General features: G+C 39.1%; 7 protein-coding genes across 11 annotated transcripts; all 7 read right to left on the bottom strand.

Annotated features, from left to right (window-relative positions):
* Positions 1–2,284: 2,284 nt before the first annotated feature.
* LOC307250012 (V-set and immunoglobulin domain-containing protein 1-like) lies at positions 2,285–14,512 on the bottom strand. Of its 3 annotated transcripts, none has more exons than XR_013844857.1 (8): positions 14,228–14,512; positions 8,852–9,202; positions 7,975–8,319; positions 7,224–7,259; positions 6,064–6,348; positions 5,104–5,211; positions 4,385–4,479; positions 2,285–3,859 (listed from the first exon to the last, which is right to left on the bottom strand). XR_013844857.1 is itself a non-coding variant. In XM_080026935.1 (7 exons), exons 1-7 carry the CDS (start codon positions 14,322–14,324, stop codon positions 4,472–4,474), a joined length of 1,230 nt encoding a protein of 409 aa, XP_079883061.1. In that variant the 5' UTR covers positions 14,325–14,512; the 3' UTR covers positions 2,285–4,471. The 3 variants fall into 3 exon arrangements, 1 of the variants encoding a protein (XP_079883061.1); XR_013844858.1 differs by having other exon boundaries at positions 2,286–3,337; XM_080026935.1 differs by having other exon boundaries at positions 2,285–4,479.
* Positions 14,513–16,676: 2,164 nt separating this feature from the next.
* On the bottom strand, positions 16,677–24,070 carry LOC307248988 (butyrophilin-like protein 1). 2 transcript variants are annotated; one of them, XM_080025566.1, is made up of 5 exons: positions 23,928–24,070; positions 21,833–22,162; positions 21,253–21,531; positions 20,491–20,619; positions 16,677–18,461 (listed from the first exon to the last, which is right to left on the bottom strand). In XM_080025566.1, exons 1-5 carry the CDS (start codon positions 24,007–24,009, stop codon positions 18,337–18,339), a joined length of 945 nt encoding a protein of 314 aa, XP_079881692.1. In that variant the 5' UTR covers positions 24,010–24,070; the 3' UTR covers positions 16,677–18,336. The 2 variants fall into 2 exon arrangements, with proteins under 2 accessions (XP_079881692.1, XP_079881693.1); XM_080025567.1 differs by having other exon boundaries at positions 21,833–22,150.
* Positions 24,071–29,016: 4,946 nt separating this feature from the next.
* LOC307248987 (CD276 antigen-like) lies at positions 29,017–39,335 on the bottom strand. Of its 2 annotated transcripts, XM_080025564.1 has the most exons (6): positions 39,025–39,335; positions 37,681–38,037; positions 37,234–37,266; positions 32,164–32,442; positions 29,610–29,771; positions 29,017–29,126 (listed from the first exon to the last, which is right to left on the bottom strand). In XM_080025564.1, exons 1-6 carry the CDS (start codon positions 39,104–39,106, stop codon positions 29,023–29,025), a joined length of 1,017 nt encoding a protein of 338 aa, XP_079881690.1. In that variant the 5' UTR covers positions 39,107–39,335; the 3' UTR covers positions 29,017–29,022. The 2 variants fall into 2 exon arrangements, with proteins under 2 accessions (XP_079881690.1, XP_079881691.1); XM_080025565.1 differs by lacking the exon at positions 37,234–37,266.
* Positions 39,336–43,649: 4,314 nt separating this feature from the next.
* Positions 43,650–54,336, bottom strand: LOC307248863 (uncharacterized protein). Its single transcript, XM_080025395.1, has 6 exons — positions 53,912–54,336; positions 52,270–52,626; positions 48,915–49,193; positions 46,744–47,022; positions 45,789–46,562; positions 43,650–45,327 (listed from the first exon to the last, which is right to left on the bottom strand). Exons 1-6 carry the CDS (start codon positions 53,991–53,993, stop codon positions 45,224–45,226), a joined length of 1,875 nt encoding a protein of 624 aa, XP_079881521.1. The 5' UTR covers positions 53,994–54,336; the 3' UTR covers positions 43,650–45,223.
* Positions 54,337–72,460: 18,124 nt separating this feature from the next.
* LOC307249212 (uncharacterized protein) lies at positions 72,461–94,142 on the bottom strand. Its single transcript, XM_080025853.1, has 12 exons — positions 94,000–94,142; positions 92,130–92,486; positions 88,881–89,162; positions 86,236–86,367; positions 85,375–85,419; positions 84,606–84,666; positions 83,454–83,530; positions 81,570–81,920; positions 78,914–79,195; positions 76,756–77,034; positions 75,204–75,317; positions 72,461–75,040 (listed from the first exon to the last, which is right to left on the bottom strand). The coding sequence occupies exons 1-12, from the start codon at positions 94,091–94,093 to the stop codon at positions 74,982–74,984; spliced, it is 2,133 nt and encodes a 710-aa protein (XP_079881979.1). The 5' UTR covers positions 94,094–94,142; the 3' UTR covers positions 72,461–74,981.
* A 1,562-nt stretch (positions 94,143–95,704) lies between these two features.
* Positions 95,705–105,812, bottom strand: LOC307249211 (uncharacterized protein; the record flags this gene model as incomplete). Its single annotated transcript, XM_080025852.1, has 9 exons — positions 95,705–95,760; positions 95,899–96,015; positions 97,450–97,728; positions 99,284–99,565; positions 102,338–102,694; positions 104,194–104,270; positions 105,292–105,308; positions 105,447–105,522; positions 105,748–105,812. The coding sequence occupies 9 exons, from the start codon at positions 105,810–105,812 to the stop codon at positions 95,705–95,707; spliced, it is 1,326 nt and encodes a 441-aa protein (XP_079881978.1).
* On the bottom strand, positions 104,966–125,879 carry LOC307249210 (hemicentin-1-like). The gene is made up of 8 exons (XM_080025851.1): positions 125,737–125,879; positions 123,465–123,821; positions 120,273–120,554; positions 118,559–118,837; positions 112,611–112,967; positions 109,338–109,616; positions 106,619–106,756; positions 104,966–106,463 (listed from the first exon to the last, which is right to left on the bottom strand). The coding sequence occupies exons 1-8, from the start codon at positions 125,828–125,830 to the stop codon at positions 106,405–106,407; spliced, it is 1,845 nt and encodes a 614-aa protein (XP_079881977.1). The 5' UTR covers positions 125,831–125,879; the 3' UTR covers positions 104,966–106,404.
* Positions 125,880–144,179: the final 18,300 nt, after the last annotated feature.

Genomic DNA, 144,179 nt, shown 5'->3' with positions numbered 1-144,179 from the left:
AATTATCTTCACATAGTTTTTATATTTGCTGTGAATTGAGGGACAATTATAAGGAGTGGTGCTGCAGTTTGGGATCATTTAAATAAAAATAATAAAACAAGATAAATAAATTATACTAGTGACTCCACAACAGCTCAGTTACTGTAAAAGTTTCTGATTAAACTTTTGCTTTTATTTTATTTGTCGAAAAACAAACGATGAAAACTATTTATATTTTCCAGCAAAAATAAAACTATGTAGATACATGTAATACAGTATAAAGAAGTATATATATCATTTATATTTAATCCTTTTAGCTTTGGTTGGAGGTGAGTTCTAAGTAGAAATATATATGCAAGATAAACGGCGTTCTTAGCCGCGAGTAGCTGCTTGAGACGTGACGTGCACTTGTTTTAAAAAAAGGGGACGCACACAAACACTCCGGGAAAATGTCGCATCCCACTATTTCAGGAGTCAAGAAAAAACGTTATTTAAACTTGTGATGTTTGGAAAAGGCGTTGTGAAGCTGGGAAGGGTTTTTGGGCATTCGAGGGAAGGGACCTGTACGTGTGTGTGTGTGTGTGAGGAAACAAATATACAACATTTATAGAGAGCATTAACTATAATAAATACACACTTTTTGCCATTTTTTTAAATGAAATTAATGAACTATACATTTTTTAACGAGGACACTGTTTTGTATGCATGTTTAGTCAGTGACAGTTGCAGCTTAAACAGACTGTGAAGGTAGATAAGTGGAGATACATGCATTGATGTCTTTATAGAAACATTGAAGTCACAGAAGATGTTGAATCTACAGGGTTTAACTTTGCTGATGTTGGTGAAACAGTACTGTGGAGGATTACACTTTTGTATTTTGTTTGTTTGTTTTTGTTTTAAAAATGTAAAATGTACATATTTCTCCTCCTGTAACTCCATCTAATCTCTCCCTGATATTTGTGTTTGATTGGAACACAACTGAACTGAGCAGCTTTTAGTTAATCTGGTTTAAGCTTTTTAACAACGAGTTAAAGTCAGTTAATTTTTTTTTAAGATATTTTTTGGGGCATTTTTATGCTTTATTGATAGAAGAGGCAGAGTTGAAATGGGGCAGAGAGGAGAGTGACATGCAGAGAACGACCGCGGGCGGGAATCGAACCCGGGTCTACTGCTGGGCCAAGGCCCGGGGGGGGGGGGGGTGGTGGGGGCCCTACCATCTGTGCTAAGGGCGCCCCTTAATTTTCTTTTCTCATTATGAGCATGGAGGCACATGCTGAAGTGTGTAGCCTTCTAAAGGAAGAGGAAAATCAAAGATAAAAGATGTAAAAAGAGGTAAAATAGTCCCTCACACGTTGTCCTGTTTCAATCAACACTAAGTCCAGTTTTGGGTTATTTGCCGCTTTCTCAAACCACTGAAATGTTTGTTCCTTTGTTGAGAAAAACGTTCTTGGGGGAAATGTTTTGTGTGTGACAAGCAAAGTGTCCCGTCATTGTCATTTTAATAGAAAAAAAATTATTCGAACACTAAGACTTGATGTACAAGTAACAAAATGTCTACCGAGTGTTTAAGACGCATTCCTCCAGTTTTCTTAAAAAAAAAATTGCAGGACAAACTTGACATTTGCTAGCATTGAAGTCATGAATTCAAGAGACAAAAGTAAACATTTATATGAAAAGCAGTTATATAATATTATGTAGTGAGAATTTGTTCTGCTAACCACACAGAGAAGGAATTTGTTGACGCAGTGAGCATGTTGTAACCCTTAAAATCACTGAACACACGTTTGTATTATTTCAGATTTTTTTAGTAAATGGAGAGAAAAAGAGAGAGAGAGAGAGAGAGAGAAGGATTGCGAAGGGAATGGTAGATATGTCGGGTTGGTCTCCCTGTACATAAACAAGGACAAAGTGTATTTATACATGAAGGGCACACCTTGTAAACATGTAGATTGTGGTTGTCTTGCCTTGTACTTTCTGATGTAAAACTGTTTTTAAAACTTAAACAAAGCAAACGATTCATTAATTTCCTTTTGTCTTATAATGATTCAGATTATTTCAGGGCAGCTGAGAGAACGTTTAGTTTTATTCCGTGTATTTTTTGCATCGATGATAAATCCGGATTGTGAGTGTCTCTGATGGTTTTCCTTTGTACAATGATGCTATTGAGTTTTCTTTTGTTGTTGTATATAAAATTCTTTCTTGTGTTAGCATGAGTATAAACTGTGTATGACGTGTATGACCGTAGATGTAAATACTCACGTTTTTTTTTCCTACTCACTTAACAAACTGCTGTGTTGTGGATTCATGATTAATGACGAACATTAAACTATAATGTTTTATTGACTCAGCAACGATTCAGTCTGATTTCATTTCATGTGTTTAAAGGTGCTCCGAGGAAGTTTCAGTTTGTGTTCATTCTAGCGCCCTCCTTTGGACAAAAGCAGTAGTGTTTCTACTAGGCCAGCTGTTGTTCCTGGGTGAGCGTATACCCATGACAAAGGCATTAAGAAAAACTATATAAAAATATAATTCTTTGCACTGATGGTCTCGTTTGCTGTTACATGTAATTTATGATCATTAGAGGAAAAATGAGACTGTTTCAGAAATATTTTAAAGTTCCTCGTAGCACCTTTAACGTAATCTTTTTATTTTTCTCATTAATACAGGCAAATGATATGGATTGTGTCTGACATAAAAGTTTGATTGAATTGAGAAGGTACAAATATCACATACAACACTTTGATGACAGGACAGAGGTAACATAAACATCAAATGAACCCCAGTTGCGTGAGCGTTCACGACCCTAGTAGGTCTAAATGTCCTATTTCCCGTTTAACAACAACTGCTTACACCGCTAAGACAGCAAGGATACGAGGAAAGACCGGGAAAGACACCAGTTGAAACGACATGAACGCACTTACGTAACTGTCGTTCGGAGGGAGGAGCTACAGCAGGTAGAGCGTGTCAGGGAGGGACCAGAGAGAACACAAGCGGAGCGGTTGAGGTATTTGGATACGAATCTCTATCCCAACTGCTATTTTCTCCCGAATCATATACCCCAGCTTTAAGCCTGGATGCAACTTCATGCAGAGTCCCAGTTGTATTGTCATAGTGCAGCGTACCAGTACAGAGACATCGACATTTAGTTAGCGTCTAACCAGACGTGCAAAAAGCAGTAAAGTGCAGAGAATGTAATGTAATAGTATAGACAGTGCAGTGAGAATACAGGCTTTACAGCACAACCAAACAAGGTTAATAAAAGCACGGGTCAACCTCATATTGCATACTTAATCATAAAGAAGTAACTATGGTTACCTGAATGTCAAAATATACAAGTATAAGTACAGTTGCAACGGCCCTGAAATGTTGGTATAAAAGAACAAAATAGAATAAAAGCACATTATCAGTGAGGAAACAAACACATTCAGCCTCTGTAAAACTTTTTGTTGAATTGTATCACAGATACGAGGCTGCACATTATTATGTTGTTGGACTACTTTGCATTGTAACACTAACCTGCAGTGTGTAGAATTTTGGGTTTTATTTCTTAGCATATGTTGTAGAAAGTAATTATAATATCCATAAGTACATTTAATTTAGTGCATAACAGCTGAAAAAAATGTTTTGAATAATTTTTTTCCCCCTTAGAAAGGGTCTCATATATGTCCATATTTCTGCATATTTTGGACCAAGGCCTAGTGCCGCCATCTTGAAAGTGTCATAGTTGGAATGTCATCAGGTGCATTGTTTAAAATGTAGAATTGTTCTTGTCCTTGAAGGCCACTGTAGCTTCTGTTATTATTCGAAAGGGTTGGGGTTACCCAGGGAGCGTTGGATTCTAGAACTTTGTAGAACTTTCTTGATGATGTCATATTACACACTGCACCTTTAAGGCAAAACAACTCTGTATGTTGAACCAATCCCTGAACAAGCTCCACAAATACCTCACATAAGGCAGTAGATGGCACATGTACATAGTGCATTATACAGGTGATACTCATATTATTAGAATATCATGGAAAATGAATTGGAATTGAGGCAAGAATTCATTCAAAAGGGGCCCAAACCAAGTACTGAGTACATATGGATGATTATACTTTATAGAGGGCCGACATTTCTGTATTTAAAATCCCTTTTTCATTGATTACATTTAATATTAAAATTTTATGAGATTTTGAATTTGGGGTTTTCATAAGCTGTAAGCCATAATAATTAAAATTATAACAAATAAAGGCTTGAGATATCTCACTTTGCTTGTAATGAGTCTATATAATGTATTAGTCTCACCTTTTAAGTTGTATTACTGAAATAAATGAATGTTTGCACAATATTCTAATTTTTCTGTATATGTAAATGCACACTTTTACAAAGGCTTGTATAGGTTAGGCCACATCAGTGTTCCCACCAGAGCAGATTGATCTCACACTGGACAGATTGTTTCATCTACGTCAGATCCGTTCTCATCTGAAGATCCGTCATCGCAACAGTTTCTCTAGACACCTGCAGCAAAGAAAATAATAAATCACACAAAGTCAACTTTTCTATAACACACACATTATTCTTTTGGCGATGGTGTGTCATCACTGTCATGTAAAAGCCAACAGACTGGATCATACAGTATGTGACACAAACAGACAGTCACAGTGTTCATTTCTGCACATTATGAGTATAACTGCTCCCAAACTTATTTAAATAGAAGAACTACGCTTCACTTATGTAGTTGATATGGTTTTATTCCTCCTTATTAATAGGCTTCATCAACGTCAACATGACCATGAAAAACTATAAATAAATACAAAGAGAAACACTGTAAATACACAGAAATACAATATAGCCTACATATTATAAACATATTAAACAAAATAAACAAACATACCGTGTGCGCCTTCTTTCTCACGTTCAGGAGAGTTAGCTCTCTTGTCGGTCATTTACAATACACTCAGCATAACTGACGGCCTTTTTAATCATCACGTGAACACCAGTTACCAAAATAAGATAAAATAAATTTCCATCAGTAGATTGGCGCCACACCCATTTATTTATTCATTAAATTTCAGAAGAATAAAATATATTTCTGAGACAGCTACAATGAGTCTGGTGATGTGATGCATTTAATAAACGTACCTTTATTACGGCTTATGCACTTTGTTGCCACGAGAACAAGCAGAGCTGCAGCCAAAGCTCCCAACAGAAACCCGACCGACCAGCCGATGGCCACCCGTCTGGAGGAGTCTGAAACACACGACAAAGAGCTGATGAAACTCAGAGTGTAACTGAATACCATGGACAGCTCACGGGTCTGAGACTACACAAAACAAAACAAAACAAAACAATAATTCAAATTGACTATTCAAATTGTATTTTAGAAGACTCTGGGTGGTAGGATGGCCTAGAGGAAAGGTGGCCGACCAGTAACCATGAGGTCTCTGGTTCCTCCTCCCAGTAACCATGAGGTCTTTGGTTCCTCCTCCCAGTAACCATGAGGTCTCTGGTTCCTCCTCCCAGTAACCATGAGGTCTCTGGTTCCTCCCAGTAACCATGAGGTCTCTGGTTCCTCCTCCCAGTAACCATGAGGTCTCTGGTTCCTCCCAGTAACCATGAGGTCTCTGGTTCCTCCTCCCAGGAACCATGAGGTCTCTGGTTCCTCCTCCCAGTAACCATGAGGTCTCTGGTTCCTCCTCCCAGGAACCATGCGGTCTCTGGTTCCTCCTCCCAGTAACCATGAGGTCTCTGGTTCCTCCTCCCAGTAACCATGAGGTCTCTGTTTCCTCCTCCCAGTAACCATGAGGTCTCTGGTTCGATCCCCGGAGGGTGTTAGTTGTAAAACCTAGTCTACGGTGCCCACCATTTCAACCAGTGTGTCCTTGAACAAGACACTTAACCCCAAAACTGCTGCAGGGGCGCTGTACTACGGCTGACCCTGCGCTCTGACCCCCTCTGGAGTGTGGTAACTTGAGAGGGGATATGCCCAAAGACAAATTTCAATGTAACCAACAATTGACTAATATAGTAACGTAACTTAACTACAATGAACAGCTACAGTATAATCATCTCACAGTGAACAGAGCATGAAAGAAATCTCACCATAGAAAGGCACAAAGGTCTCAGTAGAAATCTGATGGTAGATTCCCTCCTGTGTGGCTACACACTGGTAGCGGTCGTTCTTGGTCACAGTAACGTTGAGGGTAATATAGAAATCGTGGTAGTGTCCTTTCTCTGTGACCTCTGGTTCTCCGGCGGGAATGATGTTTCCTTCATTGTCCTGCCACTGGACTTTAGGTTTAGGAAAAGCACCAAGAACCTCACACTGCAGGAGAACACCATCTTCTGAGGCCTCGAGTGTAGTGATGTACGGCTTTGGAGCTGCACCTGCAAAACAAAAAAAGATTTTTGTTGTTGTGTCCTGCTCACAAAGTGCCCAGCCGAATCGTGGGTTTTATAAGACTTCCATATTTAGTTGTAACATTTCAAATTATTTGTTGAAATGCAATTTGTTACAAAATAAGGCAAAACAGTTTACAGTTCAGTCTTAAATGAAAATGTACAAACTAAATAATCTGCAAAAAATGAGCTCCAAAAAAGCTTCCCTTCTTAAAGCTTAACTCAAGATTTTCATTCTCATCCAAACAAAATAAATGTGCATGAATGGAAGACATAAAGTTTTTAAGTAAAAAAGTACATCCCTTAAATCAGCATAGTATTAATAAAAAGCTGATTCAGTAAAGCACAATATGAGTCTTAGTTATAAACCCTGGTAGTGGTCGATGGGATGTTCAAGAGAAATCAGTGGACAGTCTTAATTGATGATGTAATGTACAAAGATGTTTTTCCCACTTTACCTGCTACACTGTGTGAGAACAATGTGCAACATGAAGACACTGAGTCCTAGAGAATTAAAGCACATCACAGATGGAGATATTAAAGCCCTACTTCACCGGTGGGAATATGAAGGTGTATTTAACTCTTCTACTATGTAGTATAAATGTGCAAAAAAAAAAAATCTGTTCATCCTAGCCTGAGAAAAAGGCAGACAGAGTGTTTTATGGTCTCACTGTCTAACCCTACATTTTACTGGTGTGACATCACACCAGTAAAAATGTACGGTTAGGATTAACATGACAGCTGGGCCAAGGAAAGACTGAGGGAAGAAAAACCTCATTCATTATATTATAATAGTGATTTTATAATGATAGAACCCCGGTTCCGTATGGGTGAAGTATTCCTTTAATGACATCATCACTGACCTGGGGTTCCTGATCGATCTCTGAGGGTCTTCTCCGCTGAAAGATGGAAGGAAACAATCTTATTTATTTATTTTTATGACTTGCAATTTTTATTATAGACAATCATACAATATATAACTAAACATTAAGAAACGAGCCTGCAGCAACAAACACACAGCCAACCCATGGAGTTCTCTAGTACTCTAAATATGGAGAAAATCCGTAAAGAGATTTCAGGGAAAGCAGAGAAGTTTAAACAGATATGTCAGCCTTTCCTGGACTTTATAGCAGCGCTGAAGTGACTTTCATGACACCTTTTTGACTTTTAATTTTTTGCTTAACATTTACCTTTTGTTTAAACAATGTCTTAAGAAACCTGTTAAGTAGAGTACGCCATGTTAGTTGTTTATATTATTTTGTCTTTTGTTTGTGTGTTCACTTTTACCCTTGTGTGTTTTTTTGTATTGTTTTTAAATCCCCCAAAAAAAAGTATTAAAAAAAAAACATAGGGGAGAACGGGGGAATGTGAGACATCGGGTAAAATGAGACACATGACACATTTTTTTGAAACAATCATAATTTCACTGCCGTTCGTCCTGAATACATTCTGATAACGTGGATTGCTAGGAAACATCCTGAATTAATGGGAAATGTGTACATTTGACTGATAAATAATTTTAGCTTGCTAAGAGGAGAGCAAATGTAAAAAGTGTCTCACATTACCCCGTTCTCCCCTATTAGGGGCCAGCCATTCATTATAATGAGAACTCACCAGTAACAACCAGCTTGATTTTGAACTTCTGCGGTGGCTGAAGACATGGGAAATCACAGGTGTAGTCTCCACTGTCGGCCAGAGTCGCCCTTGTGATGTCTATGGAGGCCTCGCCGTATTTCAGTAACCCTGAGTGTGAAACTCTTCCTTTGAACTGTGGGTCCTGACCTGAGAGTCCTTTACTGGATTGGACGCCTCTATCATACGTGAACACATCCTTCTTCCCTTCACCCCTCTGACCATCTTTCCTCCAGACAAACGTCTTTGCCTCAATGTTCTCCTTGGTGAGGAGGGAACAGGGTAACTCAATGTGACCGCCTTCTTCCACAGACACCGTGACAGCATCTAAAGAGGAAACATGTTGCAATCATTATCCTAAAAGGTGCAGTGTGTAATATGACATCATCATGAAAGTTCTAGAAAGTTCTAGAATGCAACGCTCCCTGGGTAACCCCAACCCTTTAGAATAATAACAGAAGCTACAGTGGCCTTCAAGGACAAGAACAATTCTAAATTATAAACAATGCAACTGATGACATTCCAAAAACATGGATGCCTCCATAAGACCTGCCTGCTCAATGTACAAAATGTAATATTAATATTTGTAATTCTCCACTCAGGAGGATAATTCAGATTATTGGCAGAGGTGATTTTACACCAATGAGGACATATTTATGAATGAGGACATTGATTTTAGCAAATAAATTACTTAAAATGTTACACAGTGTCCCTTTAAGCAATATCACATGAGAGGGAGCATGTTGTCGCTCTATATCAGCGTCATTGCTCATTGCAGCTCGACAGATCTTCATTCTTTCAGATCATGAAATACATTTTCCTGTAAAGAGAAATGTTTGTCATTATGATGAGCACTCACCAACAACAACAAGCTTGATGTAGAATGATTGTCTTGGATTAAGATTTGAAAAATCACAGGTGTATTCTCCACTGTCGGCCGATGTCGTCTCTCTGATGAGTATGGAGGCATCGCCGTGCTTCAGTTCCTCTTGAAAATGTGAAACTCTTCCTTTAAACTCAAATTCCTGTCCTGGGAAGCCGTTATTGCTATGAGTGCCATCATCAGTATACGTGAACACTGTCTTCTTCCCTTCACCCCTCTGACCATCTTTCCTCCAGTCAAAGGTCTTGGCCTCAATGTTCTCCTTGGTGCTGAGGGAACAGGGTAAAAGAACATCACTGCCTTCTGCCACTGTGACGACAGCTGTGCCTGAAAGACAAAAGCATTTAAATCATTATTCATGTTAAGAATCAGGAAAATGAAAAGCACTTTCTCCAGTTTACATGCAGATCAGATTATTTATGGATATGTTTCATACTGGAATCATTTTTTCGGCAGTGGCGAAGTCGGTAGGGAGATCGCCTCTGGAGTGCAGGGTCGGAGGTTCGATCCCCCGTCTCCCCGCCACATGTCGAAGTGTCCCTGAGCAAGACACTGAACCCCAAATTGCTCCCGATGGTTCAGAGAGCGCCTTGCATGGCAGCTTCTACCATCGGTGTATGAGTGTGTGTATGAATGGGTGAATGTGGTAAGATATGTAAAGCGCTTTGGGGCTGAGAAAATCGGCTAGAAAGCGCTATATAAGTCAAGTCCATTTACCATTTAAACCTATAGCCTACAGCCTCTTAAGAAGTGGTTCTGACTCTCCCTCAGTCTAACTTGTTTTAGACCGGGGGCTCAGTGTGAGGATGACAGCAGAGAAACACACTATTTTTGGTTTGTACGTTTGGATTTTACTAATTGTGTTTAGGTTTGGAAACCCAGATTTACAGCATCCTTAGCCCATCTGTTTTGCCTTTTAATTTTTTTTAAGACTATTTATTGGCATTTTCAAGCTTTATTAGACAGTACGGAGTTGAAATAGGGAGACAGAGAGAGAGAGAGAGAGAGGGGGAGGGGATGACCTGCAGTAAAGGTCCACGGGTCGGATTTGAACTTGCGACGAAGGCCGGAGCCAATATGGTACATGCTCTATCCACTACGCCACCGGAGCGCCCCGTGTTTTGCCTTTTACAGTGGAGCAACAACTATGGACACAAGAGAATGTACGACACTCTCCCCTTTGCACAGAGAGGCGCCTACTACACAATGGTTTCACATGTACAGGGACATAACTTAAAGCTGGGGTATATGATTTGGGGAGAAAATGGCAGTTGGGATAGAGATTCGAATCCAAATACCTCAACCGCTCCACTTATGTTCTCTTTGGTCCCTCCCCTATGGTCCCTCCCTGACATGCTCTACACCGGGGGTCACTAACAGGCGGACCGCGGTCCGGGTCCGGACCCAGACGCCGTCCTATACGGACCCGGACCTGTAGTCAATCAATTATTTAAGTATTTAAAATTTTGACGGGGCGCTTCTATTTTGACCGGCGCAGCTTTTCTAGACTTTACGGTACTGGTTTAGCGAATCAGGAAATGCTTTCGAGTTAAGCCATCCCGCCTCCTGCTACTCAGGCAGCCAATCGAATCTGTGCATTCCCGGCTCAGGCTGGCTCACAGACAAAGAGACAGTGAGCTATCATGCGAGAGATGACAGAGAGAAGTGCAAGAATTACGAGAATTTCAGCGAAATAAGTCAGATTAGAGTGAGAAAGACAGCGGGAGGAGAGTGAGAGACAGCTTTCTCTCTCTCTCGCTCGCCCGCTCGCTCACCGGCTCCGTGTGTCGCGAGCGAGTTAACGAGCGATCAACAGCTGAGTTTTTTCCTATTATTTACTATCTATGGTTTTTTCCCCTTTTGTAAGACTGGTGAAAACCGGTCAAGGTGCAATCATGTGGACTCTCTATTACCCTGATGTAGACCTATGTGTGAATGACACAGACATAAGATTGACATAATCACCAATCGCCAGCAGCACTGCATCTACTGCCCACAACAGCAACAGGAAAAACATTATTTAAAAAAAAAATTTGTATGCAGTTTCAATTATCTACATTTTAAGTTTTACATATTCTTAGTAATGGCAGAATTTATAAATACAGGTTAATTTTTTAGCAAGATATTTGGCAGTAGCCCCCACTAACATTAGCGAAAGCTAGTGGTCATCCGTCCCTCAGTCCAGTTATCTGGCTGCTAGCAAGTTATGTTGTTTTGTTAATTTTTCGATTCATCTTAACTATATTAAATGTTGACCTTTTCTTTTATTATTTGCACCAGAATGCTCCGATTACATTCTAAAAACACAAAAAAAAATTACTGGGGGGGAAACCCCCAGACCCTCCTACAGGGGTTTAGTTTCTGACATGTCACTTTTTCAGAGCTTTTCAAAATTGCAAAATAAAAATCCAGTATTAGACAAAGTGGGAGATTACTATGTTAAACAAACATAGTAGGTATAGTGAAGTTTAGAAATGATACATTGAAAATATTTCTCAAAATTATTTAATTTTTCAAAAATGAATTATATATTTTATCTTTATTTTAAGATTATTATTATATTTATTTTCACAATTTTATTTTTAAATGCAGCCCTTCTCTATGAAGAGATTAGTTTCAGTTGAGTCACTTAAATAATACATATATCTTCAGTATTATATATCTATAATTATTTAAAAGTGAGAATAAATATTGTTGAAATGTTTTTGAATTGTTCTTTCTATATTGATCTGACAGTCAGTTGTTAATTACATGCAGACGTTGATACAACTACTAGGCTACTTCACTATATATCACACTGAATCATAACACAAGTTAGACATTATGATGTTCCGGACCTTTGCTTGAGGACATTTTCTCTAACTGGACCTATTTGAATTTTAGTTGAATACCCCTGCTCTACACCAACAACGTCGGTGCCAAAGTGAATGGACAGTCCCAACAGCCAATAAGAACAGAGAAACTGATTTTTTTTTTTTAAAGAATCGGAGCCTCGCTCTGATTGGTCAAAGTGTACCGCTCATGTTAACTTTGACCAATCAGAAATAATATACCCCAGCTTTAAATGTTGTGAAGCATGCAGGGAAATATAATTGAAATCATGAAATGTTTGCACACTAAACCTAAAACTGTTAACATTGAAGTACAGTACGCTCTGTATATTGTCATGGGAGCACCATATGATTTCACTGAGGGCAAGATAAATTAAGAGATTATCTGGTCACAAGTAAAAGAAAATTGGTTGGATACCCATCCTTTTGTGTGATTTACTTATTTTCTTTTTTCCAAAGAAAAACCTTAAACTTTCCGATGCCTTGGGTGTCTTGGGTATTACAAAATGTTTAATTTGTTTCCTTAAAAGGCATTGTTGTTTCACCGAAGCCTCTGACGAGCCCTGAGTTTGTCATTTCTTACCAAGTTCTGAGGAAGAGTGGATGAAAGGGCGGAAAAGCCGTCTAGAAAACATGAGACCACAATGACAAGGCTATTTGGTAAATGGGCTCGTTGTGTGCTGTGGTTAGAGCTTTAGGCATATGCTTTTAGTGATAGTGTAGAGACATTGAGAGACAGAGATGAAATGGGGCAGAGAGGGGATCTGGTTCGGATCAACACTACCACTAACCACCACTAGGCTACACCACGAATGCCCCCCAGTGACCACACCCCTTAGACACTACCCCTGCGTTCCAAATCACATACTTTTTCTTTTTACTACACTACATACTAAAGTACAGAAGAGTTTTAGGGCCACAGGAGAGAAAAAAAATCAGATAAGCAAGATTTTTTTTTCATTATGACGAGAAATGTCAAGAATAAAGACGAATATTCCAAAATGCTATTGGAGTTAGTGGCAATTATGTATTTTCAGCATGCTACAATTGACGTGCATGTATTGGGACATCCTAAATCAGGGGTCCCCAAACTACGGCCCGCGCTTTTTATTGGCCCGCGGCCGATTTTAAACATATAATGTAATATGGCGCTTTTAATTTTTAAATAATTTAAATGCACTCATTATATTACAGAGAAATATGTCCCATAAAAGAAAATGAGCAACAAGCCCATCCCAGAGGACCCTGCATAATATTTTATTTTAAATTAATATTATTATGGAAAATCTATGCGTCCTTTTCCAATAGCTTCTAATTCATCTGACACAGTGTCTCCATTTTTTTTCATACAAAATTCTTCAGATTTAGCCTCTTAATTTCCCTCTCAAAGTGCACCAGATTCATGCATTTCACTTTAAAAACTTTAAAAAATCTGGGTGTATCATTGGCATATAAACAAGAGGGGAAATGTGTCTGTTTAATGTGCAAGGAAAGTGTTGCCGTGAAGAAGGATTACAATTTACGAAGACACTATGAAACTAAACATCAGAGCAGCTACATGTCCTGATAAATGTGTTATTTTTGCAAAGTGGCCTGGCCCTTCGTAGATTTTTCTGTATGTGGCCCTCAGTGAAAAAAGTTTGGAGACCTAAATCTTTTTCTGGCATACTAAATAGTAGGGAAGTATGGGTATTGGAACGCAGGGTACATGTTAACGGGACTTCATTTCCCCTTTTACAGTTTTTTCCGATTGCTAACCCACAGTGGGCACAACTTCTCTTTTCCCTCTTTGGTCCATTTCCAAAAAAAAAAATAGTATTTTTGAGCTTTCCCTTTATACTGTATGTTCCCTAACAAGTCTAAAACAAGACACCTTCTTAGTGTTTCAGTTGAAATTGCAATCCACAGTGTTTGAAATGCACTAGGCTGATGTCCATTCTGTTTTGAATGTGTGGTTTACTGTTGTGACAGCAGTGTGTTAGCATTTGAACAAAGTGCTGGAAATCCACAGTGTTGTGCAGGCTGTGGTTAAGCCATGAGATAGGTGTGTAGAGTTTTGAAAACTGTGTGCAATGAAAAACGAGCTAGAGTTTTGGACATGTCGCTCCAGTTGAGCCCACTGTGGTTCAGCTGTCCATAAAAACTGTAATCAAGATATCCTCGTGATTTCCAACCACTTTTTCTTAAAATGTTTTCGTATGTAAATTAGGTAATATCTCATCGGATCGTTTCATTGAACAATCATGAGGAAAGGATATCTTTAAAGGTAAAAAAGTCCCATTCACATGTAGTGACTAAAGGGCGTGCGCACTGGATAGATAATTGTGAATTTCACACACAGCCCATGTCAGCCAAGACATCTAGACTGCTGGGAATAAAGAGGCGCAGCTTGTCCGTACATACGGTAACATAATACTTTCCTGCCTAATAATAACAACTATAGACTGTATATAGCCTACAAGATAATAACCAATGATGACAATCGATATGAATAATTACAAATATTAAAAGTAAGTCTTACCGTTTTCAAGTCCATGTATTGTTCCAAACACAGACAGCAGACAGACGCACAGGGACAGACGCTTCAGTGCTGTCAACTTCACTCCGCCTCCAAACATGTTGTCTGGGAGTAATAATGGAGGAGAAGTGAAGGTGCTGCTATAGCTAACCAGACAGAAAAGCTAAAGTTAAACTAACGTTGTTGTTAGCCGGAGTTAAACGTCCCAAATGCACTCACAGACGCTCGTATAGGACAATGCATTCATGTGCGTTGAGGCTGCAGCATTTATCAACAATAACTGACACTCCCACTCGGCTCCCTACGGCGGAATGTCCCTGGTGTTAATATCAGTCACTTGGGTCCAGTCCAGTTCCGCGGAATCGCGCTGGAATAATGCTGCCTTCATGTGCTGCCAGACACATTGGGAAAACCAACCCCCTCTATTTTTCTTCTTTTTTTGTTGACTCACCCTGGGTTCCAAATTACATACTCTTTCTTTTTACTACAATACATACTAAAGTACAGAAGAGTTTTAGGGCCATAGGAGAGAAAAAAAATCAGCTGAGGAAGATTTATTTTCTTTATGTCGAGACGAATACTCGACGAATACTCCTAACCCTAACCCAAACGGAGTTAGTGGAGCATTTATATATTTTCAGCATACTACAATTGTCGTGCATGTATTGGGACTTCCTATCTTTTTCTGGCATACTGAATAGTAGGGAAGTATGGGGATTGGAACGCAGGGATACAGTGCTTCTTTTAAGTAGGCCTATGTGAACCCCTTGAGCCATTGAGCATTTTTATTGAGTTTAAAATGACCTGGTTTGATCTCTGTTTTATCTGGTCCCGCCCAATTTCTTCCCTAAAGATCTCTCATTACATTGGTCCATTTCATCACTGAATTTGGCCCATCTGATTGTGTTTACCTGCTCGATTTAAGCAATGTAGCTTAGGGTTCACAAACGTTTTTTCACATACAAAAGTTGGCAAATCATTTGTTTTATTTGTTTTAACAATTGATTTCCAGAAAATAAACATGAGGAATTGATAAACAAACATCTGTTATTTCATATAAGAAATGCTGGCTTTGGTACAAAAGAATTAATAATGGTTAAACTAAATACAATTCCAAAATGCTCAAGGGATTCACACACTTTCAAGCAGCACTGTATGAGTCATCATCATGTTCGGGCAAAATATGTTTTGTGTTCATGGTAAGAAGAACTCTTGACACAATAACACCATTTAACAGTATATCATCTGTAATCTGAGGTACTGTTTTTTGTTTCTTTTCATTTATACATACGTTTGTGTGTGTGTGTGTGTGTGTGTGTGTGTGTGTGTGTGTGTGTGTGTGTGTGTGCATGCGCTTGTGTGCTGATCTGCTGGTATGCTATTGTGTAAGCATATGAGCAGTAATATTAATATGCAAATGTTTTTGGGTGTGTTTCTACATAAGCCTGTACAGGTTTCTGCCACACCCACACATGTATTTTAAAATGGTTTTCTACATGTAAAGAGATTTGTATGTGAAATAAACTAAACTAAAAAACTAAAATCTGTAGTTATAATAAATAAATACATTGCAGTAATTTAAAGGTGCAGTCAGTGATTCTGGAGAATGCTTGTAGTCCAAATCACTTATTGTAAAACTATTAAGTTAAGTCTCTATTTAGTCAATTAACACATGCAAGGTAAGTCACACCCCTCCCCTACATATCTTAACACACACAATTGTATTGAGGGGGTCAGAGCGCAGGGTCAGCCATAGTACAGCGCCCCTGGAGCAGTTTGGGGTTAAGTGTCTTGCTCAAGGACACAATGGTAGAGATTATGGGCACCGTAGATGTTATAGCAGCCACCACTAGTTTTACTACTGACACCCTCCTTTCCGGTGCCGGGGATCCAACCAGTGACCTCATGGTAACTGAGAGGAGGAACCAGAGACCTCATGGTTACTGGTCGGCCCCCTTTCCTCTAGGCCAGGGGTGTCCAAACTTTTTTCACTGAGGGCCGCATACAGAAAAATCTACAAAGGTGCGGGCCACTTTGCAAAAATAACACATTTATCAGGACATGTAGCTGCTCTGATGTTTAGTTTCATAGTGTCTTCGTAAATTGTAATCCTTCTTCACGGCAACACTTTCCTTGCTAATCAAACAGACACTCTTCCCCTCAGAGTCGGCCCAACCCTTCATGGGGTTGGGCCGACTCTGAGGGGAAATGTGAAAAAAAAAAAAATTAAAAAGGGCCATATTACATTATACTTTTAAAATCGGCCGCGGGCCAATACATTTGGACACCCCTGCTCTAGGACATCCTACCACCCACTGAAAATCTCCTCATGATCCGCTACCTGTCTGTAAAATATGTTTTTCTGGAGCTGGTCAACTCTGCCATAAAGAAGTTTCAGGAGACTTGGAACACGTCTTAGGGAGAAATATTTATTGAAACTTGATTGAGCAAAACAAGTTGAGACACAGTGTAATGTAACCAGTTAGACATTCACTCCCTGATCAGTGGTTTAACATCATGCTATACACACAAAGCATTTATGGCTTATAAGCATTACGGTACAGCCAAATAAGGTTAATGAAAAAATTATTGGATACAAAATCATAAACAAGTGAATGGTAAATTGACTCCAATTATAAAGCACTTTTACCTGTTTCTTTACAGACGCTCTACATTGTTACACACACACACACACACACACACACACACACACACACACACACACACACACACACACACACACACACACACACACACACACACACACACACACACACACACACACCAAAAGGCATCAAAATTATTTAGATAAAAAAAATAGAAATATATCTGGCTGCAATTCTTCAAAGGATCACACGAGATTCAAGAGATAAAATGGAAAATGGACTCCACTTATACAGCTCTTTTCCCTGGTTTTTCACAGACTCAAAGCACTTTACATTGTTTTGTACACATTCACCCAATCACACACACACACATTCATACACCGATAGCAGCAGCAGCTACCACGCAGGGTGCAAGCTAACTATCAGGAGCAATTCGGGGTTCAATGTCTTGCCCAGGGACACTTCGACATGTGGCGGGGAGACGGGGGATCGAACCTCCGATCCTGCACACCAGAGGCGAACTCCCTACCCACTTTGCCACTGCCGCCCCAAAAAGGATATTCAATGAATACATTTAATATTTAAATGCAATTAAATAATACACAATAAGGCACATTATACAGCTCTGGGGGAAAACAATCTGAAATTGGCATATTTACATTAATCAATGAAAATTACCGAAAGGCAATATTTTTAGAATTTGGGAGAAATGTTGTCAGTAATCTAGAAAAAATTAAACTTAAATGTTAATTTCACACAAACACATATCTTTAAATAGTTAAACCAGACAAAAGTCATCATTTGTGGTGGTCTGGTCTCTATTTTACCCCAGAGCTGTGTTATAATGAGTCGTCTTTATTTTACAAGAACAGCTTTGAATCTAGAAGACTCTTCTTTGTCTTCATGGCAAAGATAAAGGGGAATAATAAGTGATTTCCTGAGACAAGTTGACTCAAATAACAAAAAAAAATTGTAAGGCAGTAAATTTTACATTCATTAAAGGTTGAAAGATTTATCAATTAGGCCAAGAAACAAACAATTTTCAACATTACTAATAAGCAAACCAATTAAAATATCTGATCACATGAATCCTTACCTCCAATCACCACCATCCATGGCCCGCTTTCGAATAAACTGAATGATCATAAACAACATTTTCTTAAATATGTAACTAAAAATACAATTATAGTGCGGGTGCAACAGCCCTGAAATTTTGGTATGAAAGGCATCAAAATAGAAGACATTCACATTGTCAGCGAGTGAACAAACACATTCAGCCTTTGTGAATCTAGTTTGTGTTGATTTGTGTCAGAGCTGTTGACTCGTCGGGCATTGGGAGGCTGAACATTAGAATGTTTTGGTATTTTAAGGCCAAACTACACTGTGGGTTGACTCAATAACTGAACAAGCTCTACAAATATATCTTGCATAAGGCAGTAGACGGCACATTTGCAATGAACAGCATATGTGTACATGCGCACCTTTACAACAGTGGTGTAGGGTGTGTTAGACCACCACAGCAGCAGTTCCCTTTGTGCCATTTTGTTTCCTGGATGAGAGTGTTCCTTTCTCATCTGAAGTTCCTTTCTCATCTGAAGTTCCCTCATCAGGACTTTTCCTCCAGCTACGACCTGCAGCAAAGAAAATAACAAATAACACAAAGTCAACTTCTCTATTATACATGAGTTATTCTTGTGGTCCAAACAAATAGACGTGCCCCCTCCCAGAACTGTTGTTAAGTGTAATCATCTCATCTTTCACATTTCACATCAGTTGAGCTTCCACCTGTACTGACCATCAACTGAATTATGATAACCATCTTCATGAAACCTGCTCACTGTCTCCAGCTCTCACACTGTTCATCTCCACAGAACATTTACATTATGACACATGGCCTCCATGTTCTAACACACACTGGTGTGTAAACCATGAGTAAAGAATAGTCACATTACATATTCAGTCAGTCTGATGGGACTAAATGATGAGATTTGGTGATACATTCATAACTGTGTTTTAAAGGGTAACTGAACCCCCTGTTTGAGCTACTGCACGATTTTGAAAAATGCTTTCAGACCATGGATTCTGAATTCCGTTTGAGAACCTTTGTTTTTAAACATTCCGACATCAGCCGGCCGACTTTCGGGAGGGAGGGGGTCGCACGGTGTCTGTAAAGGAGGCGGGCTGGCTGCTAGCTGTCACTCAGGAAGATCTGAATGACATGACTTCATTGAAATATCGAGTGACACAAAGTCTAACGGCACTGTCGCTACACAGTGAGCTCATATGGGGGCGGGACCTGATAAGCCTTTGGCTTCTTCCGTCTCCCTTCGGACAACACAAAGTATGATGTATGAATATTTGCAAGAGAAAATTGTGTATTGTGTGGAATTGTCCGAAAGAATAATAAATAAATAAATAAATAAATAAATAAATAAATAAATAAATATGCCACACAGATGGGTCGTCTGAGGTGGAGGACTTTCTTATTCTAAATTGTTGGCGGGTGTTTCTATCGTAGTGTTAGGAGACCGAGTAGCGCAAGTGAACGAGCGGCAGTCTGTGTGTGTGTGTGTGTGTGTGTGTGTGTGTGTGTGTGTGTGTGTGTGTGTGTGTGTGTGTGTGTGTGAGCGGTAGCATGTGTCAATCAAGTGAAGTAATGAACAAGTCCGGGTCCGTGTGTGTGTGTGTGTGTTATACAGTGTGAGATAATGCAGACACACTGCCAGAGAAACACAGCAGCGCTGATATAGAGCGACAACATGCTCCCTCTCATGTGATATTGCTTTTATACAGCAGTTTTACAACTTAAATTCACAAGTTAACTTTAAAATGTGATCTTTAATCAATTAAGAATGTATTTGCTTCCGCCAACACAAATAGTCTGACAACAGCAGTCAGAGCGGAGCGCGTTGCTAAGCAACGTGTCAACAACTTGACGGGAGCTCGTCCTGCAGTGTTTACTCTGGTCACATTAACCACGGCGGCCCGATGTTCTGTTAAAATCACCAAAGTAAAGGAACGGCGGATCTTAATCTAGTTGGTGATAAGGTCCGCTGCCCATTCCAAACCCCCACGCTTCATTTCCCAGAGTTTATGAGTGTATTTCGGCCCTGGGGAAGTAACGTTATACAATGAGGTGGGAAAGCTAGGCTAGGCTAAAGCTATGCAGCGTCCGGATCGCGTCCGCTCGTATTATTCAGCAGCCTGAGTTTATCTCCACACTATTGCTGTCTTCAGTAACGTGAGTGTGAGTGACTACCGCACACTGTCTCTGTCTGTGTGTGGCAGCGATGCCCTCTCAAAGGGGAGAGACTCGCCACAGTCAACCTGAGTCACACACACACACACACAGACACACAGTTTACACAAGTGAAGCTCCGGCTCGTCAATGAGCGGACTGATTTTGTCAGTTTGGTGAACATTCAGAGTGATGTTGTTCGCTCATATCAGCACTCCTTCAGAACGCATAGAAGGTCTCTCGTCCAATCAAATCACTCGCTCAGAACCACTGCTGTATAATAACTAATTGGATCAATCATTAGAACCAGAGGCCTCATGTTAGAACCAACTGACTGGTTCATATGTGACACAGACAGACAGACACAGTGTTCTGTTCATGTCTGTACATTATAATTACGGTGATACATTTAATAAACGTACCTTTATTGATGTGTATTGTGATGCGCTTCGTCAGTAGGAGAACAAGCAGAACTGCAACCAGAGCCAAAAAGAACACTGCCAACAACCATCCGAAGTACACTTTGCTGGAGCAGTCCTCACACACTTTGTCTGAAACACATGACAAAGAGCTGATGTAACTCAGATTGTAACTGGATACCATGGACAGCACACTGACCATAGACTACACAAAACAAAACAACAGTTAGTGTTGGACGGCATAGCGGCTCATACCGAATTCCGGTGTAAAGTTTGCATATGATATTTCTCACATATACCAGAGAACAGCTGAAACAGGTTTAAACCATGGTGAAGGGTCTCACTTGTGATGTGTTCTCTGTTGAGAGGGGGACCCTTTTCACTGTTGCACCGCGGGTACAGCCAGCAGTAGCATTAGCTTTTTATAACACAGTTGTTGGGTTTCTAACCCTCTGCACACCCTAAAGGGGAAAACATACATCCCCTTGTAGGACCCGTGCAGTAACGTCTTTTACACAGTACCAGCAATACACTAACGTTCACTGAATCTGTTAATAATGAAAAACGCTCGTTCCTATGCCCAATCATTCAAGAATAAATGAATACCCTAATATACCGTGAAACCATATAATTTGGGAAAATATTGTAATATTAGTTATTTGTCATACCGCCCAGCACTGACTACGATTAAAATATATATTAAAAAAAACTACAATTAACAACTAAGAGTATCCAACAATGAGCAGAGCACAGGAGAAATCTCACCGTCGATATAGACAAAGGTCTCAGTAGAAATCATGTGGTGGATTTCCTCCTGTGTAGATACACAGCGGTAACGATCTCTCTTAGTCACAGTAGCTTGTAGAATTACATCATATCTGCCTCCTCTCTCAGTGACCTGTGGTTCTTTAACAGGAATGACTTTTCCTTCACTGTCCTGCCACTGGACTTTAGGTTTAGGAGAAGCTCCTCTAACAACACACTGCAGCAGAGCTCCATCTTCTGTTTGACTCAGTGTCTTAACATACGGCTCTGGAGCTGCACCTGCAAACATAAACAAAAAGATTTTTAGTTTATGATACCATATATTCTGCACAAATAAACAGAAAGCCCAACATGAGCTTGGAGACCCCGTATATAATATATAACTAAGTGATCACAAACTGACTAAGTTTATTAACTTTTAGTTATGTAGTGACATCATCACTGGCCTAGGGTTTCTCCTGATCGGTCTATAAGGGTCTCTGGTTAAATAAAGGTAACTAAATACTGATCTGTGCAGCTTCATGAAATAAATGTTTCCTTGTATGGATGAAGCTGTGAAACATTCATATTAAGCACTCACCGAAAACAACAAGTTTGATGTTGAACGTCTGAATTGGCTCGAAACGTGGAAAAACACAGGTGTAGTCTCCACTGTCGGCGAGTGTCGTCTCTCTGATGAGAATGGAGGCGTTGCCTTTTGTCAGTTCCTCTTGGAAATGTGAAACTCTTCCTTTAAACTGTGGATCCTGTCCGCCACGGCCGTTATTATAATGAACGCCTCCATCATAGAGGAAAACCTCCTTCTTTCCTTCAACTTTCTTCCAGTCAAAGAGCTTGAACTCAATGTTCTGCTTGGTGCTGAGGGAACAGGGTAAAAGAACATCACTGCCTTCTTCCACTCTGACAGCATCTAAAGAGGAAACATGTTTCAATCATTATTCAGGTTTACAATCAGAAAGTCACAGAACACATTCTCCGGTTTATAAGATAAGATAAGATAAGATAAGATTAGATAGATAGATAGATAGATAGATAGATAGATAGATAGATAGATAGATAGATAGATAGATAGATAGATAGATAAGTCAGTACTAGTAGTCAGATATTTTATGGATATGTTTCATACTGGAATCATTTCAGTTTGTTTATACCTTTATGAGATCAATCAATCAATCAATCAATCAATTTATTATTTAAAGTGCAAAATCACCATGGTACACGGTCCCAATACACTTTCCAATAAAAACAAGTGCAGTTAAAACAATCAAAAACAATCAAAAACCACCAAAAAAAAAAAAACAGTTAAAATGCATTTACAAAACATCAGTTAAAACACCAGAGAAAGGATAAAACAGTTAAGAAAATAAAAACCAATAAAAAATAAAAATATAAAACAATAGTAAAGACCAGGGGAAATGCTAAACGATAGTTTAATCAAAGTATAGGGTAAAAAGGTGTGTTTTAAGACGTGATTTAAAAAGTGAGATGGAGGAGGTACTTCTGATGTGAGTCACGTGACACAGCCTCTGTAGCAGTGGATCTGGTTTGTCCTTTTTCTAACTTGTTTTAGACCGGGGGCTCAGTGTGAGGATAACCGCAGAGAAACACACTATTTTGAGTATTGTACGTTTAAATTTAACCAAGATTTACAGCCTCCTTCCTCGTAAATAATCACCACAACAAAGCTTTAATCCAAATACTTATTTTTATATTAACTAACTTAATGACTTTTAAGAATTCTTATTTATCCTTCTGTCGGTCACATTATTTTTAGCGTGAATGTAATACTTTGCTCTGGGAGGGAAATAGTTGAATTGAGAATTGTAGGAGGCGCAGCTCCTGATTCCTGCCTAATAAGAACCACAGACTGTAAAGATAATAAACAATAATGACTTAAAATGATAAACAATCAACATGGATAATTACAAATATTAAAAGTAATCAGTAGGCTATTAAGTTAATCCACACACTTACTTTCACTTCCACGGCAGAAGAGGAACAGGAATTGGACACAGTTGTTGCACCGAAAGCTGTGACCTGTCAGAATGTGTGACCCTAGAGGGCGCTGTTCTTATTGATTAACCCAGTCTCATAGTGAAATATAGGCTATGTAAAAACGTTGGTCCATTGCACAAATCGTATAAGTTTCTCAAAATTGGCACTGAAATGGTCAGATTGTTTTTTTTAAAGGTGAATAACCAACCTAGTTAGTTACCCATCACAGTGAAATGTGTAGGCTGCACTTTTTCCACTGCACAATCATTTTAAATTGGAAGCAAACAATTTAATAATCTCTCATTTGCAGGGCTGTTTTTGTGAAACTATGTTTTCAGCTGTGGACCAACATAAGTATTACAACATTTCACTGAGACTGGGTTGTTATATGCCTACAGTCTATTGAAATCAGTTAAGAAATAAGAACAGCGCCCTCTAGGGTCACACATTCTGACAGGTCACAGCTTTCGGTGCAACACCTTCAACACACAATATCGAAACAACGTCGATAGCTCATTTTAACTCCTTTAAAGGCAGTGTTGCAACACAAACCATAAACCAATCTCTGATACGTTATTTGACAGCTTTAACAATCATTTCCAATATTATATGAACCAGTCTTGCATCAAACATCAGACTGTGTCGATGGCGTGAGCACACAGACGTTATAGTTTTCTTACCGTCTTCAAGTCCGAGTATTGTTGCACACGCAGACAGCAGACAAACACACCGTGCTGACAACTTCACTCCGACACCTAACATGTTGTCTGGAAGTAATAATGTAGTAAAACTGAAGGTGCTGCTAGGCTAGCTAACCACCATGGACGATACCCACAGAGGAGATCTAAAGTGAAACTAAAGTAGCCTAGCTGTTGTTGGCTTTGTTAGCCGGAGTCATAAGCGTAGGAGGGGTGCAGCGGATGTGTCCTCCCCCAAACAATTAGTAGAGGTACATTTGTCTCTCTAAAAAAAGAAATAAAACACAACCCCTATACCTCAAAAGAGGTGAAAATAACATATATAACATATATATCCTTCCTAATGTTTAATATATTTCTCAATGATTTCAAACACCCCTACAATGGACTGTACCATCTTAAACTTGCTGCCATTCGGCTCGCTCCGCCTGTTATTTATTTCATAGCTTTACTCCGTACATGGCTCTGACTCTGCCTCCTTTGCAGACAGACGGCAAGTCAGCCTTCGGCAGTGCGATGTGTGGCCTAACGTAAATTGTAGATAGCTTGTTAAGCCCAATATGATGCACTTTCTCAGCTTCAGGGTGAATTAGATTGTGTCAAGTGTGTAAGGGTGTATGTTACCAACCATTATCTGTTTTTTAACTTTTGCCATTTTCCAATGTAAAGTGTCAAAATAGTTAACTGCTGATGCGTCATGAGTCCACAAAAAAACACTCCAAAAGGTGATACGTTTTCAATGTGCAGAAAGTATTGAAAAATACAGGAGAATAAATATTTGAATGCAATACAGAATGCCTGAGAGCCTTACTGCTTAATATTCCATTATATTTGTGTCACTGGGAGCCTGTTGTCTTTTCCTTAACAGAAATTAAGACATGTCCACCGTAAATAAATACAGAAGACACAAATTAGTGCATGGAAGTTCACCAGAATGCACGAAATCAGCTTATGTTAAAATGAAACCTACGCCTTAGGCCGGAGTTAAAAGTCCCATATAAACTCACATACAGCTGTTCAACACTCGTAAAGGTTAATGCAATCCTGTGCGTAGAGGCCTCGGGATTTAACACTAATAACTTTTGACCACAAACTCTCCGCGTAAAAACAGAAACACAGCCTAGCAGTATGTGATGTTGCATTCATGGGTGTCGGAAACGTCGGAATAACGAGTTCCTGGAAAATGCACATGAACGGAACAAAAACTCTGTTGAAACCATAGATAGTAAATAAAACTCGGTAAAGATTTTAGGGCCCGACCATAGATACTATAGTAGGCCTATATAAAAGGGCCCGACTAGCTGTCATATACGTCAACAACATGGATGTTAAAATGAGCTGACTTGTTGTTTAAGAACTCATGAAACAATAACATGTCATGCTACTGTTGTCTATGTCTAACGGGTCTCCCTCGAGAATGAGACCCCCTCGTCTATATGATATTACTTGTATTATATACATCAAGGTTAAACTAAATAAAATATTGATGTTTATTTGGTTGTTGTTAAAACATTTCTACTTTCAGACTTGAGAGCACGTGAACACACCGAAATTGAAAGAGCGACTTCACAAGTCGGAATTCGGACAGTCTGAGGAGACATGAATGCATCTTCTTCTGCATGCGTCTTTGTTATTGTTTTTTTTTTGGCGGTTGGCTTCCTCTTTGCATTAGCGCCACCTGCTGGTAAAGGCCTTCTGTAGAGTTATATTCAGGGTTTCAAGTAAATCAAATATTCGCCCCTCTACACTTGTCCTACTGTCTGTCTACTGAGCTACAAATTCTTCCCTCAACGCAGCAACCAAAATGTATCCACAGTAGGCTATTCAATCATCTCCTGGCTGCATTTAACACCGTTTTAATTCTCTCTGACTTCTCCTGTATTTATATGGCAACGTTTATTACAATCGCTGCGAAACGCAAATCACTTTTCAGCCATTCATTTCCCTTTGATAAAAACAAAGAAAGCTGATCACATTATTACGCCACTCCTCTAAAGTCTACACTGGCTCCCAGTCTGTCACAGAATTGACTCTAGAGATGCTGTTATTTTGTTTATATTCCCTCAATAATCTAGAGACAAAATACATCCCTGGAATAAACTTCCTGAATATATTAGATCTGTTGCTATAGTGGAGCGACTAAGGGCTTATTTTCGTCAGGATCTCTCAGTTGATGATACAAGAGTGAACATTGGCATGAGCACAGAGCAGTCTCCATGGGAACACTGGACAAGAACATTGTTCAAGACATTTTAATTGTGAATTTGAAAATGTCTCATGGAAATGTACAGGTTTTTTTTTTTCATATATATATATTTTTTCATTTTTTTTCTCTGCGTATGCCAATGTTCACACTTGTATCAAAATTGAAAGATTTCAGCACTTACCCGCTCCACTGCCTTTAAAACTAAACTGAAGACCTTAATGTTTTATTTTCTCTCTATGCATTGTGCCTTTTATACTTCATGAAGGCGTTAGCCATGGTTTTCAATGATTGTCTTCGTCTTATATTCATATTATATACACTTGTGTTCTATGTAAAGCATTTTGAATTCCCTCTGTATAAAATGTGCTTTATAAATACATGTTTAGTTCCCTTCTGATCCTGCTCATCTCACAGCGCGTTGCAGACCAACATGTATGGAGGACTATAGCTGTCATTATACTTAATTCATTAATACATTTAAACATAAATACAATACAGTAATTAAACGTGGAGTCAGTGATTCTGGAGAACGCTTGTTGTCAGAATCACTTTTTGTAAAAAACAATGAATATCTCCACATAATCCGCTATCTGTCTGTAGAATCATTTTTCTGGAGCTGGTCAACTCGGCCTTCAAGAAGTTTCAGGACACTTGGAACACGTCTTCAGTAAAAATATTTATTGAAACATGATTGATGAGAACAAACAAGTTGAGTCACAGTGAAATGTAACCAGTTCATACAGTCACTCCCTGAGATAAGTGTTTTCACATTATGGCACATCCTAATAAGGCTGTTATTGGCATGTGTGAACCTTATAATGGATACTTAATCATAAAGAAGTAACTATGGCTACCTGAATCGTATTGTGTGTCCTCAGCATATATTCTGAAATCTCTAATAGCACCAAGCCTGGACCCTGGAAGATCAATGTTTTGGGTCTGAGCTGAACAACCATGGCTTCTATTGAGATCTGTAGAGCTGAGCTCAGAGTGAGAAATAGACAGGCACAAGTTGTAGCATAAATATCAAACAGTCCCTCACAACATTACATAGAAATGCATCAAAACACTTAAATACAGGAGCGCTCCGTGGTAAGGGCACGTACCATAGAGGCTCAGTCCTCTTTACAGCAGACCCGGGTCCTAATTCCAGCCCGGGTCATTCCCCTCTCTCCCCCATTTCATCTCTGTCCCTCCACACCGTCTAATAAAGCTTGAAAAATGCCCAAAAATAATCTTAAAAAAAAAACTAACACTTAAATAAAAAAATAAAAAAACATGTAACTGATGTGTGGAATGTTTCAAACATGATTATTAGCATTAGATTAAGAGATGAATGAAATACATTCAGACACAAATACTTCTATGACAGAGACAGCATTAATAAGTATCTTAACTATAACTTAAGAGACTTAAGTTATAGTTTAGTAACCGTTACTGATGGTATAATATAAAGAAGACTCACTATACAGCTCTGGAAAATATAAAGAGACAAATTCTTCTTAAAAGTTTTTTTCTACAGTAATTAATGGAAATGCCCTGAATGAGAAAATTCTTAGTTGGATTTTGCTGTCAGTAGTCTAAAGAATATATTAAAAATGTTGATCTCACTCAAATACATCTAGAAATAGTTACACCCAAAACAACCCTCTCCCCCCCCCCCCCCCCTCCAAACTTTCTTATAAAAAATAATAACTTTTCAATTTTGGCAGTCTCAGTATTTTTTCCAGTGAATTATATGTTAAAATGAGTCGTCTTTATTTGACAAGCAACAGAATTTATATGAAGAGCAACAGCTTGAATGTGGAAGACTCGTCTTTGTCTTCACAGCAAAGATAAAGTGGGAATAAGTGCTAATACGATAAGTTAATAAGTTACTTTTACATTCATTAAAAGATTGAAACATTTCACACACTGGAGCGATAAAAAATATTTACATAAAGCCTAAGTTCAGGGGAATCATATCTTAGCCAAGGACTTTAAGAAACCTTACTCACATTTATAGATAAACAAAGCGAGAAAGTGCCACACAGCAGTCACAATAGTGCAGTTTTGAGCTTGTGCAATTCACAAGTTTTTCACAACCTACAAATGACATGATCAAAACACACACATAACGCTGGTCTGATGTGTCACCTGATTATTCAGTGCATTAGTTCCTTTTTGTTTTAAGTTAAGTTTAGCTACTTTATTAGACTATTGCTACATTAAAAATGTTCTTTTCACATATCCCCTCTCAAGTAACTACACTTCAGAGCGCAAGGTCAGCCATAGTACAGTGCCCCTGGAGCAGTAAAGCTGGGGTTAAGTCGTGTCTTGCAAGGACACAATGGTAGAGATGGTGGGCACCGTGGATGTAATAGCAGCCACCACTAGTTTTACTAGACCATCCTAACACCCTGGTTTTGATGCCCTGAGCCTTTGAAGCTGCATATTTGGAGTTGATAGGAACAATATCATCCTTAAAAAACCTCCGACTCAACATCAACATTATTAATGACCAATAAAAAAATAATTATCTTCATTGATAAAAGAACAACGATTTTAAATTGATTCCATTAAAAAACAATGATAGTGCAGTTGTAACAGCCTTGAGTTTTTTGAATGAAGTCATCAAAATAGAAGACATTCACATCGTCAGTGAGCAATTCAGCCTTTGTGAATCTAGTATTTGATCTGTGTCAGAGCTGTTGACTCGTTGGTCATTTAAGAGGCTGAATATCGTTATGTTCAGCTGCCATGTTTTGTAAAATTGTAACTACTTAGTACATTTAATTTCTTCAAATATCTCATATAAGGCAGTAGATGGAACATTTGCATTGTGCACAATATGTGTACATGTGCACCTTTACAACTGTGGTGTAGGGTGTGTTAGACCATCACAGCAGTTTCCTTTGTGCCGTTTTGTTCACTGGGTGAGAGTGTTCCTTTCTCATCTGGAGTTCCCTCATCAGGACTGTTCCTCCAGCTACAACCTGCAGCAAAGAAAATAACAAATAACACAAAGTCAACTTCTCTTTACATGAGCCCACACAAACAGATGTGCCTCCTCCCAGAACTGTTTAAATGCCTGTACTGACCATCAACTGAATCATGATAAACATCTCACTGAAACCTGCTCACTGTCTCCAGCTCTCACACTGTTCACTTCTCCCAGACCACATATCTCTCATCTCCATTATGACACATGGCCTCCATGTTCAAACACACACTGGTGTGTAAACCATGAGTAAAGCATATTCACATATTCAGTCAGTCTGATGGGACTAAATGGGGAGATTTGGTGATAAATCCACAACTGTGTGTTATTAACTAATTGGATCAATCATCATTAGAACCAGAGCCCTCATGTTAGAACCAACAGACTGGTTCATATGTGACACAGACAGACAGACACAGTGTTCTGTTCATGTCTGCACATTATGAGTCTGGTGATATGAAACATTGAATAAACGTACCTTTATTGAAGTTTATTGTGATGCGCTTCGTCAGTAGGAGAACAAGCTGAATAGCAGCCAGAGACAAAGCTCCCAAAAAGAACACTGCAAACAACCATCCGATGTGCACTTTGCTGGAGGAGTCCTCAGGCACTTTGCTGGAGCAGTCCTCAGGCACTTTGTCTGAAACACATGACAAAGAGCTGATGTAACTCAGAGTGTAACTGAATATCATGAACAGCTCACTGACCATAGACTACACAAAACAACCAATAACAATCATCAAAAAACATCTTTGAAATCTCATAGAGACAGTGCGGAACGCGTCATAATCGGAGGCCACGCCCATCGTGGGGGAAAACAATACACAGCGCTCCATTCACTTTATATTGAATGACACTCGTATTCGGCAAACAAACTTAATAAAATCGTAATACGACATGCCTTTCACAAATACACCAGTGTTTCCCCTACCATTATACAGGCCTGGCGGGCCCGCCAGGCCAACGGGACCCCCCGCCAGGCCAACAGCAGCCTGACTTAATTTATTTTTTTATTTTTTTCTAATTGATTCCGTAAAATAATCATTTGCGAGCGTCTGCGCGGCACTGTCGGTCTACCCCTCGTGTGCGCCTGTCTTTACAACCTCTCGTTTGATCATCCCATCAGCTGATCTGTGTGTCTGCGTGTGTGTATGTGTTCTGCGCGTGGCACAATGCGCGTGTGCATTCGGTGCGCACTTGTTAGACACGGAATCTTTATATATCCATGCACGGAAGCCAATGAGCAGGAGCATGACTAGCAAGCAAACGTTGAACTAGTGGCGAAAATAAAACCAGCGCCTGCTCTGTGGAAATATTAAGGACTCAGTAAGAGGGACGTTGAACAGGAAAAAGTGCTGAGCAAAACTTTGAAAGTTAAAATCGCTACGTCGCCGTGGCAACACAACCAATCTGTATCAACAGCAGAGATAGCGCTGAAAAAAACGGCATGCACTCGTTTCAGTAAGTTTACAGAAGTGCCACACTGCTACTGCCTTTGGCATTCTTCTCAGAAAAGCATTCATTTATTTTCAGGGGACATATTAATTAATTTATTGTTTTAACTGTTAAGTTATCTTGAAAACAGCAGGCCATAGTAGGCCTACAAGCTTTATTATTTTGTATTTTCAATGCTAGGCCTACTTTATTTTTATGTTTTAAATTGAGAAATAGGCAAGATGAAATATAATGGTCGGAATAGGGAAGTTGCCTTATGTAGCACATGTTGATAGGCTACACATCATGATTAGCCTATGTTAATTTATTTATTTTCAACAAGGCTATTTGCATAAAAAATAAATAATTTTTTTTTTCAGTAGGCTAGCTTCAAGGTGAGGTGATTCAGATTATTCCAGAAATGAGTACTAGACAGGACCTGTCTATATTAGTGTTTCTTAGTGTTTAGTGAAATCCACGTGTTTTTCTTCAATAGTTTACATGGCTTGTGTCTCCAAATCATTACAGAAAATAGTTATAGGCAAGACATATGACAGTTGTTTACAGAGCACAGAATTAATCAGATTTCGCCTCTCAAAGTGCACCAGATTGATGTATTTAACTTTAAAAGGATAAGGTTTTCTTCTGCAGGGGGATGCCCCCAGATCCCCCTAGATTAAGGTCCATTCTCACCCAGCAGGATCTAAAAATCCTGTGAGAAACACCACATGTACAAACGTACTGAATGTGAAAGTATAACCCTATGCCCTAATTTTTAACGGGCTGTCAAAAGAGGCTCATCCCTAAATGGGGTTCGTTTTGGTCAATTTCTTCTAGAAATTTGGTACGCACGCGGCGCGCATACTCTTTATCAGCTCTTACCACCGGGCCTAAAAAAAATTCTAGGGGAAACACTGTACACGTTACTTTCTTTAAAGCCATGACTCTTGTCTGTCTATACGAGCTGTTTTGGTGAAAAAGTATTGAGTAATTTTCAATATCGAGACAAAACTCTTAACTAATGTATGCTGTATGCTAGGCTAATGTTAGCCTTCTGCTGTAGGCTAACCCTCACGGACGGGAAAAAACACCTCTATATTGAAAATTACTCAATAATCTTTCACAAAAACAGCTCGTATGGACAGACAAGAGTCGTGGCTTTAAAGAAAGTAACGTTTTTTGTTAGATGGATGTTTGATTACGTTTTAATTAAGTTTGTTTGCAGAAGACAGGTCTCCTTCAATACAAAGTGAATGGAACGGTTTTCAACGGTTTCCCCCACGATGGGTCCGACCCGGTCCGACCGGACAAAAACACCTCAATATTGAAAATTACTCTATTATTTTTCACAAAAACAGCTCATATAGACAGACAAGAGTCGTGGCTTTCAAGAAAGTAACGTTTTTTTCTTAAATGGATGTTTGATTACATTTTAATTAAGTTTGTTTGCAGAAGACAGGTCTCCTTCAATACAAAGTGGATGGAGCGCTGTTCAATGTTTTCCCCCACGATGGGCGTGGCCTATTTCATGCACTGTCTCTATAACATGAAAAACTCATATTATCTGACCACTGAAAACACCATGAAAGAATCCTCACCATTGACAGTCACGAAGGTCTCAGCAAAGATCTGATGGTTGATTTCCTTCTGTGTGGCTACACAGCTATAGTTGCCGGTCTTGGTAACAGTAGTTTGTAGAATGACATCAAAGCTGCCTCCTCTCTCTGTGACCTGTGGTTCTTTAGCAGGAATGACTTTTCCTTCACTGTCCTGACACTGGACTTCAGGTTTAGGAGAAGCTCCTCTAACAACACACTGCAGCAGAGTTCCATCTGCTGTTGGACCAAGAATCTTGATGGATGGCTCTGGAGCTGCACCTGCAAACACAGTATGAACAAAAGGTTTTTATTTTATCATACCATACATTCTGTTCTTCTCTCTACAACACAAATAAACAGAAAGCCCAACATGAGTCTGGGGCCGGTTTCCCGAAGCCTTCTTAGAGCCTTCTTAACGCTACGTCATTCGTAGCCCCTACGTAGAGTTCCTACTTAACATTTCGCCTGTTTCCCGAAACGTTCTTTGCTACGAATCTCTTTCGTACGTCATACGTTGGTAAGGTTGGTCTGGAGCGCCCTCAGAGCCTTCTTATATCTACCGTAGGGATGTTTCAGCTCTCACTTGTGTCATTTAACTAATAAATCTGACTGTATTTCATATCAAACGGACACAGCGATGACTGTATTTAATAACAAACTGTTAAAAACGATCCAACTGTATTGTAGCCTATATCACGTATATTTAAAGTAGGCTATTTGATATTTTAGCAGAATACCATTCACAAAGTGTTCAAACTATATGAACAAGTACTTTTTAGTCATCTAACTGACTTGCATTAACTAAATGGATGCGATGTCCGTCAATATGAAAATACTTTATACGTGATACACTACAGCCTGCAGTCGGATCGTTTTTATCAGTTTGATATTTAATACAGTCATCGCTGTGTCCCTTTGATATGAAATACAGTCAGATGTATAAGTTTAATGACACAAGTGAAAGTCCCTGCGATCGCTGTGGCATCGCCAGAGATACAGACCCCCACATATCCACAAGAAATCTTGGTGTTAAGTTCGACTCCAACCTGTCCTTTGATCAACACATCAAAGAGATTACCAAAACTGCGTTTTTTCACTTACGGAACATATCAAAAATACGATCCAGTCTGTCCATGGCTGATGCGGAAATATTAATACACGCCTTTGTATCTTCTCGGCTTGACTATTGTAATGTACTACTGTCTGGGTTGCCCAGGGCAAGTACTCGAAGCTTACAAAAGGTACAAAATGCTGCGGCGAGGCTTTTGACCAGAACTAGAAAATATGACCACATCACCCCCGTTCTTGCGTCGCTCCACTGGCTTCCGGTCCATGTCAGATCCGACTTTAAGGTGCTGCTATTGACCTATAAGGCATTAAATGGGCTTGCACCTTCATATTTGTCTGATCTAGTTGCGCGATATGCCCCATCACGGGCACTACGGTCTACGACTGCAGAGCTCCTGTCTGTCCCCAGAGTTAAGAAAGCTGCCGGCAGCAGGGCTTTCTCGTATCGAGCTCCTTCCTTATGGAACACACTCCCGATAGAGATCAGACAATCTGAGTCTATCGAGGTGTTCAAATCTAAACTTAAGACTTATCTCTTTGAATTAACCTTTGGTTAGCGCTCGTCCACCTCTCTGCTGGCGCGCGGTCGGTGGCGGGTCACCCTGTCTGGGGTCGGTTCTCTAGCCTCTGCTGGGGGGGAGTTTGCTCTGGGGTAGGTGCCGGTCTTGTGCTGTTCCGGTGGGCTGTCCTGGCCGCTCGGGCTGGGGCAAATTGGCGTCTGACGTGGGCACCGCTGCTGGGGGTGGGACCATGCCTTGCCTCTGGACAGGCGGTCGCGGCGGCCTCCGGGGCTTGGCTGGGTGGTCGTGTCGGCTGACGGGGTTGGGCTGGGGGTGGGGCGCTGGGGCGGCGGCGCTGCCTGCCGCTGTCATTGGTGTGCCCTGGGCTGGGGGTGGCCGGGGGGGTGGTGGTGTCGGGGTGCGTGCTCAGGCGTCTGCAGTGGCGCCGTGCCACTGCCTGACTGGACCGTTGGGTAGGGTGGAAATGGGGCATCGGGTGCAGATTGTGTAATTGGTGCACTGGTAGGTGGGTACTGCGATGTTTTTAATCGTTTGACGCGGGTGATAGAAGCAATCTATGCAATTTGCGTTTTAACTGTTTTTAAACTGTTTTAATCATTTACCCCTGCCTGGCGGTCAGCCCTGTGGCGTCGCTGTTGGCGTCTGTGTTTCGCTGCCCGGCGTCGGTGCTCCTCCGGCCCTTCCTAGCTCTGGGTGTGCCGATGGCGGCGGCGGATGCGTCGCGCCCTTTGTGCCTGGCACCTCTGGCCTTGCCTCGTGGGCTGGGCATGGCCGGTCCGGCGGGCCTGAGTGGGGCTGTACGGGCCGCCCCTCCGGGGGATTCGGCAGTGGTTGCTCCTCGTGGCAGCGGTGTATTTGGCTATTTCCCTATTCTATACTCTATTCTCTATCTATGGCCCCGGTCCTCCTCTGGACTAGTGCCGCACTGGGGCGTGCTCTCTGGGGGCGGGGTGCTGGGGGGCAGGCTCTGGGTCTGGGGGGCTGGCGCCGATTGTGTGTCGATGGGGAACGGTAGAGTGTGATCAATGTAATTTTAATGTTAATTGTGTTCGCATTGTTATAGCGTTATTATTATCACCCTGAGGAGCTGCCTCGGTCTCGGTTTGTCTGGGCCTGAGTACCGGCTGTCCTCCCACTGAGAATTGTCCTGCCGACGCTAATTGCATAACTGATACCATTTCTCTGACATTTGTTCTCTTTTGTTTATCTTCCATGATTGGTTGAGCGTTGCCCCGGGGGTTCTCTCCCTCCGTCTACCAAGCACTCTCCATGCTACTCGACTGACTCCGAGTTCTGTGTGGAATCAGCTGTCCTAGGAATGGATGCTCCCTGTTTGCTACTGCTTCACATCAGGATAGTACTCTTTCTACTCGCTTGCTTGTTCAATCTTTATAAATTCATTTTTGCCTTGCTCATTGGTTGCCTGTCTGTCCTCTTCCAGTTTCCCTTGGTCGTGACGAGACGGTGTGGATCTGGTCCCCCCTCCGGTTTTATCTGAGAATTGGACCATCAACGCGAATGATGTGCAGTGGTCAAGGGCGCCACCTGGAGACGTGGGATGTAATCCCGGCGATGGAAACCTTAGTTTTCCCTGGTGGAGACGAGACGGTGTGGATCCTCTGGCTGCATCTGAAGTCTTCCTGCATCCACACTATTCGCACTTTACTTAGTATTACCATGTAATCACCTGGTCAATGATCAAATTCCTTCGTGATTTTCTCTACTTATGACATCTATTGCAGTATGTCCGTCCTGGGAGAGGGATCCCTTACTCTGTCGACTCTCCCTGAGATTTCTTCAATTTTTTTTATTCCCGGTAAAGGGTTTTTACTGGGAGTTTTTTCTCAGCCGAGCTAAGGGTGTAAGGGCAGGGTGTCATATTGTATCATATTGTATCATATTGTATCATATATCATATTGTATGAAATGTAAAGTCCACCGAGACAAATTTATTTGTAATTTTGGGCTATATAAATAAAACTGATTTGATTTTTGATTTGATTTGATATCCTTCCGTTAAAGCACCATGCGTAAAACGGACACAAGTGACATCCCTGTTGCGCATGGAACTGCCACACATTCATGAAGAAAATAATTGCTGGAAACAATCTTAATCTTAATCTCCTCCGCTGTTTCTATATTTTCTATATATTTTTTTAAATCAGTATAGGCTATGGTAGTATGTTGTCTCCGGGGCTGCAGCTGGATACTATTGAGAACCTCCGAACTGTGTTCCACACGGCTCGTCCGGCTCAGCTGACAGCAGCCGGGCAGAGTTTGTCGGATCCTCCGGCTCAAAACATGTAAACGTGTGAAAAAATTATTAATAATCAATTAAAGCTTACCTTAAAATAAGTGTGCCATGTTAATGTTTATTGTATTTAGGATTTTAGCTCATTTGGACGCTGTTTTGGCCGTCTGTTTTTATTGATATAGGCTATTGGCGATATTATATCTACTTTCAGTTTCCTTACTGACCCACCACGAAACGTGATTAGTGTTCTTAAAGATACTTAGATTATAAAACAAGAGGTCCAAAACACAGATGATGGTTAAACAAACTAATTTATGACTTTATATTACACTAGACATGCACGGGTAGATTTGATTACGCAGCATATAAAGAGAACGCTGGCGCTTCTAGTGTTAAATAAATGTTTCTGCCTTGAAAGATTTCTAGCAATCTTTTATTCGCAAAGACTGCAATACGTTTTAAAATATAGCCTAGTGTTGTCATGCAGCTGCGCATGAAATGAGCAGGAAATGGAAAATCGAACTCTGAGCAATCGATTTCAGCAGTGTACGAACGACGTAAGGAGTGCTTCTCCTAAGAGACCGTTCGGGAACCACGACTACAGAGGTAAACAACTTTGGTAAGTCATAACGTAGGAGTCTTCGTAGCGCGCTAAGAGATGACGTTATCGGGAAACCAGCCCCTGGACTATAGACCACAGCATTGTTTGATGGGACGTTCAGGAGAAACCTGTGGACAGTCTTGATGATGTCACATATTACATCTGCAATGTGTTCAAATATTGTGTCTAATCAAACAATACTGGGCCATATAGGCTCTTTAAGACCACAGGAACCGTTACACGGTTCTAGAAACTTATTTCTATGAACCTCCCGTTTTATTGCATCCGAACAGTGAACTATTATAGTTCTTAAAACGTAGTTATGACAAACGTTTTCAGCTTCAACTCACTAGTGTGTATTGTCACAGCATTTGAGGAACTATCGTGACGTTAGAGTATGTTTGTTGTGTTCTTGTTGCCGAATTCCAACAGAAAATATTCCTTAAAACTCCCCAGAAGACAGTTGCTCTCAAAAAGTTGTTAGATCTATTTGGTCCTAAAACGCCTTGTGACTGTAGGGACCTAAATCAAGCTGCATTGCTTTCAGATTGAAGCGAAGTGATCACTAACTCACTAAGTTTATTAACCTTTAGTAATGCAGATGGAGATATGACATCATCACTGACCTTTGGTTTCTCCTGATCGATCTCTGAGGGTCTCTGAAAGATGGAAGGAAACAATGTTAGATTGAAAATATTTTCAGTGAGGGACTACAGATGCAAACAAGCTACTGTTGTGTGCTGTCCCTGTAAAGTAAAAATAAATAAAAATAACTCCCAAAGTGAAGATGACTTTGGTTTGTTAACATGTAAACTCAGGAGAGGTGAGAGCGTGGAGCAGAGACTGAGTTAGTCTCCTGAGTTGAGACAGAGAAGAGATCACAGCAGAAAGACAGAGTCAGTAAAGCTGCTCCAGGAGAGAGAAGTTCCAGTGTCCGTACTGTGTTAGAAGTGTTTGGCTGGTCTGGTTGTGAGCTGTCTGTCCTTTTAACATTTAATTTGACCTTACTTTCAGCCCAATAAATAAAGCATTGAAAACAAAGTGACACTGGACAGTTCAAAATTGGCACTTACTGAAAACAACCAGTTTGATGTGGGATGTTTGAATTGGCAGAAGACTTTGACTTGGCTCCAGGAAATCACAGGTGTAGTCTCCACTGTCAGCCACCTTGGTCTTTGTGATGAGTATGGAGGCGTTGCCGTGCTTCAGTTCATCTTGGAAATGTGAGACGCGACCATCGAACTGCTGATCTTGACCTGAACGTGCACTATCACGGAGAGAGCCTGCATCATACATGAACATATCCTTCTTCCCTTCACCTTTCTCACCAACTTTCTTCCAGTCAAAGAGCTTCGACTCCATGTTGGTGCCGACCAGGGAACAGGGTAAGATAGCAACACTGCCTTCTTCCACAGACAACATGACTGGGTCTAAAGAGGAAACATGTTTCAATCAATAAACACAAGAATCAGAAAGTCACAGAACACTTTCTTTCTCTAGTTTACATGCTGATCAGTCAGTAGCCATATTATTTATTCTAACTTAAACTTAACTTAACTCTATCTGTTAGTATTGTACATTTGGCCACAACAAATCTTTGCCCACATAAAATGATGGAATCTAGTATCAACAAAACATTCCCCTTTGTTATGTCTGGTTGTTCTGGTTGTTGTTGTGCATCTGCTAACTGAGAGAATTGTCATATTGACACACCAGGCTCTTCAGAAACACAGCAGCTCTTTCCCCCAAGGCTAAAGAGGTTTAACACGGACTCAGGATCCTCTGCACATCATGGCAGTGTCATGTGGACCTTTCAGACTAGTTATATACGTCTATGGCTCGGGATGAGCGCCTGGCCTATGCAGCGTTAGTGCAAGACCCTTCACATTGATTTAGCATGGTGATGTGTTGTCTCATGTATAATCTGTGTGTGTGTGTGTGTGTGTGTGTGTGTGTATGTAACTTGTTACTTGTGTAAGTGTTGTTGATATAGCAAGCTGAACCACTAGGCAAAATACAGTGACTGCATGCAGTGAGTGTTGACACCAGATGTGATGGGTATGATGTTTTATTGTTGAAATGGAGTATTGACTTGATTATGTTTGTAAACCAATAATCAGATTTTTAGCTGCTGTGTAATAACGTGTTAAGTATATTTAGTTATAGAGCATCTATGACCCTGTTTCCTGCCTATGAAATAACTGTTGAACTGTAAACCTGACACAATGTTTTATCTTACACATTTGAATTCTTACACAACTGTTATGTACAAAATAATTCAACTGGCTAGAATAAGACAATCTCCCCGTGTTGTTGACAAATCTACCCGGCATTCATTCATAACATAGCCTAGCATAGCATACTATACGATCGGCTATTGCATAAAAACACATAGTAGTAGACGTTAGTTTTCTTACCTTGTTCAAGTCCGAGTAATGTTGGCAACGCAGACAGCAGACAGACACACAGTGCTGTCAACTTCACTCCGAGACCGAACATGTTGTCTGGGAGTAATAATGGAGGAAAATTGGATGTGCTAGGTTAGCTACGTTAGCTGGACAGCTAGCTACGTTAACTATCCACAGTGAAAAGATAAACTAACGGTAGCTGTTGCTGTTAATCTGAGTTAACCGTCCCAAATAAACTCACAGAGAACTCTTCAACACTCGTAAAGGTTGATGCAATCCCGTGTGTTAAGGTTTCGGGAAACACTGATAACTTACTACAACTTAAGACCATAAACTTTCTGCGTAAAACAAACACCCAAAAACAGTCTAATACCGGTGTTCTTATTTCTTCGTCTACTTCTTCTTATAGAATTCCGGCATTTTAGACGCTGTTTAGCTATTACTGCCCTCCACAGGTCAGACGTTGTCCTACATTTTTACATACAGCCCTGTGTTGTGCAGGAACTGCAGAATAGCTTTTGACTTCAGTTGATGGTTCTCACTGTGTCCAAATAAAGAAAAAATAGAAAAAACCTCAACTCCAAGTCCTAACAGTCTATCAAATAATAAATGTCTTTCTGCTCGATATTTTCTGCACTCAAGAAACACATGCTTTACTGTTTCAGGTGTCCCACACTCACACAACCCAGACACATGTTTTCCAACAATAAACAAAAAGTGATTTAACCCACAGTGCCCCAGCCTTAAAGCTGCAGTGTGTAGAATTTTGGGTTTTATTTCCTAGCAGATTTTGTAGAAAGTAATTATAATATCCATAAGTACGTTTAATATAGTGCATAATAGCTGAGCATTTTTCTTTTAATTATTATTTTTTCCCTTAGAAAGGGTCCATATATGTCCATATTTCTGCATATTTTGGACCAAGGCCTAGTGCCGCCATCTTCAAAGTGTCATAGTTGGAATGTCATCAGGTGCATTGTTTAAAATTTAGAATTGTTCTTGTCCTTGAAGGCCACTGTAGCTTCTGTTATTATTCTAAAGGGTTGGGGTTACCCAGGGAGCGTTGCATTCTAGAACTTTGTAGAACTTTCTTGATGATGTCATATTACACACTGCACCTTTAATCTACACCATTTAACTGAATCCCTTCTGGAATGAAAAGTGCAGATACCTCTTTTTTTAACTTGGGATTGTAAAGAGAAATAGTGTCTTCCCCTGCTTTCTTTTTCCCACCCTCTCTGCCATTCCTTCACTAAACCCTCTTTAATTATTTCTCTCAGCTCCACTCTCCCCCGTGATATATGAACGTCTACTTCTCTACCCAAACTCTGTTTTGCGATCTGATCCACCTGCTCATTCCCCTCGACCCCAGCATGTCCAGGAACCCAGCTAAAGGAGATGTTTGACCTAAACCCAATTCTAAAAATCACAGTTAAAATCTCACTAATAATGTCAGGTCTAGCCTTAGATTTCCCCCCTCTTAAGGCTTCCAGAGCAGCTGCAGAGTCAGAGCAGATGATAGCCTCTCTAGGTCTGGTTTCCTCAACCCACCATAAAGCCCATAAGATTGCCATTAACTCTGACGTGAAAACCGAGCTCCCATTAGAGATGCGCCGACCAAACTTCACCCCAAGCTGCTCCACATACATTCCAAACCCAGCTTTCCCACTAACTGGATCTTTTGATCCATCTGTAAAAATAATCAAAATTTTGTCACTAATTGACTTTAAATATTCTGTTATTTTTGGAGTTGCCAGCTTCTTATCTTTTTCCTGTAGAGAACAAAGTTCAACACTGAGCTCGGGCAGCAGCCAATATGGCATAGGTAGACAGCTTGTATGTTCCGCTACACTTCCCTGATCCATATCCAGCCTCCTAGCCCACTCATTTATTTTAGCAAAGAATGTTTTATACTTATTATCCCCATCAGACTCTTGTAACAGACGCCTTGCTGAAAAAGTTTGATGACACCCACTTAGTTTCACCCAGTACTGTAACCCTAACTTAATACGCCTTAACCATAAAGGCATTTCTCCCATTTCAATAAACAGAGCAGGGACTGGGGAAGTTCTAAAGGCCCCACAGCAAAGCCTCAAAGCCCTGGCCTGCAGCACATCTAACCTTGACAGAGCTGATTTAGACGCAGACCAATACACAAAACACCCATAGTCAAGAGAAGATCTGGGGCCGTATTCACAAAACATTTTATCTTAGCGCTAAGAGTACTCCTAAGGAGCACTAAAAGTTCTTAGTAAGGAGTAATTTCTTAAAACCTATTCACAAAGCTGATAAGACCAACTTTTACTAAGGAATGGGAGGGACTCCTTAGCTAAGACTAGAGGGCGGTGTTGACCCTGTTGCTATGGATGATGTCATGTTCATACCTTCTATGCCCACAGTGATTGGCTGAGAGGGAATGAGAGCTAAGAGTGAATTTATGATGGAAACACTGTGGGAGATATCCATATCGTGTCGCTGTATTAAAGTAAAGAGTTTTTGTATACAATTAATGACAAGTGACACTGATTTAACATGAAACCAAGATACTGCAGGGTTTCCCACACATTTGTTCACAATTAACCTACAATAGCGCCACGTAGCCTCTATTCATTTAAAATTTTACAATGATTTGAATCAGAAAAAATATCCTCATTGAACAGCTGCACGCCATGCACTCTCACTGTATTTCTCTCAATGGTGGACTATGCAGCAATAGTCAGACAGCGACAAACCAGGAAATTCACAATTTAGAAACAACAGCCGGCAAAATCGTAAAGTGCATGAGGAAGGAAAAAGGCGAGACGCGCAACTATACAGTAGCAGACCTGTGGAACGGAGGAGATGCTGGGAAGCGCCACATATGGGCCTACTCTAGTAGGAAATTAAACCCAAACGTGACACCAACAGTAACTTTCAGTGCATCGTAAACCCAAAGCAACTGCAGGAAAAGGAACTTAATAGATAATTTTTTATATAAATATAATAAATATAAATGTGTCTATACTTTCTAAACATAGCTTTACTAAGATCATTAAACCCTTACAGCTATTAAGGTACCTTTTATAAAGCTCACTAGCATTAAATCTCTCCAAAACACCATCAAATGAGTGTCTGTGATTTACTCTTAGTGACTTAGGAGTCCTCTCGAGGACTCCTAGCTTTTCATAGATTTAGGAGCTAGTTTTAGCGCTAAAATGCTTTGTGAATTACACTTATCTTAAAAAGTTAGGAGTCCTAAAATTAGGAGTGAAACGCCCCTTATTTTTGAGAGTTACTCCTAAATCAGCACGTTAGGACCTACTCTTAGCCTTAAAATGTTTTGTGAATACGGCCCCTGATCATGGCCTGGAAAATCAAAAGCATCGATTCCCTGTCAGCGCCCCACTCACACCCAGCTAGACTTCTGATAACATTCACCACTTTTCCGCACTTCGACACAATTTTATTGATGTGCACAGCCCAAGTCATCCGCTCTTCAAACCAAATGCCCAAAAATTTGAAAACCTTTACCTTCTCCAGTGAAGACCCATACATTCTTATTTCTTAACTGATTTCAATAGACTGTAGACATTTAACAACCCAGTCTCACAGTGAAATGTTTTAATAATTATGTTGGTCCACAGCTGAAAACATAGTTTCACAAAAACAGCCCTGCAATTGAGATTATTAAGTTATTTGCTTCCAATTTAAAATGATTGCGCAGTGAAAAAGTAGGCCTATAGCCTACACATTTCACTGTGCTGGGTGGGTTATTCACCAAAGAAAAAACAATCTGACCATTTCAGTGCCAATTTTGAGAAACTTCTACGATTTGCGCAATGGACCAACGTTTTCACATAGCTTATATTTCACTATGAGACTGGGTTAATCAATAAGAACAGCGCCCTCTAGGGTCACACATTCTGACAGGTCACAGCTTTCGGTGCAACACCGGATGTCGAGTCGACACGCTGCATGCGTTGCGGAACGCTTTATGACCAGAGGCCAGTGAACTTGTTAAATAGAACAGCGACCCCTGCTGAGTGATGTGAGGCATGACAAAAATATGCTTGATCTCCCCACTGTCCTTTCCAAAATTTGCTATCTGTGACACAAGAGTGTGTTTCCTGTAGAAATATAATGTTGGCATCTGTTTTCCGGGTAAAGAGGAATATTGCTTTTCTTTTAGTAATGTCTCTTATTCCCCTGACATTGAGGGAAACTATTTTTAAAGAATTGAACTTAAATTCTGACATAAAAATAAATTAAATAAAGAGAGGAGTACGGTAACTGGTGAGTAAAATAAGAAAATAAAAAACGTAGAACCAAATAAATTCGAGTCTTAAGATAAAATAGATTTGCTTATGAAAGTATCTCAAGGAATGTGAAAGAACTCTCAGAATTCCAGGCATTAATGAGTAACAATATTAACCATAACTGGGTTGCATAAAGACCAATATGTAAAATCAAATGTGTCAACTGGTCTAACTGGTGATGTCTTGGAGACATTCAACTCTGGAGATGGCAGATGGATTATAGCTGTAATCAAACTAGACAATTCTCTTTTCATAATTTGTAATGTATATGGTCACAATGGAATAGCACAAGCTAAAACAATGTTTACTGAAGTTTATTCTAAATTGAGGGATCTTCAAGATAAAAACAAAGATGCATATGGCAGAGACAGTATTAATAAGTATCTTAAACTATAACTTAAGAGACTTAAGTTATAGTTTAGACACCGTTACTGATGGTATAATATAAAGAAGACTCACTATACAGCTCTGGAAAATATAAAGAGACAGCCCCAAATTCTTCTTAAAAGTTTTTTTCGACAGTAATTTATGGAAATGCTCTGAATGAGAATACTTTTAGTTGGATTTTGAGAGAAGTGCTGTCAGCAGTCTAAAGAATATATTAAAAATGTTGATCTCACTCAAATACATCTAGAAATAGTTACACCAAAAACACCCCCTCCACCCCCCCTCCAAACTTTCTTATAAAAAATAATAACTTTTCAATTTTGGCAGTCTCAGTATTTTTTCCAGTGAATTATATGTTAAAATGAGTCGTCTTTATTTGACAAGCAACAGAATTTATATGAAGAGCAACAACTTGAATGTGGAAGACGAGTCTTTGTCTTCAGACTCGTCTTTGTCTTCACAGCAAAGATAAAGTGGGAATTAGTGCTAATACGATAAGTTAATAAGTTACTTCTACATTCATTAAAAGATTGAAACATTTCACACACTGGAGCAATAAAAAATATTTACATAAAGCTTAAGTTCTGGGGAATCATATCTTAGCCAAGGACTTTAAGAAACCTTACTCACATTTATAGCTAAACAAAGCGAGAAGCTGCCACACAGCAGTCACAATAGTGCAGTTTTGAGCTTGTGCAATTCACAAGTTTTAAGGCTAAATAGTCAACCTACAAATGACATGATCAAAACACACACATAACGCTGGTCTGATGTGTCACCTGATTATTCAGTGCATTAGTCCCTTTTTGTTTTAAGTTAAGTTTAGCTACTTTATTAGACAATTGCTACATTAAAATTTTTCTTTTCACATATCCCCTCTCAAGTTACTACACTTCAGAGCACAAGGTCAGCCATAGTACAGCGCTCCTGGAGCAGTAAAGCTGGGGTTAAGTCGTGTCTTGCAAGGACACAATGGTAGAGATGGTGGGCACCGTGGATGTAATAGCAGCCACCACTAGTTTTACTAGGCCATCCTAACACCCTGGTTTTGATGCCCTGAGCCTTTGAAGCTGCATATTTGGAGTTGATAGGAACAATATCATCCTTAAAAAACCTCCGACTCAACATCAACATTATTAATGACCAATAAAAAAATAATTATCTTCATTGATAAAAGAACAACGATTTTAAATTGATTCCATTAAAAAACAATGATAGTGCAGTTGTAACAGCCTTGAGTTTTTTGAATGAAGTCATCAAAATAGAAGACATTCACATCGTCAGTGAGGAAACAAACCAATTCAGCCTTTGTGAGTTTAGTATTTGATCTGTGTCAGAGCTGTTACTCGTCGGTCATTTAAGAGGCTGAATATCGTTATGTTCAGCTGCCATGTTTTGTAAAATTGTAACTACTTAGTACATTTAACCAATTTCTTCAAATATCTCATATAAGGCAGTAGATGGAACATTTGCATTGTGCACAATATGTGTACATGTGCACCTTTACAACAGTGGTGTAGGGTGTGTTAGACCATCACAGCAGTTTCCTTTGTGCCGTTTTGTTCACTGGGTGAGAGTGTTCCTTTCTCATCTGGAGTTCCCTCATCAGGACTGTTCCACCAGCTACAACCTGCAGCAAAGAAAATAACAAATAACACAAAGTCAACTTCTCTTTACATGAGCCCACACAAGCCCACTCCTCCCAGAACTGTTTAAATGCCTGAACTGACCATCAACTGAATCATGATAAACATCTTCATGAAACCTGCTCACTGTCTCCAGCTCTCACACTGTTCATCTCCCCAGAACATTTACATTATGACACATGGCCTCCATGTTCAAACACACACTGGTGTGTAAACCATGAGTAAAGAATAGTCACATATTCTGTCAGTCTGATGGGACTTTATGATGAGATGTGGTGATACATTCACAACTGTGTTTTATTAACTAATTCATCATCATTAGAACCAGAGGCCTCATGTTAGAACCAACAGACTGGTTCATATGTGACACAGACAGACAGACACAGTGTTCTGTTCATGTCTGCACATTATGAGTACGGTGATATGATGCATTAAATAAACATACCTTTATTGAAGTTTATTGAGATGACCTTCGTCAGTAGGAGAACAAGCTGAACAACAGCCAGAGACAAAGCTCCCAACAGAAACCCGACCGACCATCCGGTGGCAACTTTGCTGGATGGGTCTGTGTTGGAGGGGTCTATGTTGGATGGGTCTATGTTGGAGGGGTCTATGTTGGATGGGTCTATGTTGGAGGGGTCTGTGTTGGATGGGTCTATGTTGGATGGGTCTGTGTTGGATGGGTCTGTGTTGGATGGGTCTGTGTTGGATGGGTCTGTGTTGGATGGGTCTGTGTTGGATGGGTCTGTGTTGGATGGGTCTGTGTTGGATGGGTCTGTGTTGGAGGGGTCTGTGTTGGATGGGTCTGTGTTGGAGGGGTCTGTGTTGGATGGGTCTATGTTGGAGGGGTCTGTGTTGGAGGGGTCTGTGTTGGATGGGTCTATGTTGGAGGGGTCTGTGTTGGAGGGGTCTGTGTTGGAGGGGTCTGTGTTGGATGGGTCTATGTTGGAGGGGTCTGTGTTGGAGGGGTCTGTGTTGGAGGGGTCTGTGTTGGATGGGTCTATGTTGGAGGGGTCTGTGTTGGAGGGGTCTGTGTTGGATGGGTCTGTGTTGGATGGGTCTATGTTGGATGGGTCTATGTTGGAGGGGTCTGTGTTGGATGGGTCTGTGTTGGATGGGTCTGTGTTGGATGGGTCTATGTTGGAGGGGTCTGTGTTGGATGGGTCTATGTTGGATGGGTCCTCAGCCACTTTGCTGGATGGGTCCTCAGGCACTTTGTCTGAAACACATGACAAAGAGCTGATGTAACTGAAATTGAAACTGAATATCATGGACAGCACACTGGTCATAGACTACACAAAACAACAATAAAAAAAATCACAAAAATACAATCTTTGACACAATGGATAAAGTCATATTATCTGATAATTAAAACACCATGAAACATGAAGAAATCTCACCATCGATAAAGACAAAGGTCTCAGCCTCAGTCTGGTGGTGGATTTCCTCCTGTGTGGCTACACAGCGGTAGCGGTCTGTCTTGGCCACATTGATCAGAACAGTGACGTTGTAGCTGCCTCCTCTCTCTGTGACCTGTGGTTCTCCAGCAGTAAGGTTGTTTCCATCACTGTCCTTCCACTGGACTTTAGGTTCAGGAGAAGCTCCAAGAACCTCACACTGCAGCACATATCCCTCCTTTGTTTGATCCAGTGTCTTGATGTACGGCTCTGGAGCTGCACCTGCAAACACAGTATGAACAAAAAGGTTTTTAGTTTATGATCACATACATTCTGTTCTTCTCTCTCCAACACAAATAAACAGAAAGTCCAACATGAGGTCAGTTCAACTTGACAGATACTTTGAGATCATGAAATACATTTTCCTTTAAAGGAAAAGTTCAATATTCGTTATTTCATTTTTAAATCACATAACAAGAAATAAAGAGCGCAACATAACGTGGTAAATGAACAAACAAGCAGAGAGGAGCGTTTAGTGATGTTGTCAAGTTTATCTTTTGACCTGCTCCCCTTGACTACCAGTGTTTGAGCTAAGCTAACCTGGATGAACTGAGCTAACCTGAGGGGTATACTACGAAGCAAACTCAACAGAGCCACGCTCTCTTTTCTTGATCTGGTTCAACATAACACATACCCTCGCTCAGAGCTAACCGGTATCACAAAGGCAGTTATCAACCTCTTATGTTGAACGAGGGTTTCAGCTTCAGGCTCTGTGCGCGTCCCCATGAGAGGGGGCGTTTGGCCGTCATTTGACTCTGCTTCCGCACAGACTGGACTGATCTTGTGCCGCTAACTTTACACTAACGGACTGATTGCAAGCAGCTGAGTAAAACAAAAGTGTGTCGCCAACTTCATTCAAGAGGAAGAGTTTGTCCGTCTGAATTATTACAGCAGAAATCAGAGAGCCGAAAAAAACTCTTACTGCAAATAGGCTAAGGAGAGTGGAATGCTGCCAGCATGGAAATTATTTATTTATCTTGCCGATCGTTCTCGCAGTGCGCGTAACGTGACATATAAAACAATGAAACGTTGAACTCGGATTTAAACACTATACCATTTAGCCTAATATATAAAGGCTACTTTGCTATATTTATAGCACTACGCCTATAGTCCCACACTTAAGAATGTAATTTAAGTCTGACACTGTCCCCAAATGAATAGCCTATGGAAAATCACTTTAGTTTTGGGCCACATCAAAATTAATACAATTTTGATTTAGACTATTTTTATTTGAATCTTACAAATACCAATAGGCCTACATTAAAAAACCTGTAGTCTGTATTTTTCGGACAAATATGAATCTACTGTGAGAAGCTGAACCTGCGAGTCTGCAACGATGTCCGAACTGTGACAGCTGTCAGCTGTCACGTCCCAACTGTAATCGCTACTGATGAAAAGAAAGAAGCCCACAGTGAAATAATGTTGCAACCTGTGATTTTATAGAACGCTTCATTAAGAGCCAGTGTGTAGATCGCCAGGTAAAATCATTTGAGGTGAGAGCATAGAGTAGCGCTGCATACAGTAGGCTATAGGCGTAGGCTATTTTAAATTTTCTGCATCAATAGCCTAACTGTATGCATGTGGTAAGAAGCCACAGCGCAATGTTACAGTTCACTCTGCTGTAAGCCAAATGTCACGGCTTCATTTCGTTCATTAACTTACTGATCAATAAGTTTAGATGTAACAGTTTCCTCAGTGAGAATGTAGCGCTCAGACAATATTGTCAGGTCCGCAGGATTTCCAAATGTGTAGTTTCCTTAAAGGGCAGCGCTCTAAGAGCCGAATTTAAGCTCAAACTCAGGAACAAAAACTGCTCTGAGCAGGTTAGCCGTGCAGCCTCTGTTACCACGGTGATCTAGCCAGGTAGAAAGAGAGCCACCTTTTGTGATACTGAAAACTCTGGCTTTAGACTCAACAGACCTCGCTCAGCCCTTAATCTCGCTTCGTAGTATACCCCTCTGGATGAGCTACGCTAACCTGGATGAACTGAGCTAACCTGGATATAGACTACACAAAACAACAATAACAATCATCAAAAAACATCTTTGAAATCTCATAACACATGAAAAACTCATATTATCTGACCACTGAAAACACCATGAAAGAATCCTCACCATGGATATAGACAAAGGTCTCAGCAAAGATCGGATGATGGATTTCCTCCTGTGTGGCTACACAGCTGTAGTGGTCAGTCTTGGTCACATTGATCAGAACAGTGACATCATATTTGCCTCCGCTCAGTGTATACTGTGGTTCTTCAGCATAAAGGATGTTTCCTTCACTGTCCTGCCACTGGAGTTTAGGTATAGGAAAAGCTCCAAAGACTTCACACTGCAGCAGAGCTACACCTGCTGTGGCATTGAGTATCTTGATGTACGGCCTTAGAGCTGCACCTGCAAATATAGTATATTTAGTTTATGATACCATACCTTCTGTTCTTCTCTCTCCAACACAAATCAACAGAAAGCCCAACATGAGTCTGGACTATAGACCACAGCATTGTTTGATGGGACGTTCAGGAGAAACCTGAGGACAGTCTTGATGATGTCACATATTACATCTGCAATGTGCTTCAAATATTGTGTCTAATCAAACAATAAGGGGGCCATATAGGCAATTTCAGACCACAGGAACCATTGCATAGTGCTAGGAACTTAGTTCTTACAACTTACAACCTGTTTTATTGCATCCGAACAGAAGGAACAGTGAACTATTATAGTTCTTAAAACTTAGTTTTGACAAACTTCTTTTTAGCTCAAACTCCAGATTGGGAATCGTCACAGCATTTGAGGAACTATCGTGACGTTAGAGTATGTTTGTTGTGTTCCTGTTGCCGAATTCCAACAGAAAATATTCCTTAAAACTCCCCAGAAGACAGTTGCTCTCAAAAAGTCGCTAGATCTATTTGGTCCGAAAACACCTTACGACTGCAGGGACCTAAATCAAGCTTCATTGCATTCAGATTGAAGCGAAGTGATCACTAACTGACTAACTTTGTTAACCTTTAGTAATGCAATCTCTGAGGGTCTCTGAAAGATGGAAGGAAACAATGTTAGACTTAAAGGCCTACTTCACCCGTGGGAATATGAAGGTGAATTGAATTCTGAGATCCTATGTAGTATAAATGTGCAACAAAAAAATTAATTGGTTCATCCTAGCCTGAGAAAAGGCAGAAAGAGTGTTTTATGGTCTCACTGTCTAACCCTACATCACAGTCAGAGAAATGTAGGGTTAGACAGTGAGACCATAAAACACTCTTTCTGCCTTTTCTCAGGCTAGGATGAACCAATTTAATTTTTTTTGCACATACTACATAGGATCTCAGAATTCAATACACCTTCATATTCCCACCGGTGAAGTAGGCCTTTAAAAAATGTCAGTGAATAACTCCCAATTGCCCCTTTCACACCGCTGAAAAATCGGAGCTAGTCAGTGTTTTGGTTTCACACCGCCAGAGAGCCGGCTCCGGGCTGTAAAAACTGGTTCAACCCAAGCCCCAGGATTGAGCTGGGCTAGAGATGAGAACTGCCTGCGCCAGCGGCCGGGGGAGGGATTATCCTGACCAACCAGCCCAACTCAAACCTCATGCCCGCCATATTTAAAAACACCGCTACTACGAGACGTAAACACAACATAATTACCGAACGTAGCAATCAAATTGACCGGCGAAAATGCGCTGTATGGGTCCTGTTTGGTTAAGAAAGCAAAGCGAGAGGCAACACGTGTACAAATAAGACGTATTCACCACTGTGGCTGTGCTTAAAGCTAGCGCTAGCTTTAGCATTAGCCACAAGAGCAGCGGCGTCGGGCGACGTACACACACGTTTACAGTGACGTCATGACGTTGCTCTCTTGCCGGCTCCATGGCTGTCTCCGGTTGATGTGAAACCAACCGGTTCATAACTGGGATAAGGCTGTAACCAGTTTTGAACTGACCCCAACACCAGCCTGGAACTGACTCTTGGTTCATTTTGGTGTGAAAGGGGTAATTGAGAATAAAAATATCATATAAAGTAACTCCCAAAGTGAAGATGACTTTAGTTTAACATGTAAACTCAGGAGAGGTGAGAGCGTGGAGCAGAGACTGAGTTAGTTTCCTGAGTTGAGACAGAGAAGCAGAAGCAGAAGCAGAAGCAGAAGCTCCCTCACCGAGCAGACAGAGAGGAGATCACAGCAGAAAGACAGAGTCAGTAGAGCTGCTCTGAAAGAACAGAGCAAGAGGAAAAAGAGCTTTTTTTAGGTCGATTCATGGTTAGGACATTACATGCCGACAGTAAAGGAGCTGAAGGGGATTGACTTTAGCACATGGTTTTCTCATGCATTGTACAGCGAGATGGACGGTAAAATAACTGATGCAACTATCTAGGGGTGGGAATCTCTTGGCACCTCACGATTCGATTCCGATTCAGAGGTCAACGATTCGATTCAAAATCGATTTTCAATGCATCTCAATGCAAAACATTTTTTATGTACATACCCATGTGTGAATTTCAAAAATATATTTATATGCACATCTGAGTTTGCTACTCGGAGTTTGCTAATCACTTCCTACTTTTGTGATGATCATTAAAGACAATCAACAGATGAATTACCTTCTCTAATATTGTATTAAGAGAAAAGCTTTTCTTGTCACAAATATGACTTTCTATGAACAATGCAGCTTGCATTTCAACACAATATGGAAGTATGTAAAAACTAAACCGATTCAGTTTTATTTTATTTCTAATCTCGTAAATCATGTTTCTATAGGATTTCTATTCTATTATCTATTATTTTCTATGTCATTTCAACACATTGTACAAAAAGTATGGCTTGGAATTCAGCTCTCACACAAAAACGTAAAAACCCATGACCTGCCGGTGCAGGTCATGGGTTTGCTGCTCTCAGCCCTTTTGAAGCCACTTTGGAAACAACTCGCACATGTGTGGTGTGCATGCGCAATGGCGCAGGAAGTATTAGTATTTACAAAAAAAAAAAAATATATATATATATATATATATATATATATATATATATATATATATATATATATATATATATATATATATATATTTATATATATATATATATAAAAATAAATAAATCGATTATTAACTTTTCTGAATCGATTCAGAATCGTCCGAGAGAGAATCGATATTAATCGGAAAATCGATTTTTTTTTCCCACTCCTACAACTATCAGGGTTCCTTCCTGCCAAGAAACAGACCCAGAACACTGATGTGGAACCAGCAGTGGTCTGTGGACCAGTGTGTCAGTTGTATTTCTAAAATAAATAAACAGTTTTTCCAATTTAATTAGTGCGAGTTGGCGTCTTTAAGCTCGGCGAGAAGTTCCACTGTTTGTACTATGTTTGGCTGATCTGGGTGTGAGCTGTCTGTCCTTTTAACATTTCATTTGACCTTACTTTCAGCCCAATAAATAAAGCATTGAAAACAAAGTGACACTGGACAGTTCAAAATTGGCACTTACTGAAAACAAGCAGCTTAATGTGGGATGTTTGAAATGGCTCAAGACTTTGACTTGGCTCCAGGAAATCACAGGTGTAGTCTCCACTGTCAGCCACCTTGGTGTTTGTGATGAGTATGGAGGCGTTGCCGTGCTTCAGTTCATGTTGGAAATGTGAAACTCGTCCTTTAAACTGTGGATCCTGACCGTCACGGCCGTTATTATATTCATCATGTCCATCATAGAGGAAAATCTCCTTTTTCCCTTCAACTGTCTGACCAACTTTCTTCCAGTCAAAGAGCTTTGACTCAATGTTGGTGCCGACCAGGGAACAGGGTAAGATAACATCTCTGCCTTCTCCCACAGACACTCTGACAGCACCTAAAGAGGAAACATGTTTGAATCATTATTCAGGTTTACAATCAGAAAGTCACAGAACACTTTCTCCAGTTTACATGCTGATCAGTCAGTAGCCATATTATTTATTCTAACTTAAACTCTATCTTTTGGTATTGTACATTTGGCCACAACAAATCTGACAGTGTCATGTGGCCCAATCGGAGTATTAATGTACGTCTATCGGTTTGAGATGAGCGCCTGGCCTATACAGCGTTAGTGCAAGAACCTTCACATTGAAGTTAGCATGGTGATGTCTTGCCTCATGTATAATATGTCTGTCTGTCTGTCTGTTGTTGACATAGCAAGCTGGAACACTATGCAACATACAGTGACTGCATGCATTGAGTGTTGACGCCAGATTTGATGATATTATCCTCGTTTGATAAAGCGCCGTCTGGCTCAAGGCGCGTGTCCACCTGCGTCAAGTCATATTTTGTTCTGACGCGACGCGGTGACGTATTCGCCGCTTGGGGGCGGGGGTTTGTGGGCTGGACATTATACGGTGACAGCGGGAAAATGTATCTCTAGATATGAAACCATAGCAACGGCAATAAACAATTTCTCGCCGCAGAGTTTCCATTGGCTGCCGCCCCACTTTTTGACGTTCTCATTTGCATAAAGTATCCAGCGAAATACTTTTTCGCCGCGCCGCTGTCGACCATTCGCCGCGACGTGCCCCATAATGCCTTGCGGTGGCGTTTCTGCCGTCTGACGTAGTTCCATAGGAAATGAATGGGCTTTGCCGTCGCGTCAGATAACTTGACGCAGGTGGACACGCGGCTTCAGACCTGCGCAATTACGACGCGCGTCTTGCTGTGCGCTCAGCAAGACGCGCGTCATAATTGCGCAGGCCTGAGCAAGACTGCTCCAAGTCAAACGAGGCTACTGTGAGTTAAGGGGGGGTGTGGCGGGTATGATGTTTTATTGTTGAAATTGAGTGTTGACTTGAAATATGTTTGTAAACCAATAGTCTGAATGTTAGCTGCTGTGTAATAACGTGTTTAGTATGTTTAGTTATAGAGCATTTATGTCACTGTTTTCCTGCCTATGAAATAACTGTTGAACCTTAAACCTGACACTGTTTTATCTTACACATTAGAATTCTTACACAACTGTTATATACAAAAGAATTCCACTGGCTATAAGACAATCTCCCCGTGTTGTTGACAAATCTACCCGGCATTCATTCATAACATAGCCTAGCATAGCCTACTACAGGACCGGCTATTGCATAAAAACACATAATAGTAGTAGTTAAGTTTCTTACCTTGTTCAAGTCCGAGTATTGTTGGCAACGCAGACAGCAGACAGACGCACAGTGCTGTCAACTTCCCTCCGAGACCGAGCATGTTGTCTGGGAGTAATAATGGAGGAAAAGTGAAGGTGCTGCTAGGTTAGCTACGTTAGCTAACAGAGGAAAAGGTGAAGCTAACTGTAGCTGCTGCTGTTAGCCGGAGTTAAACGTCCCAAATAAACTCACAGCTCTTCAACAGAAAGGTTGATGCAATCCTGTGCTTTAAGGCTTCGGGATTTAAACACTGATAACTAACTAAAACTTAAGACCATACACGTTCTGCGTTAAAACTAAAACACAGACGCTAGTATGTAAACCATGGACATTTAAAGAGATGGACACCGGCGCGCCCATTCATTCCTCATTCCTATGAAAGTGAGAGGCACCTATTTGCAGGCCCATGGGGGAAACCATTGAAAACGGAAGCCACGCCCGGAACTCATTTCATTGGTCAGAATTGTAATCTACTCTGAATTTGTTGTCTTCTTTTTGTTTTACCCGCTAGGTGAACTCCGGCAGTAAAACAAAAAGAAGACAACAAATTCAGAGTAGGTTACAATTCTGACCAATGAAATGAGTTTGGGGCGTGGCTTCCGTTTTCAATGGTTTCCCCCATGGGTCTGCAAATAGGTAGGCCCTTTCCCAAATGACTCCCTATGCACTCCCACTCCGTGAGCGAGTGTGACTCGCTGTGGAGTCACCCTCGTGGCTGTGGAGTGCCACTCGATCATTAAGGGGAGGGTATAACAACGGCGCGGCTTTGGCAAGCCCTCGCCTCTGTCAGACGGAAACAGGAAGAAACCTGGAGACACTAGTTAACTGTTAAGTCTTTATTTCTCACCCTAAAATAAAATTCCACCACTTTTATATTTGAACTGAAACACTCTTTACATTCATAAGCTACGCATGTGAGAGTAAATGTAGTATTGAATAAAAACAAACTCACTCCCATGATTTTTTGGCTGCATAATTTATTTTTTGTTAAACATTTTGTAACTGCATATTCTTAATTTTACCAGCTCAGTCTGTAGTGGAGAAAACGGGTGGGTGATCCGCTGTTTAATTATTTACATGCACAGCAGCATACAAAACCAGGGAAAAGAACAATAGTCTGCTAAAGCATGTATTCCACTTGTCATGATAAATTAATCTGCCATTTCGACCCGCGAATCACGGCAGTTAATTAGCGTGCATAAATTATAATGCACTGCAAGGGTGGTCATAAATAAGAAAAGTCATGCGCTCCAGCTGACTGACGTCACCGCCGCTATTACTACCCCTCATCGGCTTTAACAGTAACACAAATCTTACTAACAATTTAAGAAAATAATAATCACTGTCCCTTATTAACTTGTGGGCATTTTCTTCATCTGCTTCGTTTTATCTTTTATCCACGCCTTGAAAATACACTAACGGTAGACAAGTGGCATAATCAAATCAACAAGTGTAAAACAACATGTTAATTCCAAAATTGTAGTCTACCCTCTGGTTCCGTCATTTAGGGCTATGCATAAAAATAAACAATCAAATGTCTGTTTGAGGTAAGAGAACGTTTCATTTATAATTCGGGAAACAAACTCCATGGAACTCTCATTTGTAAGCTGGCTCCTCCATTCCGGACTTAATTGATTGGCGGACACCTGTGTCAAACGTAGGGCTAAGCCACTATCGATGCAGACTCGGTGATCGAGGGCTTTATAACCCACTCACACTCGAGGCTCTGTGGTTTGGGACGACACTCAATATGGCGGGCCCTCCTCGCGAACGCGCAAACGGAGGGATAGTGGATAGGGATAGGGTGTAGGGGGTGGATCTAGATTGGGCCGTACTCTTGAAAGTGCTCACTGGCTCAGAGAAGCAACAAGGAAGAAGCAACGTCGCGTATGACGTAGCAGCACCATGGACCAATCAAGAAAGAGGGGGCGGCCTGGTAGCGGATGTAGAATCATTCTCGTTCTGTAGCATTGTAAGCTAAAGGTTTTAGCGAGCACAGTTGCCCTAAGTCACTAACCCCCCTCCCCCGATGATTCGCTATATGTGATCTTTAAATTACACTCCGTTTTTGGAAGGTAAAATAGTGGTTAACAATTTCTTAACGAAGATTCCTCTGCCATCTGGTCAACAATTATTAGCTAATGAAAGCTAAACCTAGCGCTGTTTTGAAAGCGTGTGTTACATCTTTATAGGTCCGTGGTGCTTAAAGGTGCAGTGTGTAATATGACATCATCAAGAAAGTTCTACAAAGTTCTAGAATGCAACGCTCCCTGGGTAACCCCAACTCTTTTGAATAATAACAGAAGCTACAGTGGCCTTCAAGGACAAGAACAATTCTAAATTTTAAACTATGCACCTGATGACATTCCAACTATGACACTTTCAAGATGGCGGCACAAGGCCTTGGTCCAAAATATGCAGAAATATGAACATATATGAGACCCTTTCTAAGGGAAAAAATAATAATTAAAAAAATAATTCATTAAATGTACTTATGGATATTATAATTACTTTCTACAAAATCTGCCAGGAAATAAAACCCAAAATTCTACACACTGCAGGTTTAAGTTAACTATTGAAATCAACCAAACAAATATGCAAATGCTTAAGTTAGCTTTTTAAAGTTTACTTATAAGAATGAGTCAGCATTATATTTATTTTATTTTACCACTGTGAGCATTTATGTTAATATTAAAGAAATCACACAAGCTTATAATTCAATATAAAAGTCATTAAACAACATTTTTCTTTGGATTAGTTTGTCCGTTTTTTGACCTGATAAAAACACCTTATATTAAAAAATGACCACTCGTTTAATATGTTTTTCTGTTTCTGAAACAAGAATCAAATGACCGAATATATATGTAAACAGGTCCATTCCACAGCTTCCGGAATAACATCCTTCAAAATAAACTCCTTATCTCAGCCAATAGACTCATATATATATAGAGCACTATTCTATATATAGAGCACTGTTCTATATATATATCTATGAATACACTGACTTCAGCGCAAATATTTAAATAAGAACAAATACATATTAAGAGTATACATGTCAAAATACCAGTTGTGGAAGACATTAGGCTACTTTACTCTACTTACCTTAAATTTTTTTTTATTTATTTTTTTAGTAATACCACACTATGAAAATACTATGAAAGTACAAGTTCTGCAGTCTAAACTCTAACTGATTAAGTAGCCTAGTCGGTGGGATATTAGGTCGGGTCTGTATGCGACAGTTTAACTTGTATTGTGATGCTAATGTGACTAGCTTGATGAGGGCACACTATCAACTGACACTATCAACTGACACTATTAAAATCCAACGGCCACACAAACGTGAAATCTTTTATTTAAATTAAAATGTGTTCCTTTGTGACGGTAAATCAGTAACAGCTGGTTAAATCGAAGTCAAATTTAGCATGTAATTAATAAATAATTCAAACAAAGTCCATTATTAGTTATTCTCATTCATTGTTTTAACTCGGTTTAGTTCGTATACTCTGTTGAGCGTCTGCCCTCTTGTGGACACAGTAGGGAACTACACCACTGGTATAAAGTTAGACAAAATCACATTGTATCACACTTCCGCTCAACACTTTAACAATCAAAGTTAAACGGTCACGTACGGACTTGAAATGTTTTTTTATTTTTTTATATCAGAATTAGTTTGTTTGTGACTTTAATTCAGTAACAGCTAGATAAACGTTGGTTAACTTTATAATTCAAGAATATGATGAATGATCGACATTCAAAGAACCCACCAAAGGCATTGTATGTTTGTGGATAGAAGACCGACCACGGCAAACCCACACCCGTACTTTTTTTTCACACTGCATTAATGAAACTTCTCATTTACAACAATACTGTAAGAAATTAAACCATATTATCAAAAATACTATCATTAATCTAAGTATATGGAATGTAAACAAAGGGATTCCTTAGCTAAAAAAGGCACAAAACGTAGAATATAAGAAATACAACACATTTAAAAAAAGACAGTTCCTTGGTCTTCACTTGAAAATAGATTATATAATTATTCATCAACTCACCATCAGTAGCGACAGTCTCCAGTTGCCCGGGTGACGTCCGTTTGCTGCTAACTAACAGCTAGCTAGAGCTAAACCAGCTAAAGATGCTAGTGTGTGTTACCCGCGGCCACACTTCACATCGTCCCCCCGTCCTTCTGTAAAGAGGGAAGGGGAAGGACTCCATCGCCTTCTCTAAGCAGTAGTTTGCCCTGCTTTCTAATCCTTACATTATATAATATTTAACCAAAATCAAGCCGCAAAACGAATGGGTTAGCGTTAGCATCAAGTCAATGTGGATAACCGTCATTGTTTTAACTCGGTTTAGTTTAATCTAAAGTCTTTATTAGCGTTTATGTTGATCGTCTGCCCCCTTGTGGCCGCAGTGGGGAATTACACCACTGGAGTCAAGTTAGACACAATCACATTGTATCAGACTTCAGCTCAATACTTTCACAATAAAGGTTTAACTGTCACGTATGGATGTGAAATGTTGTTTTTTTGTTAGAATTAGTTCGTTTGTGACCCGAATTCAGTAAGAACTAGCTAAACGTGAGTCAACATAAGCATTTCATGTAATTTTGATTTTAAATGAACTTGATTTAATTGAAACAAAGTACAGTATTATTTTTCCCATATAGAGTCCATGGTGTATTTGTCGACCGTCTGCCCTCTTGTGGCCGCAGTGGGGAATTACACCACTTGTATAAAGTTAGACACAATCACATTGTATCACACTTCCGCTCAACACTTTCACAATAAAGGTTTAACGATGGACGTGAAATTTAGTTTTGTTTGTTAGAATGAGTTGGTTTGTGACCCTAGTTCAGTAATAACTAGTTCAACCCAAGTTAACACCATCATTAAATTCATTTGGATTTGAAATTAACTCGATTTCATTGAAACAAAGTCCAATATTAGTTTTTTTTTTATCATCCACAGTCTGTCCATGGTGTATTTGTTGAGCATCTGCCCTCTTGTGGCCGCAGTGGGGAATTACACCACTGGCATCAAGTTAGACATAATAGCATAGTATCACACTTCCGCTCAACACTTTCATAATACAACTTTAGTATAAGTTAAATGATTAATTTTGTGAATTTAAAGTAACATTACATTTAGGTTGGGATTCAGTGTAAGAGCCATTTATCCTTTTCTTGGTTTATTTCAGCTCTGAAAACCCAAATCTAAAAGTTCAACTCAGACATGAAGTAGTGGAGGGAGAGATAAAAAAAAAAAGTTCCCAAATGTATTTTAGTTTTTTTATTTAATGAAAACTATTTAAAACATTTAAAAAATAATAAAGCGTATAACATTTTTCAATTTAAATAAAATTATGATCATGTGGGGATTTATCACGTGGAATACAATTGGCTGTTACTGAATTAGAACAAGACAATTCACAAATTTTGACTAGCTGGGGAAACAAATCTTTAGATATAATGTAGGCCTACATATCATTTTTATTTTTATAAAGAATAATAATTACTTAGACAACACTATGTTATTGTGTCTAACTTGAGAGTGATGGTGTAATTCCTCCCTACGGCCACAAGAGGGCAGACGACCAACAGAAACACTAAACTGACCAGAGGCAGTGGAGGGGGAAAAAAACGGACCAAAATTTATGGGAAAAAGTATTTACTTTATTTTTCTAAAATACTAAATCAAAAACATTTGAAATATATGAAAATAACATCGCATATCATAAATTTAAATTTAAAGAAAATGTTGATAATTTGGTAATTTACCTCCTGGAATACAGATGTAGCTGTTAGTGAATTAGGACAAGACACTTATTCATTTTGACGAGGTAGGGGGAAACATCTTCAGATATAATGTACATATACTTTTCTCCAAGTCTATGAAATGATTAAATAGATTGAAATGACAAAAATCTCATGTCTATCTGCGACCGTCGTTAATATTTTATTGTGAAAGGGTTCAGCGGAAGTGCAACACCATGTTATTATGTCTAGCTTGAACTGATGGTGTAATTCCTCCCTACGGCCACAAGAGGGCAGACGGTCAACAGAAACGCTACTGACCTGCAGTAGTGGAGGGGGAAAAAACTTGAATACACTTTTTTTTTTAAATAACTATAAGTCTATATATATATAATATAACTATTGACTATTTACTTCATTTTTTAAAAATATAATTTAATTTAAAAAAATTGGAACATGAAAATAATAATAAAATTATAATTTGGTCATTTACCTCCTGAAATACTGATGTTGCTGTTAATGAATTAGGACAAGAAACATTCATTTAAACTAGGTATGGAAACAAATCTTTAGATATAACGTAGGCTAACTTATAATTTTTTATTTTAATTAGAAAAACATACAACACCATGTTATTGTGTCTAACTTGAACGGATGGTGTAATTCCTGCCTGTCGCCACAAGAGGGCAGACGACCAACAGAAACACTAATCTATAGGCTACTGTAGGCCTATACTTTCTTAAAACTTAATTGAATTGAATTTAAACAATGAAGGGTATCACATTGACTTAATGTTTACTTTGACTCACATTTAACTATCTGTTACTGAATAAGGGTCGTAAAGGAATTAATTTAGATCAAACATAAAATATCCCACGTCTATCTGCGACCGTCGTTAATATTTTATTGTGAAAGGGTTCAGCGGAAGTGTGATACTATGTTATTGTATCTAACTTGAACTGATGGTGTAATTCCTCCCTGTGGCCACAAGAGGGCAGACGGTCAACAGACACGCTAAACTGACCAGAAGTAGTGGAGGGGAAAAACACACTATTTGAATAAATACAACTCTTTACTGTTTATTTCATTTTTTTTAAATATAATTCAAAACATTAAAATAATAAAGCATATAACGTTTTTTTAATTTAAATAGAATTGTGATCCATTGGTAATTTACCTCCTGGAATACTGATGTAGGACAAGACATTTATTCATTTTGACTAGGTAGGGGGAAACATCTTCAGATAAAATGTACATAAACCTCCTGTCTCCAAGTCTGAGAAATGATTAAATACATTGAAATGAAAAAAATGGAATGTTTATCTACGACTGATTTATTGTGAAAGGGTTCAGCTTGAACTGATGGTGTAATTCTTCCCTGTGGCCACTAGAGGGCAGACGGTCAACAGAAACGCTAATCTGACCTGTGGTAGTGGACTTGAATAATTTTTTTTTTTAAATAATCATTTAGTCTCTTTCTATATAATATATAACTATTTACTATTTACTTAATTTAAAAAAATATATAATTTAAAAAAATTGGAACATGAAAATAATAATAAAATTATAATTTGGTCATTTACCTCCTGGAAAACTGATGTTGCTGTTACTGAATTAGGACACGAAACATTAATTTAAACTAGGTATGGAAACAAATGTTTAGATATAATGTAGGCCTACTTATAATTTTTTATTTTAATTAAAAAAAACATACAACACCATGTTATTGTATCTAGCTTGAACTGATGGTGTAATTCCTCCCTGTGGCCACAAGAGGGCAGACGATCAACAGAAACACTAATATATAGGCTACTGTAGGCCTATACTTTCTTAAAACTAAATTGAATTGAATTTAAACAATGAAGGGTATCACATTGACTTGATGTTTACTTTGACTCACATTTAACCATCTGTTACTGAATAAGGGTTGCAAAAAAATGAATTTTGATCAAATATAAAACATCCCACGTCTATCTGCGACCGTCGTTAATATTTTATTGTGAAAGGGTTCAGCGGAAGTGCAACACTATGTTATTGTGTCTAACTTGAACTGATGGTGTAGTTCCTCCCTGTGGCCAGAAGAGGGCAGACGGTCAACAGAAACACTAAACTGACCTGAAGTAGTGGAGGGAAAAAACTATTGATGTCTTTTTAATAAAACACATTTATTTGAATAAGTATTTACTTCATTTTAAAAAAGATTACATTATAAAAGATTAAACATATGAAAATAATAAAGCATATAATATTTTTCAAATTTAAATAAAATTATCATTTGGTTATTTACCAACTGGAATACAATTGGCTGTTACTGAATTAGGACAATAAAATGACAAATGTTGACTAGGGAGGGGAAAATAATCTTCAGATAGAATGTAGGCCTACATATTATTTTTAAGTTTAATTAAAAAAAAAAATCATAAATGAAAAGAAACCATTTTATGTTAAATAGACGACAGCACCATGTTATTGTATCTAACTTGAACTGATGGTGTAGTTCCTCCCTGTGGCCACTAGAGGGCAGACGACCAACAGAAACACTAATATAGGCTACTGTATACTTATACTTTGGTAAAACTAAATTGAATTTAAAAAATTAAGGTTTGAACATTGATTTATTGCTTACGTTGACTCAAATTGTACAAGCTGTTAATGAATTAGGGTCACAAACAAATTAATTTAGATCAAATATAAAACATCCCACGTCAACCGTTGTTTACATTTCATTGTGAAAGGGTTCAGGGGCCTGTTTCAGGTAGCTGGTTTTGAGGCAACCCAGAGTTTGTTCGCTCTGAGTTGGTGGAAACTCTGGGTTTTCCGTTTCAGGTAGCAGGTTCAGTGCAACCGAGAGTCAGTTACTGCGGCAACATACGCCGTGGGTCTAACCTGCTGGGTAGGTGGTTAGACCTACCCGAGTTTGTTTTCACTTTACGCTGCAGCTCCGACTGAAGAAAGAGTGTCACTGTCACACGCGTCCCTGTACAGTTTGAAGCAAAATCACTCTATAGAAATCTCCATCGGGATGTTTTTATCATTTCCTGATGATTTTACGTTTGACCGATCATTTATCTGATCAGTAGCCTTGTTCTCAGCCCTCGGTCCGTTCATATAGGCGGCCACCTTACACATCGTGACATGCTCTACATTCAGATTAATAAACCTATTTGTATTGTATGTTTTTTAACGTCTGTGTCACTGAACAGATTTATGTCAGGTGGATTCATGTAACGCTGCGGCTGCACGCGATCGTTACAGTTCACTTCTGCGATCCTAAAGTCACAGACGAGCCTCGTTAAATAGCCTAATATGAATATAAAAATGATATAATAATGTAAACTGTGATCACTTGAGGAAAATGGATCTGGTAATAAATCAATCAGGCTCTTCAATGGAAACTGTCACCTAATGTGTCTTGACGTTAATGTCTTTCACTCCCCATTTAAAAGAAGCGACAGTCTGTTCTGTTTGCTGCACAGTAGGCTATTAGACTATAGCTTGCCAACATATTATACAGCAAATATAAAACACTGTCAGCAGCAATGCTGTGCCGCGCCAGCTTTATTACTTTACAGCTGATATGCGTAACTTTTTAAAATAGACTATGGCTTCTCATACGGAAGCGAAATTATTCTCTTGACAAAAAATGTTTGCTGTTTTTTTTTCTGAATTGCCGAGGAGATTAGATCAGAGTTATGAGACAATATCCCGTTAATTCTTCTCCATAGGCTACCATAAGCTCATTCGTTAATATTTCTAACTCTAGTGGGAGGAGCGGAGATTTCTTTTTTTCTTTTTTGAGAAGTGGAGAAGTGGGAGGATCAATCATTTGTTTCTTCTGTTTCCATGGTGAATCATGTTATCAGCGATCCATTGACGATGGCTTTTATGCACACGCTCCACCCAGAGTGAACACGCTCAGAGTTGATTAACCCAACGCTGATCCACTGTTCTGAAACCGAAAACCCAGAGTTGCTTATCAACCCTGCGCTCTGAGTTTACCAACTCAGAGCGCAGGGTTAAACCCAGAGTATGTAAAACCAGCTACCTGAAACAGGCCCCAGAAGAAGTGTGATACCATGTTATTGTGTCTAGCTTGAATTGATGGTGTAATTCCCCCCTGTGGCCACAAGAGGGCAGACGGTCAACAGAAACACTAAACTGACCAGAAGTGGTGGAGGGGAAAAAACACACTATTTGAATAAATACAACTCTTTACTGTTTATTTCATTTTTTTAAAATATAATTCAAAACATTAAAATAATAAAGCATATTACGTTTAATCAATTTAAATAGAATTATGATCCTTTGGTAATTTACCTCCTGGAATACAGATGTTGCTGTTAGTGAATTAGGACAAGACATTAACTTATTTTGACGAGGTAGGGGGAAACATCTTCAGATAAAATGTACATATACCTCCTGTCTCGAAGTCTGTGAAATGATTAAATAGATTGAAATGAAAAAAAATGTAATGTCTATCTGCGACTGTTTTATTGTGAAAGGGTTCAGCTTGAACTGATGGTGTAATTCTTCCCTGTGTCCACAAGAGGGCAGACGGTCAACAGAAACACTAAGCTGACCTGTGGTAGTGGAGGGGAAAAACTTGAATAAAAAATGTTTTAAATAATCATTTAGTCTCTCTCTATATATAATATAGTAATAATAATAACTATTTACTATTTACTTCATTTAAAAAAGATATATAATTTAAAAAAATTGGAACATGAAAATGATAATAAAATTATAATTTGGTCATTTACCTCCTGAAATACTGATGTTGCTGTTACTGAATTGGGACAAGAAACATTAATTTAAACTAGGTATGGAAACAAATGTTTAAATATAATGTAGGCCTACTTATAATTTTTTATTTTAATTAAAAAAAACATACAACAACATGTTATTATATCTAGCTTGAGAGTGGTGGTGTAATTCCCCCCTGTGGCCACAAGAGGGCAGACGACCAACAGAAACACTACTGTAGGCCTATACTTCCTTAAAACTAAATCAAATTTAAACAATGAACGGTATCACATTGACTTTGCTTACGTTGACTCAAATTGTATACGCTGTTAATGAATAAGGGTCACAAACAAATACATTTTTATCCAATATAAAAAATCCCGAGTCTATCCGTGACGGTACAATTTTATCGTGAAAGGGTTCAGCGGAAGTGTGATACTATGTTATTCTGTCTAACTTGAACTGATGGTGTAATTCCTCCCTGTGGCCAGAAGAGGGCAGACGATCAACAGAAACACTAATATATAGGCCACTGTAGGCCTATGCTTTCTTAAAACTAAATTGAATTGAATTTAAACAATGAAGGGTATAACATTGACTTAATGTTTCCTTTGACTCACATTTAACTATCTGTTACTGAATAAGGGTCGCAAACGAATGAATTTTGATCAAATATAAAACATCCCACGTCTATCTGCGACCGTCGTTAATATTTTATTGTGAAAGGGTTCAGCGAAAGTGTGATACTATGTTATTGTGTCTAACTTGATCGGATGGTGTAATTCCTCCCTGTGGCCAGAAGAGGGCAGACGGTCAACAGAAACACTAATCTGACCTGAAGTAGTGGAGGGAAAAAAAACTATTGATGTAACTTTTTAATAAAACACATTTATTTGATTAACCTTCAGTGCATCCTTAAAAAAAATCACACTCTGCCTCCTTCGGCGCTTAAGATGTCACTTTGGATTGATATGTAGATAAAAATAACATGAATGTATTTTTCCACCAATTTTTTTTTATAACTTTCTTTTTCAACTCGAGTCCTCACCATACAAACCATATTCATCTTTATTTTAAGGATTTTAACCCTTTAAATTACAGTTGTTTTAGAAAAAGTCACTCGTTTTTTTTAATGGAAAAACACAAAATATCAATTAAAAGCTAAATAATTAGTCTGAATTGGATTTTTTTGAGGGGGATTGTAAGAGTGTGATAGATGTAAAAAATGTGCAATGAAATTGATTTGAATGCATTTTTATATTTTTTTATATCTAAGATTTAAAAAAAGACTCACACTCAGCCTCCTTCGGCGCTTAAGATGTCACTTTGGATTGATATGTAGATAAAAATAACATGAAGGTATTTTTCCACCAATTTTTTTTTATAACTTTCTTTTTCAACTCGAGTCCTCACCATACAAACCATATTCATCTTTATTTTAAGGATTTTAACCCTTTAAATTACAGTTGTTTTAGAAAAAGTCACTCGTTTTTTTTAATGGAAAAACACAAAATATCAATTAAAAGCTAAATAAATAGTCTGAATTGGATTTTTTTGAGGGGGATTGTAAGAGTGTGATAGATGTAAAAAATGTGCAATGAAATTGATTTGAATGCATTTTTATATTTTTTTATATCTAAGATTTAAAAAAAGACTCACACTCAGCCTCCTTCGGCGCTTAAGATGTCACTTTGAATTGATATGTAGATAAAAATAACATGAAGGTATTTTTCCACAATTTTTTTTTATAACTTTCTTTTTCAACTCGAGTCCTCACCATACAAACCATATTCATCTTTATTTTAAGGATTTTAACCCTTTAAATTACAGTTGTTTTAGAAAAAGTCACTTGTTTTTTTTAAAGAAAAAACACAAAAAGTAAAAAGCTAAATAATAATTAGTCTAAATTGGATTTTTTTGAGTGGGATTAGAAGAGTGTGATAGATGTCAAGAATTAACAATAATATTGAATTGAATGCATTTCTATTCTTTTTGCTATTTAAGATTTAAAATGTGCCCTCCATTAAGGGCCATTGTACGGCACACAGAATTCTATTAAAACCACACGTTTTGACCCTGCAGCCAAAAGATGAGAGAAACTGATTTTTTTATTATTCTTTTGGTTCCTTGTACTAATGTCTTGACATTTTCCATTTTTTTGTGTTTTTTACTAGTTGTTGCTAATTTCACACATATGCCAGTGTTTCAACTACAGGCTAAAATGTAAATTTGCACTCCCTTGCTACTTAGGCCACTGCAGGCTACATGAATAAAATATTTGAGATAACATGCCCTGTCTGGGTTCTTCATAATAGCATAGAGTAGTGTATATGTGTATTTCAACAAATATGTATTTGTGAATATGTGTGCCTGTGTGTGTATCAAATAACAGATAGTGAAATTCACATAGAAATACAGCTCAATGTAAATCCATGAAAACAGCATGTTTCGATCCCATGGTTAATTGAGGATAAGTTTGTGAATATGGTAATATTACACATTCATCCTGCTCTTATAACTTGAAATTTTATATTTTTATGATTTTTTCAGATGTTTTATGAATTAAGTCCTGCCTATATTGTTATAACAATACAAAATGAATCACAGTTCCCTCGTTTCCACTAGGGGTATCTTTGCTCTTCAGGCCTATAAGGATGAAATTCACGCATCAGCTGTAAAATAGTAAAAATGTAAAATTTCAAGGTATAAGAACAGGATGAATGTCTAATATTACCAAATTCCTGTATTTAACCTCAATTGACCATGGGATCAACACATGCAGTTTTTATGGATTTACACTGAACTGTTTTTCTCTATGTGAATTTGAGTGTCCGTGTTTGGATACACACACAGACACGCACACACACTTATTTGTCGAAAAACACATCTATACTATACTATGCCATCACTAAGAATACAGAGAGAGCATTTTAGCTGAAACAATTTATTCATGTGGCCTGCAGTGGCTAGTAGCAGAGGAGAGCAATATTAAATCTCAGCCTGTAATTAAAACCAATGGTATATGAGAGAAAACCGATGCAATTAAAAAAAAAACACAAAAAATTTAAATTTTCAAGACATTAGTGCAAGGAAATAAAACAAAACAAAAAAAATCTGGTTTCTATCAGCTATTGGCAGAAGGGTCAAAAAATGTCGTTTGAATGGGAGTCAATGAGGTGCCGTTTTGGCCAAGGAGGCTGAGTGTGAGGAAAATTAATATACAGTGCATTATAGTGTAAATTAATGAATTGAGGATAAAATTCATAAATTGGTCAGAAAACATTAGCCTTGACCAAATATGAAGCCATTTGCATGAACACAGCCTCAGCAGTTGTGAAATGAAAAACCAAAATGTACCAAAAAGGGCCTAAGATGCACTGAAGGTTAAGTATTTACTTAATTTTTAAAAGATTAAATTATAAAAGATTAAACATATGAAAATAATAAAGCATATAATATTTTTCAAATTTAAATAAAATGGTCATTTGGTGATTTACCACATGGAATACAATTGGCTGTTACTGAATTAGGACAATACAATGACAAATGTTGACTAGGGGGGGGGGAAATAATCTTCAAATAGAATGTAGGCCTACATATCATTTTAATTAAAAAAAAAATCATAAATGAAAAGAAACCATTTTATGTTAAATAGAGGACAGCACCATGTTATTGTATCTAGCTTGAGAGTGATGGTGTAATTCCTCCCTGTGGCCACTAGAGGGCAGACGATCAACAGAAACACTAAAGGTGCGAACACACTAGGCATTTTACACGCGTACAGACGCGTATGAAACCCGCCCCTTTTCCATAGGGAACCATTGGTTTACGCGCGTACATGGCGCGTAAATGCGTCACTCGCGCTAAAGCAACATTTTCACTCGCGCTAAAGCAACATTTTTACGCGCGTAGCTTTACGTGCGTATATATTACGCGCGTATAGCTACGCGAGGAGTTCAAAAAATTGAACTTTTGTTGCTCCTACGCGAGACGATTAGCCGCGTTGGCCAATCAGCGTTGAGCTTGACCCTACGTCACATACATTGGCAGGGTCGGAGAACAGTGTACTGTACACAGAGGCTGATGCGAGACACCGAGGAGTAAATGTATTGCGGCGGCCGGTGCTGTATGAAGCCGCTCGGGGTTATACGTGGGGAAAGTAAACCAGGAGAATGGACTTCCTGGTTAATTCAGTGAATATGTGTAGCTGTGCTTTAGCCGATAAACAAAGTTAGCGCCGTATAGCAATAGTTAACTCACCCTGTTGTGTGCGGGCGGCTAGCGCCTCATATTATGAACCCAAACATGACGACTGTCCGCGGGACTTTCACGACAAGTACACGAAGCACCGGTGTTGATCTACGCCAGCCACGGTCCCCTGTCACGGTCCCCTGTCACAGCCAGGTAGGGTAATGTTGGCTACTTGCCTTTATGTTGTGCCGCCGTGCACCGATGCTGCTGTAACTGTGTTTGTTATGTAGCTGCCGTGAATATGCAATGCTGTTTTAATGCTAGGCTATTTGTGCTGTTCAGTTTGTCTTTTGGCACAGTTGTTGGCCGTATTGTTGTTGTTTTTGTGTGGACATGCACGCTGTTGTGTCGGGTCGGTTCTGATCGCAGCCATAGTTGATAAGGGAAATACAATATCGGGAGGGAGACTCGTCACATTACGCGCGTATAACCTTTTTTGACACAAAATGATCAAGCAACATTTTAGCCGCGTTACGCACGTAAATCTTACGCGTGTAAAATGCCTAGTGTGTTCGCACCTAAATATAGGCTACTGTATACTTATACTTTGGTCAAACTAAATCGAATTAAAAAAACTAAGGTTTAAACATTGATTTGTTGCTTACGTTGACTCAAATGTTACAAGCTGTTAATGAATTAGGGTCACAAATTAATTTTGATCAAATAAAAAACATCCCACGTCAACCTTCGTTTACATTTTATTGTGAAAGGGTTCAGAAGAAGTGTGATACTATGTTATTGTGTCTAGCTTGAACTGATGGTGTAATTCCTCCCTGTGGCCACAAGAGGGCAGACGGTCAACAGAAACACTAAACTGACCAGAAGTAGTGGAGGGGAAAAAACACACTATTTGAATAAATACAACTATTTACTGTTTATTTCATTTTTTAAAAATATAATTCAAAACATTAAAATAATAAAGCATATAACGTTTTTTTTAATTTAAATAGAATTATGATCCTTTGGTAATTTACCTCCTGGAATACAGATGTTGCTGTTAGTGAATTAGGACAAGACATTAACTTATTTTGACGAGGTAGGGGGAAACATCTTCAGATAAAATGTACATAAACCTCCTGTCTCCAAGTCTGTGAAATGATTAAATAGATTGAAATGAAAAAAAAATGTAATGTCTATCTATGACTGTTTTATTGTGAAAGGGTTCAGCTTGAACTGATGGTGTAATTCCTGTCTGTGGCCACAAGAGGGCAGACGGTCAACAGAAACGCTAATCTGACCTGTGGTAGTGGACTTGAATACATTTTTTTTTAAATAATCATTTAGTCTCTCTCTATATATAATATAACTATTTACTATTTACTTAATTTAAAAAAATATACAATTTAAAAAAATTGGAACATGAAAATAATAATAAAATTATAATTTGGTAATTTACCTCCTGAAATACTGATGTTGCTGTTACTGAATTAGGACAAGAAACATTAATTTAAACTAGGTATGGAAACAAATCTTTAGATATAATGTAGGCTAACTTATCATTTTTTATTTTAATTAGAAAAACATACAACACCATGTTATTATATCTAGCTTGAGAGTGGTGGTGTAATTCCCCCTGTGGCCAGAAGAGGGCAGACGATCAACAGAAACACTAATATATAGGCCACTGTAGGCCTATACTTTCTTAAAACTTAATTGAATTGAATTTAAACAATGAAGAGTATAACATTGACTTAATGTTTCCTTTGACTCACATTTAACCATCTGTTACTGAATAAGGGTCGCAAACGAATTAATTTTGATCAAATATAAAACATCCCACGTCTATCTGCGACCGTCGTTAATATTTTATTGTGAAAGGGTTTAGCGGAAGTGTGATACTATGTTATTGTATCTAGCTTGAGAGTGATGGTGTAATTCCTCCCTGTCGCCAGAAGAGGGCAGACGATCAACAGAAACACTAACTAACCAGAAGTAGTGGAGGGAAAAAACTATTGATGTAACTTTTTAATAAAACACATTTATTTGAATAAGTATTTACTTCATTTAAAAAAAGTTTACATTAAAAAAGATTAAACATATGAAAATAATAAAGCATATAATATTTTTCAAATTTAAATAAAATTATCATTTGGTTATTTACCAACTGGAATACAATTGGCTGTTACTGAATTAGGACAATAAAATGACAAATATTGACTAGGGAGGGGGGAATAATCTTCAGATAGAATGTAGGCCTACATATAATTTTTAAATTTAATTTAAAAAAAAATCATAAATGAAAAGAAACCATTTTATGTTAAATAGACGACAACACCATATTATTGTATCTAGCTTGAGAGTGATGGTGTAATTCCTCCCTGTGGCCACAAGAGGGCAGACGACCAACAGAAACACTAATATAGGCTACTCACTGTATACTTATACTTTGGTAAAACTAAATCGAATTAAAAAAATTAAGGTTTGAACATTGATTTATTGCTTACGTTGACTCAAATTGTACAAGCTGTTAATGAATTAGGGTCACAAACAAATTAATTTAGATCGAATATAAAACATCCCACGTCAACCGTTGTTTACATTTTATTGTGAAAGGGTTCAGAAGAAGTGTGATACCATGTTATTGTGTCTAGCTTGAATTGATGGTGTAATTCCTCCCTGTGGCCACAAGAGGGCAGACGATCAACAGAAACACTAAACTGACCAGAAGTGGTGGAGGGGGAAAAAACACACTATTTGAATAAATACAACTATTTACTGTTTATTTCATTTAAAAAAAATATATAATTCAAAACATTAAAATAATAAAGCATATAACGTTTTTTTAATTTAAATAAAATTATGATCCATTGGTAATTTACCTCCAGGAATACTGATGTAGCTGTTAGTGAATTAGGACAAGAAACATTTATTCATTTTGACGAGGTAGGGGGAAACATCTTCAGATACAATGTACATATACCTCCTGTCTCCAAGTCTGTGAAATGATTAAATAGATTGAAATGAAAAAAATGTTATGTCTATCTACGACAGTTTTATTGTGAAAGGGTTCAGCTTGAACTGATGGTGTAATTCCTGCCTGTGGCCACAAGAGGGCAGACGGTCAACAGAAACACTAAGCTGACCTGTAGTAGTGGAGGGAAAAAACTCACCTACATTTTTGTGAATAAGTATTAACCCTATTTTTTTTAAATTAAATTAAAGAAATTAAAACATGTGAAAATGATAAAGATTATTACATTTTTCTAAATTAAATAAATTATGATAATTTGGTAATTTATCACCTGGACTACTGATGTTGCTGTTACTGAATTAGGGCAAGAAATGAACTCATTTTGACTAGATAGGGAAAAATATCTTTCTCATTTTTGAATTAAATAAAAAAAATACATTAAATAACAAAGCACATACATTTTTTTCAAATTCAGTTAAAATAGTGATAATTTAGTAATTTACAATGTGGAATTCAATGGGCTGTTACTGAATTAGGACAAGAAATCAATTTATTTTGACTAGGGAGGGAAAAATCTTCATATACAGTGTAGGCTTACATATGATTTTTAATAAAATTTTTATTTTTTTAAATTAATAGATAAAAATCATTGTATGTTTGTGTCTATCTTGAGTGGTGGCGTAATTCCTCCCAGTGGCCACGAGAGGGCGCAGGATCAACAGAAACACTGATAATCTTTGTGGCATAAAAACACTGAAAAACAACTCGCTGTATTTCTCACTTGTTTTATTGTTGGTCGACATGATGAAACCCTACAAGAGCATCATCAGATAACAACAGAAACACACATGAGCTTTCACATAGAGAACAATTCATTTTCATTTATTCACGGCTCTCTCTTCTTAATGTTTCCGCATAACCAATGTTATCCCTCGCTGATAAACTGTTGTAGTAAGATGACAACATCGCTAGTTAACACCATGGACCTACAGAGAAACACCGCAACAGCAATATAACCAAACGGGTAACCATGGCAACCAGTCAAACTATTTTTCTTTCTGCAGGCCTGCTGCGCGCGCATCTGCCGCGTTGATAAACAAATAAGCCCCTAGTATCATGGTCTGGAGCACAAACAATTCAAATAACAACAGAACAAAACAATGGTGTACTGTACGGCATGGACAAAGCAAAAACGCTACTTAAACAATATCACAGTCATCAGCAGTAAACAGCAAACAGTCTCCAGTTTATAACGTTCACCTGGCTAAAACTGATGCAATAAATCCTCCTCCATCAACGTTATAATGTTTGATTTGTGTTGAAACTGTGTCAGAGGAGTTTCTGTTAGTTAGCCGACCCTCAGTGATATTTAATTTAATTTAATTTAACCTTTATTTATACTCAAGAGATTAATATAAATGAGCTGGACAAAATAATAGAAACAGCCGTCATTATGATGTAATACAGTTCAACAGCAACACAAACTGAAGCCTCTAACAGCCGAACAAAAAACGCAATTCTCATAAAAATAAGTTTGTTAATTTTAAATGCTATATATCTGATTTACACTGGATCAAACACATTTACTTGAAATGGAACTTGTTTTGAATCTTTTTGGACCAAACTCTTGATATAGCTCATTGTAACAGCAGCACAAACTTGATGGAGGATTTTTTTCCAGGACTGTTGCAACAGAGCCTGCAGCAGTTTTATCAGGTGAAACCTTGTAAACTGCAGACTGAGTGTGTAGTTCAGTGTGTATCTGTAGCTACTGACACACTCTGGTTCAGCACCTTAAAGGCCTTTGCACACCGGGCGCGGCGCGAATAAACACAACGTAAAAGCGAATGTTTTGAAATGTGAATTTTGTCGCGTCTCACTTTAGAAGCGACGTCCCAGAAAAATCGAACTCAGTTCGAAAAAATTACAAACGCAAATTCGCGATGCGAAATGATGGTGCTGGTGTGGAGGCTTGTATTGACTCGGTATACGTTCGTTAATTAACGGATTAATCGCACAAATAAAACACACCCGGTGTGCAAAGGCCTTAACACATAGAAAGAAGCAACACAGGCTCAGCACTAATAATATCAATAACACAAATATCACAAAATAAAGAATATAAGTCACATTGTGTTTGTCATTCATCCAGTCACACAGTGATGGCAGCAGCTTCATGCAAGGTGCTGCTCTGACCATGGGGAGCAGTTTGGGCTTCAGTGTGTTGCTCAAGGACACTTGGACATGTGGAGGGAGGAGCCGGGGATCACACCACAGACCCTGAGGTTAACAGAACACCAGCTTTGTTTATACACCAGTTTACAGAGTCTAGGCTGAGTATTAACACCGGATTTATTTTCCAGCAAACATATAGAACAGATTGTGAGGAGATATTCACTGATTTTGACAACAAGCGTTCTCTACAATCGCGTTTAATACTAACTACCTCCGGTTTTTAGTCGCTTTGGATAAAAGCTAAATGACATGTAAGGTAAGATCTGTATTCAGGGCTCAGACAAAAGTCCCTCAACACACCACCAGCTTTGGTTATACACCAGTTTACACAGTCTAGGCTGAGTATTAACACCTGATTTTGTTTGTTGAGAACATAGGTATCAAATCATGAGGAGATGTTCACTGATTGTAACTCTTGCTAGGAGAAGGAAACTCAACCATCTCCTTGTGTTCTCCACTAGCTGCCTGTCAGCTTCACTATAATCAGGTTCTAGTTTCTACACGTCACATTCTAGACATTAGAATCTGTTCTGAGCAGCAGCACTTTACTTTGATTATTTTATGTTCCATTACTAGTTCTATTATCCTGTCATGCTCTCTCATTATCTATAGCAATATTTTCACAGATTCAGCATTTGGATTTACTTTCAAGGCGAGATACGTTTGATATGAACTAGTTTATATGTCAATTTAACTGAATTTACAGAAAATCAGCAAAAGAAAATGCAAAATAATGTACACTTCCATCAACTACTTTTATATGAATATTAACTGGTAAAGTGGCTATGAGGAACTTTCCCTTTTTATCTTATTTTTTGTTATTCTACCGCCCCCTTTGTACAAACTCAGTGTTTTTAAGACACTTTGTTTAGGAAGCGAGTGAAAGAGAGACGGCAGGATGCATGGCCATGAGGTAATGTATTTATATGTGACTATGTCAGATTAATAATGGTGATATGACCATGGTGAAGCAAAGTAAAATTTGATTTAGTAGCCATAAACACAGGCTTTTCCCGTCTGCCGTCAATAGTTTTGTCTGAGTTAGAGGGGATTCAGACCTGAGCAAAGGCATAAATACTTTATACAAATAGCATTATTTTCACTGACGGTCTTGTTTGCTGTTTAATGAGACTGTTTCATAAACATTTAAGAACTTAAGAGTTACTCATTGACTCTCTAAGGGGGTGTGTTGACTCCGTCTGTGATACTGGATCTGCAGGAAATAAATCAAAAATACATTCAAGAAAAATCAGAACAGACTTGATCCTTAAAAATGTAATGTAACAACTGTCAACACTGTAAACATCAGATTCTTATAGAGAAATTGTTGCTTTTTGCTCATTAATATATCGATTCAATACAATATTTAAACTCACCTTTCTTAGAATTTCGTGGGATGACACACTTGACTACCAGCACAGCTATGATAACACCAGCAACAACCAGAAGAGAAACAGCAACTGCAGCAACAATCCATCCAGTGTTGGGATCTGAAACAGAAAGAGAATATGTTTCTGTATCTCTCATAAAGTATCTTCATCTCCTGTTCCTCAGACTGTTCCTCACAGAGACACAGAACAAGTGAAGCTGTTGATGCTCCTGAAGTCTACAGTGGAACATGGAGCAGATTCTAACACTGGATGGATGTTAGCGTAGCACAGACGTTAGCATGGATCTCCTGGACAGTTTGCTGCTGCTTGGCTCCACAGCTCAGAGCTTTAGGTCTCAGTGAGGAGGGGGACGGTTTAGTATAATGTTCAATGACTTTATATATTTAATATGAGAACATTATTGATACATTTGTATTTTGTAAGACACAGATAACGGGTCAATAAAACTATATATTAGGAAAGCTTAAGTAGATAATCATTGGTTCATTTATAAGGAAGCTAGATCATTTATTAACAATGATTGATGGAGGAAAGGTTGGCTGTAGCTGCCAGTTAATCTGTTGTTTAGAAATAAAATAATAAAACCGTAAAGATTAGAGTCTAATCTACATCCTTCAGTGTTCTTATGTTCCATCAGGATCAATAAAGTTTTCTCTGTTTCTATAATTACAGCTCATAAACACACAGAGACTTTGTGTAACAATAAATATTAATTTTAACAACCTTTTTTATTTCTACCATTGGAACAGAAATGTGACAGTTTGTTTCTAATGACTTCAGGTTCTGAATCCTCGTTGTGTTTCCATGTGGATACTCAGGATCAGTTTGCAGCAGCTGTTTATAAATCTTTTACTGGGTTTGTTTGATCAAACTGATCTCAGACTTTACCACAAAGTTCTTTCTTTTCATTCCCTGCAGACCCTCTCACTCCTCTCTTCTCTCTAGATTCAACTTTAGTCTCACAGTCTCAGTTTAAGTCTGACTCACTTTGAAACTAGTTTTTTTACTTTCACAGATTTCTTCATCCTTAATTCCTTTGCGTTCATTGTGAACACTCAGTGGCCTTAACTATGTTTAACCCCGCCCTCTGGGGGGACTGACTGACAGGCAAGAAGAGATTTTTTTTTCAATAATAATTGTATTTAAATTGTCTAGCTGTGCTTGTTTTAAAGTGATGCAGGACACCATATATGACAAACAGCTGAGAGACATGAAAAAGCAACATTATTTAAAAAACTAATTTATTCTGCCACTACACCACTAGATGGCAGTAATCTCTTATGTATTAAGCTTTCCATGGTGCTGAAAGAGTGAAAATACACCATTATGAAAGCAACCAACTGGATTCCATTTTCTTTTTTCTTTTCGAAGGATCGAGAGTGCAGGATTCGGTGAAATGTTGGCGGGGCCCCCACACTAGGTCTTGAAATGGGCCCGCAGATGGTTAAGGCCGCCTCTCTGAAGATCTCTAAAGATAATTGAAAACTTATAACACAAACTATTAAAATAATGGAAACACTACTAGGAAGAATCTCACCATTGACAGGCACAAAGTTCTCAGCATAAGTGGTGTGGTTGATTTCCTCCTGTGTGGATACACAGCGGTAACGGTCTGTCTTCCTCACAGTAGCTTGTAGAATGACATCATAGCTGCCTCCTCTCTCAGTGACCTGTGGTTCTTCAGCAGGAATGATGTTTCCCTCACTGTCCTGCCATTCAAGTTCAGGTTTTGGTGAAGCTCCTTTAACAACACACTGCAGCAGCACTCCATCTTTTCTTTGTTCAAGTATTTCAAAGATTGGTTTTGAAGCTGCTCCTGTGGGTAGAATAGAAAGAATAAATTACATAAGACAATTACATCATGTGTGCAATACTGTGATGTTTTAGTTCATCCATTCTCTCGTGTGTTTAACAAGAAGAAAAACACTATTTCTGACTCACACCCAGATGGAAGCAAATAAACAATGAAGAAATTATTTTACAATTTATGCCAAAAAATATATTTTTAAAATAAATGTTTGTCTGAGATGTAAACTCAAAGTTTCTGTATCACTGAAGTCATAAAAGCGTGTTATGAAATATGAAACACAGGCATTTAGAAGCTTGTGCAATCCTTGTGTTATCAGTGATTAACTGTGTCAGCGATTCATAAACTCAGGGTCCACTTTATTAGTTACACTTGTACAATCTAATGCAATAGTATACAACTGATGTGCCATCAACTTTACTGTTATGACGCCTATAATCTTCAGGTTTCGCTGACAATGTCACAGAGGTGTTATTTAATTGATCTGTTGCAGCACTGAGGTCATAGTTTAATGTTTCTTCATGGGGTCAAGTTACAACCAGGAACTCTCCAGGAATACAGTTAGTTACATTTTGGTCCTAGTTATTACATTTCAGCTTAGTTGTTAGTGAAAATAAAAATAATAAAAATCTTAAACAAATGATCAAATCTGGATCTTTGTCTGAACCCAGTCTTATGTCATTAATCTAATAAACATTTCAGAGCCTCGGTATAATTCAGTTTTACTAATAAGTTCTAGATGATGATTTAATAAACAGGACTGCACCTTTAAATCTGAAGTCAGCTGGTTCACTCAACACAGTCACACCCAGTAGTTAGTGTGTGGTGATATTTCTACCAACATTAGTTTGTGTTTTCATCCATTTTAATGAAACATAAAACTGGACCAAGAACAGTAAATTGACTAATAAAGAAAGCTTAACTTTATCATATCTGGTTTTAAAACCTTCACATGTCTATGGATATGATGGTGAACAACACTCCTCAATGTTAATCATCATATTTCACAGAGTGAATGTGAGCCAGTGACTGAGACTGTGTGTCATGTTCAGCTCATGTTGTATTAGTGTAAAGTCAGAGTGTCACATGGTCACCAAGACAACCATTAATGATTGACATGAGTTCAGACTGAACACAGTTCATCTTTGTCTCTGATTCATCCTGTCAATCTGTTGATTCAACACAAACAGCTGAAATACTGAAACTACAGACGGACACAGCAGCTGAGTGTTTCTACCACAAACTGACTTCTGTTCTTTCACTAAAGACCCTCTCACTCCTCTGTCTCTCTACAGTCAGCAGCTTAGTCTCAGTTTAACTCTGAAGTTTTAAACTTTCACAGATTTCTTCATCCTACATTCCTTTGTGTTCAGTCTGAACCCACATTTACATTTTCCCGAAAGCAATTATACAAATTATATCAAAAATTAATTGCAGGAACTTGAAAATAAAAAATATATGGAAATATTTATTTAAACCTGCAGTGTGTAGAATTTTGGGTTTTATTTCCTAGCAGATTTTGAGGAAAGTAAATATAATATCCATAAGTACATTTAATGTAGTGCATAATAGCTGAAAAAAATGTTTTGAATTATTATTTTTTCCCTTAAAAAGGGTCTCATATATGTCCATATTTCTGCATATTTTGGACCAAGCCCTTGTCACCGCCATTTTGGAAGTGTCATAGTTGGAATGTCATCAGGTGCATTGTTTAAAATTTAGAATTGTTCTTGTCCTTGAAGGCCACTGTAGCTTCTATTATTATTCTAAAGGGGTGGGGTTACCCAGGGAGCGTTGCATTCTAGAACTTTGTAGAACTTACTTGATGATGTCATATTACACACTGCACCTTTAAAATAGGAGTATAGAAATAGGACTAGTATCTCACCATTGACAGCCACATGAATCTTCAGTGAATGGATCTGATGGTTGATTTCCTCCTGTGTGGATACACAGCTGTAGTTGTCTGTCTTGGTTACAGTAGCTTGTAGGATGACATCATAGCTGCCTCCTCTGAGTGTATAATGTGGTTCATCAGCAGGAATGATGTGTCCAGCGCTGTCCTTCCACTGGACTTTAGGTTTAGGAGAAGCTCCTTTAACTACACAATGGAGCCGCATCCCATTCTCTGTTGGACCAAGTATTGTACCAGAGGGCTCCGGAGATGCACCTGTGAACCCCCAAAAAGGAAGGAGAGTTAACTATTATTTTCTCCTGTTTGGTGTAGGTATTTATGATGGCAAATGTGTGCAATTTGGGTTGTTTGTTTAAGTTGTATATTAAATCAGATGAAAAATGTATGAGGCAACATAGTATATCATTATATACAGTGTATATTATCCTGTAGGGTTAGGGTTAGTCAGTTTAGTAAATACCGATTTTAAAATTGAGAGAAATGTTTTGTTTGTAATTGTTTTCTGCATTATGGAAAACCCCCCCATAGCTTACTCCTGTGGAAGTATGGAGAACATTTGATTTGTGCTAACCTCAGCTCATTCAAGTGTGAATCTATTTTAACTTTGTAAAATACATAATTTCTGGAAACAAACATGTAAATCCACAAAGTTATCATACAACTACAGACATCTGTAGACGTCACTACAAAAAGACTCACCTGGTATTGTCGGTCTGGGCTTTAACTTTATAAGGCGCGGAGGTTGCACGCGACCCGATATTTATATGAAAAACGAATAAATAAATGTACAAACTGTTTACATGTTGACCTCAAATATCAACACAGACATATTACAGCTCGTTTGAAAGCTCAGAAGTTCGTTTTTCACCGGATTGAAGAATCTCAACACAGGACTAACGGCCAAACAACGATAGCGTCTGACGTTATGGCAGTTAACCGTTACTAGCTTAACTGCTATCCTGTTTGGCCGCAATTAAAATGTATTTTAAAGTTGGAAAAACGGACATTTATAGACAAAAAAAGGTCTCAATTAAAGAATAACAGTCTTCTGAGTCAGACTAGCTTGTTTAGGTTCGAGCGGAAGGAAAAAGTACGTGAAATAAAGTTGATATCGTCCGTTGTAAATCTTTAGCGGCGCTCGTCAAACTGCGAAAACAAAGTCATTGCTGTGACGTATGCACTGTTGACAAAAGTTTGAACCAATCATGTTCAGTATCTCTGAAATCAGTAAACGCCCAGGGACGTAGCGAACCAATCAGCATCTCTCTCCGCTCTACGGTGACGTCACTATCAGACCTTTAACTCCGTAAGCCAATCAGAGAAGAGCATCTTCCAGCAAGCCCCACGTGTGTTTGATTGACAGCTAATGTCCTCCAATAGGAAGTAAGCATTGTGAAACACCGTCGGTTGGAAGAGAATTAAAATACCTGCCTGACCATATATGGAAGTTAATGCAGTTGGACTCTGTGTGGTTGTGGGACACCAACATATCAGATAAACTTTATTTATATATTTATGGAGGCATTATTCAACCATTATTAATATTTTAAAAGTTATTTAAATATTAAAAACATATTTTTATAGTTTCGTTTAACACTTAGGGACATTTATTCAGTTTCATAAAGAGATTTATCACCATCATTAGTAAACTTTGGAGAAGTTTTAGAGAGCTCTGTAGACATCTGCTGGAGAAGCTCTGTACTGCACTTTCTAAAATATCTCAGAGCCACTTCTGTCTGTCAGCCTGAAATTTGGTCCAGACATTATAAAGAAGTTGAGGGAGAGATCCTGTGAGTTTCAGCCTGATAGTCCAGATTATGACTGATTTATTGCAACTGAAATATGAAATGAAATGAACAAAAACAACAAAGCTTGTATTTTTCTCTGTTTAATCCTTGACCAATGCAACTCTTCCAGAGGCTGAAGTTAGACCAACACACCTAATGAAAGCTGTGAGTGTTTGCTTTACAGTGATGCAATGGACATGGTTCAGCTCCTCATGGTCTCGCTGTTACACAGTTTAAAATGGGCAGATATTAGGAGACAGGAATGCACATTATTAAAATGAACCTTAAGAGATTAAGATAGGATCTGAAAGGCAAAACAGAAGACATGTTAGAGCGCTAGTGGAATACTATCAACACACAGGTAATAAAGTCATCTGTGGACACACTCATATTTAATCTACTGCTGATGTTCCATTGACATAAAGGACAATGTGTAGCAGATATGAAGCATGTTTGGTAGAGAGGTCATCTCTCCAGAAAGGGCGGTAGGACCTAGGCCGACAGTAACCATGAGGTCTCTACTTCACCGGTGAAAATATGAAGGTGTATTGAACCCTAAGATCCCATGTAGTATAAATGTGCAAAGATTTTAGAAATCGGTTCATCCTAGCCTGAGAAAAGGCAGAAAGAATGTTTTATGGTCTCACTGTCTAACCCTACATTTTGCCCAGTAGTGACATAACACATGAATGTAGGGTTAGGATTATCAGGACAGCTGGGCCAAGGGAAGACTGAGGGAAGAAAAAGCTGATTCATTATATTATAATAGCCATTTTATAATGATAGAACGCCGGTTCCGTATGGGTGAAGTATTCCCTTAACTGTTGAATGAAAGCACTCACCAACAAGCAGCTTAATGTGGGATGTTTGAATTGGCTGAAGACTTTGACTTGGCTCCAGGAAATCACAGGTGTAGTCTCCACTGTCAGCCACCTTGGTCTTTGTGATGAGTATGGAGGCGTTGCCGTGCTTCAGTTCATCTCTAAAATGTGAGACGCGACCATCGAACTGCTGATCTTGACCTGAACGTGCACTATCACGGAGAGAGCCTGCATCATACATGAACACATCCTTCTTCCCTTCACCTTTCTCACCAACTTTCTTCCAGTCAAAGAGCTTTGACTCAATGTTCTGCTTGGTGCTGAGGGAACAGGGTAACATAGCAACACTGTCTTCATCCACTTTGATGACCACTGGAAGAGAAACACATGGAGGAGTCAGTGTGTTTACATGCAGAGCCATTCGGTCAAGACAGACGTTTGTTGTTATAACAAAACATCAACTAATGATGTAATAAGCTGTTGGAAGTGTAACAGAAATGCTTCTCTATCAAACCCTGAAGATTCATACCAAGCTCAAGTGTTTAATGTTATTTATAATATTAAATAATTAAGAATATAGTAAAGTGGTTAAGCACCGGTTTGTGTGACAGAAAACTATAAACCACTCAAACAGGTTTACCTACATGTGTGTAGTGCGTAGGAGGAGAGAGAGAGAGAGAGAGAGAGAGAGAGAGAGAGAGAGAGAGAGAGAAAATATTTAATCGTCTGTTGACAACATTTTTTATCAAGATAATCAGTTAAACAATGAGCCAAATTCAGGGACAAGCCTCCACCTGCCTGAGTCAGTGACTTGAACACCACAAGCTGCAGCTCCTGTTTAAACTCAGTGGAAAACTTTGGGGACAAACAGAAATAACACTGAACAGTTTATTGTAGAGCTTGTAAGAAGAAATGCACCTAATTATTAAAAATTCGAAAGTTCATATTTAATCATAAAAATACTTTGTAAATAATAGCTACATTTGTCTATTTATGCTTCAGCTAAAACAAAGAGATTAAGAGGACAACAATTAAGATCATTTACAGTGACAGAAGCTGAGACAAGTATCAGGCAGAGAACATTTTGTCCTGAGGCGAATGCTTTATAAGAGTGAATACAAAAAACATTAGAGAACAAAAGAATATATAGTTAAATGGATGTCAATCATTATATCATTATATTATGTGTTGTTGCGGTTTGTTTTCTAAGCGTTGTTTATTCAGGTTCATTCCAGTGCATGTGCTAATCAAAACAGACAGACAGACAGAGAGAGAGAGAGAGAGAGAGAGAGAGAGAGAGAGAGTGATATATATATATATATAGAGAGAGAGAGAGAGTGATATATAGAGAGAGAGAGAGTGATAGAGAGAGACAGAGAGACAGAGAGACAGAGAGAGAGAGAGAGAGAGTGATATATATATATATATATATATATATATATAGAGAGAGAGTGATAGAGAGAGACAGAGAGAGAGAGAGAGAGAGAGAGAGAGAGGGGGGTCAAAGAGAGAGGGGGACAGAGAGAGAGAGAGACTGATATTGAATGAATTAATCTGAATAAAGGTTATGTATCATGTTTCGTTTCCTCTGAAATACTTCATCGATGCTGCAACTTCTGACAGGACGGAGACAACGCCCTACTACTACTACTACTACACACACCTGCAGCAGCCATGACGTCACATCTAAAGTTATAAACCAGCTCTAAGCTGCAACATGATCGCGAACATGCAAACACTGCGCATGTCTGTTATAGGAACGTTATTAATCAGAAGTAGGCTGTAATGAAATGACGTCACCTGATGGTTTAATATTGATCTGTGCTAAATATCAGGATCCATATTTCATCATAAGGTAAAAAGCCAACAGAGTGTGTTGCTGATCATCAGTGTAAGTGTTCCTACCGTTTCCATCTGCTGACGTCATTGCAGAGCAGCTCACGAGACACAGACAGGCGAGAGGAAGGAGCTCCATAGTTCTCCTGTGAGGATCAAACATCGCAGCACTTTAATGTCTCTATAGAACCAAGCTGCAGCCGCTCCTCGCGCTCTCATTGGCCCAGACAACACTTTGGCTTCCAGGGAAAACCACGACTACACTTCCACTACGACATCCTTCACAATAAAAGCCTCACACCTCCACAAACAGCTCTGGAAAGAATTAAGAGACCAGTCTGGATTTTTCTTCAATTTTCATCTCTACATTACTTATTGAAAATGCTCCTAATGACAATATTTTTATTGTGAATTTGGTAGAAATGTTGTCAGAAGTCCATATTATAAAATCAAAATGTTCATTCTACTCAAACATATGCCCCTAAAGAGTAAAACAAGAGACACTGAACATTTGAAGTGGCCTCTTGTTTTTTCCAGAGCTGTATATATTTACTATGACGTCATGAATTCTGCTGTGTTTCTACAGGCCTTCACACAAAGCGTTTGGCAGCTTTTAAAACGTCAAAAGTCTTAATGTAAAAACAGCTGTTGATCAATATGGATCATGTTAGAATCAGAACAAAACATTTAAAAATAAATCACTTTTGTCTCTTTGATCAAAGCTTGAACACAGAAACATCAAAAACAGTCTCAACACAGTTTGATATTTTTTCTGGTTTTATTCAAACGTTTGTATAGAAATGTTGAAGCTCTGCCTGAAATAACATGAACCCCTACAAGAGCATCATCAGTGAACAACAGAAACATACAGGTGAAACTCATATTATTAGAATATCATAGAAAATGAATTGGAATTGAGGCAAGAATTCATGCAAAAGGGGCCCAAACCAAGTACTGAGTACATATGATGATAGCATGATAATACTTTATAGAGGGCTGACATTTCCGTATATAAAATCCCTTTTTTTATTGATTTCATGTAATATTCAAATGTTCTGAGATTTTGAATTTGGGGTTTTCATAAGCTGTAAGCCATAATAAATACAATTATAACAAATGAAGGCTTGAAATATCTCACTTTGCATGTAATGAGTCTATAATATATTAGTTTCACCTGTACATGAGCTTGCACATAGAGCTCAATTCAAATCTCTCAGTCACCAGCAGTAAACAGTGGAGTTCAGTGTGTAACTGTAGCTACTGACACACTCTGGTTCAGCACCTTAACACATAGAAAGAAGCAACACAGGCTCAGCACAAATAACATCAATAACACAAATATCAAAAATAAAGAATGTAAGTCACATTGTGTTTGTCATCCATCCAGTCACACAGTGATGGCAGCAGCTTCATGCAAGGTGCTGCTCTGACCATGGGGAGCAGTTTGGGCTTCAGTGTGTTGCTCAAGGACACTTGGACATGTGGAGGGAGGAGCCGGGGATCACACCACACACCCTGAGGTTAACGGAACACCAGCTTTGGTTATATACCAGTTTACAGAGTCTAGGCTGTGTATTAACACCTGATTTTAACTCTAGGAGAAGGAAACACAACCATCTCCTTGTGTTCTCCACTAGCTGCCTGTCAGCTTCACTATAATCAGGTTCTAGTTTCTACACATCACATTCTAGACTTTAGAATCTGTTCTGAGTCTGAAATAGGATATTTCCTGAGCAGCAGCAGCTGTTCTATTATCCTGCCATGCTCTTTCATTGTCTATCTCATTATTTTCACAGGTTCAGTATTTGGATTTACTTTAAAAGGGATACGCTCGATATGAACTAGTTCATAGGACGTGTTGTTCCACCACGTTTCCGTCCATATGTTGATCAGATTTGAACAGAAATGGCAGAAAATCAGCAAAGGAAAATGCAAATAATGTTCATTTCCATTTACTACTCTTATATGAATCTTAGCTGTTAAGGTGAACCCGTCTCTTTAAGGGGACACGTCGTCTCCGTCTGTGATACTGGACCTGCAGGAAAGAAAAAAAAGAAAATTACAAATGCCTTAGATCAGGGGTGCCCACAAGTTTTCAGCTTGTGAGCTACTTTTATAATGACCAAGTCAAGAAGATCTACCTACTATAAAAATGCAAAACATATGAGGCCCTGGGGCTGAGAGGTCTCGTAGGCCCCCTGAGAGTCTGTCTTACAACACAAAACGTGTAATATTTATTTTGATTAATAAACAAAAAGAAAAATGTGAAACGTTTAAAGTAAAATGAATATATCTGGTTCACTTTGAGAAGAATACTAAGGCTAAATCAGCTTTGTCCTATGTGAGCTATTTAGTACTATTTTCTGGTATAATTTGGGGACACAATTACCAAAAAGCAGAAAGAAAAAATGTACAGGTTTAAAAAATCTCTGTGAAGTTTTTTTTTAATACAGTATAGCTCAATATAGGCCCCTGATCTTCGTAGCCACGAACAATGTAATTTAAAAAATATACCTTCAAAGATTAGGAGCCTATATTGAGCCAGTAAAAAAAGATTTTTTTTTTAAGAATGCCATGCGATCTACCCACAATGACTTCACGATCGACTGGTAGATCGCGATCGACGTAATGGGCACCCCTGCCTTAGATATTATAATATCAAACAACAATCAAGACTATTGATTGGGAGATTCATAAACATTTTTGTATTTTTTTGCTCATTAATATGTTAACAATAAGACATTTTATTTTTATATCATTTTCAAGACACTCCAGACACTTTGAAATAAAACAGTAAAACGAGCACATTCAACTCAAGTGAAGCAAAAAAATATTATACGGTTAAACTCACCTTTCTTATAAGTAATGACACCTCTTTTCACCAGCACAACTTGAAGAACAACACCACCAATCAATAGAGCAACAGCAATTGCAGCAACTGTAACACCAATGACCAATCCAGTGTTTGACTCTCCACTGGACTCTGAAACAGAAAGACAAAAAGTTCAAGTAACTCTCATTCAGTATCTTCATCTCCTGTTCCTCAGACTGTTCATCACAGAGACACAGAACAAGTGAAGCTGTTGATGCTCCTGAAGTCTACAGTGGAACATGGAGCAGATTCTAACACTGGATGGATGTTAGCGTAGCACAGACGTTAGCATGGATCTCCTGGACAGTTTGCTGCTGCTTGGCTCCACAGCTCAGAGCTTTAGGTCTCAGTGAGGAGGGGGACGGTTTAGTATAATGTTCAATGACTTTATATATTTAATATGAGCTCATTATTGATACATTTGTATATTGTCAGACACAGATAACGGGTCAATAAAACTATATATTAGGAAAGCATAAGTAGATAATCATTGGTTCATTTATAATGAAGCTAGATCATTTATTAACAATTATTTATGGAGGAAAGGTTGGCTGTAGCTGCCAGTTAATCTGTAGTTTAGAAATAAAATAATAAAACCGTAAAGATTAAAGTCTAATCTACATCCTTCAGTGTTCTTATGTTCCATCAGGATCAATAAAGTTTTCTCTGTTTCTATAATTACAGCTCATAAATACACAGAGACTCTGTGTAACAATAAATATTAATTTTAACAACCTTTTTTATTTCTACTATTGGAACAGAAATGTGACAGTTTGTTTCTAATGACTTCAGGTTCTGAATCCTCGTTGTGTTTCCATGTGGATATTCAGGATCAGTTTGCAGCAGCTGTTTATAAATCTGTTACTGCGTTTGTTTGATCAAACTGATCTGAGAATTTACCACAAAGTTCTTTCTGTTACTTCCCTGCAGACTCTCTCACTCCTCTGTTCTCTAGATTCAACTTTAGTCTCAATGAAGTCTGACTCACTTTGAAACTTGTTTTTAACTTTCACAGATTTCTTCTTCCTTAATTCCTCTGCGTTCATTGTGAACACTCAGTGGCCTTAACTATGTTTAACCCCGCCCTCTGGGGGGACTGATTGACAGGCAAGAATAGAATTATTATATATTTTTTCAATAATAATTTTATTTAAATTGTCCAGCTGTGCTTGTTTTTTAAGTAATGCAGTACACCATAAATGACAAACAGCTGAGAGACGTGAAGCATCAAGATTATTTAAAAAACTCATTTGTTCTGCCACTACACCACTATATGGCAGTAATCACTTCTGTATTAAGCTGTCCATGGTGCTGAAAGAGTGAAAATACACCATTATGAATGCAACCAACTGGATTCCGTTCTTATTTGTAAAGCAGGATAACAGTGTGTTTAAAAGGTGAAAGAACTGAGATACGTTGTAAGTCTTAATTAAACCTCCCAGCATTGTTAAACAGGACATGACCTGTCAAACATTCTATTTCTGACTCACATCCTGACAGAAGAAAATACACAGTAAAGATGTTTGAACAGCACGAGAATTTTCTGCAAAAAATGATCTTGAAATGAAATGCGTCTGAGATTAAAACAATATGTTTCTGTTTCATTAAAGTCATATAAATGTGAAATATGAAACACAGGTCTTTAGCAGCTTCTTCTCCCCTTGTGTTATCAGTGATCAACTGTGTCCGTGGTTCATAAACTCAGTGGCCACTTTATTAGTTACACCTGTACAATCTAATGCAACTGTTGGGCCATTCAGTTTACTGTTATGACGCCTATAAAGGTTCAGGTTTCAATGACACTGTTAATTCACTGATATGTTGTAGCACTGAGGTCATAGTTTCATGTGTTTCATGGTTTCAAATTATCACCAGGAACTCTCCAGGAATATATTAAGTGTGTGGTAATATTTCTACCAACATTAGTTTGTGTTTTCATCAAATCATGTCCTTGAGCAAGACACTTAACCCCAAACTGCTCCAGGGGCGCTGTACTATGGCTGACCCTGCACTCTGACCCCCTCTGGAGTGTGGGAACTTGAGATGGGATATGAGAAAAGACAAACTTCAATGTGCCTTGTGTAAATTGACTAATAAAGAAAGCTTAACTTTATCATATCTGGTTTTAAAACGTTCACATGTCTCTGGATATGATGGTGAACAACACTCCTCAATGTTAATCATCATATTTCACAGAGTGAATGTGAGCCAGTGACTGAGACTGTGTGTCATGTTCAGCTCATGTTGTATTAGTGTAAAGTCAGAGTGTCACATGGTCACCAAGACAACCATTAATGATTGACATGAGTTCAGACTGAACACAGTTCATCTTTGTCTCTGATTCATCCTGTCAATCTGTTGATTCAACACAAACAGCTGAAATACTGAAACTACAGACGGACACACCAGCTGAGTGTTTCTACCACAACGTCCAGTTCTATGTAGATTCATCAACTTTAGTCTCACGGACGGTCTCAGTTCAAGTGTGAATATTTCACTTAGTTTCCAGCATTTTCAACTGTTGCAGATGCTTTCACTTAGTTTGAACACACTTTAACATTTTCCAAAACCTATGACACAAATAATTCAAATGAATGGAATATAAAAAAATAAAATAATCTCACCATTGAGTGGCCCGGCATAAGTCTCAGCATAGATCTGATGTTTGATTTCCTCCTGTGTGGATACACAGCGGTAGTGGTCGGTCTTAGTCACAGTAATGTTAAGGGTGATGAAGAATTTGCCTCCTCTCTCTGTGACCAGCGGCTTCTCAGCAGGAAGGATGTTTCCATCACTGTCTTTCCACTGGACTTCAGGTTTAGGAGAAGCTCCAGGAACCTCACACTGCAGGAGAGACCAGTCCTTTGAAAAATCAAGTGTTGTAATGATTGGTTTTGGAGACGCACCTGTGAATGCAGAACAAACAATAACATATAAAATACATGTGCAGGTGGTTTTACAGTGTGAATAGAAAAACACAGAGGAACAGAAAAGTTCAACGTAACCCTCTTAAAACTCTAAGCCAACAGACTCTTTCATATGCAGAAGCATATACAGTAAAGAACTCCTACAATTGTAATGCAACAACAATATAAAACTTGTGTTATAAATAATTATGAAGTATGTTTTAATATATTGACATTAAAAACTACCTTTTTTTTTCTACCTAACACATAGGGTTTTTTTTTGTGCCCCTATGTGTTAGGTAGCACAACAAAAAAAACCCTATGTGTTAGGTAGCACAAAAAAAACCCTATGTAGTAGGTAACACAAAAAAAAAACCTATGTGTTAGGTAGCACAAAAAGAAAAAACCCTATGTGTTAGATAACACAAAAAAAAACCTATGTGTTAGGTAGCACAAAAAAAAACCCTATGTAGTAGGTAACACAAAAAAAAAACCCTATGTAGTAGGTAACACATATCTATGTAGTAGGTATGTAGTAGCTACTACAATTTTGTGTAACTTATTGTAAAGTGTTACCCAATAAACATCTCTCTCTGTATCAGATGTAATTTTAATATTATAACTTTCCTGAAAAGTTAGATAGGTAGCCTACCAATAACCTACAGTATATCACCGCTAGGACGATGTATTTATGTATTTATTAATGTTAGTGCATCATAAAAGACAAAGATATACATTGACCAATGTACTGGATTAAGTTTGGCATAAAATATTGAAGAATGACACGTCATATTTGGAATCGTTTCTAGTCACTGACATTAGAAAATGATAACAATTATATTTTACAAATCCTCTGAAACATCTCAGTATGTTCCTCTCAGTGAGGAAAACACGTTTAAAGTGTTTCTCAGGCTGTGGAGTCAAACTCAGCACATACCTGATAGACAGAGAGAGTTACGTCACCACAAAAAAAACTCACCTGGTATTTCCGGTCTGGACTTTAACTTTATAAGGCGCGGAGGTTGCACGCGACCCGATATTTATATGAAAAATGAATAAATAAATGTACAAACTGTTTTCATGTTGAACTCAAATATCAACACAGACATATTTCAGTTCGTTTGAAAGATCAGAAGTTCGTTTTTCACCGGATTGAAGAATCTCAACACAGGATTAACGGCCAAACAACGTTAGCGTCTGACTTTACGGCAGTTAACCGTTACTAGCTTGACTGCTATCCTGTTTAACCGCAATACAAATGTATTTTAAAGTTGAAAAAACGGACATTTAAAGACAAAAAAATTCTCAAAATAAAGAATAACAGTCTTCTGAGTCAGACTAGCTTGTTTAGGTTCGAGCGGAAGGAAAAATTACGTGAAATAAAGTTGATATCGTCCGTTGTAAATGTTTAGCGGCGCTCGTCAAACAGCGAAAACAAAGCAATTGCTGTGACGTATGCACTGTTGACAAAATATTTAACCAATCATATTCAGTATCTCCGAAATCAGTAAACGCCCAGGAACGAAACGAACCAATCAGCATCTCTCTCCGATCTACGGTGACGTCACTATCAGACCTTTAACTCCGTAAACCAATCACAGAAGAGCATCTTCCAGCAAACCCCACGTTGGTTTGATTGACAGCTAATGTCCTCCAATAGGAATTCAACAACATGAAACACCGTCAGTTAGTAGCCAATTAAATTACCTGCCTGACCATATATGGAAGTTAATGTAGTTGGACTCTGTGTGGTAGTGGGACATCCACATAACAGAGAAACTTTATTTATATATTTATTGAGGCATGATTCAATCATTATTAATATTTTAACAGTTATTTAAACATTAAGAACATATTTTTATAGTCACGTTTAACACTTAGGGACATTTTTTCAGTTTCATAAAGAGATTTATTATCATCATTTGTAAACTTTGGAGAAGTTTTAGAGAGCTCTGTAGACATCTGCTGGAGAAGCTCTGTACTGCACTTTCTAAAATATCTCAGAGCCACTTCTGTCTGTCAGCCTGAAACTTGGTCCAGACATTATAAACAAGTTGAGGGAGAGATCCTGTGAGTTTCAGCCTGATAGCCCAGATTATGACTGATTTATTGCAACTGAAATATGAAATGAAATGAACAAAAACAACAAAGCTTGTATTTTTCTCTGTTTAATCCTTGACCAATGCAACTCTTCCAGAGGCTGAAGTTAGACCAACACACCTAATGAAAGCTGTGAGTGTTTGCTTTACAGTGATGCAATGGACATGGTTCAGCTCCTCATGGTCTCGCTGTTACACAGTTTAAAATGGGCAGATATTAGGAGACAGGAATGCACATTATTAAAATGAACCTTAAGAGATTAAGATAGGATCTGAAAGGCAAAACAGAAGACATGTTAGAGCGCTAGTGGAATACTATCAACACACAGGTAATAAAGTCATCTGTGGACACACTCATATCTAATCTACTGCTGATGTTCCATTGACATAAAGGACAATGTGTAGCAGATATGAAGCATGTTTGGTAGAGAGGTCATCTCTCCAGATGTGCTGCAGTGCTGTGGGGACCAGGCCCTGACACATGGGTTTCTGACTCTTCAGTCTTCAGAAAACCCCATTTTAATTTTTGATTTATACATAACACTTTTCTGATGTATTTGTTTGTTTATTATCTCATACGTAAACTCTAGTTATTTACTAACATTGTGTACATATTGTAGAATAACCTTAAGGTCTCTGGTTGGATCCCCGGCACCGGAGGGTGTTAAAACTATAGGCTGCTATTCCATATGCATGACCATCTCTACCATTGTGTCCTTGAGCAAGACACTTATCTCCAAGCTGCTCCAGGGTCGCTGTACTATGGCTGACCCTGCGCTCTGACCCCCTCTGGAGTGTGGTAACTTGAGAGGGGCCTCGTTTACATTGACTATTAAAGATAACTTAACTGTTGAATGAAAGCACTCACCAACAAGCAGCTTAATGTGGGATGTTTGAATTGGCTGAAGACTTTGACTTGGCTCCAGGAAATCACAGGTGTAGTCTCCACTGTCAGCCACCTTGGTCTTTGTGATGAGTATGGAGGCGTTGCCGTGCTTCAGTCCATCTCTAAAATGTGAGACGCGACCATCGAACTGCTGATCTTGACCTGAACGTGCACTATCACGGAGAGAGCCTGCATCATACATGAACACATCCTTCTTCCCTTCACCTTTCTCACCAACTTTCTTCCAGTCAAAGAGCTTTGACTCAATGTTCTGCTTGGTGCTGAGGGAACAGGGTAACATAGCAACACTGTCTTCATCCACTGTGATGACCACTGGCCCTGGAGAGGACGACATGGAGGAGTCACTTTGATTACATCATAGATAGTATATAAAAGGTTTACAGACACAATCATTAAAGGTGCAGTCAGCGACTCTGGAAAACGCTTGTTATCAAAATGACTTTATATTAAAATCAGTGAATGATCTGCTACTGTGTGTGCCCTGAAAATAAATCCAGTGATAATATACAGCCTAGGCTAGACGGGGATGTTGGTAGCTACTGAGGGCCTTTTTGTTTACTTGTTTACATACCAGTGCCTATAGGATGTTTATTTACACCAGATTTTTCTGTGCAAGCACAGTTCGGACATGTAGCGGATCGTGAGGAGATATTCACAGATTGTGTTTGACCTTTCACACACTTATTACACCTGTTTGAGTGACAGCTCTGATCATTTATCAGAAAACATTTCATCAAACAGAAAACTATAAACCACTCAAACAGGTTTACATGTGTTTAGTGTGTAGGAGGACAGAGAGAGAGAGAGAGAGAGAGAGAGAGAGAGAGAGAGAGAGAGAGAGAGAGAGAGAGAGAGAGAGAGAGAGAGAGGGAGAGAAAATATTTAATCGGTCTGTTGCCAATCTTTCTTGGCACAATAATGAATGAAACTATGAGCCAAATTCAGGGACGAGCCTCCACCTGCCTGAGTCAGTGACATGAACACTAATACACTCTTATTATTTATCACGTAACGTCTTCCCACACAGTAACTACACAAACAGGTTCACGGTTGGAAACGAATGAAGAGCACGTAGGAGAGAGAAAGAGAGGGAAAAATTATTATAAAAAAATAGGGGAAAAAGAGACAAAGGGACAACAAGTAAGAAAAACTTAGACAAGTCTAAGAGTAAACAAAACAGAGACAAAAGCATATAGAGTTAAATGGATGTAAATAATATTTGACTATGTTTTCTAAGCGTTTTTTACTCAGGTTCATTCCAGTGCATGTGTTCATCAAACAGACAGACAGAGAGAGAGACAGAGAGAGAGAGAGAGAGAGAGAGAGAGAGAGAGAGAGAGAGAGACAGAGACAGAGACAGAGACAGAGAGAGAGAGAGAGAGAGCGAGAGAGAGAGAGAGAGAGAGAGACAGAGACAGAGACAGAGACAGAGAGAGAGAGAGAGAGAGGGAGAGAGAGAGAGAGAGCCTGATATTGAATGAATGAAACTATCAGTCAGGTTTCGTTTCCTCTGAAATACATCATCGATGCTGCAACTTCTGACAGGACGGAGACAACGCCCTACTACTACTACTACTACACACACCTGCAGCAGCCATGACGTCACATCTAAAGTTATAAACCAGCTCTAAGCTGCAACATGATCGCGAACATACAAACACTGTCTGCGCATGTCTGTTATAGGAACGTTATTAATCAGAAGGAGGCTGTAATGAAATGACGTCACCTGATGGTTTAATATTGATCTGTGCTAAATATCAGGATCCATATTTCATCATAAGGTAAAAAGCCAACAGAGTGTGTTGCTGATCATCAGTGTAAGTGTTCCTACCGTTTCCATCTGCTGACGTCATTGCAGAGCAGCTCACGAGACACAGACAGGCGAGAGGAAGGAGCTCCATAGTTCTCCTGTGAGGATCAAACATCGCAGCACTTTAATGTCTCTATAGAACCAAGCTGCAGCCGCTCCTCGCGCTCTCATTGGCCCAGACAACACTTTGGCTTTCAGGGAAAACCACGACTACACTTCCACTACAACATCCTTCACAATAAAAGCCTCACCTCCACAAACAGCTCTGGAAATAATTAAGAGAACAGTCTGGATTTTTCTTCAATCTTTATCTCTACATTACTTATTGAAAATGCTCTTAATGGCAAAAAATGTATTGGAAATTGGTAGAAATGTTGTCAGAAGTTTATATTATAAAATCAAAATGTTCATTCTACTCAAACATATGCCTATAAAGTGTAAAACAAATGACACTGAACATTTGGAGTGGTCTCTTCATTTTTTCCAGAGCTGTATATATTTACTATGACTCATGAATTGTGCTGGTTTTTACAGGCCTTCACACAAAGCGTTTGGCAGCTTTTAAAACATCAAAAGTCTTTATGTAAAAACAGCTGTTGATCAATATGGATCATGTTAGAATCAGAACAAAACAGAAACAATCACTTTTGTCTCTTTGATCAAAGTTTGAACACAGAAACATCAAAAACAGTCTCAACGCACTTTGATATTTTTTCTTGTTTTTATTCAAACGTTTGTATAGAAATGTTGAAGCTCTGCCTGAAATAATTTACAATACAAAACATTTCTTAAAAAGCCAATACTTAACGCAAATTGCAATTTTTTTCAATATTTAACACCAGCATATGTGTTCCTTAACAACATAGTAATTTAATTCAGCTTCTATCTCAAAAAACATGTATAAGTGTGCAGTTACACTTTAATAGGCTATGTTTCCTGTTTTATATTATAATTTATGTTGAAGCTCTGCCTGAAATAACATGAAACCCTACAAGAGCATCATCAGTGAACAACAGAAACATACATGAGCTTTCACATAGAGCTCAATTCAAACCTCACAGTCACCAGCAGTAAACAGTGGAGTTCAGTGTGTAACTGTAGCTACTGACACACTCTGGTTCAGCACCTTAACACATAGAAAGAAGCAACACAGGCTCAGCACTAATAATATCAATAACACAAATATCAAAAATATAAAATATAAGTCACATTGTGTTTGTCATTCATCCAGTCACACAGTGATGGCAGCAGCTTCATGCAAGGTGCTGCTCTGACCATGGGGAGCAGTTTGGGCTTCAGTGTGTTGCTCAAGGACATGTGGAGGGAGGAGCCGGGGATCACACCACAGACCCTGAGGTTAACTATCACATTATATTCACAGGTTCAGTATTTGGAGGATACGTTCGATAGAACTTCATTTTAAGTTTTTGTTCAACCAGGTTTTCATCCAAATGTTGTTCAAATATCTATCTATCTAAGCAAGAAACGTCTGTCTGTCTGTCTGTGTGTGTGTGTGTCTGTCTGTCTGTCTGTGACTCGCATATCTCTCTGAGTTTTAGTCAGATCGACCTGAGCTTCCGGATATGGCTTGCGCACGGCACGAAGGTGTGCATCCTTGATTGATTTTGAAGTTTTTTGGACAGGTACTGCACTAGTTAGCTTAATTTACAGAAAATCAGCAAAAGAAAATGCAAATAATATACATTTCCCTTTACTACCGTTATGATTATGGGCTGTTAAGGTGGACTCCCTCTCCCGCTTTCTCTTCTGTTGGATCTGAAACTAAAAGGAAAACAGAATTACATCAAAGAAAATCACAAATTACTTGATCTTAGAAGATAAAACAGTCAAGACTCTAAACACGAGATTATTATAGAGAAATGGTGTTTTTTTCTCAATATTTTGACAATTTAAGCTCACCTTTCTTAGAATTTTGTTTTTGCCTGACCAGCACAGCTATGATTACACCAGCAACAGCCAGAAGAGCAGCGAGAACCACAGCAACAATCCATCCAGTGTTGGACTCTCCACTGGACTCTGAAACAGAAATAGAAAAAGTGAATGAATCCCTCATTCAGTATCTTCATACCCTGTTCCTCAGACTGTTCATCACAGAGACACAGAACAAGTGAAGCTGTTGATGCTCCTGAAGTCTACAGTGGAACATGGAGCAGATTCTAACACTGGATGGATGTTAGCGTAGCACAGACGTTAGCATGGATCTCCTGGACAGTTTGCTGCTGCTTGGCTCCACAGCTCAGAGCTTTAGGTCTCAGTGAGGAGGGGGACGGTTTAGTATAATGTTCAATGACTTTATACATTTAATATGAGCTCATTATTGATGCATTTGTATATTGTAAGACACAGATAATGGGTCAATACAACTATATATTAGGAAAGCTTAAGTAGATAATCATTGGTGTATATGTAATGAAGCTAGATCATTTATTAACTATGATTTATGGAGGAAAGGTTGGCTGTAGCTGCCAGTTAATCTGTTGTTTAGACATAAAATAATAAAACCGTAAAGATTAAAGTCTAATCTACATCCTTCAGTGTTCTTATGTTCCATCAGGATCAATAAAGTTTTCTCTGTTTCTATAATTACAGCTCATAAATACACAGAGTCTCTGTGTAACAATAAATATTAATTTTAACAACCTTTTTTATTTCTACTATTGGAACAGAAATGTGACAGTTTGTTTCTAATGACTTCAGGTTCTGAATCCTCGTTGTGTTTCCATGTGGATATTCAGGATCAGTTTGCAGCAGCTGTTTATAAATCTGTTACTGCGTTTGTTTGATCAAACTGATCTGAGAATTTACCACAAAGTTCTTTCTTTTCATTCCCTGCAGACTCTCTCACTCCTCTGTTCTCTTCATCAACTTTAGTCTCACAGTCTCAGTTTGAGTCTGACTCAGTTTGAAACTAGTTTTTAACTTTCACAGATTTCTTCTTCCTTAATTCCTTTGCGTTCACTGTGAACACTCAGTGGCCTTAACTATGTTTCACCCCGCCCTCTGGGGGGACTGACTGACAGGCAAGAAGAGATTTTTTTTTCAATAATAATTGTATTTAAATTGTCTAGCTGTGCTTTTTTTAAAGTGATGCAGGACACCATATATGACAAACAGCTGAGAGACATGAAAAAGCAACATTATTTAAAAAACTAATTTATTCTGCCACTACACCACTAGATGGCAGTAATCTCTTATGTATTAAGCTTTCCATGGTGCTGAAAGAGTGAAAATACACCATTATGAAAGCAACCAACTGGATTCCATTTTCTTTTTTCTTTTCGAAGGATCGAGAGTGCAGGATTCGGTGAAATGTTGGCGGGGCCCCCACACTAGGTCTTGAAATGGGCCCGCAGATGGTTAAGGCCGCCTCTCTGAAGATCTCTAAAGATAATTGAAAACTTATAACACAAACTATTAAAATAATGTAAACACTACTAGGAAGAATCTCACCATTGACAGTCACCAGGTTCTCAGCATAAGTGGTGTGGTTGATTTCCTCCTGTGTTGATACACAGCGGTAACGGTCTGTCTTCCTCACAGTAGCTTGTAGAATGACATCATAGCTGCCTCCTCCCTCTGTGACCTGTGGTTCTTCAGCAGGAATGATGTTTCCAGAACTGTCCTGCCATTCAAGTTCAGGTTTTGGTGAAGCTCCTTTAACTACACACTGCAGCAGCACTCCATCTTTTCTTTGTTCAAGTATTTCAAAGATTGGTTTTGAAGCTGCTCCTGTGGGTAGAATAGAAAGAATAGATTACATAAGACAATTACATCATGTGTGCAATACTGTGATGTTTTAGTTCATCCATTCTCTCGTGTGTTTAACAAGAAGAAAAACATGAGGGACAGAAATCACATCATAAGTCTTATTTAAACCTCCCAGTATTGTTAGACAGGATATGACATGTCAAACATTTCTAACTTCTTCCAAAGGTTTCTAACTATTAACAACTGTTAACACTATTTCTGACTCACACCCAGACGGAAGCAAATACAAGTGAAGACATTTGAAAATTATTTTACAATTTATGCTAAACAATATATTTTTAAAATAAATGTTTGTCTGAGATGTAAACTCAAAGTTTCTGTATCACTGAAGTCATAAAAGCGTGTTATGAAATATGAAACACAGGTCTTTAGCAGCTTGTTCCCCTTGTGTTATCAGTGATTAACTGTGTCTGTGGTTCATAAACTCAGTGGACACTTTATGAGCTACACCTGTACAATCTAATGCAACTGTTGGTCCATTCAGTTTACTGTTATGACGCCTATAAAGGTTTAGGTTTCGCTGACACTGTTAATTCACTGATCTGTTGTAGCTCTGAGGTCATAGTTTCATGTGTTTCAAGGTTTCAAATTATCACCAGGAACTCTCCAGGAATATATGAAGTCTGTGGTAATATTTCTACCAACATTAGTTTGTGTTTTCTCCCATTTTAATGAAACATAAACTGGACCCAGAACAGAGAAGGAGACTTGAACCAGGGCTGAGCTTCAGTTGATGTGACAGTGAAGAAGTGTTGGTGATCTGGAATCAAAACTACTAGTTACAGTTTAATATGGAATAGTTTGTGTTCTGATACTATGAGTGTCTATGATGCTGAACAACACTTCTGATCTGTTGATTCAACACAAACAGCTTAAATACTGAAACTACAGACGGACACACCAGCTGAGTGTTTCTACCACAAACTGACTTCTGTTCTTTCACTGAAGACCCTCTCACTCCTCTCTGCTCTATAGAGTCATATACTTTAGTCACAGTTTAAACCCGCAGTGTGTAGAATTTTGGGTTTTATTTGCTAGCAGATTTTGTAGAAAGTAATTATAATATCCATAAGTACATTTAATTTAGTGCATAATAGCTGAGATTTTTTTTTTTATTATTATTTTTTCCCTTAGAAAGGGTCTCATATATGTCCATATTTCTGCATATCTTGGACCAAGGCCTAGTGCCGCCATCTTGAAAGTGTCATAGTTGGAATGTCATCAGGTGCATTGTTTAAAATGTAGAATTGTTCTTGTCCTTGAAGGCCACTATAGCTTCTGTTATTATTCAAAAGGGGTGGGGTTACCCAGGGAGTGTTGCATTCTAGAACTTTCTTGATAATGTCATATTACACACTGCACCTTTAAGTGTGACACTGAAATTGCATCAATAGTCTTTTAATCTTCATTTCCTTTGCATTCATTCTCACTCATTACTAAACTTGAAACAAATAAATAAATAAATATAGAGGAAAGTTTATATATAAAAAAATTAAATATAGGATTAGCATCTCACCATTGACAGTGACATAATTCTTCAGTGAATGGATCTGATGGTTGATTTCCTCCTGTGTGGCGACACAACTGTAGTAATCGCTCTTGGTAACCATAGCTTGCAGAATGACATCATAGCGGTCTCCTCTCTCTGTGACCTGTGGTTCTTTAGCAGGAAGGATGTTTCCAGCGCTGTCCTTCAAATGAAGATTAGGTTGAGGGGAAGCTCCTAGAACGACACACTGCAGTAGCACCCCATCTTCTGTTGGACCAAGTGCTGTAACAATGGGCAGTGGAGATGCACCTGTGAAATTGAAACAATGGATCATGAAATGCAGCTGATAACATATTTCACTGAGGTAAATAATTTTTTTTGCAAAAGGAAGAAGAGTTATCCTAATATGATTTTCTCCAGTTATTTTGTATTGGTGCTGGAAAATGTGTGAATTTTGGACTGTTTGTTTGAGTTAGAAAAGTGTACCAGTCCATGTACAGTGTCCGTATGGCAATTAAATAAATCAGCAAAACGTTGTGCTGCTGTCTTTATCTGCTTCTTTATTATTTGAGCTAGTAAAAGATTCAGCACCCGGTTGTTTTTATTGTGGGTAAAGGACGTTGTATCCTTTTTTAATGAATAGTAGTTGACAGAGAACTTAAGTTTGTAACTAAGTTGTGATTGAAAACAATTAAAATAAAGTTATAATTTTCTGCAGAATGTGTAGCAAAAACAGATAATACAAATATAATAAATAAAATAATATGAATAAATGATGTGGTTGAAAGATTATGAAACTAACTTTTTATTTGTAATTGTTGATTATATTATGAAAAACACAAACTACTGTTAAAGTCTGGAAACCATGTGATTTGTATGACTGTACTAAACTCTCTCAAGTTATAATCTGCTGTTTAAAATACTTTGTAAAATACTTAATTTATGGATAAATACATATTAAACACACAATTTCACACAACTAATTAGATTCATAACATATACTGTCTGATTGGATCATTACTAGTGTATTTTCCTCGGTTTACACACATTTCTCCTTCACTTCAGTCTGTGGAGCCAAACTCAGCACATACCTGAAGACAGAGGGAGTTACGTCACCACAAATAGACTCACCTGGTATTGTCGGTCTGGGCTTTAACTTTATAAGGCGCGGAGGTTGCACGCGACCCGATATTTATATGAAAAATTAATAAATAAATGTACAAACTATTTTCATGTTCACCTCAAATATCAACACAGACATATTACATCTCGTTTGAAAGCTCAGAAGTTCGTTTTTCACCAGATTGAAGAATCTCAACACAGGATTAACGGCCAAACAACGTTAGCGTTTTACGATACGGCAGTTAACCGTTACTAGCTTGACTGCTATCCTGTTTGGCCGCAATTAAAATGTATTTTAAAGTTGTAAAAATGGACATTTATAGACAAAAAAGGTCTCAAAATAAAGAATAACAGTCTTCTGAGTCAGACTAGCTTGTTTAGGTTCGAGCGGAAGGAGAAATTACGTGAAATAAAGTTGATATCGTCCATTGTAAATGTTTAGCGGCGCTCGTCAAACTGCGAAAACAAAGTAATTGCTGTGACGTATGCACTGTTGACAAAAGTTTTAACCAATCATGTTCAGTATCTCTGAAATCAGTAAACGCCCAGGAACGAAACGAACCAATCAGCATCTCTCTCCGATCTATGGTGACGTCATTATCAGACCTTAAACTCCGTAAGCCAATCGGAGAAGAGCATCTTCCAGCAAGCCCCACGTTTGTTTGATTGACAGAAAATGTCCTCCAATAGGCAGTCAGCAAACTGAAACACCGTCAGTTGGTAGAGAATTAAAATACCTGCCTGACCATATATGGAAGTTAACGTAGTTGGCCTCTGTGTGGAAGTGGGACATCCACATAACAGAGAAACTTTATTTCTATATTTATGGAGGCATGATTCAATCATTATTAATATTTTAAAAGTTATTTAAACATTGAAAACATATCTTTATAGTCACGTTTAACACTTTGGGACATTTATTCAGTTTCATAAAGAGATTTATCATCATCATTAGTAAACTTTGGAGAAGTTTTAGAGAGCTCTGTAGACATCTGCTGGAGAAGCTCTGTACTGCACTTTCTAAAATATCTCAGAGCCACTTCTGTCTGTCAGCCTGAAATTTGGTCCAGACGTTATAAACAAGTTGAGGGAGAGATCCTGTGAGTTTCAACCTGATAGTCCAGATTATGACTGATTTATTGCAACTGAAATATGAAATGAAATGAACAAAAGCAACAAAGCTTGTATTTTTCTCTGTTTAATCCTTGACCAATGCAACTCTTCCAGAGGCTGAAGTTAGACCAACACACCTAATGAAAGCTGTGAGTGTTTGCTTTACAGTGATGCAATGGACATGGTTCAGCTCCTCATGGTCTCGCTGTTACACAGTTTAAAATGGGCAGATATTAGGAGACAGGAATGCACATTATTAAAATGAACCTTAAGAGATTAAGATAGGATCTGAAAGGCAAAACAGAAGACATGTTAGAGCGCTAGTGAAATACTATCAACACACAGGTAATAAAGTCATCTGTGGACACACTCATATTTAATCTACTGCTGATGTTCCATTGACATAAAGGACAATGTGTAGCAGATATGAAGCATGTTTGGTAGAGAGGTCATCTCTCCAGATGTGCTGCAGTGCTGTGGGGACCAGGCCCTGACACATGGGTTTTCTGACCACTTGACTAAAGTCCATGTGGGATCATATATATGTGTTCTCTCTATATCTATGTGTGGGACTCTTAAACCCAGTTCAGACCAATGATTCGCCTCGCAACGAGCTGGCCTGGATGTTCTAAAACTGGACCTTGCGATTTGACATGTTAAATCCTTGGCGACTCCTCACAACGCGCTGCAACGAGCTGTTCACACTGCTGCGACTTCTCCTCCGCTACGTTCTAAAACCGCCTTGTTGCAAGTCGTTGCAAGGCGAATCTTTGGTCTGAACTGGGCTTTAACCCAGTGGCTTCAGTAAATGAGCGACATCTTTAACTGTTGAATGAAAGCACTCACCAACAAGCAGCTTAATGTGGGATGTTTGAATTGGCTCAAGACTTTGACTTGGCTCCAGGAAATCACAGGTGTAGTCTCCACTGTCAGCCACCTTGGTCTTTGTGATGAGTATGGAGGCGTTGCCGTGCTTCAGTTCATCTCTAAAATGTGAGACGCGACCATCGAACTGCTGATGTTGACCTGAACGTGCACTATCACGGAGAGAGCCTGCATCATACATGAACACATCCTTCTTCCCTTCACCTTTCTCACCAACTTTCTTCCAGTCAAAGAGCTTTGACTCAATGTTCTGCTTGGTGCTGAGGGAACAGGGTAACATAGCAACACTGTCTTCATCCACTGTGATGACCACTGGCCCTGGAGAGGACAACATGGAGGAGTCACTTTGATTACATCATAGATAGTATATAAAAGGTTTACAGACACAATCATTAAAGGTGCAGTCAGCGACTCTGGAGAATGCTTACAATCAAAATAACGTTTTGTAAGCATCAGTAAATATCTCCTCACGATCATGTTGCCTGCCCATACTGTGTGCTGAAAAAATAATAATCCAGAGTTAATACAAAGCCTATAGGCTCTGTAGACAGGGATGTTGCGAGCTATGAAGGGGCATTTTTGTTTACTTGTTTACATACCAGTTTACAGAGCCTAGGCTGTGTATTTACACCAGATTGTTCAGTGCAAGCACAGTACGGACATGTAGCAAATCCTGAGGAGATATTCAATGATTTTGACAAAAAGTGGGTTTGACAACAAAAGTTCTCAGGAATAGCTTAAACCACCTTCAAGGTAAGAGAGACATATCGACGTTATTTGCTGTTAGAACAAAATATCATCTTAAGATTTATTTTAAAAAAGTTGTTTCTAATGATCCCAAAAGAAGTTTAACTGTGTTGAAAGAATGACTTTGACCTTTCACACTTATAACAAGTTTATCAGAGAAAGTTTCCTCTAACAGAAAACTATAAACCACTAAAACAGTTTATACATGTGAGTAGTGTGTAGGAGGAGAGAGAGAGAGAGAGGGAGAGAGAGAGAGAGAGAGAGAGAGAGAGAGAGAGAGAGAGGGAGATAGAGAGAGAGAGTGAAAATATTTAATCGGTCTGTTGACAATCTTTTCTTGGCACAATAATCAATGAAACTACAATGAGCCAAATTCAGGGACAAGCCTCCACCTGCCTGAGTCAGTGACATGAACAGAAGCTGCAGCTTCTTATTAACTTAAGTGGAAAACTTTGGGAACAAACAGAAATAACACTGAACAGTTTATTCTAGAGTTTGTGATAAGAAATGCACAGCTAAATATCAATAATTAGAAAGAGTTCATATTTATTATTTTCATGACTAAACAAGAGATAGGATTTAGTTTCTGTTTCAAGCACAGACAGCCTGGATAGGAGATAGCACACAGTGGGAGCTGCCAACACTTTCCAATTGTTGTTTATTCAAGTTCATTCCAGAGCATGTGTTAATCAAACAGACAGACAGACAGACTGAATAAAGGTGAAGTCAACTATCAATCATGTTTCGTTTCCTCTGAAATTCATCATCGATGCTGCAACTTCTGACAGGACGGAGACAACGCCCTACTACTACTACTACTACACACACCTGCAGCAGCCATGACGTCACATCTAAAGTTATAAACCAGCTCTAAGCTGCAACATGATCGCGAACATACAAACACTGCGCATGTCTGTTATAGGAATGTAGTTAATCAGAAGGAGGCTGTAATGAAATGACGTCACCTGATGGTTTAATATTGATCTGTGCTAAATATCAGGATCCATATTTCATCATGAGGTAAAAAGCCAACAGAGTGTGTTGCTGATCATCAGTGTAAGTGTTCCTACCGTTTCCATCTGCTGACGTCATTGCAGAGCAGCTCACGAGACACAGACAGGCGAGAGGAAGGAGCTCCATAGTTCTCCTGTGAGGATCACACATCGCAGCACTTTAATGTCTCTATAGAACCAAGCTGCAGCCGCTCCTCGCGCTCTCATTGGCCCAGACAACACTTTGGCTTTCAGGGAAAACCACGACTACACTTCCACTACAACATCCTTCACAATAAAAGCCTCAGTCACCTCCACAAACAGCTCTGGGAAAAATTAAGAGACCAGTCTGGATTTTTCTTAAATCTTCATCTCTACATTACTTATTGAAAATGCTCCTAATGACAATATTTGTATTGTGAATTTGGTAGAAATGTTGTCACTAGTTTATATTATAAAACCAAAATGTTCATTGTACTCAAACATATGCCTAAAAATAGTAAAACAAGAGACACTGAACATATGAAGTGGTCTCTTATTTTTTTCCAGAGCTGTATATATTTACTATGACGTCATGAATTGTGCTGGTTTCTACAGGCCTTCACACAAAGCGTTTGGCAGCTTTTAAAACGTCAAAAGTCTTTATGTAAAAACAGCTGTTGATCAATATGGATCATGTTAGAATCAGAACAAAACAGAAGAAAAATCACTTTTGTCTCTTTGATCAAAGTTTGAACACAGAAACATCAAAAACAGTCTCAACACAGTTTGATATTTTTTCTCGTTTTATTCAAACGTTTGTACAGAAATGTTGAAGCTCTGCCTGAAATAATTTACAATACAAAAAATGTCTTAAGAAGCCAATACTTAACACATATTGCAATTTTTTTCAATATTAACACCAGCATATGTGTTCCTTAACAACAGAGTAATTTAATTCAGCTTCTATCTCAAAAAACATGTATAGGTAAGTGTGCAGTTACACTTTAATAGCCTATGTTTCCCGTTTTATATTATAATTTACGTTGAAGCTCTGCCTGAAATAACATGAAACCCTACAAGAGCATCATCAGTGAACAACAGAAACATACATGAGCTTTCACATAGAGCTCAATTCAAACCTCACAGTCACCAGCAGTAAACAGTGGAGTTCAGTGTGTAACTGTAGCTACTGACACACTCTGGTTCAGCACCTTAACACATAGAAAGAAGCAACACAGGCTCAGCACAAATAACATCAATAACACAAATATCACAAAATAAAGAATATAAGTCACATTCATCCAGTCACTCAGTGATGGCAGCAGCTTCATGCAAGGTGCTGCTCTGACCATGGGGAGCAGTTTGGGCTTCAGTGTGTTGCTCAAGGACATGTGGAGGGAGGAGCCGGGGATCACACCACAGACCCTGAGGTTAATGGACCATCACCTTTGTTTATACACCAGTTTACAGAGCCTAGGCTGTTTATTAACACCTGATTTTAACTCTTTCTAGGAGAAGGAAACTCAACCATCTCCTTGTGTTCTCCACTAGCTGCCTGTCAGCTTCACTATAATCAGGTTCTAGTTTCTACACGTCACATTCTAGACATTAGAATCTGTTCTGAGCCTGAAAGCCTCACTCAGGGTTTACTGTCGTTTCAAAGCCTTTATGGTCTGAGCCTCTTTAGCTTCAAACACTGAGAGAAACTGGTCCATGTTTAATCAGGTTCATTTAACTTGGTCCATTTTAAGGTTCAGCATTTGGATTTATTTTAAAGGCCGGATACGCTCTATATGAATTAGTTCATAGGACGTATTGCTTTCAACCACGTTTCCATCCAAATGTTGTTCAAGTTTTAACAGAATTGACAGAAAATCAGCAAAAGAAAATGCAAAATAATGTACATTTCCATCCAGTACTGTTATATGAATATTAACTGGTAAAGTGGCTATGAGGAACTTTTTTCTTTTTCTACTGCCCTCTTTGTACAAACTCAGTGTTTTTACAACACTTTGTTTAGGAAGTGAGTGAAAGAGAGACGGCAGGATGCATGGCCATGAGGTAATGTATTTATATGTGACTGTGTCAGATTAATAATGGTGATATGACCACGGTGAAGCAAAGTAAACTGTGATTTAGTAGCGTTCATAAACACAGGCTTTTCCCATCTGCCGTCAATAGTTTTGTCTAAGTATTCAGGAATTCAGACCCGAGCAAAGGCATAGATAATATATACATAAATAGCATTATTTTCACTGACGGTCTTGCTTGCTGTTTAATGAGACTGTTTCATAATAATTTAAGAATTCAAGAGTTACTCATTGACTCTCTAAGGGGGTGTGTTGACTCCGTCTGTGATACTGGATCTGCAGGAAGGAAAACAAAATGACATTCAAAAAAATCACAACTGACTTGATCCTAGAAGATAAAACTGTCAAAACTCTAAACATTTTATTCATATAGAGAAATTGTTGGGTTTTCTGCTCATTAATATGTTGATCGATACACGATTTTAACTTACCTTTCCTAGAATTCTTATCCCGTTTGACTTTCTTATACTTGACTACCAGCACAGCTATGATACAACCAGAAACAGTCAGAAGAGAAACAGCAACTACAACAGCAACAATCAATCCAGTGTTGGGATCTCCAGGGGGTTCTGAAACAGAAAGATAAAAAAGATAATGAAACCCTCATAAAGTATCATCATACCCTGTTCCTCAGACTGTTCATCACAGAGACACAGAACAAGTGAAGCTGTTGATGCTCCTGAAGTCTACAGTGGAACATGGAGCAGATTCTAACACTGGATGGATGTTAGCGTAGCACAGACGTTAGCATGGATCTCCTGGACAGTTAGCTGCTGCTTGGCTCCACAGCTCAGAGCTTTAGGTCTCAGTGAGGAGGGGGACGGTTTAGTATAATGTTCAATGACTTTATATATTTAATATGAGAACATTATTGAGACATTTGTGTTTTGTAAGACACAGATAACGGGTCAATAAAACTATATATAAGAAAGCTTAGGTAAATAATCATTGGTTTATATATAAGGAAGCTAGATCATTTATTAACTGTGATTTATGGAGAAAAGGTTGGCTGTAGCTGCCAGTTAATCTGTTGTTTAGAAATAAAATAATAAAACCGTAAAGATTAGAGTCTAATCTACATCCTTCAGTGTTCTTATGTTCCATCAGGATCAATAAAGTTTTCTCTGTTTCTATAATTACAGCTCATAAACACACAGAGTCTATTGGTGTAACAATAAATATTAATTTTAATAACCTTTTTTCTTTCTACTATTGGAACAGAAATGTGACAGTTTGTTTCTAATGACTTCAGGTTCTGAATCCTCGTTGTGTTTCCATGTGGATATTCAGGATCAGTTTGCAGCAGCTGTTTATAAATCTTTTACTGCGTTTGTGTGACTCATTAAACTGATCTGAGAATGTACCACACAGTTCTTTCTTTTCATTCCCTGCAGACTCTCTCACTCCTCTGTTCTCTCTAGATTCAACTTTAGTCTCAATGAAGTCTGACTCACTTTGAAACTTGTTTTTAACTTTCACAGATTTCTTCTTCCTTAATTCCTTTGCGTTCACTGTGAACACTCAGTGGCCTTAACTAAGTTTAACCCGCTTTCTGGGGGACTGATTGACAGGCAAGAATAACATTTTTTTTTTCAATAATAATTGTATTTAAATGGTCTAGCTGTGCTTTTTTTTTTAAGTAATGCAGTTCACCATATATGACAAACAGCTGAGAGACATGACAAAGCAACATTATTTAAAAAACTAATTTATTCTGCCGCTACACCACTAGATGGCAGTAATCACTTATGTATTAAACTGTCCATGGTGCTGAAAGAGTGAAAATACACCATTATGAAAGCAACCCACTGGATTCCATGTTCTTATTTGTAAAGCAGGATAACAGTGTGTTTAAAAAGGTGAAAGAACTGAGATACGTTGTAAGTCTTAATTAAACCTCCCAGCATTGTTAAACAGGACATGACATGTCAAACATTTCTAACTACTAATAAAGGTTTTGGTAACAATTAAAAGCTTTAAACACTATTTCTGACTCACATCGTGACAGAAGAAAATACACAGTAAAGATGTTTGAACAGCACGAGAATTTTCCGCAAAAAATGATCTTGAAATTAAATGCGTCTGAGATGAAGACAATGTGTTTCTGTTTCATTAAAGTCATATAAATGTGTTGTGAAATATGAAACACAGGCCTTTAGAAGCTTGTTCCCCTTGTGTTATCAGTGATTAACTGTGTCCGTGGTTCATAAACTCAGTGGCCACTTTATTAGCTACACCTGTACAATCTAATGCAACTGATGGGCCATTAAGTTTACTGTTATGACGCCTATAAAGGTTTAGGTTTCGATGACACTGTTAATTCACTGATCTGTTGTAGCTCTGAGGTCAGAGTTTCATGTGTCTTCAAGGTTTCAAATTATCACCAATAACTCTCCAGGAATATATTAAGTGTGTGGTAATATTTCTACCAACATTAGTTTGTGTTTTCATCAAATCATGTCCTTGAGCAAGACACTTAACCCCAAACTGCTCCAGGGGCGCTGCACTATGGCTGACCCTGCGCTCTGACCCCCTCTGGAGTGAGGGAACTTGAGAGGGGATATGAGAAAAGACAAATTTCAATGTGCCTTTTGTAAATTGACTAATAAAGAAAGCTTAACTTGATCATATCTGGTTTTAAAACGTTCACATGTCTATGGATATGATGGTGAACAACACTCCTCAATGTTAATCTTCATATTTCACAGAGTGAATGTGAGCCAGTGACTGAGACTGTGTGTCATGTTCAGCTCATGTTGTATTAGTGTAAAGTCAGAGTGTCACATGGTCACCAAGACAACCATTAATGATTGACATGAGTTCAGACTGAACACAGTTCATCTTTGTCTCTGATTCATCCTGTCAATCTGTTGATTCAACACAAACAGCTGAAATACTGAAACTACAGACGGACACACCAGCTGAGTGTTTCTACCACAAACTGACTTCTGTTCTTTCACTGAAGACCCTCTCACTGCTCTCTGCTCTATAGAGTCACCAGCTTTAGTCTCATTTTAAGTCTGACTCAGTTTGAAACATTTTTAACTTCTGCAGTTCAACCCCAAAAAACATCCCAATTTTCCCCAAACCATAAAAAATAATAATAATTAAACTATATAAAGTTCAAAACAAGACGAGGAATAGTCTTACCACTTAAATGCAGAAATGTCTCAGAATCAATCCGATGGCCGATTTCCTCCTGTGTGGATACACAGCGGTAGTGGTCAGTCTTGGTCACAGTAACGTTGAGGGTAACGTAGAATTTTCCTCCTCTCTCTGAAATATGAGGATCCTCAGCAAGAAGCACATTCCCAGCGCTGTCCAGCCATTCCACTTTAGGTTTTGGTGAAGCACCGAGAACCTGACACTGCAGCAGAGCCCAGTCCTTTGTTTGATCAAGTATCTTAACAAATGGTTTTGGAGCTGCTCCTGTGAACATATTAGAACCAATAGTTTATATAAATCAGTTAAAAATGTAGATGTTTTGATTTCCATCTCTGCTTGTTTATGAACATATTTAAATGGGATGGAAAATAGACCGAAATAGATAAGTGTGATATAAGCCTCTACACAAACATTTAACTAATTTGGAAACTATTGACAACTGCAAATGTCTAACTCATAATAGAAGCACATGTTCAGTGAAAACATTTGGACAAACTTTACATTTTTGCCCAGATATTTGTGACAAAAAAAACCTTGAAATAAAATCATGTGAAATCTATTGAGATGTTTTAAATGAAGAAGTTGTGCAAAACATAGTAAAAAACAGGCCTTCTTTGGCCAAGGCTTAATTAGGCCTACAGCTCTGGAAAAAATTAAGAGACCAGTCCAAATGTTAAGTGTCTCTCGTTTGACTATTTATAGGTAACTGTTTGAGTAGAATTAACCTTTTGGTTTTATAATATAAACTACTGACAACATTTCTACCAAATTCCAATACATTTATTGTCATTAAGAGCATTTCCATTAAGTTATGCAGAGATGAAGACTTGAGAAAAATCCAGACTGGTCTCTTAATTTTTTCTGGAGCTGTACGTCAGATAATTGAACACGCTTGAATGGAATAGTTTAGACTAAAATCAGTTCTCTGCTCATAACCCTCAGCCTGTCATAACAGTGTAATGTATTCTGTAATTGTGCAATGCAGTGGACAGGAAAAGTCAGAATGATGTTGATTAGCCTACTGTAGCCTATATAAAAATAATAAGGAATTTATGAAGAACCACTCAGTTCTCACACAACTGGAGGCCCATAAGCCATATCATCTACTGTTAGGTGCATGATGCAGATGTCTATTTTCTTGTAAGGCAACCCCATTTAAAGTGTTAGACACTGACTTCAGGCTGTGGAGCCAAACTCAGCACATACCTGACTGAAGGAGACAGTTACGTCACCACAAAAATATTCACCTGGTATTTCCGGTCTGGTCTTTAACTTTATAAGGCGCGGAGGTTGCACGCGACCCGATATTTATATGAACAAATGAATAAATAAATGTACAAACTATTTTCATGTTGACCTCAAATATCAACACAGACATATTACAGCTCGTTTGAAAGCTCAGAAGTTCGTTTTTCACCAGATTGAAGAATGTCAACACAGGATTAACGGCCAAACAACGTTAGCGTCTTACGATACGGCAGTTAACCGTTACTAGTTTAACTGCTATCCTGTTTTACCACATTTCAAATGTATTTTTAGGTCGAAAAAACGGACATTTATAGTTAAAATACGGCTCGTTTTGAAGAAAAACAGTCTTCCGAGTAAGTCTAGCTCGTTTAGGTTCGAACGGAAGTCAAATATCACGTGAATTAAAGTTAATTTTGTCCCTAGTAAATTTTTAGCACCGCTCGTCAAAATTCTGAAACACCGCAGTGTCAGTCGATTATTCAATGTTTACAAAATATTTAACCAATCATGTTCAGTATCTCCGAAATCAGTAAACGCCCAGGAACGAAACAAACCAATCAGCATCCTTCTACGAACTAAAATGACGTCACTATCAAACCTTTAACTCCGTAAGCCAATCAGAGAAGAGTATCTTCCAGCAAGCCCCACGTGTGTTTGATTGACAGCTAATGTCCTCCAATAGGAAGTCAGAACCGTGAAACACCGTCAGTTGGTAGCCATTTAAATTACCTGCCTGACCATATATGGAAGTTAATGTAGATGGACTTTGTGTGGTAGTGGGACACCCACATAACAGAGAAACTTTATTTATATATTTATGGAGCCATGATTCAACCATTATTAATATTTTAAAAGTTATTTAAATATAAAGAACATATTTTTATAGTCACGTTTAACACTTAGGGACATTTTTTCAGTTTCATAAAAAGATTTATTATCATCATTAGTAAACTTTGGAGAAGTTTTAGAGAGCTCTGTAGACATCTGCTGGAGAAGCTCTGTACTGCACTTTCTAAAATATCTCAGAGCCACTTCTGTCTGTCAGCCTGAAACTTGGTCCAGACATTCTAAACAAGTTGAGGGAGAGATCCTGTGAGTTTCAGCCTGATAGCCCAGATTATGACTGATTTATTGCAACTGAAAGATGAAATGAAATGAACAAAAACAACAAAGCTTGTATTTTTCTCTGTTTAATCCTTGACCGATGCAACTCTTCCAGAGGCTGAAGTTAGACCAACACACCTAATGAAAGCTGTGAGTGTTTGCTTTACAGTGATGCGATGGACATGGTTCAGCTCCTCATGGTCTCGCTGTTACACAGTTTAAAATGGGCAGATATTAGGAGACAGGAATGCACATTATTAAAATGAACCTTAAGAGATTAAGATAGGATCTGAAAGGCAAAACAGAAGACATGTTAGAGCGCTAGTGAAATACTATCAACACACAGGTAATAAAGTAATCTGTGGACACACTCATATTTAATCTACTGCTAATGTTCCATTGACATAAAGGACAATGTGTAGCAGATATGAAGCATGTTTGGTAGAGAGGTCATCTCTCCAGATGTGCTGCAGTGCTGTGGGGACCAGGCCCTGACACATGGGTTTTCTGACCACTTGACTAAAGTCCATGTGGGACTCTGAAAGATGGAGTCAGTGATTCTGGAGAACGCTTGCTGTTAAAATAATTGTTTGTCAAATTCAGTGAATATTTCCTCACAATCTGCTACATGTCCTGTGTGTGTGCTGGAAAAAATCCAGTGTTAATACATACAGCCTAAGCTCTGTAAACTGGTACAAAAGGGGCCACCCACCACAACATGCCAGTTTACAGAGCCTAGGCTGTGTATTAACACTGGATTTCTTTTCAGCGTATAGTACAGACAGGTAGTGGATCATTGGTACAGTATTGACTGAACAAGCCTTCTCCAGAATCGCTGTCTGCACCTTTAACCCAGTGGCATCAGTAAATGAGCGAAATCTTTAACTGTTGAATGAAAGCACTCACCAACAAGCAGCTTAATGTGGGATGTTTGAATTGGCTGAAGACTTTGACTTGGCTCCAGGAAATCACAGGTGTAGTCTCCACTGTCAGCCACCTTGGTCTTTGTGATGAGTATGGAGGCGTTGCCGTGCTTCAGTTCATCTCTAAAATGTGAGACGCGACCATCGAACTGCTGATCTTGACCTGAACGTGCACTATCACGGAGAGAGCCTGCATCATACATGAACACATCCTTCTTCCCTTCACCTTTCTCACCAACTTTCTTCCAGTCAAAGAGCTTTGACTCAATGTTCTGCTTGGTGCTGAGGGAACAGGGTAACATAGCAACACTGTCTTCATCCACTGTGATGACCACTGGCCCTGGAGAGGACAACATGGAGGAGTCACTTTGATTACATCATAGATAGTATATAAAAGGTTTACAGACACAATCATTGAAGGTGCAGTCAGCGACTCTGGAGAATGCTTGTTATCAAAATAACTTTTTGTAAGAATCAGTAGTTGCCTGTCCGTACTGTGTGTGTGCTGAAAAACAAATCCAGCAGGCTGTAAGCAGTGATCTTGCGAGCTATGGAGGGGCCTTTTAAAAAAAAAACGTTTTCACATACCAGTTTACAGAGCGCTGTGTATTTACACCAGATTGTTCAGTGCAAGCACAGTATGGACATGCAGCAAATCCTGAGGAGATATTTAATGATTTAGACAAAAAGTGGGTTTGACAACAAAAGTTCTCAGGAACAGCTTAAACCACCTTCAAGGTAAGAGAGACATATCGACGTTATTTGCTGCTAGAACAAAATAACATCTTAAGATTTATTTAAAAAAAGTTGTTTCTAATGATCCCAAAAGAAGTTTAACTGTGTTGAAAGAATGACTTTGACCTTTCACACTTATAACACGTTTATCAGAACAGGTTTCCTCTAACAGAAAACTATAAACCACAAACAGGTTTACATGTGTGTAGAGAGAGGGAGAGAGAGAGAGGGAGAGATAGAGAGAGAGAGAGAGAGACAGAGAGAGAGAGAGAGAGAGAGAGGGAGAGAGAGAGAGAGAGAGAAAATATTTAATCGGTCTGTTGACAATCTTTTGTTGGCACAATAATCAATGAAACTACAATGAGCCAAATTCAGGGACAAGCCTCCACCTGCCTGAGTCAGTGACATGAACACCACATGCTGTGAACAGAAGCTGCAGCTTCTTATTAACTTAAGTGGAAAACTTTGGGAACAAACAGAAATAACACTGAACAGTTTATTCTAGAGTTTGTGATAAGAAATGCACAGCTAAATATCAATAATTAGAAAGAGTTCATATTTATTATTTTCATGACTAAACAAGAGATAGGATTTAGTTTCTGTTTCAAGCACAGACAGCCTGGATAGGAGATAGCACACAGTGGGAGCTGCCAACACTTTCCAATTGTTGTTTATTCAAGTTCATTCCAGAGCATGTGTTAATCAAACAGACAGACAGACTGAATAAAGGTGAAGTCAACTATCAGTCAGGTTTCGTTTCCTCTGAAATACATCATCGATGCTGCAACTTCTGACAGGACGGAGACAACGCCCTACTACTACTACTACACACACCTGCAGCAGCCATGACGTCACATCTAAAGTTATAAACCAGCTCTAAGCTGCAACATGATCGCGAACATACAAACACTGCGCATGTCTGTTATTGGAATGTAATTAATCAGAAGGAGGCTGTAATGAAATGACGTCACCTGATGGTTTAATATTGATCTGTGCTAAATATCAGGATCCATATTTCATCATAAGGTAAAAAGCCAACAGAGTGTGTTGCTGATCGTCAGTGTAAGTGTTCCTACCGTTTCCATCTGCTGACGTCATTGCAGAGCAGCTCACGAGACACAGACAGGCGAGAGGAAGGAGCTCCATAGTTCTCCTGTGAGGATCAAACATCGCAGCACTTTAATGTCTCTATAGAACCTAGCTGCAGCCGCTCCTCGCGCTCTCATTGGCCCAGACAACACTTTGGCTTTCAGGGAAAACCACGACTACACTTCCACTACAACATCCTTCACAATAAAAGCCTCAGTCACCTCCACAAACAGCTCTGGAAAAAATTAAGAGACCAGTCTGGATTTTTCTTAAATCTTTATCTCTACATTACTTATTGAAAATGCTCTTAATGGCAAAAAAATTATTGGAATTTGGTAGAAATGTTGTCAGAAGTCCATATTATAAAATTAAAATGTTCATTCTACTCAAACATATGCCTCTAAAGAGTAAAACAAGAGACACTATACATTTGAAGTGGTCTCTTCATTTTTTTTCCAAAGCTGTATATATTTACTATGACGTCATGAATTGTGCTGGTTTCTACAGGCCTTCACACAAAGCGTTTGGCAGCTTTTAAAACGTCAAAAGTCTTTATGTAAAAACAGCTGTTGATCAATATGGATCATGTTAGAATCAGACCAAAACAGAAAAAAAACACTTTTGTCTCTTTGATCAAAAGTTTGAACACAGAAACATCAAAAACAGTCTCAACACAGTTTGATATTTTTTCTCGTTTTATTCAAACGTTTGTATAGAAATGTTGAAGCTCTGCCTGAAATAACATGAAACCCTACAAGAGCATCATCAGTGAACAACAGAAACATACATAAGGCAAGACAGGTTTATTTATATAGCACAATTCAGACACAAGGCCATTCAAAGTGCTTTACAGGGGCAAGATTAGAATACATAAAACACATTAGAAAAGTGAATGAATAGGAATAAAACATTTAAAAGTGATTGAATAGAAGTAGAACATTTAAATAAAATAAAAATTACAGGTTAAAATGGAAACAGAAAAGTCTTCAGACTTAATTTAAAGGAGCTGAGAGTTGCAGCAGACCTCAAGTTTTCTGGGAGCTTGTTCCATATATTTGGAGCATAACAACTAAAAGCTGCTTCTCCTTGTTTAGTCCTAACTATAGGGACTGTAAGTAGACCTGTCCCAGACGACCTAAGGGCTCTGGACGGCTCATAATGTATCAGCAGATCAGCTGATGAGCTTTCACATAGAGCTCAATTCAAATCTCACAGTCACCAGCAGTAAACAGTGGAGTTCAGTGTGTAACTGTAGCTACTGACACACTCTGGTTCAGCACCTTAACACATAGAAAGAAGCAACACAGGCTCAGCACTAATAATATCAATAACACAAATATCAAAAATAAAAAATATAAGTCACATTGTGTTTGTCATCCATCCAGTCACACAGTGATGGCAGCAGCTTCATGCAAGGTGCTGCTCTGACCGTGGGGAGCAGTCTGGGCTTCAGTGTGTTGCTCAAGGACATGTGGAGGGAGGAGCCGGGGATCACACCACAGACCCTGAGGTTAACAGAACAGCTGGCAGCAAGGTGGGCTATACATGGTCAAGAGAACGTTTATATACTAATACTTACTGCTATGCAGTTATGCAATATTTGACAATACACGAGCATATCTTTAACATTGCCTTTCATGTTGCGCCTTGTTTGTCACATAGCATAGGTAGGTAAAGAGGGAGATGAAATGAAATTGGTCCTGAGTAAAACAGACACAAACACCTCGACAGAAACACTTCAGGCCGGAGAGTTTCCTGCATCGCTGAGTCGCTCTGATGTCGTTCCTGCAGAAGAGAAACAAGATGGCGTTAATGGAAATCATTTCTGTCCTTATAATTATCAGACTAAACAATCTCTGTGTCTGGAATAAAATTAAATCAATCAATCAATCTATACTGAGATTAATCTGGGCGTCACACTCAGAGGCCATTTTTATATGATAATATAAAATTCTTTGTATCAAATGGTTTTTAAAATCAGCTCATAGTGCAGATTATATGGATGGTTACTTTGCTCTTGGACTTTTTATACGACTAGTGATCCTCAAAACTAGAACCCGACTAGAATAAAAAACTGCCTCTCTGTTACATAGTCAACCAGAGAGCAGTGGAGAGGTTATATCTGAAGGGCAAAATGTCCCACAAAGTCTGTGTCTCTAAACTTCTATGACTAAGATCTGCATGAAACAGTAAAATGAGATCACTGACACAACCAATAATTTTAAATTCTTTCTACAGCTCTGATTTGTGCCTCTGACTGGCTTGCTCCCCTATAGAAAGGTTAGGGAGCCAATGGTTCATGAGTTTTGTAGTTTTCAGAGGGACAGACAAACAGAGCAGCTGATGACAGGGCTGTGTTGTGTTTCTGTACATTATAATAGACACACTGATACATTATTCACACTTACCTCTGGTACTGTCTGAAGGAGTCTTTGAATATCCAGATCGAGCTTTTAATACACCGAGAACTATTCCAACTCCAATAATAATTCCAATTATAGTTCCAACAACTATTCCAATGATCATTTTGCTGGACGATTCCTCTGAAACACATTAAAGAAAGAGAGATTTTTAGTTTTTTACACTCAGTCATGAATGTGCATTGTGCAGCTCCTCAGGACAGTTTCACCTCTGCTGTCAGTATGTATTCTGTCTTATCATACATAACTATCATTAATAAACATAAACAGGATGTTGCCTTCACTGACTTTTTATATGTGGAGGATTTGACAGTGTCTGTAAATATGAATCATGAAAGTCTCTCCACTAGATTCCAGCAGAGGGCGCATCAGCTAAAGACACACCAGACTGAACAAGATGTTTCACTGTCTGGTTCCCTTTCAACCTGCATGTTTTATATTATTCAAATGTTTTATTTCTTTTCATATTTTTCTAATGTCTATTCTATACTTGATGTATTTTAATCTTGATGTATTTCATGCCCCTGTAAAGCACTTCTTTGAATGGCCTTGTGTCTGAATTGTGCTATAGAAATAAACATGCCTTGCCTTAAACCACCATCAGCACATGGAAACTGTGGAGAACTTTAAGAACGCAGACTGTTGATTAACTCTGTGAAGAAATGTTTCAACACTTTCATTTGATCTAAAGACTTAAAGGAGGGTTAGGGTTAGTAGTGAGTCAGTGAGAGTGACAGTTTGGTCCTAGTGTTTAGTTTCAGTTCAGTTTCACGTTAAGACCATAAAATAATAAAACCATAAAGATTAGAGTCTAATCTACATCCTTCAGTGTTCTTATGTTCTCATCAGGATCAATAAAGTTTTCTCTGTTTATATAATTTCAGCTGGTAAAAGACACACAGAGTCTCTGTGGATTTTGGTTTAACAATAAATATAATTTTCATAAACTTTTCCTTTCCACTTGTGAAACAGAAATGTGACTGCTGTGGTGTTTTCATGTGGATCATCAGGATCAGTTTGCAGCAGCTGTTTATAAATCTTTTACTGGGTGTGTGTGACTCATCAAACTGATCTGAGAATTCACCACAAAGTTCTTTCTATTATTTCCCTGCAGACCCTCTCACTCCTCTGTTCTCTCTAGATTCATCAACTTTAGTCTCACAGTCTCAGTTTAAGTCTGACTCACTTTGAAACTTGCACTCTGGGCCCTGACTGACAGGCAAGAATTTAATTATTATTATTAAAAATTAAAAACTAATGCTTATTACATTTAAATTGTTCTAGTAGTCTAGTAAATTCTAGTAGTGCTTTTTTATGTATAAGTGATGCAGTAGATCATACATGACAAACAGGGGAGAGACACGACAAAAGCAACATTATTAAGAACATTGTTATTCTGCCGCTACACCACTAGATGGCAGTAATCACTTATGTATTAAGCTGTCCATGGTGCTGAACAGCAAAACTACACCATTATGAATGCAACCAAATGGATTCCATTTTCTTTTTTCTTTTCGAAGGATTGAGAGTGCAGGATTCGGTGAAATGTTGGCGGGGCCCCCACACTAGGTCTTGAAATGGGCCCCCAGAGGGTTAAGGCCGCCTCTCTGAACACTTAACACACATAATTGAAAACTTATAACACAAACTATTAAAATAATGTAAACACTACAAGGAAGAATCTCACCATTGACAGTCACCAGGTTCTCAGTATAAGTTGTGTGGTTGATTTCCTCCTGTGTAGATACACAGCGGTAACGGTCGGTCTTCCTCACAGTAGCTTGTAGAATGACATCATAGCTGCCTCCTCTCTCTGTGACCTGTGGTTCTTCAGCAGGAATGACTTTTCCTTCACTGTCCTGCCACTCAAGTTTGGGTTTAGGAGAAGCTCCTCTAACAACACACTGCAGCAGCACTCCATCTGCTGTTTGATCAAGTATTTCAAAGATTGGTTTTGAAGCAGCTCCTGTGGGTAGAATAGAAAGAATAGATTACATAAGATAATTACATCATGTGTGCAATACTGTGATGTTTTAGTTCCTCCATTCTCTCGTGTGTTTAACGAGAAGAAAAACACTATTTCTGACTCACATCCAAATGGAAGCAAATAAACAATGAAGAAATTATTTTACAATTTATGCTAAAAAATATATTTTTAAAATAAATGTTTTGTCTGAGATGTAAACTCAAAGTTTCTGTATCTGTTAGTTAAAATAAAAATCTTAAACAAATGATCAAATCTGGATCTTTGTCTGAACCCAGTCTTATGTCATTAATCTAATAAACATTTCAGAGCCTTGGTATAATTCAGTTTTACTAATAAGTTCTAGATGATGATTTAATAAACAGGACTGCACCTTTAAATCTGAAGTCAGCTGCTTCACTCAGCTCAGTCACACCCAGTAGTTAGTGTGTGGTGATATTTCTACCAACAATAGTTTGTGTTTTCATCCTAATGAAACATAAAACTGGACCAAGAACAGTAAACTGACTAATAAAGAAAGCTTAACTTTATCATATCTGGTTTTAAAACGTTCACATGTCTATGGATATGATGGTGAACAACACTCCTCAATGTTAATCATCATATTTCACAGAGTGAATGTGAGCCAGTGACTGAGACTGTGTGTCATGTTCAGCTCATGTTGTATTAGTGTAAAGTCAGAGTGTCACATGGTCACCAAGACAACCATTAATGATTGACATGAGTTCAGACTGAACACAGTTCATCTTTGTCTCTGATTCATCCTGTCAATCTGTTGATTCAACACAAACAGCTGAAATACTGAAACTACAGACGGACACAGCAGCTGAGTGTTTCTACCACAAACTGACTTCTGTTGTTACACTGAAGACCCTCTCACTGCTCTCTAGAGTCAGAAACTTTAGGCTCAGTTTAAGGGCGTTTTAACACCCACAAGTCCACAACAAGGTCTGAACCAAGCTTTTTTTTCATCCTCTGTATACTGTAGATTTGATCCACTTAGCTTTGCACATTAAATATATTTCCATGACATCCTGTCCTGTGTTTATCACCTACATGGGCTGCGTCTCCCTATGCTGGACATTGATTGGTTTGTAGATGTGCGTGCATCTGACGTCTACGTTTCTATAGCCTACGGTGGGTAGCCTTCATCAGGTTGCATGATTGAATGAAGAAAATTATAAAACAGATTCAGCAGGGCTGTATAGTTAAAGTTTGCCAAATGCAAACCTGCTTTGACTACAGGTGAATTAACAAGAAAAAGCCTTCTCGTCTCCGATCAATGACCCTCAGCCCCCAAGATTTCTTCATCCTAAATGCCTTTGCATTCAGCCTTTACACAATCAATACAAAAAATGTGAACAAATAATCAAAAATAATTTAAAAAAATAATATAGAAATAGGACTAGTATCTCACCATTGAGAGACACATACATCCTGGAAGAATGGATCTGATGGTTGATTTCCTCCTGTGTAGAAACACAACTGTAGTTGCTGGTCTTAGTCACAGTAGCTTGTAGAATGACATCATAGCTGCCTCCTCTCTCAGTGACCTGTGGTTCTTTAGCAGAAATGACTTTCCCTTCACTGTCCTGCCACTGGACTTCAGGTTTAGGAGAAGCTCCTCTAACAACACACTGCAGGAGCACCCAGTCCTTTGTTTCATCAAGTATTGTGACTGATGGCTCTGGAGCTGCACCTGCAAACATTAAGGAAAGATTATTAATACAGATGCTAAAATAATAAATTGTGCAGAAATAGAGAGATTATGAAACAAATGTTTTATTTGTTACTGATGTATTGTTATTACATCATGAAACACACACACACACTTCGTAAAGTATGCAAATCATTTGATTTGTATTACTGTACAATGCTCAGTCAAGTCAGAATCTGTTGTTTATATTTTGAAATACTTAATTTATGGATAAATACATGAAAGAAATAAAAAAGCCTTTTGCATACAACTAAAGAGACCAATAACATACTGTCAGACGATACATATAAACATATTTTATAAACATTGTTTATGACACTTTATTATAATTATTGATTGTTGTTTCGTGTTATGTGTAGCCTATCATACTTGCTTTTCTATTTATTTTTTGTTGAAATAAAGACAAAATGAAATGAATTTGGATCATTCACTAATGACTTTGTCCTGTGATTGAAACCCCATTGAAAGTATTTAACACTGACTACAGGCTGTGGAGCCAAACTCAGCACATACCTGGAGACAGTTACGTCACCAAAGAAAAACTCACCTGGTATTGTCGGTCTGGGCTTTAACTTTATAAGGCGCGGAGGTTGCACGCGACCCGATATTTATATGAAAAATGAATAAATAAATGTACAAACTATTTTCATGTTGACCTCAAATATCAACACAGACATATTCCAGCTCGTTTGAAAGCTCAGAAGTTCGTTTTTCACCGGATTGAAGAATCTCAACACAGGATTAACGGCAGAACAACGTTAGCGTTTTACGATACGGCAGTTAACCGTTACTAGCTTGACTGCTATCCTGTTTGGCCGCAATTCAAATGTATTTTATAGTCAGAAAAACCGACTTTTACAGACAAAAAAGGGCTTGTTTTGAAGAATAACCGTCTTCTGAGTAAGACTAGCTTGTTTAGGTTCGAGCGGAAGGAAAAAGTACGTGAAATAAAGTTGATATCGTCCGTTGTAAATCTTTAGCGGCGCTCGTCAAACTTCGAAAACAAAGTCATTGCTGTGACGTATGCACTGTTGACAAAAGTTTTAACCAATCATGTTCAGTATCTCCGAAATCAGTGAACGCCCAGGAACGGAACGAACCAATCAGCATCTCTCTCCGATCTATGGTGACGTCATTATCAGACCTTAAACTCCGTAAGCCAATCGGAGAAGAGCATCTTCCAGCAAGCCCCACGTTTGTTTGATTGACATAAAATGTCCTCCAATAGGCAGTCAGCAAACTGAAACACCGTCAGTTGGTAGAGAATAAAATTACCTGCCTGACCATATATGGAAGTTAACGTAGTTGGACTCTGTGTGGTAGCGGGACACCCACATAACAGAGAAACTTTATTTATATATTTATGAAGGCATTATTCAATCATTATTAATATTTTAACAGTTATTTAAATATTAAGAACATATTTTTATAGTCACGTTAAACACTTAGGGACATTTTTTCAGTTTCATAAAGAGATTTATCATCATCATTAGTAAACTTTGGAGAAGTTTTAGAGAGCTCTGTAGACATCTGCTGGAGAAGCTCTGTACTGCACTTTCTAAAATATCTCAGAGCCACTTCTGTCTGTCAGCCTGAAATTTGGTCCAGACATTATAAACAAGTTGAGGGAGAGATCCTGTGAGTTTCAGCCTGATAGCCCAGATTATGACTGATTTATTGCAACTGAAATATGAAATGAAATTAACAAAAACAACAAAGCTTGTATTTTTCTCTGTTTAATCCTTGACCAATGCAACTCTTCCAGAGGCTGAAGTTAGACCAACACACCTAATGAAAGCTGTGAGTGTTTGCGTTACAGTGATGCAATGGACATGGTTCAGCTCCTCATGGTCTCGCTGTTACACAGTTTAAAATGGGCAGATATTAGGAGACAGGAATGCACATTATTAAAATGAACCTTAAGAGATTAAGATAGGATCTGAAAGGCAAAACAGAAGACATGTTAGAGCGCTAGTGAAATACTATCAACACACAGGTAATAAAGTCATCTGTGGACACACTCATATCTAATCTACTGCTGATGTTCCATTGACATAAAGGACAATGTGTAGCAGATATGAAGCATGTTTGGTAGAGAGGTCATCTCTCCAGATGTGCTGCAGTGCTGTGGGGACCAAGCCCTGACACATGGGTTTTCTGACTGTAAGAGCCATTTACCCCTTTCCTTGTTTGTTTGTATTGTCTGGCTATGCCCAATTCGACCGCCTGGTGGCGGGGCTGAACCGGATGCAAGGCTATTAATCAGGCGCACTCAAACTAGCGAGGTGCTTGCATGCTGGAAGGCAAATCGTTTTTGACCGTGCTAAGGGAGCCAACAGGTCAACAGTGTATTGTCTAAATGTTCAAGTCATACTTTAATTATATGTAAATAAACTATGCATTATGAATTACTGGAATGAGTGGACATTACGTACGTTAACCAAACTGTTAACTAGAGGCTATAGGCACGCGTCAGACACCAAACGACATGCAGCCTAGTGGCTAATGGGAAGCCGCTACACTGACCACTTGACTAAAGTCCATGTGGGACTCTGAAACCAGTGGCATCAGGAAATGAGCGACATCTTTAACTGGGATGGTAGGATGCCCTAGCCTAGAGGAAAGAGGGGCCGACAGGTTACCATGAGGTCTCTGGTTGGATCCCTGGCACCGGACAGAAGGGTGTTAAACTAGTGGTGGCTGGAATAACATACGGTGCCCACTATCTCTACCATTGTGTCCTTGAGCAAGACACTTATCCCCAAGCTGCTCTAGGGGCGCTGTATTATGGCTGACCCTGTGCTATGACCCCCTCTGGAGTGTGGTAACTTGAGAGGGGCCTCGTGAAATTGACTAATAAAGATAACTTAACTGTTGAATGAAAGCACTCACCAACAAGCAGCTTAATGTGGGATGTTTGAATTGGCTGAAGACTTTGACTTGGCTCCAGGAAATCACAGGTGTAGTCTCCACTGTCAGCCACCTTGGTCTTTGTGATGAGTATGGAGGCGTTGCCGTGCTTCAGTTCATCTCTAAAATGTGAGACGCGACCATCGAACTGCTGATCTTGACCTGAACGTGCACTATCACGGAGAGAGCCTGCATCATACATGAACACATCCTTCTTCCCTTCACCTTTCTCACCAACTTTCTTCCAGTCAAAGAGCTTTGACTCAATGTTCTGCTTGGTGCTGAGGGAACAGGGTAACATAGCAACACTGTCTTCATCCACTGTGATGACCACTGGCCCTGGAGAGGACAACATGGAGGAGTCACTTTGATTACATCATAGATAGTATATAAAAGGTTTACAGACACAATCATTAAAGGTGCAGTCAGCGACTCTGGAGAATGCTTACAATCAAAATTACTTTTTGTAAGAATCAGTAGTTGCCTGTCCGTACTGTGTGTGTGCTGAAAGAAAAATCCAGCCTAGGCTGTAAGCAGAGATCTTGCGAGCTATGAAGGGGCCTTTTTGTTTACTTGTTTACATACCAGTTTACAGAGCCTAGGCTGTGTATTTACACCAGATTGTTCAGTGCAAGCACAGTAGACATGTAGCAAATCGTGAGGAGATATTTAATGATTTTGACAAAAAGTGGGTTTGACAACAGAAGTTCTCAGGAACAGCTGAAACCACCTTCAAGGTAAGAGAGACATATTGACGTTATTTGCTGTTAGAACAAAATATCATCTTAAGATGTAATTTAAAAAAAGTTGTTTCTAATGATCCCAAAAGAAGTTTAACTGTGTTGAAAGAATGACTTTGACCTTTCACACTTATAACACGTTTATCAGAACAGGTTTCCTCTAACAGAAAACTATAAACCACTAAAACAGGTTTACATGTGAGTAGTGCGTAGGAGGACAGAGAGAGAGAGCGAGAGAGAGAGAGAGAGAGAGAGAGAGAGAGAGAGAGAGAGAGAGAGAAGAGAGACAGAGACAGAGAGAGAAAGAGAGAGAGAGAGAGAGAGTGAAAATATTTAATCGTCTGTTGACAATCTTTCTTGGCACAATAATCAATGAAACTACAATGAGCCAAATTCAGGGACAAGCCTCCACCTGCCTGAGTCAGTGACTTGAACACCACAAGCTGTGAACAGAAGCTGCAGCTTCTTAACTCAGTGGAAAACTTTGGGGACAAACAGAAATAAATCTGAACAGTTTATTGTAGAGCTTGTAAGAAGAAATGCACCTAATTATTAAAAATTTGAAAGTTCATATTTAATCATAAAAATACTTTGTAAATAATAGCTACATTTGTCTATTTATGCTTTAGCTAAAACAAAGAGATTAAGAGGACAACAATTAAGATATTTTACAGTGACAGAAGCTGAGACAAGTTTCAGGCAGAGAACATTTTGTCCTGAGGCGAATGCTATAAGAGTGAATACAAAAAACATTAGAGAACAAAAGAATATATAGTTAAATGGATGTCAATCATTATATCATTATATTATGTGTTGTTGCGGTTTGTTTTCTAAGCGTTGTTTATTCAGGTTTATTCCAGTGCATGTGTTAATCAAAACAGACAGACAGACAGACAGACAGACAGACAGACAGACAGACAGACAGACAGACAGACAGAGAGAGAGAGAGAGAGAGAGAGAGAGAGAGAGAGAGAGAGAGTGAGAGAGAGAGAGACAGAGAGAGAGAGAGAGAGAGAGAGAGAGAGAGTGATAGAGAGAGACAGAGACACACACAGAGAGAGAGAGAGGGACAGAGAGAGAGAGACAGAGAGAGAGAGAGAGACAGAGAGAGGGGGACAGAGAGAGAGAGAGAGAGCCTTATATTGAATGAATGAATCTGAATGAAGGTTATGTCAACTATCAATCAGGTTTCGTTTCCTCTGAAATACATCATCGATGCTGCAACTTCTGACAGGACGGAGACAACGCCCTACTACTACTACTACACACACACCTGCAGCAGCCATGACGTCACATCTAAAGTTATAAACCAGCTCTAAGCTGCAACATGATCGCGAATATACAAACACTGCGCATGTCTGTTATTGGAATGTAATTAATCAGAAGGAGGCTGTAATGAAATGACGTCACCTGATGGTTTAATATTGATCTGTGCTAAATATCAGGATCCATATTTCATCATAAGGTAAAAAGCAACAGAGTGTGTTGCTGATCATCAGTGTAAGTGTTCCTACCGTTTCCATCTGCTGACGTCATTGCAGAGCAGCTCACGAGACACAGACAGGCGAGAGGAAGGAGCTCCATAGTTCTCCTGTGAGGATCAAACATCGCAGCACTTTAATGTCTCTATAGAACCAAGCTGCAGCCGCTCCTCGCGCTCTCATTGGCCCAGACAACACTTTGGCTTTCAGGGAAAACCACGACTACACTTCCACTACAACATCCTTCACAATAAAAGCCTCAGTCACCTCCACATACTATGACTCAGGAATTCTGCTGATTCAAGATGGTTCAGATCACATCTGTCTGTCTGTCTGTCCGTCTATCTATCTATCTATCCATCTATCTATCTATCTATCTATCTATCTATCTATCTATCTATCTATCTATCTATCTATCTATCTATCTATCTATCTATCTATCTATCTATCTATCTATCTATCTATCTATCTATCTATCTATCTATCTATCTATCTATCTATCTATCTATCTATCTATCTATCTATCTATCTATCTATCTATCTATCTATCTATCTATCTATCTATCTATCTATGACATGGTTGTGTTTCACATCTCACCCTCTTTTTGTTACTGAGGTATTCTGTATTTGTTAACAGGGAAATAAAATTTGACTATTTTGAACAGACATTATATGTTCAAGGAAAAATTACAAAAATACAAAACAAAACAACTAAGATAAAACTGTATTCAATCATCAATGCAAGCTTAACCAAAAAAAGTATTTACAGTATAAGTTGAAGTCAAATTTAAATGTAAAGCACATGGGTTTTAGACACATTAAATCGAGGCACCAGATGCACATTCAAAGTGATAAAATGCTTGTTTGGTCTGGTTGACCTTTTGATGTTGCACGCAAAGGCCACAAATGATTCACATTATTTTAGGGTTTAAAGATTAAATAGAATATATTTTACTCAAGTTACAATTAAATAAAATGTTGTTTTGTTATAATATGTTACAGTGAATATATGGTTCAGTATAAAGTTCAGTCTATTGGCTTCCATAGAGCACGGGCTCCCCCTAGTGGCGGAGCCCGAGAAAAGCTTTCACACTTTCTCCACCTTGTTTCAATAAGGTGCTTCTAACTACTACATTGAGGGGGCTTTGCGCGAGTGTTGGGTGTTACGTCAGTATATAGAATGTTGTTTATGTTTTTTTAAAATCTATATTGGAATTGTTACAGCCATTCCTTAAGTTAAATCAGCGTATTAATTGTTGACTGTTTATTTGGGGTAATTGAATTATTAGATGGCAGGGGGCGTGGTTTGGCCCACCTGTTAATTGCATGGTAGAATGGCAGCCGGTGAGTCCAGCCAAGTCACAACCTGGAGTAGAAGCTGTGGTTACACATAATTTTGACCACTCTGATTTCAATGTTTGTTTACCAGCAATTTAAGCTTTTCGTTTAGTCTAGCATTTATTTGTTATTTTGAAACCCTTTTTTGCAAATTTTTGGAAACCTTTTTGTTCGTAAATAAATACTTTTTGGATGGAAGAAATCAAAGTTTCTGAGTGCGTATATCAAACCACCACAGTTAATGCCCCGGAGGCATCATCGACTAGGATGCCGTGACATTAAGTCAAAATTATGTCGATTCTGGACTGACTGGAAACTGGATTTGGACACGTTTGCAGCGCTAAAGGACGCTCGGATGGAAATGTTTGCCAACTACCGTGAGTACGCAGCAGAACAATAGGTGGAGCCTGGCCAGGCCTTTCGTTGGAAGCGCTCACTGCGCACTGCTTTTACCAAAGTTTGTGTGAAAGTTAAGAAGTGGAAATGGAGAGCGATACTGATGAAGTTGCGGACCCTGAAAGGAAGTTGTTGCAAACAATTAAATCGCGCAGAGGAAGGCTCGGCGCAGCAACTAGAAAAAAGAATGAAGTGCTACATATGATGAAAACAAATGAAGACAAAGAAAATGTGAGTAAACATATGGACGCATTCAGTGAACTGTTAAAAGACTTTATGGATTTGCAAGTGGATGTTCAATCATTGCTAGAGGCTGATGAAAGACAGGCTGATCATACTTGTTGGTACGAGCCAAAGTTAATTGAGTTCAAAGAATTCCTGACAAGCGTTGGCTCATGGATGTGTGAAGATGATGGGGAAGGAGACAAAGTGGATGACATAAATGCTTTAAGTGGACGAGTTGATGTTGATGATAACGCTGATGTTAAAGAACAAGTTGATGATAATGATGGTGACGAACAAGCATACGGTGAGATTGGCCGTAGCGCATCACAAGTGTCGTCATGCGCCAGCGGCCCCAAGTCATTAACAACTGCCTACGTAGAAGCCGAGGCTGAGCGCGCTGCTCTTAGCGCAAAAGTCAAAGCGCTGGAACAAAAGCATATATTGGATATGGAGGAGGCAAAGATAAAGGCAAAGCAAGAAGCGCTTGCATTAGCAGCTGAACTGGCAGCCGCAGAAGCCAAAGCAAAAGTACTACGGCAAGCCGGAGCTGGCTCCGTCAGTTCGAGGGCAAGCAGCCGCACAAGTCGACATCGCTCTGCTTTACCTCAACTCCCCCCTGTTAAAATGCAGACTCCCCAACAGCATTCATTTAAATCTGAACCAATCACTGCCCAAATTGACAGCCATACTAATCAAGGAACAAGTAGCACAGAAAATGTTGTAGACGTACTGAAAAGGCAAAATTACATAACTGAAATATTAATACAACAGCAGAAAGCCTCCCTCCTGCCTGTTAGAGAAATTCCCAGCTTTGATGGTGACCCACTGCAATTCCATTCCTTCATTAGAGCCTTTGAGCAAGGCATAGAAAATAAAACAGACAATATGCAAGATAGACTCTATTACCTTGAGCAGTACACCGTGGGGCAGCCAAGACAAATTGTACGCAGCTGTCAGCATATGGATGTGGAAAGTGGATATAAGGAAGCAAGGAAGCAGCTTGAGTGGCACTTTGGAAATAAGATGAAGATCACAATGGCATTCATGAGCAAAGCTTTAAACTGGACAGCTATAAAAGCTGAAGATGGCCCTGCATTAAGAGCATATTCAATATTTCTCCGAAGCTGCTACAACACCTTGTCAGGAATTGACTATGTGGAGGAACTGGAAAATGCAGCAAATTTGAGGATAGTTGTGTCAAAGTTACCCTTTAAGCTGCGTGACAGCTGGAGAACAGTTGTTTGTGATGTTCAGGAAAGGCAATGCAGACGTCCAAAGTTTAAAGATCTCCTCCAATTCATTGAGAAGAAAACTCGTGCTCTACTGGATCCTATGTTTGGTGAGATAAATATGCCATTGGAAAATAGAGCCAAACTCAAGTTACCACAAAAGTCCAGCAGGGGGAGCAGTTTTGCCACCACTGTAACCCCTGTCTTAGAAAATGCAAAAAACAAGATGGAAGTGGAGCATAAACAAATATCAAGAAGTGCCATTAAAAGACCCTGCTTGTTCTGTAACAAAGACCACTCAATGGAAGCATGTATGTTGTTTAAAGGCAAACCCAACAAAGAAAAAGTGGAAATCATGAGGGCCATTGGATTGTGCTTTGGATGCTTGGAAAAAGGACACATGAGCAAGTATTGTAAACATCGTATGACATGTAAAACCTGCCACAAGACCCATCCAACCATTTTGCACATAGACAGTCAAAGAGAGCAACCAGCTAATATGCAATTCACAGAAGCATCCATGTCCAGTGCCTTGGTTTCTATGAACGCCGGTAGCCATACTGGGGCCGGCATAAAAGTAAGTGCACTCTCAATAGTCCCAGTTAAAGTGAAATTGGAAAAGGGAACAAAAACTGTGCAAACATATGCCTTTTTGGATGGAGGAAGCACAGCAACATTCTGCACAGAGGAGTTGATGCAACAGCTAAATGCTAATGGAAGGAAGCAGGACATATTGCTCAGGACAATGGGACAAGAGAAGCCAGTGTCTAGCTACAAAATTTCTGGATTGGAAGTTGCTGCTTTGCATGGAAATGGATACCTTAAACTGCCTGATGTCTACACACACACATCCATCCCAGTCACCCAAGAAAATATCCCCACAAATGAGGATATTAGAAAATGGCCTTACCTGGATGAAGTTGACTTGACACCCATTGATGCCAGCATTGGGCTGCTTATAGGTGTCAATGCCCCAAAGGCCATGGAGCCATGGAGAGTGATTAATAGTGAGGGTATTGGGCCCTACGCTGTGAAGACTCGACTTGGGTGGGTTGTCAATGGCCCACTCAACAGGACTGGTGATGGAAATGCAGGTGCAGGTACAGTACAGGTTAATCGCATATCTGTTGAAGAGCTGTTGGTCCAGCAATATAATCAAGACTTTGTTGAGCAGCACTATGAGGGCAAAAAAGTGATGTCTATGGAAGACCAACAGTTTATGGACAAAGTGTCAAGCTCAGCTGTGTTGGAAAATGGCCACTACTGCTTAAAGCTCCCCTTTCGTAAGGATAATGTGAATCTTCCAAACAACAAAGCTGTAGCCCAGCAAAGAGCACAGCACCTGTTAAAGAAGTTCAAAAAAGATCTGAAGTTCTTTAATGAATACAAAGAGTTCATGAAGGATGTTATAGCAAAGGGATTTGCAGAAGTCATACCAAAAGACCAATTGGAACATAAAAGTGGAAAAGCTTGGTTTATTCCACATCACGGAGTCTACCACCCACGCAAAAAGACTTTGCGTGTGGTGTTCGATTGTGCATCAGTGTACGGTGGAACGTCTCTAAACAAAGAGCTGCTGCAAGGCCCCGACTTAACAAATTCACTTGTAGGTGTATTGCTTCGTTTCCGCCAGGGCCCCATAGCTATTATGACTGACATTGAGGGAATGTTCCACCAGGTGAGAGTGGCAAAAGAAGACACAAACTATTTGCGCTTTCTCTGGTGGCCTGATGGGGATGTCACACAAGAGCTGGTGGAGCACAGGATGACAGTGCACATATTTGGAGCTGTCTCTTCCCCAAGCTGTGCTACATTTGCCCTGTTGAAAACAGCTGACGCCAACCAGAATGATTATGCAGCTGAGATTGTAAACACCATCCGGCAGAACTTTTATGTTGATGACTGCTTAAAAGCTGTAAATACTGTGGAGCAAGCGATATATCTCTATGAGAACCTCACACACCTGTGCGCCAAAGGGGGATTCCGGCTCAATAAATGGGTGAGCAACCATCGCTCCGTCCTGGCAGCCATCCCTGAAGATCAGAGAGCTAAAGGAGTTAAAACACTGGACCTGGACAAAGACCAGCTTCCTATGGAAAGGGCGCTTGGTGCTCAATGGAATGTGGAACAGGACACCTTTACGTTCAGTATAGAGGTAAAACCCCACTCAGTGACCAGGCGAGGTATCCTGTCCATAGTAAGCTCAATATATGACCCCCTTGGCTTCCTCGCTCCAGTTATTCTCCCAGCAAGACAAATCTTGCAGGGGTTGTGCAAAACAAAGCTGGGTTGGGATGACCAAATTCCCCAAGAAATGGCTCAAGTGTGGCAAAAGTGGCTCAGTAGCCTAACTTTACTGGATGCATTCAAGATCACCAGAAGCTTTGCACCCAACGACTTTGGAGAGATAACAACAGCACAGTTGCATCATTTCTGTGATGCCAGTGAAATGGGGTACGGCTCAGTATCTTACCTCCGGCTGATGAACACCAGGAGAGAGGTGAGCATTGCTTTTGTCATGGGAAAGGCTAGAGTAGCGCCACTTAAGCAAACAACCATACCCAGGCTGGAACTTGGAGCTGCAGTCTTAGCTGTACGCATCAACAAGATGCTAAAAACAGAGCTAGAAATCAACATGGAAGAGCCTGTTTTCTGGTCCGACAGCATGACAGTTCTCCAGTACATTGCCAGTAACACCAAAAGATTCAAAACGTATGTAGCAAATCGTGTTTCAATCATTCGAGAGCTGTCAAAAGTGACACAATGGCGGCACATAAGTTCCAAGCTAAACCCAGCAGATGCGGCATCACGTGGCTTGAAGGCTGATGTATTCCTCCAGTCTAAGTTGTGGATCAATGGCCCATGCTTCCTCCCCAAACCTCAATCACAATGGCCAGGAACCATGCAAATGGACAAATTACTTGACGACGACCCTGAGGTCAAAGGTGAGATTTCTGCCTGTGCCGTAGTGCTGAAAGACAGTGAATGTCCCACAAGTAAGCTGCTAAGCTACTTTTCCAAGTGGACAGACCTAATGAGAGCCGTAGCATGGATCCTGAAGATAAAAGAGCTACTTCTTCAGCTGCGAGGACAAAGAAGGAATTCAACCCAAGGTCAAGCTAAACAGGAACGCAAACTGAAGCAGCAAGCAAAAGCAAACATGCCCAGACTGTCAGTGAGTGATTTGGAGAAAGCGGAAAAAGCCATTGTCTGTTTCGTACAGAGGCAGTCTTATCCAGACGAAATTGAAGCCTTAGCTAAAGGCACTTTGAAGAAAGCTAGCCATCTGTACAAACTGGACCCTGTGCTGGTGGATGGAATCCTGAGAGTTGGTGGTAGGTTAAGCAGGTCTGCTCTCCCCGAAGAAGCAAAACATCCAATGATTCTTCCCAAAAGCAGCCAAATCGCCACACTAATTCTGCGTCACATCCATCACAAAGTTGGTCATGGGGGCAGAAATCACATGCTGTCAACTCTCCGGCGCCGCTTCTGGATACCACATGCCAACTCTGCCGCCAGAACAGTCATTGGAGAATGTATGACCTGCAAAAGACAACGACAGCAACCTGGTGAGCAAAAAATGTCAGACCTTCCTGCGGACAGAATAATTGCGGATCTGCCTCCATTCACAGACGTTGGGATAGATTACTTCGGCCCAATGGAGGTGAAAAGAGGAAGAAGCACTGTGAAGAGGTATGGCGTCATATTCACCTGCTTAACTTCACGTGCAGTCCATCTAGAAGTGGCCCATACACTGGACACAGATTCGTGCATAAACGCCATCAGGAGATTTGTCTGCCGCAGAGGTCAAGTAAGAGAAATAAGGTCGGATAACGGAACCAACTTTGTCAGTTCTAACCGGGAGTTGAAGAGTGCTGTCAGAGACTTAAACCAAAACAAGATGCACCATTCTCTCTCACAGGATGGAATAAAGTGGATCTTTAACCCGCCGTATGGAGCTCATCATGGAGGAGTCTGGGAGCGGCTGATACAGCAGGTTAAAAGGGTGCTATGCACAGTGATGAGGCAGCAAGTGCTGGACGACGAGGCCCTACATACTGCATTGTGTGAAGTGGAGGCTGTCTTAAATGACCGTCCAATCACCCCATCTAGTGGTGACCTAAATGACCTGGAGGCCCTTACCCCAAACCACCTCTTGCAGCTCAAAGCAAAGCCACTTTTACCACCTGGCTTGTTTAGCAAAAATGATCAGTACACTCGCAGGCGTTGGAGGCAGGTCCAGTACATTGCTGACCTGTTCTGGAAGAGGTGGGTGAAAGAATACCTCCCACTAATGCAAGCACGTCAAAAATGGAACAGAGCAAAAAAAAAGCTTTGCAGTTGGAGATCTTGTGCTTGTCATGGACGAATCAGCACCCAGAAATTCGTGGCCATTGGGGCGAATCATAGAAACCATGACCGACTCCAAGGGATTCGTTCGTCGTGTCCGGCTGAAGACTCAAACCACGGAGCTGGAACGACCCATCACCAAGCTGTGCCTTCTTTTGGAGGGGGCTGCAGCTTAAATATCGACACTTACACTGACGGATACACCCAAAGGTTCTTGCAGACACTACATTTTTCATAATGCACATATTCCTTTGCATTACACCTTATCCCCTTTTTGAATTTTGACCCTTGCATCCGAACTTTTCCCATTTTTTGACCTTTTGACACCCTTGCATACACCACCTTCCCTTTTTTGCCTTTTTGAAGAAAGAAGACCCTATTTTTGCCTTTTTTAATGGCTTATGAACTGATAAAGAGACACTTTAAAAAGACAAAGTTTAAAAAAAAAAGGAAAGAAAAAATGCATGATGTAACTGATGTCAGTAGATTTTGTTATGGCTGTATATTTTTCCCTTTTTGAATTTGTAATTAGTTGCTTGGCAATAATTAGGGGCCGGAATGTTACAGCCATTCCTTAAGTTAAATCAGCGTATTAATTGTTGACTGTTTATTTGGGGTAATTGAATTATTAGATGGCAGGGGGCGTGGTTTGGCCCACCTGTTAATTGCATGGTAGAATGGCAGCCGGTGAGTCCAGCCAAGTCACAACCTGGAGTAGAAGCTGTGGTTACACATAATTTTGACCACTCTGATTTCAATGTTTGTTTACCAGCAATTTAAGCTTTTCGTTTAGTCTAGCATTTATTTGTTATTTTGAAACCCTTTTTTGCAAATTTTTGGAAACCTTTTTGTTCGTAAATAAATACTTTTTGGATGGAAGAAATCAAAGTTTCTGAGTGCGTATATCAAACCACCACAGTTAATGCCCCGGAGGCATCATCGACTAGGATGCCGTGACAGGAATGTATCCATTAAACCAACATGCTGAACCTGCTTTTTTTTAGGGGGTTTTGAGCGCAGGTGGGCGTGGTCTGCGTGTGTCGCTACCTTTTATATACTCCCTTTTCCTACACTATACTAAAGTACAGAAGAGTTTAAGGGCCACAGGAGAGAAAAAAAAATCAGATAAGGAAGATTTTCTTTTCATTATGTGGAGAAATGTCAAGAATAAAGACGAATAGTACTCCAAAATGCTATTGGAGTTAGTGGGGCATTTATGTATTTTCAGCATACTACAATGGACGTGCATCTATTGGGACATCCTAAATCTTGTTTTGGCATACTATATAATAATAGGGAAGTACGGGAATTGGAACACAGGGACTATCTATAGTCGCTACAGGCCGCAGCTGGACCTTATTGCCTTGGCGTGCCCTTCTTTTGCACCTGTGTATTTTTAATTATCATAACACTACACCACAACCTTTATTCACAGCGCCTGATTCAGATGAGGCTCCTTATGACCAGATACACGCCGTATAGGCTAATTAAACACCAGAAACTGATCAAAAAATATTCAGAACAGTGAGACCACAAATCATAACTTCAATATTCATATTCATCAACAGCAAACATACAGACTAGACAGTGGTATCAGTCCTCTCATCTCTCAGTTAGAAATACATTAAACAATACAGATTATTCACAAAGAATGAGAGCAGCAGTGACGTGTGCGTGATCTATGCACTGTATTTATAAAGTGAAATGTTAGGTTTAGGACACAAGAGGGCGCTACATGACAAAGTTGTAAACAATTAGGCTAATTATTTTTTAGAACTGACCATTTTTCAACATGATTTTACTATTTAAAGGGTCACTGTGTAGTTTCAGAGGAGGGGGATTTGTTTACATTTACGGAGCCTGCAGTTAGCATATAAAACATGTTATATCTACATGTAATTCTTAGTATTGAATAATTCTATCATCATAAATCAAAACTAAATTATTCTGAACCTGAAACTAAACGTACAGACTAGAATATTTGTGCGTGAGTGTGTGTGTGTGATTGTACATGTATGTGACTGTGGACTGTACGTGTGTGTGTGTGTGTGTGTGTGTGTGTGTGTGTGTGTGTGTGTGTTTGTGTGTTCGTGCGTGTGTGAGTTTCTATGTAAGTGTGTGTGTGTGTGTGTGTGTGTGGGTCTGAGTGTGTGTGTGTGTGTGTGTTACATAACCTGCCCTGCTCCTGTTGGTCAGTGGAGGGACACTTGCTTCATTGTCAGACTCAGAGTTTCTCCACGTATCTGATGGAGAACAGCCAACCAAAACAAACTGCCTCTGACCATATGTAGCCTGAAGCCTGATGCCTCATGCTTGGTGCCTCATGCCTGGTGCCTGCTCTTATATTTGCCTTTGGAATTGTATAGGCTATTCTAATCTATAATGTTGCTGCTTTTTTCTATTCTACTTGTATATTGTATATTTTTATATTTCTTTCTTGGCATTCAGTCTGTGGAAAACAAAGGAAGAATTTCATTGTATGACTGAGAACTTGTTTCTTATTGTGCATATGACACTTATCATTTTGAATCTTGAATCTGATGCCTGTAGTCTCTGTAGCCTTTACGTTTATACGATACCTTACGTCATTTTCACCTGGAACCCTGTAAAGTTGACCAGTTTAAAACGTTGCCGAAGACTCACTTTTGTTGCATTGGCCTTTAACACAAGTTGAGACTTTGACACTCCTAACTTTATTTCCCTCATGTATCTTATATGTTGTTTTGTGTTGTGTCTTGTACAGCACTTTGGTCACCTGATGTTGTTTTCAAATGTGCTATAGAAATACATTTGACTTTGACTTTTGACTTTAATTATTATGAGAGAAGTAGAAATGTTAACCTCCTCACTCCTGCTTTACTCTTACTGCCACGCGTAAAGGTTTTGGGATGAGGACTCGTCTGAGAAATGTATCGATTTAAAGGTGTACTCCTATACTGTATATGCACAGCTCTTAAAAATGCATTTTCGTAATTTTTTAAGAACAAAATGTATCATAAATGAGACAATGAACAATTTTCTAACAACTCTTTCTGGGGTAACCTTCAGAATAGTTCTAGGAATGATTATGGAAAGTGTAGTTGATGTGCTTTTGAAGTTGAGATTGTTGGTTCAGAGTATTGTATACAATAAAAAAAAATTATGTTGAGATAATGTTCGTTAAAGATGGTTATGGAGAAATATACAGACGCAAACAGACAAGGTTTAGTCAAATAAACACCTGAATGTACATGTTGGACCTTTGATTTATACTAATATGAAAGAAGACATGTTATGGAAGATAAATAGACAAACATCTCCTAATTGACCAGTGCTTGCCGTGTCTCATCGTAATGGGTATAGGCTGGCTATATGTGAACAGATATTTAACTCACCATTAGAAGTAAAACATTTGCAATATGTACATTTTCTGTTTCTGCTGCCCGAAGTTGCCACAAAATACAATATACACTACTTTAAATGACTTTAATTGTTACGAAAATATCTGTTTGTCAATATGTACAATATATCCTCATTCAATCAAGGTAATCAACTCCTGAGCTGTTTGAGAGGACGTCTGCTTTCTGAAACTGTTTAAATGTATTTCAACACCCATGATGACTTGCTTTCAGTGCCCACAAGTCATTTGCCATTATATATAACGGCTCTATAAGCATTAATGAAACAAGTGAGCTACTGTATGTTTAGGAAAAGTGTCAAATTTGATGTAAAAAAAAGCGTTTTACAATATGCAAAGTGCTTTCTGGCGCATGTCACCCTGATGATTAAATGTTGAGGTCGTGTTGAGTCCTGTGTCAATACAGACTGAGTGTGAGCCATTAAAGTCAAAGTTGTGAAAGAGTTTTTAGTCCTGGCTCTGATTGAGAGAGTTGGAGGCTCACACTCACACTCACACACACACACACACGCACGCACGCACGCACGCACGCACGCACGCACGCACGCACGCACGCACGCACGCACGCACACACACACACACACACACACACACACACACACACACACACACACACACACACACGTCTGCTGCTGTGTGGTGGTTGGTGCCAGACTAAACTAAGCTGATGGTATTCAGCTGCACGTATTGGAACTAGCTGAGGTCGGTGGATTGATTTAGTGAATTGAATTAGACGGGAAACAGTAGTAAGACAGTGTCAAACATTGTAACAATCGACCACATCTCACTATAGTTTGAATATGAAGGGTCAGAAATGATCTAAGATATGTAATTAACAAAGTAGAAGTTATTTAGTGAAGATAACAAAATAACACATTTGGAAGGGGGCTTACAAACAAGAGGCCTGTTTAAAAACTGTGGCCTTGTATTGTGTATGTGTGTGTGTGTGTGTGTGTGTGTGTGTGTGTGTGTGTGTGTGTGTGTCTGTGTGTCTGTGTGTCTGTATATACATACTGTATACCATGTGTGCATAATAAGATACATCAAATGAGCACAAATCAGTTTCAAAACGATCATAAATTCTAACTGGACCATTACTAACCAGATTTCTGCAACCTTTTTTTTTCTTTTTTTTTAACCTTTATTTCTACAGGTAAATCCCATTGAGACCGAAGACTCTTTTGCAAGGGAGACCTGTTCCCATTCCCACGTTACCATTCACACACACATTCATACACCGATAGCAGCAGGCTAACTATCGACATTCACACGAGGCAAGGTGGGTGAAGTGTCTTGCCCAAGGACACAACAACCATGACACAAGTGGCAGGGCGGGGATCGAACCTCCAACCCTTTGATCATCGGCCGACCTGCTCTACCAACTGAGCCACAGTCGCCCCTAACCTTTAATAACTAGACAACCTGTTGAGGAGGGATTCCATGAAAACTTTCCAGTGACTGAGGCCCAGTTCACCCTCTCTGCCTGAAGACGTGTGAAATGTTCTGATTTGATTTTACAATGTGAATCACCACATCAAAAGACTCCGGGTGGGTATGAATTTATCTGTTCATAACACACACACACACACACACACACACACACACACACACACACACACACACACACACACACACACACACACACACACACACACACACACACACACACACACACACACACACACACACACAAAACACGTCTGTCTGTCTGTAGGAGATTTAGCTCACATGATCAACCTGATGCTGCTCTATCTGACCGAACTAAAGGGCCGCGTAACATTATGTGACCGAGCTGAAATGTGAAAGTGCACGTGAGTGTGCACGTGAGTGTGCATGTGAATGTGCACGTGAGATTGGGACGATCAACTGCTGCTCTTCTTCTTCTAGATTTTCTCTTTGCGGTTTTCTTTGTTTATTAACCAACACAAATGAAGGTTAGACTTGAACATACAACTTAATTTACTGTTAACTGTAAGCTCCACAAACATGGTCGAAAAAGTTTGCCTACCGGCATGCAAGCACGCCTGTCTGCCTGATCAGTAAACTTGCATCCGGTTACATTGTGCTGCCACCAGGCGGTGAAGTTGTGCATTTAACAAACAATAAAAGTAAACAAAGAAGAGGATAAATGGCTCTTACACAAGTATTCTACAGAATCACTGACTCTTGACACTGACACCTTTGACTTTTGGTATACAGTAGGACTAATAAAAAATCCAGAAGAGGCCAAAAATAGTTGTTATTTCTACACCACATTCTCTCATTACACAATAACATACGGTGGGGAATGGTCCACTTGAGCTTGTTCCTGTATTAATCTAACCTCCTCCTCTTCCCCCTGTGGAGATCAGAGCAGTGCGTTCTCTTTCCACTGCAGCAGTCAGAGGATGAGGAAATATCTCAGCTCACGCAACAGCGGAGTCTCCAGCAGAGAGGGACTGCAGTTCAAAGACAGTGTGAGACGGTTGGTTTAGGATAGGACCGGTAGCACATCATCAAAGGTTACAGCTTCACTTCCCCTGACTCTGCTTGTGCTTTTGAAGTTCTTCTAAAAACCTCATTTATCCACTGGCTCGAAAAACACACACACACCTAATATTAGCTTTAAAGATGGAGTCTGGAGAACGCTTGTTGTCAAAATCAATTTTCGTCAAAATCAGTGAATATCTCCTCACGATCCACTAGCTTTCCGTACTGTACAAAAAAAAAGCTGGTGTTTAAATACAGCCTAGGCTCTGTAAACGGGCATGATGCTAGCTATGGTGGGACCCTATTGTATACCACACTGTTGACCAACACTGTTGCCTAAAGGAGTAAGACTGTGGAAACTGTTTAAAACTGCTGGAAATCCTGGACAACACTTTCTTTGGGACTTCTCGAATGTTCACATCACAAATACAGTATTAAAGCTGGGGTGGAGGATTTGGGGAGAAAATAGCAGTTGGGATAGAGATTCGAATCCAAAGACCTCAACCGCTCCACTTGTTCTCTTTGGTCCCTCCCCTATGGTCCCTCCCTGACACGCTCTACACCAACAACGTCGTGCCAAAGTGAATGGACAGTCCCAACAGCCAATAAGAATGGAGAATCGTATTTTTTATTTTTATTTTTTGGAATCGGAGCCTCGCTCTGATTGGTGAAAGTGTACCGCTCATGTTCACTTTGACCAATCAGAAATCATGTACCCCAGCTTTAATATGAGCTAGAAGAGTTAAACACATCTGCTGGCTACTGGTCACGGTGGATTTCAGAGTCACGACTTAAACGTTGGCATTAGTTGGTCGGTGGTTTGGTTAGAATATTCCTGCAACTGCAAAAGGTTCAGACCAAGTTCAGAAATCTGTGATTAATTATGTGAATGAAAACGTTTCAAAAACTTACTTCCTCCATTTTTTTTTTTCATAAATCCCACTCCGGATATACTGTTGGTCTGTGAAGGCTCTTTGTAAATGTAATAATATCAGCTCAGTATGTGGTATAATGGCAACGTGTGCAATAGTGAAAACACACTAGCACTTTAATACCTTAAAGAGCTACTTTACATTTTAGAAATCGGTTCATCCTAGCCTGAGAAAAGGCAGAAAGATTGTTTTATGTTCTCAATGTCTAACCCTACATTTTACTAGTGTGACACAAATGTAGGGTTAGGATTAACAGGACAGCTGGGCCAAGGGAAGACTGAGGGAAGAAAAGCCTCATTCATTATATTATAATAGCAATTTTATAATGATAGAACGCTGGTTCTGTATGGGTGAAGTATTCCTTTAAGCACTTATGCACTTAGCAATACCTTCTGCTGTACGTCCAATTTTTTTTCCTAAGTGTGTAACTTCTGTTCACCCCCATGAGGAATTCTGAGTAATTTCAACAACACTGTCATTGCATCTACATGAGGTAAAGCATTCAGTGATGGCACATGGATTTTATACCTTCTGCTGTACGTCAGAGTAGAATCAACAACTGAGACTCTTCTTGGGATTTGTCTGAGCTCCTGCACCAGTTTGTAAACACTGCCATACTGAGAAATACAGAGAGAGTTTTGTGGAGCTGATAGGCTTAATCAACTTTGTGTCAACTATTTTGGAAAAGGCTTGAATGTAACCGACATTCATTTATATGAAAAAGTTATGCACCAACGCTTTCAATTAATAAATCTAAAATCAATAAATCGCTATTTTCTTAGTTATGAATTATAGAAAATGAAACGTAAAAAAAATTAAACATAAGAGAAACACTAGCTGATAAACTATAAACCCAGAGAGAGACAGAGGGCTATGGAGAGAGTGTTGTACCCTCCACACAGGCACCTCCTGGCAGGCCTCTCTCCCTCCTGCAGCCCCCTCCCTCCACACCAGCCTCTAACCCCTCCCCTACACACACACACACACACACACACACACACACACACACACACACACACACACACACACACACACACACACACACACACACACACACGCGCACACACACACACACACACACACACACACACACACACACACACCCTACTGTCCAACAGCTTTACTTTCATTACAGGCTTCTTCTGTTCTGTGCTCATCTACCTTCACATGACATTTTACACATGGGACTTTATTTGGAAGTCAATATTTTCATAATAAAAATGTAAGCCCCCCCCTCCCCCCATACTGTCCACCACCAGCCAGCTCTCTCCTCTTAAACACATCTTTTATCTTTCACTCTTATATTTTAGATATACTGTAAGATACACAGAGATATATAACCCGCGGCCAGTTCTTCAAATCGTCCCCCCATCCGTCTATAAAGAGGGAAAGGGGTAGGACTTCATTGCTTTATCTCAACATTATAGTTAGCTGCTGCTATCGGTGTATGAATGTGGGTGTGAATGGGAACAGCCAGGTCTCCCTTGAAAACGAGTCTTCGGTCTCAATGGGATTTACCTGTATAAATAAAGGTTAAAAAAAATAGAAAAAATAAAAATAAAATTAGTTTGCTGTGCTCGCTTGCATCTTTACTTTGAACATAAATGAAGACGCACAATGAATGATTGAAAGCCGGTTTAGGGTAGAACTACACCGGAAGCTAAGCATGCGATCATTTTCGCGCAAAGCATCATGGGTCATCGGAATATCGTGGATAGGATTTCCAAAGAAAAAAAACGCTCCGAGATATATTCCACAATAAAAATATAACAACTAGCACGTATAGACAAACACAGAAGCCCCCTGAAGACACGTTATATGAACGAGACATAAAAATATACAGAGGATTTGATCTCTCTATCATGTCAGGCCATAGAGACATGTTCAAACATATTCCTCCCTCAAGTCTGGAACAGTTACTATATGATACATTTACAACATGTAGTCAGTTGCACTCTCTTTTTGCAGAATTCAGCAGTGTGTGTGTGTGTGTGTGTGTGTGTGTGTGTGTGTGTGTGTGTGTGTGTTTGAGTGTGTGTGAGTGTGTGTGTGAGACTGTGTGTGTGTGTGTGTGTGTGTGCGTGTGTGTGTGTGTCTGCGTGTGAAGGGATGTGCTGTTAATCTTAGTCTTACTCATCCATATGAACTGAACAGTCATCTATAAAATGTGTTGGACTGTAGGCATGTGTGTGTGTGTGTGTGTGTGTAGGTAGATAGATTCTTGGGCTGTATATTCCTGAGGGTAAATGCTTCCTGTCAGGAAATAGTTTTGCTTTCAGAGTCAACACATACACGCAGTCCGAGCTCTCCTTACTATATATACTATACCATTCACACACACACACACACACACACACACACACACACACACACACACACACACACACACACACACACACACACACACACACACACACACACACACACACACACACACACACACACACAATCCTGATTTTAAACAATTATTGCATTCAATATGAAATCCTACAAACGTCTGCATTAAATTCATATTTTTCATTCTCTTTTGTAAAGGTACGAACACACTGCACCGCCCTGGCCGCGCCGCGTGAACCGCTCGCGCCGGCCGCCCATTCGCGTGGCGGCGCTCGAAATACATTGACTTTCTATGTAAACTCGCCGCGCGGCGATGTGCAGTGTGTTGGCACCTTAATGTCTATTATAAACTTGATGTATTTTAATCTTGTAAAGCACGTCTTTGAATGGTCTTGTGTCTGAATTGTGCTATAGAAATAAACTTGCCTTGCCTTGCAGAAGTCCCCTGTTGGTTTGACTGATCTGGGCTGAAGAAAACATCCAGAATTAAGTGAATAAAGCAAAGAATAATGATCTTTAGATTCGTGCTCACAGTAGATCAGTGTCGAGTCAAGCTAAAAAACGTCCACAATAACATTTCAAAGTCTATGATCCCCTGCATAGAAGTGCCATGTGAATTTCCAACCTAAACCTTTATTTCCGGCTTAATTTATGCCCAGTGAAACCGACCTGACCTGAACTGACCTAAATGCTAAACACCAAAGGCTGTGATTTATATCTCCACTCTGCAGCGTCTGACCGTAACTGTGGTGTGAATGGTTCTACTAACTCATGGTGTTTTAATTTGCTCATAGTAACGTGCTCATCAATCAGAAGTGGCCCAAAGCGGCCGTGTATAATGCCCATATGCTACACACACATGTGAAACACCAGGAAAACGTTCCATAGGCAGTGAGGAAAAAAGTCCTCAAGCAACGATAGACAGTTTAGAGAGTATTTGGGCTCTGAAAAAATGGATTATCAACAACTCTGAACACTGGATAAAAAGATGCATTCCCTCCTTCACATACTTCAAGGCAAGTTTATTTCTATAGCACAATACAGACACAAGTCCATTCAAAGAAGTGCTTTACAGGGGCATGAAATACATCAAGATTAAAATACATCAAGTATAGAATAGACATTAGAAAAGTGAATGAAAAATATGAACAGAAATAAAACTATTAAATTAAATAAAAATTACAGGTTAAAATTCAGTCCAGTTGTGCTCGTGTAAGTGTATGTCGCATGTGGAAAATAGTTGAGCTGAAAAGAGTTGAGCAATGGTTTAGTAGGATGACTGTTGCACTGACCTGAACATTGTTAGCTGCCAACACTGGATTGCTACTTTGCTGATGGTCAACTGGATACACTACATTCCCTATGTTCTTCTGTGTGTGTGTGTGTGTGTGTGTGTGTGTGTGTGTGTGTGTGTGTGTGTGTGTGTGTGTGTGTGTGTGTCTGTGTGTGTGTGTGTGAGTGTGTGTGTGTGTGTGTGTGTGTGTGTGTGTGTGTCCGCCCTCCCATGGGTCCGGTGGCATTCAGTTCACAGGTTGGCAGAAGGATGTGAAGGTCAGTAGGCTCCACTGCAGGGTCAACAGTCATTAAAACACACATGTTACAACACACACACACACACACACACACACACACACACACACACACACACACACACACACACACACACACTCTCACTCACACACACATTACGGAAAAAAAAAAGTTACGTATCCACTTTCCTCTCACAGTGGTAGGTTTATTAAAAATGTTTCATGCTTTTTTGCCTCGTTAAAGTTTTTTTTAAAGTGTCTAAGGGCAGAGGGA

The sequence above is a fragment of the Ammodytes marinus genome (genome assembly GCF_949987685.1).
Source record: "Ammodytes marinus genome assembly, chromosome: 4".
NCBI lineage: Eukaryota > Metazoa > Chordata > Actinopteri > Uranoscopiformes > Ammodytidae > Ammodytes > Ammodytes marinus.
The sequence above is the reverse complement of the archived record's forward strand: the minus strand, read 5'-3'. Positions and strand labels throughout refer to the sequence as shown.

What these genes read in the sequence shown, in the direction of transcription:
- LOC307248863 (XM_080025395.1), bottom strand. Translation starts at nt 53,993, where the DNA reads ATGCTCGGTCTCGGAGGGAAGTTGACAGCACTGTGCGTCTGTCTGCTG. An exon ending in AATACTCGGACTTGAACAAG is followed by an intron (nt 52,627 to 53,911) that starts GTAAGAAACTTA and finishes TTTCCTCTTTAG; the next exon opens with GTGCTGTCAGAGTGTCTGTG. An exon ending in GACCTTTGTCTATATCCATG is followed by an intron (nt 47,023 to 48,914) that starts GTGAGGATTCTT and finishes CTGTGTTTGCAG; the next exon opens with GTGCAGCTCCAGAGCCGTAC.
- LOC307249210 (XM_080025851.1), bottom strand. Translation starts at nt 125,830, where the DNA reads ATGTTTGATCCTCACAGGAGAACTATGGAGCTCCTTCCTCTCGCCTGT. An exon ending in GACATTTCTGCATTTAAGTG is followed by an intron (nt 106,757 to 109,337) that starts GTAAGACTATTC and finishes TTTCTGTTTCAG; the next exon opens with AACCCCCTGGAGATCCCAAC. An exon ending in GGATAAGAATTCTAGGAAAG is followed by an intron (nt 106,464 to 106,618) that starts GTAAGTTAAAAT and finishes TCCTTCCTGCAG; the next exon opens with ATCCAGTATCACAGACGGAG.
- LOC307249212 (XM_080025853.1), bottom strand. Translation starts at nt 94,093, where the DNA reads ATGTTTGATCCTCACAGGAGAACTATGGAGCTCCTTCCTCTCGCCTGT. An exon ending in TTATGCCGGGCCACTCAATG is followed by an intron (nt 86,368 to 88,880) that starts GTGAGATTATTT and finishes TTTCTGTTTCAG; the next exon opens with AGTCCAGTGGAGAGTCAAAC. An exon ending in TGTCATTACTTATAAGAAAG is followed by an intron (nt 85,420 to 86,235) that starts GTGAGTTTAACC and finishes TCTTTCCTGCAG; the next exon opens with GTCCAGTATCACAGACGGAG.
- LOC307248987 (XM_080025564.1), bottom strand. Translation starts at nt 39,106, where the DNA reads ATGTTCGGTCTCGGAGTGAAGTTGACAGCACTGTGTGTCTGTCTGCTG. An exon ending in TCGATCAGGAGAAACCAAAG is followed by an intron (nt 32,443 to 37,233) that starts GTCAGTGATGAT and finishes CTGTGTTTGCAG; the next exon opens with GTGCAGCTCCAGAGCCATCC. An exon ending in CACAATAAACTTCAATAAAG is followed by an intron (nt 29,127 to 29,609) that starts GTACGTTTATTC and finishes TCTTTGCTGCAG; the next exon opens with GTTGTAGCTGGAGGAACAGT.
- LOC307248988 (XM_080025566.1), bottom strand. Translation starts at nt 24,009, where the DNA reads ATGTTAGGTGTCGGAGTGAAGTTGTCAGCACGGTGTGTTTGTCTGCTG. An exon ending in CATCAAACTTGTTGTTTTCG is followed by an intron (nt 21,532 to 21,832) that starts GTGAGTGCTTAA and finishes TTATGTTTGCAG; the next exon opens with GTGCAGCTCCAGAGCCGTAT. An exon ending in CACAATACACATCAATAAAG is followed by an intron (nt 18,462 to 20,490) that starts GTACGTTTATTA and finishes TCTTTGCTGCAG; the next exon opens with GTCGTAGCTGGAGGAAAAGT.
- LOC307250012 (XM_080026935.1), bottom strand. Translation starts at nt 14,324, where the DNA reads ATGTTTGGAGGCGGAGTGAAGTTGACAGCACTGAAGCGTCTGTCCCTG. An exon ending in AATACATGGACTTGAAAACG is followed by an intron (nt 9,203 to 14,227) that starts GTAAGACTTACT and finishes TTTGTCTTTCAG; the next exon opens with GCACAGCTGTCGTCACAGTG. An exon ending in CATCAAGCTTGTTGTTGTTG is followed by an intron (nt 8,320 to 8,851) that starts GTGAGTGCTCAT and finishes TTTCCTCTTTAG; the next exon opens with ATGCTGTCACGGTGTCTGTG.